Source organism: Micropterus salmoides, unplaced genomic scaffold, assembly GCF_014851395.1.
Source record: "Micropterus salmoides isolate LMB-PRFRI ecotype aquatic unplaced genomic scaffold, ASM1485139v1 Ms_hic_scaffold_3, whole genome shotgun sequence".
NCBI classification, from domain to species: Eukaryota; Metazoa; Chordata; class Actinopteri; order Centrarchiformes; family Centrarchidae; genus Micropterus; species Micropterus salmoides.
In genome coordinates, this window is record NW_024042261.1 from 24,280,237 (window position 1) to 24,417,186 (window position 136,950).

Below are 136,950 nucleotides of genomic sequence, written 5' to 3' on the forward strand. Positions count from 1 at the left end.
AGGAGATTTAATGTAAGAGAGAGAAAACAGATAAACACAGATAAAGTTGGGTTTTTTGTCTCCTTACAATTCATCTTTTAATTTTCTTCAGGCCAAATCGGTAGTTGTCTTCTAACTTGATGAGTGCAGCAGATAACAAAAGGCTCCCTCCTTCTGTGTGTCTGCCTCTGATGCTCATGATTGGTCAGCCCATTCGCCAACTTGCCGCTCTCCCCCGGGTACAGACGGTGAGATCCATGATTCATTTTGCAATGAGGAAAAAAAAGGAGAGAGCGCATGTGAGAGAAGAAACAGCCAAGACCACTGGGAAATTATACGGTGGAGCGGCATGGTGGATCTGGAATTAAACGGCATAATTAATCAAGCAAAAAAACAAGCACGTTGCTCATACATTTATTATTTGCATGTTTTCCACTTCAGGAGATGTAATCAGCAGATATACGTCAGGGCCCCTGATCCATGTCCAGGGGACTGGAGGCCGAGTGCTCATTTTGACCACTGACCCTAAAAGTGTAAAGTTGGATCCGTTCTGCTCAACGCTTTATTTTTTTCTCACTATCATCGCCACACACTGCCCTCTGCCTCCAAAGTAATCTCCTCAACAAGTAGAACAAGTCCCACCGAATCATGTTGTTATCTTGCAGCCCTTTAAATTAGGGTGTCTACAAAATTGAGTTCACAACTCTGGGCTCTCTGTGGAGTTGTTCTGCATTATGCAGTGTGTACACTTGACCCGATGAAGAAGAACTAGCCAGTTTTAGAAAGATAGCGTGGAAATATCACAGGAATATGATTACATAGCAGTAAGGAGCAGACAAAGCCATGTAAACATCTAAAAAAATCCTTTAAAATAAGTAAACTGCCATTGTAAACACAGCTACAAAAGGTCACATTAGGTTGCATGCCAATTAGCAACACTTGCTGAACCTTTGTAGACTACTGTAGGTCTATCCTTATGAGAGTTGTTATTATTGAGTTTTGTTTTCTGATTTTGGAATATGTCACAATTTTCATGTTTGAATCTCTGTTAGTAGTCTCATGTTGCTTTGAAAACTCAACTATCAAAGTACTGATTGCGAGGTGTGTTCTGTACAGTCATGTTTTGCAGCTGATAAAAACTGCTGACCAGAATGAAACCTAACATGACCTCATATTTGTAGACCATTTAACCACCGCACATGCACTCCTTGTCACATGAGCAGTTAGGTTCCTCTCTCAGACTGATTCCCTTTACTAGTGTTTGAACTACCGGAGATGGTGAAACTCTTCCATGAAAAAAAAAAAAAAAGATTTGAGAAACATTAGTATAGTATATTTTTTATGTTTTGTTTCTATTTTTTTCCCTACCTTGTTGATCATTTGACGACCCCTCAGATTTACACTGTGACACCTGTGGAGGTCTGGTCTCCCAGGTTTGGAACAACTGACCTTGAGGAAAGTAAATACTGTAGAAACAATGCACATACAGTATGAAATGTATTCATAAAGCTTTCTGTTTTTTATTTATTTGTATGTGTTTTTTTCTAATAACTTTTATCTTATTATACCTACCTCACTGGTGTGTTTTGTGCTGCTGTAATACTTCATTTCCTCCTGGTGATCAATAAAGTTTCATCTTATCTTATAGGTTAATTAGGAATGGTAAAAATAAATAAATAATAATGCCATGAAGTACAATACTGCTATCATCTCCTAACAGTCACACTATATTTTATCCCAGTTAATAGCGATAAAATGTACATTAGTAGTGGTGGAAGTATAACAGGTTGTTGTTGTTGTTATTGTGGGACTATTGATGTGATTTGCTCCCAGGATACAGGTGCTGGATCATTCACCTACATCTCCTTTGCCTCCACCACATGTCTATCCTCCTAATTATGGTCATTATGCATAAATACATCCGCCAAACAGTTTGAAACGTATCACTTTCCAGCTGGTCAATACGGCTTGTTCCTGGGGCGCCGTCATCAATCGAGGTATCAATATGGAAATACCACTGTGACCCAGACATTAATCAATGGGCTCCTCGGGGAGGAGAGGGAGGGCATGGGCACCTAAAATCATCAATGAGACGGATCGGCCCGCAGTCAGCCTCGGACAGTCTGTATTGATAAGAGCATTTCCACCTGTAGCGGCCGGAGCGGAGAGACAGGCCGCATCTGAATTCAATAGCCGCCGCTGCAGCTGCGAGCTCGAAGCCCAGAAAGACACGGTTGAGCGGAGATACGTGCCTCGACTCATCATAAGACCAGTCTCTTTTTCTCCATATATGTCCCCTTCCTCCTCCTTTTCTGTCTACCTCAGAACTTTTTTGGTCATGCCTAGCACTAAAGAAGCACATCACGCCTCTAATACAGGGCAACCATGACTTCAAATTAAGTTCTTTGTCTTTATTCCGCGGCTTAAGCTATTCTTTGCAGAGCCCCCCCGCCCCCCCGCCACACAATCTCTGGAGTTTAGTCAAACCTATTTCCTCCTCCAACGTCAAACCGTGAGAGGGGGTGAAGTGGAGCTCGACATCAATGAGAAAAGCCTTCAGATGCTCCTCTCAGGCGCTCAGCTCACTGTGAGCGCGGGATTAAACCGTCGTCTCACTGTTGACATCCAAACCTTGACCCAATCAATTAGGTCCGTGCTCTGCGTTTGCCTCCTTTACCCGGATACAGCAGAGCAATGGTAGATGGGTAGCGTGGGACAAGTCAGCCTCCTAGTGGCGCGTTCCTGTACGCACAAGGAAAAGCGGCAATGTGCTCGTGGAGAAACATTTTATTAGAGAGAAAAGAAAGGGAACATTAGATAATTGTGCTTTAGATAAATAATCACAATGGAGCTTTAATAGCTGTATTAATTTGTTTCTCTTTCCAAATTGTGCAAAATCCCCCTCATACTTGTGACAAATCCTGGCTCTCCAGACAACCCCTGTGTGGTTTCATCCCCACATTTTGGCAAGTCAAGCAATGTTGACGATGCCCATATTTGACTTCCAGTCAAATCCCACACCACTCTCTCCCTCATGACACTTCTTAAAGGTTAGAGTTCAAGGGTCTTGTGTCCTGTATGCACACAGGCTTGCCCTTTTCATTCCCAATCAGCCACGCTCTCTCTTTTTTTTTTCTTCATGTGCCAGTATGGAGAGATGCACCACAAAGGTCATGAACATGGATTTCCTTTGGTTTGACTCAATGAAAAGGTCAGATGAGGGCACCATGAAATGGCAGTGAGGCCTTCACATTGCCCTCACAGGGACCCGAGTCCTTACATCACCCTGAAATGGCACAGGCTGAGCACTCCTGGGGCTGCTCTGAGTGCTCTCACCAGAACCAGGATGGTCCCGTGGGTCACCGTGACCTCATCTGGGGCCCCATGTGGCTTTAGTGTCCCATCAACAGCATGCATAGAGAACAGAGCCGCACATTTTGGTCAAAAGACTATCACATGTGGTGTGGAACAAAATATTTAGAACACAGTGTGGTAGAAATTCCTTCCTTTGACTTTGAATACTTATTTCTAATATAATTCATTATCAACAGTGTTACACAAACTGTAAGGCTGCTGCAAAGCTCCAGTTTCAATGTTGAATATGATGAGGTAAGACAACAGACATATTTTCCTTGTACAGTATGTGGTAAACTGTGTGAGAAGGGCATGTTTCTGTGTTTCAGTGATTTTGCTCCACCACCCAAAAACTGCATCCAGGGAGGCTGTCTGTCCCTGTTGGTAGAGCAGCTTGGCCATTAATCATAAGGTTCATGGAGATCCCAGGTTCCTCTTGTCCATGTGTCAAAGTGCCCTTGAGCAAGCCACAGACTGCTCCCACTTACAAAAATATTTGCACAATTAATGTATCTTCATAGGTGACAATGCAAGGCATTGAGGTCAATATACATTGGAAAACCTGCCTGTTCGCTGTGTGCAGGGATGGACTTCTGCAAACTCGTAATCAGCTGAACATCATGTATGTAATATTTCAACTTTATTTTTACACCAACATGTACACTGCTTATTCAGTTTTGTGTAATTCTATGTGTCAGCAATTCTTGACATCAAATCTCTTAGTGTTCCACTTTTTGTTATCCTGCTGTGTAGACCAGTGCTTCTGAAACCTGGGGGTCGTGAGATGAGTAACAGCATAGGAATGAAGAACAAACATGCATATTTTTGCTGTACAATTGTTTATATATTATTGTATATTGTTGATATATTATATCAGAATTTCATGCTTGTTTTCTTTCTAACGAAGTACCTTTAAGACTCAAAAAATTTGAACAAAGGGAGGAAAAACTGTGGGTTGCAAGTAGACATCTTCATTTTATGGTGTTATAAGCCAATAAGATTAGGGACCACTGGTGTAGACCATTACCTGCCCTTGACTTTACACTTTGTGTTGCCTTGTAGAAAAGGTACCTTTATATGAATGATAGCAATTTATAAAACTTCTTTCATGATGCTCTAGTTTGCCATCAACAACAAAAACCCTCAAGTTCTACTTATCTAGCTTTTCCAGAGCTTTGTTGTGGTTGATTTGAAGATAGAAGTTGATTAAGTAGTCACCTGTGTCCCAGGACATTCACCTTTCTCCTCAGACTTGATCAGGATTGCCTTATCTGTTTCACATGTCATTAATTACTCAGATAATTTACTCTAATGCATAATAAAGAGACAAGAAGCATCTGTTTTACAAGATTTGATTTATTAACTATGATACAGATCACATAAGGCCTTGCTGTATACACCATTCCCATTGAGACAAATTACCATACTCAGCAAATGACAGTTTTTTTTGTTTGATGTTATCTTTTCACTTTACAGTACTTCATTTTTTTTATTATCCCCCCCCCCCCTCCCCCTCCCCCCATTATTTCTTAATATTTTTTTTTATCATCTCTTAAATAGTGAGAGTGGTGGAGCCCTCTTCCTTGGTTGGGAAGAAATCATGCACTATACTGGGCTGGTCTCTCAATCGTTCACAAAGAAATTGTTAAAAAAAATTGCTTTGTATTTTTTAATTATTAAAATAAAACATAAAAAGAAACATTTTTTTTCTATCACCACTGACTAAAGGGCAAAGTGTTAGACCCCCTAACATACCAATAAACAACCATTTGAATATAGTTTTGCTTGTTTCTCATTTTAACTTAACAGACATCTGTCACCATTGTTGCAAAAAAACAAAAAACAAAACAAAAAGAAAAGCAATGCAGCCACATATTATCGCTGAACCAAAGTCACATTTTTTATTCAATTGTTCTTCTAAACTGTCACTTTGCTTCCCATCTCTCCTTCGACCCTTTTTTCCACAGTCTTTGGCTCCCTCACAGTCAGTTCAGTATTAACACATTGATATACACAGGGAACACACCACTGGCCGCCGTTTACACACAAGTACCAGTGGTCACCCCCTCCTTCCTCCCTCCGTCTCCCAAATAATGATCCCATTCACCCGTCTGCTGTCTGTCTTCCCACCCTCTTCCCACCCTCTCCCCAATCTCTCCCCCATCTCTCTCACACTTTCTCTGAGGATCAGTGTGTGTAATCTGGACGAGCTAACAGGGTTACACAGCGGGGTAATGACCGCAAGGAGAACTGCATTCCTCTCCTTCACGTTTGTTTGGATCACGCTGGTGTCTGGCCATCTGCCAAGCACAGCTTGCTAGCATGTTAGCTCAAACCCACCCACTCAACTCATTCTTAATTCCTTTATCACACACACAGACATACACACATATTAACACCCACACACAAGGTAAATAGGTAGTGTAGACTGATAAAAGCTCCTTTAAGAGTTCAGTGATTGGTTACCCCCCCCCCCCCAAGAGGACAGGCTGGCGAGACATGCAGAGATGCAATTCAGTGTCAAACAGAATAAGTGACCTTGGTGAGCATCTGCTTAACATTAACACGCACAAGTTCACATGCGCACACTCTTTCTCAAGCTGTGTGTGCACGCGTGCGCGCACACACGCGCACGCACACACACTCACAAAGCTGCTTCGATCGGGGCTCAGCAGTTCTCCTTGAGCCCCATCTCACTGGTTTCTACGGTAACAGCAGGCTGGTCCGAGGAATTCTGTGATGCTCCATTCCAGTCATGAAGACGGATGAATGGACTGTCTGTTCTGCTGTCTCTCTCGGACCCAACTGTCTCTCTTGGACAGGGAATGACTAAGGGATGTGGTGGCAGTGACAGCGGGGGGAGTCTGGTGTAGTGGTTACGCTCTTGCAAATTATATTTTGAGTCCTCCGAGAGCAGGTTTGAGTTTCCCTTCCAGAGGCATAAGGCTGTGTCCTATGAGGACAGCATGCTGAGGCCTAGAGCAGTGGTTACAAATTATTTCCAATGATAAAAAGCATCCCACCTGTCAAATCTTGAGCCTCGTTTCCAGCTCTTACTTTCTGGCCTCTAATGCTACACTATGCCTCAATTTATTTCTACTCAAATATAGCGTCTGGGAAGTGGCACGCACTCCTCTACAAAGGGCTTTGGTGAAATGGAAGCTAACAACAACAGACAGAGAGGCAAATGCATTCACTGCTTGTAAAATCAGCTGCAATGTAGCCACATGCTTTGTGGCTACAGAGACTGAATCTATATAAACTCAATTGATTTGTAACAGATTTAAAACTGCTGTTGTTCTTTTGCTTACACTCTTACACTTCATGAGTTCTGAAGTAAATTTTATCTGACATACAATGCTGAAAATTTATAACAATTGCACCTATAAGAGCATCTGACGCTACAAAAACCACAGTAGGAAAATGGTGCTACGCCCATGCAGTGGTGGAAATGGGATTATGGCTGCAATACCCATTTCATCCTCTAGATGTCAGTGGTGCGTTCCCAGAGAGAGAAAGAGAGTCGGGTGGACTGTCAAAGTGAACGGTGGCTGTCATGTTATGGCAGCTCCAATTTAAAATGTGCCTTCAAAGTGCTCAGAAAAGTGCTTTTTGAACAAGGTCCTTACTGTGAAAACTGCCGCACTGACTCGTAAAACTACCACAGCGTGAAAGAAGCAACATGACAGATGAAGGTCCAACCCTGGAACTATTCCCACTATCTGCCTAATGCAGGGAAATTCAGGTAAAACAAAAAGGCATAGATACATGCGCACACAGACAGATAGACAGTCACACAGACACTTACACGCAAGGCCACTCATTGAGTGATGGGCCTGGGTTTCTCTGTGTTTCCCAAGATTTTGTCAAATGAAGAACAGAATAAAAAATGCATCAGAACAGTGGGAATGTGAATGTAGAATTAAGATTTGGGCCGATTAAAAAATCCACTTTTTATGCTGTTTTTTTTTTTTCATGCAAAGATCGGGCATGAGGTCGAGTTCAAACCGAGGGAGAGAGAGCAAACAGGAGACTGGGAGGAGCCTTCCCAGAATGCCATGGGTGTGAGAGTTCCCATAATCCTTTGCTTCAATTTGATGCCTCGCAGATCCGGTCGGATGAGATTTTTTGTTTTTCTTCTGTGCTTGAAATACTGCCTCAACTGAAACTGAATTTGTCTGTGTGTGTGTGTGTGTGTGTGTGTGTGTGTGTGAGAGAGAGAGAGAGAGAGAGAGAAAGGGGTTGACAAATAGGAATGTGTAAGAACATCCTGTCCAGTGAGCAGTAACATGTGTTTCTTGCTTAAGTCCTCTGTACAGTGGTAAAATAAACACGTGTCCCAGCCACGGCCTCCAGGTAGGTACAGTAGGTGGGTCAGTTTGCAAAAATGTGCACCGGCCACCAAAATTCCCAGCACAGTTAGAGGCTAAGGGATTGAGGAGAATGGTTGTCGGAGGCACACTGGCCACTGGGTGTTTGTGTCAAGTGTCTGTGTGTGTGTGTGTGTGTGTGTGTGTGTGTGTGTTGTGAAGCAATCCCAACATAACAGAGTTCACATTCCCCCTGTACTTCACTTCTGAGTCCCTCCCTGAGTCCCTTTAACAGTTACTGACAACATCTCACTCTTTGTTAGTGCGTTTGTGTGTACGTTCTCTATAAGGCAAGGAGGGCAGATCTAGATGAAGTGAGACTGAGAGACAATGGGATAAAGCGGCGAGGAGGGGGAAAGATCATACTGCCAGTTCAGAGGCTCAGTGATCCTCTTTTATGCCGTGTGTCCATTTTTCTAAAAGCAACGGAGGCTCAAATGCCCCCCTTCTTCTCCAAAACATGTAGGTTTCTCCCTGTACATACTGCATCTCACTCAACTTCTCTTCCTACCTCCTGTTCACGTTTCAATTTATCTTCTTCAATTCCTTCCCAAACTTCAAAATCTCTTATTCTGAACCCTTACAGCTCTCTGAATCTCGTAGTCCATCCTCGTCGTTTTTTTAAATTATCCCTCTTTCCCTTGATCCCTGGTTCACAGCGTGTGTTGTTCCGTAGGGGGGTGATGGGGGTGCAGGGAGGGTGGCAGCAGGGCTGGGATCGGTGACTGGGGAGTAGGAGGTGGGGAGTGGGATGGGGACTGATGTTGATGTTGATGGTGGAGGTGGTGGTGGTGGTGGTGGTGGTGGATAGGAGGGCCATATTGTGGGATGACAGGAGGGGTGGCGGGGAGGACGTAGGGAGTCGGGGACGGAGTCGGCGAGGATGAGTAGCCTCCAGCCATGCAGGAGTAGGCTGAGGTCCCTCCACCGGAGGAGAGCGTAGAGGTGGGGGAGCCGGGGACGCCGTCAGCCAGAGGTTGACCGTAGAAGAAGTATGCGCACTGGTGGATGAAGCTCTCAATGATTGTCTGGTAGGTGCGGGTGGCAGTCAGGGCGTCCATGGTGGTGAAGTCTGGTCTCATCAGTGTGGGCCAGAAACAGATGGACAGGTTCTCACTGGTCATCAGGTTCAACTTGTTGTTCTGGCTCACCCTGGGCAACACAAAGAAATCAAGAAGAGAAATTAAGTGGCCACAAATCAGTACCTCAAATTAAAACAGACCCATCATTAAAGGTTATGGCAATAATGCAGAATCTTCATTTGAAGAAAGTGAAATTATCTTTTATTTAACTAAAATTAATTTTGTGTGACTGTTCTCTTATTCCTTCTTATCATCTTGGAACCTCTTGGGGGTCCTGACCCACAGGCTAGGAACCACTGATAGATTGAATTTAGACTACAAAGTTTTCCTGGCAATTTTGTATTTATTACACCTAAACTTTTAATACATACATAAATTGCAACATCCATTACCATCCACATAGGCAATAAATAACCACTGCATTAACAAAGATCATGACTCAGCCTGAGTAAAACCCTCTTTTCTGTCCGTGTGCCAGGTCACTTGACTGGGTGACCGGCGGTGTAGTCAGCACAGCTGTCAGAGGCTGTCTCTGACCCCGCCACTCACTCACTTGTTCAAGTGGCTGATGACATATTTGAAGACCTCGTAATTCTCCTTGGGGAAGCGGCGCAGAATGTCCTTCATCGTCTGGAAGCGCTGCTCCCTATCATTGATCTCTGAATGGTGGCAGAGAGACAAGAGTTAGAGGAGGGAGGAAAGTGGCTGAAAGAAAAGATTAGGGAAATCTGAGGACAAGATGTCAGGGGTGTGAGAGTACAGAAAGATGGGGGGGGGGGGGGACATATGTGCAGGACACAATGATTTCATCCTACAATGATATGACAGAAAGCTCACACATTCAATTCAACGATTACAAAAAAAGGACTCCAAACTATAGTTCTCCGAAGAAAAAAAAAAGTCACCAGACAAAGACCACACACATTCCAGAGGCGAAACATAACACGCATACACCCATCACAATGTCCTACAGATTACAGCAACTCACACACACATACGCTGGGTGTGTTAAGCCTGATGGCAGCGAGGAGTGAGTCAGAAAAGCTGACGTCACCAGCTAACACAGTCCATCCTGCGTGAATGTGAGAGAGGCAGTGAGAACAGCAGATGTTCTCCTCCACATCACAAACATGATTTACAATCAGAGAACTTGAGTGTATATTCCCGCAATGAGGTCAGTGTGGATAAAAAACAGATTTGAGATGTACTGGCCGTACATCCATCACTGGTAATCAAAACTTAACAAACTTCCTACAGTTTATTTAAAGTAACGTCACCATGACAATATCCACAATCAACCCAGCTATTCTATGTCTCTCTTTTTCTCCACCTCTCAGTAAAACAAATTCTGAAAATGCCAAGCACAATATGCCATTTTCAACCAAATGAAGGCTTTCTTGTCTCTACCTCCACCCCACTTTTCGTTTTCCACTCTCTCTTCTTTTCCTCTATTGTGACACAGACTGCAGGAGCTTTATCAGGTCTCTGTCACGGCTGAAGTGTCTCGCTGGGACCGTAAAAAAAAAAACAACGAAAACACACACACACACACACACACACACACACACACACACACACACACACACACACACACACACCTTTGTGAGTGACAGCAGCCTTGTGAGCCCGGGGGTAAATCTCTCTGGTGCGATGCAAGACTAAGCTACGCCTTAACTCTCCGTTCCGACAGATTACAGGACACAAAGAGAAAAGGAGAGGCCGGGGAGAGTGCAGGAGCACCCTCGTTTATCTAACATATGACTGTTTTATAATGACTTCATCCAGACCCTGCTGTCCATAGTGCCTCCGCATCCCCTCATCATATGTAATCATCCCCACATCCTCCTCTCCGAAGCTTTAAATATTCTCTCCTCCATCCCCTTTTTTCCTCCGTTCCCTGAGTGTTAAATCCAATTCTCCCCATGGATGGATTTGGATTGCAAGAGTTTTGCTTGTTAGGTTAAAGAAAAGTTACAATGAATGGAAAAGGATTTAAGGCAAAATCCAATACACTCGTGTTTCTGTGAGGAACTCTCCCCCACATCCCTTTGCCCAACATCCCCTCACGCCAGAGCCCCAGGACTTACTGAAGGCCTCCACCAGCTCTCCCTGCATGCTGTAGGGCACCAGAGGCTCAGGTAGCTCAGAGAAGAAGGCCTTCATGGCTCCGGCTACTGTGTTCATGGTGAAGTCTTTCTCCACCAGGTCCAGGTTGTGGTCTGGGAACAAAATTAAAAGGGAAAGAAGACACTTGAAATACAAAACACGCATCACATATAACAATGTTACATGCACACAGTAAATAAGAGAGTTGGCCAAAGAATTTTATTTTTTTGAATTCAATTGTGTTAACTGTCAGAGATTCTGCAATACTGTTTATACCAGGGGTACTCAAACCTTTTTTATTAAAGATCCACCTAGGAATTTTACATGAGGGTAGTGGTCTGGAACAACGGCATCAGAATTGTACCCACATAAATAAAGGTTAACTTAAAAAGATGTCTTAAAACTCAACTGTTCCCCCTGCCTTTTACATTTTCTGCAATTTTTGTGTTGTCAAGTACCTTTGAGTACTTTGAAAATCATCATATAAAGCTGATCTGTTACTGTTATCATTAGTATTATTAACAGTGTTTTATGGAAATAATGGACTTTTATATGAGTTTTGCAGCAAAGTGATAAAGTACTTGATTTGTCAGGTATTATATTTTCTTAATCAAAAACAGTCATTCCTGTCTGGTTATTGATTTTCCAAAAGAATGTACTAAATCATGATACACTGTAATATTGCAATGTAAAATTACACACACAGGGTTTGACGGTTTAATCCACATCGCCCAATTCCCTGCTTGTGCTTGTGCTTGTAGACACGCCTGCATAAACAGGGTTGTCCTAGACTTCTCAATTCATCATTTAATCAATATGAGTAAATGACAAAAAGCATCTTTGGTGATGTACCATAGGATCATTTCAGTTAAATAAAAGCAGAACGAACCGTAGACGATTACAAAGTAGATTTGAGCAGACAGCTCAGAGAGTCAGACAGTAGAACCACTAGAGCACCACTCTAGCGGAGAGTGTGTCTACGTGTCTGACCAAGAGACACAATTAAAAAAAAGCCCCTTTTCTGATAGCTTTTTCCTTTACAATGGTAGTATGCTTAGAAAGAAAAAAAATACAGCTACAGTTAGTGAGTTCTTGAACAGTCTGATGAGAGCTCCCATTTAGGGAGTATCCAAAGTGCAGTGCAACTGATGCAGCTTTCTCCTGTAATGAGTTATAAGAATCTTCAGGGAGCTGATGAAGTGCCATTTTCAGTATGCCTATGGGACACCTATGCTGTAGTTTCACCTGTAATTGTCTTGTCCCATTGGCCTGAGGCTCAGAAAGATTCAACGCTGGCCTTCAACTCTGATTACCTGAGTTGACTTTAACCTCAAACAGGCATGGACGCCCGCATACACACACACACACACACACAGGCCATCTTGCTCTGCTACCTATTTCGGCAGTGACATGCTTCATTAACCAAACCAATCTGGATGTAATTAACTGCCCACACCAGATAGGCATGGTGCACATTCAGAGCACTTGTACAGTACACGCACATGTGTGTACACGCACACAGGAGCAGGTAGAAGATTGAGGAGGTAGCTCTACAGTCTAAAAGGAAGCGAAGGCCAATTCCCTCTGTAGAATTAATGCTCCATGGGTAATTAAGGGAGTCAGGTTTGTTATAGATAGAAACAGACACACACCCTCCCCCCCCGCCCGCCCCCCCCCCCCTTCGTGGCCTTTTCTTCACACCCAGCCTGTAAGTGAACGGGCTGAGGCAAGAATGAGCATGTGCGCTCATGTATACGCTGTGTGCTGGGGAAAGTAACAAACCTTGGTCAAATTGCCGCTGCATGCTCTCCATCTCTGCCTTGTTTCCGCTGACCCTGTAGATGCCCTCTGTGCTCAACCCTGGTGGAGAAGAATGAAAGGGAGAGAGAGAGGAAGAGGAATGTTATTAGCTCAGTGTTCTTTCCATGTGTTCAATTTGCGACAAGCCTCGAGTTTTTATAGTAGCTGGTCAATCACTTCCAAAAACCCTTTTGATATATCATTACGCAGAGTATAGTTGCTGAAAAAGTAGAGCTACTGCCTGTTGCTCTAATAGCCTTTCCCTATGTCCCCATTCCATCTAAACACACTATTAGCACTATTTATTAAGCCCATAAAGCACTCCTGCTGGCCTGCTAAGAGCCCACTGGTGAACTGTGACAAGCTGAGGTGACCTTAGTGGCACACACTTTACTTGAGGAACTGTGGATGCCATGTGCTTTTCCTCTCACACCCAACTTCATACTTAATAGGATATTTAAGGAATCTGACCATTTGTGACTGGGCTGTACTGAGGGTTTGTGCCAGAAAACAATGGAAAAGCAGCACTGCTACAATGTCCATGTTTGAGCTATTGCAATATTTATATGAAGGCATTTCTATTTAGAGGTGACATATGTACCAGCTGACCAATGCATCAGAAGATATTGTGTCTAAAATGTAACAGCTGGAGTATAAAAGATATAAAATCTGTAGCACTGAGGGAGACTACATCCACATCAAGAAGGTTATAGACAGCTGTGGTCCGTCTAATAGTTCAAACAACATAAACACTTCAGTGACAGCAATAAAGAACACTACAGTGCTCCATTCATCACTGCTACAACAATACGAGACAAAAGAGCAGGACTGCAACAGTCTGCTGTTTTTCATAAACTTTGGCCTTTCTGTTTCTTTTGCCTGCTGCTTGAAAATGTATTTTTCCAGACTTTTAATGGCCCACGGCAGGTGCAGCCTAGACTGATCTGATTGAATAAGCCAATTAAATACTTATTAAGGAGGCCTGTGTATTTTAGTATCTGTTTACAGCAATAATCTATTTTAGTCTGTTAGCTATACATCCGTGTATTCAGACATGGAAAACAAAAGCAACCACGTTGAAGCGGGACAGTCACATGACAAGATATGTTCCACTCCCAGCTTTGAAATTCTCTCTTCGTTCACACTTTGGTGGTGATTCAGGGAGACAAAGAGCAATCCAGAGGGAGTGAGGATGATAGGGAGTGGCAGAAAAAGAGGGCAAGATAGAGAGAGGCAGGGAGGAAATGAGAGAGCTCTCAGTCAGGGCATACAGCATCGATCTCCTCCTTCTACCAATCAATTACCCACAAAAGCTTTTCTAGCCAGACACTAGGAAAACAGGGATGGGAGCAGAGATAGGGTGAGGGGAGTAGTGTGGCAGGGGTGGGGGGAAGGAGTGAGCGATAGGGGAAAAATAGGACAAGAACCCAAGTTTGAGAAAGATAGTGAGGGAGTGTGAGGATGCATAGGAGGTGAGGGTCAGACTGATGAAAGAGAGAATGAGAAAAAATAAAGGGATTAAGATAAGGAGGATATACAGAGGGATAGGAAATGTGTTTGAAACAACAGAACACATAAAAGACGAAGGTTAGAGGGACCGAAAAGAATGGAAGAGGAGCCACAAAGCAGCGGGTAAAGTCAGTGGATAAAGAATGTGAATAAAAGTTTTACGATGATAGCTTGGAAAGGTGAGCTCTCCAAAACAGAGAACAGTATCCTCTTCCTCTGGGGTCAAACAAAGTACTTCCTGGGAAAAACGTAAATATGAACACTTCCTGTGGCAAACACATGTTTTTATCTGCATTATTACAATGTCTTCTTTCGCCTTGTCAATTCTTTTTGGAAATTTAACATTTCATTCTTTAAAGCTATTATCAATCCATAGTGCAGTGTAGATAAAGCATTACTTTCTTCAGCATCTGGTGCCTCTATCCTCATGCAATACGCACACAAATAGGAGTAGATACCTAAAAATACAGTGGTGACTTTGCAGCTTCCAGCAGCACTCAAGTGGCCAAAACACACCTGTGAATCTGCAATCATACAAACTCTGAGCATGATAAATGCTCCTTCCGTTAGTGGCCATGCTCCTGCAGCATGTTACTGTCTTGACAACACTCCAGCTGATCCCACATCAGCTCAGACCCCAGCGTCTGTCTGGGTTCGGCAGCCCAGAGGCTGATTTCACGGTTCACCATGAAAACAGGCGGTTGCTGGATGCTGCCCTTTACGTCAGTATGGAGGCTCCTACAGCCAGCAGATATGTCCGCACACGCTAACACACATTCATCACCTCGGCACCCGTGAGCAGAACACACTGCGGCTACCACACTGAGAGAAAGCCAGAGCTGAGGAGAGATAACAGCAGTCACAATGGATTGATTTTATGTAGCTGCTTTTCTACAACACTGCATGAAAATAACATAAAATACCACATCCACTCTATTATTCCCAAGGACAAAGGGAGTGAGGTGTGAGGCACAATTAAGAGAAGCAACAAAGAAACAAGACTTTTGAAGAGAGAAAATAAGAGTTTTTCAGCACATCATGTGTATTGCCTTTATAAAAAATGCATACAAAATGTACAAGATATGTATAAGATATTGCTGTATTCATAAATTCTGACTCTCACATGAATTTGGCTTTGTCTGAGGGTTATCACATAGAACAAGGTCATCATTCTTGAATAATTATTTTTAGATGCAGTATATGAACACAAGACTGTATGAGGATCATCAGTGACATTTAAACTGATAAGAAAAAGGCAGGGACGCTGGGTTTGTGTTTTTTAAGTTAGCTGCGAGTATTTTTGTTTGAAAAAGATGGAAAACGGAAGGATGTTGGTCAAAGCTGCATGCCCCGACGTCACTCATTAACAGCTCCCACTATTAGGGATAGACATAGTGTCAGCCCTGTATGGTCATTTCTTGTGAGTACCCATAATACACACCGACGGTAGACGCAGATCTGAGATAAGAAAAGTTCTACTTATAGCAACTGCAATCAAAACCACATAGCACATTGTAACTCATTCGCCCTTCCAGTTGCAGCCTGTGTGTGTGTGCCATTATGTACTGCATGTGCTGAAATGTAAACAAAATATTTTTGTGCAAATTTTCAGAATCAGAAATACATTATTGATCCCTGAGGGGAAATCATTGGTTCTGTGAGGTGTGTGAGGCTACACATCTCCCACATGCATGCATGCACACACACACACACACAAATAACACAGGAGCAAACTAAACTCACACAGAAAAGAGCTGAGCCCAAACATTCTTCCAATTTCCTACCTTGTGATATTGATCGGACAGAGGGAGCTATGGGGCAGAACATTACCTGGCAACCCCCTTGCTAACACACACACGCGCGCACACACACCCACCCACCCGCACACCCCCCCCCCCCCCCCCCCCCCCCCCCCATGCTGACAAGAGGAAAGAGAGATAGTAATGAAGGGTGGTAGCAGGAAGAAGAAAATTCCATGAACTGTGTGAGGTGACAATAGGACAGGAGGAGAAATAGAAATATGGGTTGTGAGGAAGATGAAAGAAATCTAATCTGACAAGTGAAGGTACTTGGAGAGACAGGGAGAGAATGATGACTGGATCAGAAGAAAGAAGTAGTGAAACAAGGACACAGGAGAGGAGGAGGAAACAAGAGGATTAGGTAAAATACTTAAAGGAGTGACAGAGGAAATCCTCATGTATGCACACACCAGTGTGTATGTATATAAACACATATAACCAGTTTTTCCTCCTTCATCCAGAACTGTGCTGTGACTGCTCCAGTTAACATCTGAACAGGGTGAGGTGAAATCTAATGTGATGCCTTGTTATCTCGAGCTTTGCCCCTATTCTCCCACACAGAGGAAGTCAGCGGATGTTTTGTAAGGCCCCAGTAATCCACAAATACAGAGACTTTAAATCAGGGAAGAGATTAGAGTGGAATGATTTAGCATGTCAGTAAGCAACAGCAAAACAACTTGCTCAAAAGCAACTCACTTTATGTAAGGTGATAAAAAGACAATTCTATGCAATGAGTAAATGTAAAAATGTGATTACTTCGATGTATAACCAAGTTTCCTAAACCACATTAAGTTTTCTATCAAACATTCAAACCCAAGTATCAGCACTATCATTGAAGTCATATTTATAGACCCAGTATTTTTGGAACCAGTCTATATAACAGTAAAAAAAATATCATAATAATTCTGGGGCAAATTATCTGCTAAGAAATCCAGTATGTAATCTGAAGCTAGGTATAGGTAAAACAGGCAGGTATTTTAGCTATATTTTAGTTAGTTGTGTTTAATAAGCTGTGATATTCAGAGGAACAGAACAGTGCAAATGTTCCATTTAAATTTAAAAACTTACTGAAAATATAATACAGCTAACTAAATAAATTAATGAATGAGTCCAAATAAAAAAAAATTGTTGTATGTTTGGCAGTGGCAGGATGGGAGAATGAATGAAAATCCTGGTTACAGCCCAGCCAAGAATAGAGAGTGCAAATATTTCTACATATGCATCGACCCTGCACAAACTCTAAACCAGTCGCCTCTGGTTTAGTGTAAAAGCTGGTGGCAGAGGCAAGCTGGCAGTCCTAGGGCAGCGGGGCACCAGAACAGCCTGGCAGGGGGTTTGGCATCTGGGCAACAGGGTTAGCAAGGTTAGAAGATGCTATCCAACCACATCTGTGCTCCCAATACTCCCAGAGAGGAGAGGAGCTGCTTTACCCATGGATCTCATCACACTTCATTTTGTTTTATTTTTGTGAAACAAGCATTTTGGTTATTAAAAAGTAAGTTAATACGCCAACTTGGTTCACATCCCTAGAGCTGCCCAGGTATAAAGCATACAGCTCAGCCATTTATCAAACCTGAACAAAGAATAAAGGAGACACAAACAAAAGCACAGATGCATGTGCATAAAGGCTGCATCTGACTTAAGGAGGACGACAGAATCACCCTCTTAGCGGTGAAGACCACAGTACATAACAATCCATCCAGGGAGGAGGATTTAGATAAGGGGTGAAATGCAGGGTGGAAAAAAAAGAAAGATCAAAGGAGGCAGGTATAGCATACGCAGAGGCAGAATGGATTCTGTGAAATCATCAGCAGTTAATACTTGAATAATAACTGAAAACAACAGCCCATGCTGCACCAGATTGGATGCCTGTTCTCCTTATTATGTGCAGTAAAAAAGACTTACCTGTTGTTTCAATGAAACGGATGCACTTCTCAATAAAGACAGGGATTGGCCTCTCAGGAGTGACCACTGTGGCCAGTGGCATTCCAAAATAATTGCTTTCGATGGGTTTTGAGATGGAATGCCTAGGTTTGGGTCTTGGTTTCTGGAAGAAAAATTGAGAAGAAAGACCAGATTGGTGGGAGTGCTCAGAGAAAGAATTCAACATTATTTGAGCCTGATTGACATTGACACTGCTGACATAGGAAAACATTTCCCAAATGACGGAGGCTTTGTTCTTGAAATGACTAGATTTTAGATGGAAAGGCCTGTGAGCCTATTTTAATTTTAGTGACTGTGTTTTTATGTTAGTATCAACCACCCATCCCGAACATTCCTTCAAACCTAAAACTGATAAGTAATCATACATTCCTGTCAAGAACATACATACAAATCAGTTCCTACATCGCTCCAGTCTCTTCATCCTTGCCCTCCTTCCTTCGGCAATTTGTGTTTCTCTTTCTCTCTCTACTGCACTGCAGCTCTCAGATAATCAAACACTCTTATTCACTGTTTAATTACTTTCTAACTCCTGTTATTCTCCTGTTAAGAGACATCTAATACACTCCTGCAACATTCTCTGCCGGCCGCCTTATGGCTGAGGCATCTGCAGTAATTGTATTGCGCTTTAATGGTGTTCGGTGGGAATGTTTCGGAGGCCCTTGAGCCCTGGATCTCTAGTAAGTCTGTCAGACCCCCGAGGCTCTGCCCTGGCAGGCTGGGTGGTGAGGCAGCGATGCATGGTTGGCTGGGCACACAGACTGTGGGAGCAGAGCAGGCCTGACAGACAGACACAGAAAAAGCGCTCATTAGAGAGAAGGAGCCCGGGTGTGCCCTCTGCTCCAGATACCGGCCTCACTGCACTCCAAACATTTTCGATACCACAGATATACACACTCACAGCAGTACTCAAGGAAACACTAAGACTGAGCAGATCAACAAAGGCTCACCTGGACTTTTTGTGCAATGCCTGTTGTTTGAACAGTAAGTGTATTTATTCTGTTGTTAATCTATGTTATGTTAGCTAGCTCAATAGTGCCAAATTATTGTCTTTCATTAGGCTTCCACCTAAAAGAGCCTAATCAATACATCTGCATGCCAATATTATTCATCAATATATGGTTGTTACAGATGAATTATTATAAGGGAGTATATGTTGATAGATACCTAAAAGAGACCACTTCAGTTTAGAATAGTTTAGTTTTCCTTATAGTTAAAATTCAAAATAACTTATATTTTAGTGATTTTTGCCATTACAAAATACTGTCATGGTCAGCCTTCATAATAAATCTTATTGTTCGACTGCAAAATATCTTCAAGAAATGTCAGACTGTCTTTTTCACAAAATGTTTGTTAAAAAAATAATAATTGATCAATATATTGTTATATTTTAGTAGTATTGATTGGTATAGGCCTAAAAGATCCAGTGTGATTCAGGCTCTTCTATCTAAGGCGTTTTTCTGTAATAAACTGTAGAAAAAGGGAACTGTCACTACTTCACCAGTCAACTGTCTGCTCAAGTGTCAGGAAAATAAAATGTCAAAGATAACTCGGCAACAATGACATGCTTACTGCAAGAGTCTGTACTTCATTCAGCAAGGCCCCTGAGATGCTGATGAATGCTCTGTGCTCAAACACATCTAGGGCAAATAACCGCTGATTTTCCCAGCAAGTAAGGAACTGTTGCCCAGTTATCTTTTTATTATACACCCCATATGAGTTGCTTCCTAACTGGAATTCCTTGACTTTTCACTCTGAGCTACCTCCACCGCTGCCCTGCTAGATCCCTCTGTGACTCTCACTTTCTCGACACATAAGACGTACATATACTTGCCTGGCTATTAGCCAAACATCTGTGCATATACATGTGAAGTGTGTTTACCTGTGCACAAAACATCCACAGGGGGCATTAATTGAATTAAAGATGTAGTGATAATAGACGTGACGCTACAAGACAACCGCCTCGCTGGTAGCATAAGAGCTGTGCTGTCGTAAGTCACTGCCAGCTTGGTTTTGTAGCTCCAAGTAGCAGCTCATAATTTATTTGTGTCCCATCACACTGACTGTGTTGTATATCTGTGCCCTATCTCAGTTTAGCAGACTCTGTGCTCGCCCCCTCCTCTCCGCCGCCCACTTTCTCTCTCACTGTCTTCTCCCCCTGCAGTTTTGCCTTCTGGCCACTCCTTTTAGTTGCTGACTGAGACAGGATATGTTGCCAGCGCTGAGAAGACAAAACAGACCTCTACCACAAAATACAAACAAAACACATCCTTAATAATAACATACAGACACCATGCTGAGCATTTACATACACAGCAAGCTGAAACACAAAGCCACAAAACAAAAAAATCTGTTCTATCATAACTCTTATTTCTTTCTGGCTCCATTTCATTTTCTTTTTCGTGGTTGTGTTTTTTTTTTCTTTTTTTGGGGTTGTCTCCCTTCTTCTTATTTTACACTAGACTAGAACTAGGTGACTGAGGAATTTTAAGCATTCCTCTTGCTGGCTGAGGAGGTTTGAAAAAAGCTGCGGGAGAGGGAGAGGAAACATTTCCGGACTCTCGCAGAGGGAAGGCAGGCGGGACAGAGACAGAGTTGGTCATTGCCTGAGGTAACTGGGGTTTAAAAATGGGCTCTGAATCTAGTTTCAATTATTTGTTCCAACCCGTCATGACTCAGAGAAGCAGACAGTACCCTAAGGCTTTGACCAAGAAAGTGTTTACACTGCGTAAACCCAAAACTTCACCCTAAACCCAACTGAAAATCTGACTTTGTGTTAACTCTGACCACTAAGTGGAATGACTGATTTTATGCCAACCCCGAGTGCTACAATACATCCCCTCCCTGAGATGACTGAATAACTCAATAACATATTAGTTATCTTGAGGGGATTTCAGGCTGCAGCAGAAAGAAAATGGACTCTTATCTTTGAGACAGCTGCTTAGAAAACAGGTGATGGAACTTGATCAATTTGTTATAACCACAATGAAGCCATAATGGCCTGTAATGTGGATATCCAGATCCCAGACCTGCTGCAGGGCAAAAAAAAAAAAAAAAATGAGAGGAACTAACTAGAATAATGATGACAACACTGATCTAATTTCAGCTGGCTTCAGTTTTCTTGGGATATGTTTTAAAACATGTCACATTTATCACATGACACACATATCACATAACATATTTTTAATGCGTCATGTGATACTTTATTGATCCTCCTTCCCACTTGCCCCCCTCCAAGGGCAGGGTCAGAGTATAGGATCGGGCAAAAGTCAGAGTTGCTGGAGCTTATATACTTGTTAACATGGGGTTTACAGTTGGCAGTCCACTTCCTTGGTAGTCTGTCCTTTCACTTATTTAGAAGAACAAATGGCATTTAGTACACTATGGGCCTGATTTACTAAAGGTTTGTGTGAGTAAAAACGTGTGCAAACTTGATATCACTAGCAAATTAGCACGTAAGCTGATCTAATAATGGTGTGTACGCAGAATGATTTCTTTCAAAAATGCAAGAAAGCACCTGTTGTTCATTTAGTGCTTTTGCCTCAATGAATATGCAATTTGGGGCGTAACATGCAAATAAATTTATTTACTACACGCAATGTGATCTACCAGGCCTACACACAATTTCACGTAAGTGCAACAGCCTCTGTATTTAATACGTTTGAAAGGAAGGTGCAAACTGGCAAGTGTTGTGCCAGAAGGAGACACAGCCAAAATGAAACAAAACGTAGAGAAATTAACAATATTAGATTATATTATTCTCTATCCAATGTATTGAAATACAATTATTTTATTTTATTTATTCGATGAACTATATGAATAGAATTTTTGTATTTTCATTTAGCTTTGGCAATACTGCTATATTAACATTCATGCCAATAAAGCAAATTTCGTTTCAACCTGACTTCTTTTCTCCGTGAGATGGAAGAATTTAGAAAGTTGCGTGGCGCTGCGGAGAGCCCCTGGTGCAGTAGTGCATGGATCACGCATAAAATTCATCAACCCAACCCACTGTAGATATCAGGGAGTGAATGGGGCGTTGGGGTGTACAGGGCCAGGGACAGGAGATCGCGGAGCCAACGGGCACGGTGCAGACGGTCGGTGATTGTTCCCTCTGTCTGGATGAAGCGCGATCTGCTGGCATTTCCTCGCGGCTGAATCATTCCAGCATACTGTATTTGTTTTTGCTGGGGTTTGCCAAAGAAGTACTTCAATGCAATCTCAGCCAGGATGGGCAGGTACATACGATTTCTACATGCTCGGGACGCGCTGAACAAAACAAAACAAGGTTTTTACGCTGTGGCTGCTTTCCCTCCCAACTCTGCATGGAGGAAACCATTAAAACACGCAAAACCCTCATTTAAATACTCCCGCCTCCATTGTGTTTGCTCTCGTTGTCATCTATGCAATAATTCTGAGTAAATCACCCATAACAGTACTAAAATTGCATTTAGTACTCTTTATTCGGAATGTTATTAAAATAGGCCCTATGTGTTAAAGTCAGTTGGTGCGTAGAGATAAGAAAGTAGTTTAGGCACTTAAGAGCTATGCAAGAAGTCAGCCTTCACACAGGTACTTTGACATCACAGCTGAGTGTGTGAAAACATTAATCATCCCCCTCCTCTTCTAGTCTACTGACAGCCGTGTCAGTAGGGTGATGCACAAGCACAACATAAGCAGCTGTAACTCCTATTCAGCGGGCACTTCTCTACCACGCCATGTGTGTGAATGAACAGCATACCAGGATGATAAGCCTAACAGTGTAAGGTCAAAAGTACCGTCACAACACGTCTAATAGACAAGCCCACAAATGAACAGGAGAGAGGTAGACAGAGCTTGAGGAAACAAGTGAAGGAGGAGATTTCTGTGTGCGCAACAAATATAAAGGAAAGAGATATGAGAAGAACATAATGGGAAAGATAGGGAGAGAGAGAGAAAGAGTGTGACAGGAATGTGAGAAGCAGAGAGTATGAATCAGCATAAAAGAGATGACAAACACAGTGAATAGAGAGAGAGAATGAAAGGAAGGAAGCAAAGAAAGCAAAGCTGACAGGTAATAATTGGAGTCTTAGCAACAAAATGACCAGCCTCTAACATACTTCATTGCCGTACCACGACAGTGAACATATAAAAGACCCCACTGCCTTGACTAGATGATACTGATCACTATCTCACTAATGGCACATGCACTGCACCCTTTGGCAACAAGTTGTAAACATTGTGTAGCCATACAACAGGTGAGGCTGAAAGCAAGCTGATTGCACAGTCAGGTTTTGTAAATTATAATTTAAAGTGAAGATGTTATTTTTGGATAAAAGACTCTTGTGATGAGATTCTCTCACATTTTTTTGCTTGTTAGTACTATCATTTCCTGAACAGCAGGAATGTTTACAGCTCATTTGCTGGAACATAACATCAGTTTTAATTTCTCTTCATGAAGCCTACCGCTATAGATAGGACTGTAAGATGGATGTTGATGCTTTCAAAATATTGCTGAAATAAATGTCAAACATCATTATGCCAGCTCTCATAGAATGGAAATCCTGACACAGACATCTGCACAAACACATAAAATAGCACAACATATACTGTGGCTTTGTCCCTAGTCATTAAGAGTTTCTGCCTTCTGCTAGAGAAGTTTAGTGACTAGAGTTTGTCTTTTTTTCTCTGATGATCTGGCTAGTTTTGAGAGCTCTCACAGAGCAGTCAGGGAAAAATCTGGCAGACATGCTTTCAGAGGAACTCCTACAGTATGTCATGTTTTCACTGTGCTAAGCTAATAAATTCAAATGTTCTTAATTTAAGATTTAACACTTTTAGACACTTTACATAGTTAAGACATAGTTACAATGCACAAACACTAACCTTTGTATTTCTGCGTAGGCTCTTTAGAATATTTCTCCTCTTGGGGTCCTCAATCTCCTCAATCAAGTTGTCCTTTTGGGCTCCTACCTCATCCTGACTAGCCTTGGGTGGGCCCCCCATCTCATCATCACTGCCTATAGAGAAGCTCGTCCTAAAACTGCTGAACTTGCCAAGCCGTTTGGATCTGTCTCTGTAAAGCTTGGGCTTTACCCCAATGGCGGACAACTTTCTCCTGCGCTCCAGTGAGCTACTATCAGCCTCGCTGTCTGACCCATTCCCCCCAGCACTCCCATTGGAGTGACCTTTGTTGGCATTGCGAATAGTGATAATCTTGCCCTGTGTGCTGTCATGGGGGACAGAGTAAATATTCTCCTCTTCTGTGGGTCGAGGTTTGCTCACAGCATCCATGGGCTCTGCGTAGTCTGAGGGGTCATAGCCACCATCGCTGCCTGGAGCCCAGGTGACAGCTTGGGGCAAAGAGCGGCGGTTGGTGCCACCTTGTTGGTCCATGTAGGGGCCAAGGTTAACCTTACGGACAGGCTTGGGCTTCACTTGGGGAGGAACCTTGTTGTTCAGCTTGCTCTCAAAGGTGCTAAGGTCAGAGATGACAGATAAGGTATCACTTGAATCCAGATCTGGCAGCTTGAAGCTTCCTAGGTGGGCACTGAGACTGCCATCCTCCCTCAAGGTAGGATAAGGTGGTGATGGGTCAATATCATCCTCCGAGTCCATAAGAATGTTAACTGGACTAGGAGAGCCACAGCGGGGGCTGACGCTCTCATTGGTACATGCCTCAGCCACATTATCATACATGTGTGTGGCTTCAACAATAGTGCGCTTCTCTACCACTTCTTTGAGGAAGGGCTGGAAAAGGTCTATCTTATGAAGCCCTCCTACTACCCCACCATGTCCACATATTACGGTGTTAAACCCGGCCTCTATTTCATGGGCCAGTTCCTCTCCCTGACTGACCTGCTCCTTAGCTGACTCTGAGTCTGATAGCTCCATCTGGCTCTCCCCTACTGCTAGCAACTGGACTGGAATGATGTCTTGGACCTCACACAGGAAAGCACATAATGTCTCCATAGAGGCCTTGCGGCGAGCAGAATAAACTGCAATGTAGCCGTGGACCAGCCTAGTCTTGCGGAGGGAGAATGAGGAATGGAAGGAGAGCAGTGACAGCTCAATATTCTGCCTCTGACCTCCTATACTGAAATCTAGCAAAATGGAGGTGCCACTGCTGAGGGTGGAGGCAGGACGACAATGTTGGGGCAACAGGAAGGGAGCAAGGAGCTGGTCTAGGTCGTACGTGTCTCCACACATCAGGCACATGACTATCCTCAGGTCTGCCTCTAGCATTGGTTGGGACTGAGAGTCTCTGAAGGCAGAGGATGGAGGGGGTAAGGGAGGGGAGCTGCTCCCTATGCTTCTCCGTGATTCTAAGAGGCCCTTTAACATCTGGTTGATCTGCCTCTCATTGACATTGCGCCCATAGCCCATGCCTGGAGAGGCAGGGTCTAGGTAAGCACACTGCAGCTTTCCAGCCACCTGCTGCCCTTGTTGAATAAGAGTCTGAGCTGTCTCGCCCCCAATATCCCCAATGGACCCCACCCCTCGCTTGGTGACCAGAAGGAGGGACAACGGGATTTGGGCTAAGCTGTTTTCCTTTTCCCTTCTGCTTATAGTTGACTCCCTAAGCTTCTCTATCGACTCAACAACATAGGAGAGGGATTCCTTTGAGTTGTACAAACACAGGCAACCATGGGGTGTAAAGGTTGGTGTATGGAATGAATTGACTGGCAGACGTACGTTGCCCTCTATGGGACGAAGGGCTAACTCATACATCTTGCCATCTAACACGTACCGGTCGTCACTGGTGCACAAGGCCCTTATCTCATTTGCCATCTCTCTGGCTAGCCCATCTTTCCCTAGGATGACAAGATTTATCCGTTCAGCCCTCCCCCCTTCTAGTCTTGAACTATCTGATGATGGGTAGCGGGTAGGGAATCTGGAAGCCAATATCTGCTCTATCTTACTGTCCACACAGTGGGGGCTGTTGGGACAAGTGTCCTTGGTGGGGTGGTAGACAAAGTGGATATGTTTCAATACCAGAGCATCTCTTTCAGCCTGCAGCTTTTGCAGGGCTTTGAATCTTTGCTCCTCACCCAACACCTCCTGAATGGCTCCCATTTTCTCTTTACTTGGCTTTGCATCCACTTCTAGCTCATAAAAGAGCTCAGAGTATTCAAGAAGCAGTTCCTGAAAGTCCTCTTTGGCTCTGTCAATGATTTCCTTCTGGTGTTTGTTGTAGATATCCAGATACTCAGTCTCATCCAGCCACTGGTAGAAGTCCTCATTCATGATGAAGCTTCGGGCTTCCTCCCAGGGTTTTCCTGGTGTGATAAAAGGAGAGACACTTAACTTCTCCTTGAACTCCCATCTCATTTCAGCCCGTTTGCGCTCATTCCTTAGCTGCTCCAGGTGGGTCTCATAGATAGCTTCAGCTGCAGGGGTCTCCAGGAGGTCCTGGGGGATTCGATCATCCTCCATGTTATCAATGTGTGGTGTGGTCTCCCAAGGGGTGTCATCTAGTACTACAAACCATTGAGAGAAATCTCTCTTTGTCTCCAGGACTTTCTGAACTCCAGACCAGCTCAGGTGGTCTATCTCATCCAACTCTGGTAACAGAACAGACAAGGCCTGTGGTAGCGTACTTAGATAGGCCTTCCGACGTTTCTCTATATGGTCTTGTTTAAGTCTATGCACATGCTGCTGGAAGAGCTTCTTGGCTTTAGCTGTCCCCTCAAGGAAAACATAGCCATTGTACTCAGTGGCAGACTGCATGCGGCGACTGACAGTGGGCCATGTCTCATTGTGGTTCTTCACAATTCGGTTGACCAGCCACTCATAGTGGTCTTTGGCTGAGGCGATCTGTTGACTCTGTTGTTTCAGTGCCTCAAAGTAAGGGATAATTTTGGGCTTTCCCCTACTCTTGTCTATTAGCTGAACCAGTGTAAGAAAGGCAAGGTCAACATTGACATTAGAGCGTGCTGATGTTTCCACCACCTGTAAGTTCTTCTTGGCTAGAGCAAAGGTGTGAGAGTCTTTAATATAGCGCTCAACTCCTTCATCACATTTGGTGAGGACCAGTACCACAGGTTTCTTCGTTTTGGCTAGCTGGTTGTACAGGTTGGTTATAAACTTCATCTGGTCCTCAAAACTACGGTTCATACCCCTGCTAACATCCACACAGAGTAAGAAGCCATCAACCATAAGCTTGCCTTCAGGCATTTGTTTCTGCTCAAAGTCCTGCTCCAGCCCAAGCTGATCTGTGCAAAAGTACATCAGCTTCTCAGCTGAAGCCAGCTTGGTGGAAGCTGCCCTCTTAATGTAAGGCAGGAGTGCTGTGCTTCGGTGTGGCTGGAACGTCTGATCATCAATGAACTCTGTCTGCTCCACCACATTCATGCGGCATTCTGGCCCCTCCTCCATCGGCCGCCCAGCCTCTCCCCAGAACAGGAAGTGGTCATTGTTTACCACACGACCTCCAAAGTCACTGGTGCTGAGAACAGAAGTGTGGTCTAGGTGGAAGTCATCTGCACTTGGCCGGACAAAGCGGTTACACAGGCAGGACTTGCCCACACCACACTGGCCTTTCTCCTTCTCTGTGCCGGACAGCCCAACCACAACCAGGTTGTAGGTGGGTGCCCGGACATCTTGCTTTTTGGTCATCATCATCGCTGGCAGAGGCTCATCCTGCCATGCTGGCTGCTAGGGAGAGGAGAAGGCTGCCAAGGAAGGAGGGTTTCCATGCAAGGGGTGTTCACTGGCCTGGGGTCTGTCCCTGCATGATAGAGAAAAAGAGAATGGTGAGATAGAATTAATCTAGAGAAATGCAGAAAAAAAAAAACAGGCTTTATTATTAGAGAGCTATTGTGTCTCATCTAAATTCCTTCTGCATGCCTTTGTGCTGTTAATAATGTTTAATCTGTGATCCTATTTCTCCACTGAATGTTTCCTGAAAAGATTGAGGTCAGTGGCAAAGCTGCTGGAATGCAACACATTATTTAACCCTACTGTAGCTCAGCAAAAAGCAATTTTTCCCCATTTAACTCATTTAATTTTTTTACTGCCAGGACTGCACTGCTAACAGTGGGCCTTCCACATTTCATTCCTATGTTCGTTGAGAATTGATATGTGTTTTGGCTTATTATCTGAAAACAGTATGGTTGGTATTCTTACTGCCAGCAGCAGTAGAATAAAAGTTATGTGGGGTTTTCACTTAAACAGAATACAAGACACATGAATGTACACACACGCACCACCACACTTGTGAAAACAGGCCCACTAAGCTCCCTGCACCCCAAATGAAAGACACACACACAAGAAGATGAAAGCAGATAAGTGTTCCAGAGCTAAAGTTACTAATTGGCCAACTAGGGAAAGCCATCTGCATTTTAAAAGGCTGCGCTGCCTGTTGGCTGACTCGTCGCCATCAAAAACATGTTTTCCTATGTTTCACACCAAACAGCAGTCCGCAAACAGATCAAAGTTGGCTGATGTACCATTACTAATGTCACAACATCTCTACGTACATTAGAGGCAACAAATTGTTGCCGTGCAGTCAAGAAATAGCCCGTAGTCCTAGGAACATACACAGAGGATTAGTTGACTAGCCAATCTCAGTATAATAATTACATCAGTGGATCAATGCCAAAAATAACGAGAAAGGATGAGGGATAGGGGGTGCTCTTTATGGAATGGCCGTCTTTGACAGCACAATTTGTAAAGAACAAAAAATTCTTCCAAGACAGCCAGCGCACAGACTTGCAGTCTGAGACCACCCCTCCATGTCATAACTGAGGCATTAATGTAGTGAAACAGACATTAAAACCACTATTAATTATGAATAGCTCTTTTGACAGAGAGCACAAAAGCAGACAAAGCCTTCATTGCTGCTGAATTGAGTTTGTCAGACAACAGAGAACTGTAGATGCGCAAAGATGAACTTCAAAGTCTAACGCTGCCACACTAGAGGGATAGACAATGAAAAGGAAACAGAAGGAGGGAGTAAGAAACTCACTCCCTGCATATACTGTATATTTCTGAGTTTTATTTGGAAAGCCAATAATGCCACTAATCTAAGTTCAAAGCTGAACGTTATGGCAAAGCCTTGAAACCCTGAGTTTCACTAAAGCAAATTCCAATCAGGCTGTAAAATAGCATTAAAGAGGCAAGACCACCCCGGTGCTTCACCAGGTGTATAACCAAGCACTAGCAGAAAAATGAATCAATATCAAACAGAATGTCTTGTGTTTTGATATTTGTAGTGAAAACATGCATGAAAAATATATCAAAGCACTCAGAGATAGACCCAGTCCATGTAATAAGGTGTGGTGTGTGCTGTGTTCTGCCAGACTTGCTGGTTGATACACTTGTATAGGTATATAACGTGGGATAAAATAATTCATGCTCTTCTCTTTCCGGACTCTCTTGTAAGTATTTTTACTGCATACGGGTGTGTATTTGCAATTCTGTATGTGTCTGTGCGCACACACCAGTTTACAATTGTTTTCTATTGTGTGCACCCATATCTGTGTTCAGTCTGTAATGGCTGCGCTCATCCAGATGTGCACGAGTAGTATATACAGCCTTGATTACATGATAGGAACTGCAGGTGTGAAATCTATAGAGCGAGAGTCAGCAGGTTAAAAGTGCACCTGTATCATAACCTCTTCATGTTCACATTACAGAGCAGACAGCCTCAACTACAATCAGCCACAGAAAACATGACCTGCTGCCCCTGGATGTGGTCCACTGGCTAAACAGAACATGTGCCCACCCTGCTAATTATGTTTTTTTATACTGTCTTTACATGATCTTGTGCTACTCACTGACCAGGTTCATGGAAATAAATATGGAAGGTTACTTCAATCCATTCAATAAGAAGTCCAATAAATACCTCTGAAATATAGAGAGGCCAATTTATCAACAGATCCTTAAAAATTGCTATAATTTTTATTTAGTGCTATTACAATTATGTGGGGCAGATATTTATTTTACCACAAGTTGTATAAATTTCCTTTTGGAGGTCAACCAAAGGGGATATCAGGTAGGTGCGTGTGCTCTGCTATTCCAAATGGTTGCTGCATCTCTGCACTGACTGAAACCGTTGTGACATGCTTGAAGTAGCTGCCTACAGAGCTGACAGAGAGTGTTACATACAGATAAGTATGGAAGCCTTGGTGCAGACTCACATTAGCACAAATGACCTATATGAGCTTACAAACAAAAATGCACACATGCCTGTGCAAACACACACACACACACACACACACACACACACTGTAACGGCCTTATGAAACAGGTCATGTTTGTGACCAGTTGTGAAGAGTGTCTGGATTAAATGAAGTCAACCACTCCTAAAGTCCCGATGGTCCTGGAGGCTAGCCAGGCTCACTCTAACAGATGTTCTGCTAACATCTGCTTCCCTGACCCCAACTATCTTATTCTAAGAATGTTCACATGTGTGCGCTGTGTATGTGTACAAGTTCATACACATTTTGTGACAGTCAACTAACACACTTGCTGCAGTAGAGTGCAGGTTATGTATGTGCGTGTGACTAAGAGCTGTGGCCTTTCTGCAAAAACCTCAAAAGGAATGGCAAACAAAAGACAGCAAATGCAGTTTTCGGGTTTTTTTCCTGGTCTGTCCCAGTGAAATTGTCAGTGCGAGAAGCAAACAGACAACTCAGAATTAAATTTTAAGTGGTGTGAGGATGGTTTAGAACACTGCAGCAGCTTATAATGGAAGAAAATATAATGCCTCTGGAGACTGACTGCCGTACCCAAGCCAAACTGACAGAAACATAGAATATATATGACATTACAACTGCACAATTCAGCTTGATTCAACAGTCTGCCTACTGGCAGCAAGTGCAGCATTTCATACACAATAGATTAGTCATTTAGGGAATAGATTTCCTCTTTCTGTAGACCCATAAAGACACCACTGCCTGAGCTCAGCCAGCCTTAGTGCAGCAGTCCAGTTGTAGAGCAGTCAGGCAGCCAGTCTCCCAGTTCACCCTCAGGCCTGGTGTCTGGTGAGCATGTCCAGCCACATACCACTGTGTTGAAGCCTGGGACTGAGGCAGAAATACATTAGGGTGTTGCATTTGCCTCGAACCCAGAAACATGAGGGTAAGCAGAAAAGGAGAGGGAGAGAGAGAATGAGGTGGAAGAGATGCAGGAAGTAGAGGAAGGCATTGGGGGAGGAGACTGAGGGTGGGAAGTTAGTGCACATGGAGAGAATAGGGGTATAGAGAAGAATGGGTAGGGAGTAGGGAGAGAGGTCAGTGGCCTGGGTCATGTGAGCCGCACATTGGAATCCCCTCAGGGCAGGGCGTGGTGAGGCCTGGATGAGTTAAGGGTCAGGGTCTGACCCATCACATCACATTGCTGCTGCCTAATCACAAACACCACTACAGGCAGGACATACCCAAATACCACATCTCCATTTCCCTGTTGCTTTTTTCTCCTTTCTTTCTCTAACAAGCATTTACCATTCTATCGGTTTAAAACAGTCAAAACACACATAAGACAGCAGACTTGCCTTGACTGAACCAACCCTTTCTAGGTCATTGACTGTCTCAAGGACAAGGGAAGGCCAGGAAGATAGGATGCATCTGTAGGGTCTTAGAGTTCAGCCTGAAGCTAACGCTAGGGCAGCAGGGCGTGAAGTTCATCATAACACGCGCTACGAAGGGCAGCAGAGAAGAGACGGTGTTTACTGCCCATGAGGAGAGATGTAGCCTTCACAGGGTGGCTGCATTCCTTTCATTACAGAGCAAAAAAGACGAGTTAGCCTGGGAGTATTGCCCAGGAGTTTGAAGTCATTTTCTGCCAGGCCTGTTTTGATATCCTTATCACTTTGACATGTTATCCTAAATAAAGAGTGCACACAGACAGAATGAGATAACCATGTGCGTAGGCCACAATGGAGGAAAATCAAAGTAGAGATAAGGGGTTGTGAGGGAACTTCAAAATGCTGCGTAGAAGTGGCAAATTAAAGCAGTAAAGTTAAGTTTTTAGTGCATGATATTACTATTGAATGGTGACAGAAAGGATAGATTTTTCTGATTTAATACAAATGAGGGGCTAATATAATTCCAGTATGTGTGGGGGTGCTTAGAGATATGTATGAGATCTTCAAATTATTCCCTACAACTAAAAAAACAAAACAGAAATCAGATATTTCTCACGGAGTTCTCTACAGTTCATATGTAAAACAGCTAAATGAGGATAAACAAGGAAGCCTGCATGCATGGCTTCCCAGCAAGCCCCCTGGTTGTACAGTATTATACACTCAGGAAGGCTGGGAGTTGACAGAAACAAAGGTCATGATATAGTCATGAAGCAGTGTGATGGTGATGATGATGACAGAGAGGCAGCAGGGAAAAGCTCTTTCTCTCCCTTATTCTCCAAAATACAAGGATGGCTGGCCCTCCCTTTGCTTCAGTCCCTCTCCTTTTCACATATTTTGCATGATGTAACTCTGCAATCAGTTGTACAGTACTTCAGCTCTCCTTTCCCTTATTATTTTTTTGTCTCACGTGCTTTCACCCACACCATTATCCTCATCATATAGATTTCCCATCTCCATCCGTCAAGATGTTTTTCATTCTGACCCTTCTCTGTCACCTCTCACTCTCTGCCACACTCTTCCTCCTCTCTTCTCCCCCTCTCTGTGGACTTGTTGTCCATTAGTCAGAAACAGGGTCGTGGGCAGGGGCTGGGGCTATGGGTGGGTGGGGGCAGTACTTACATTGATATTACATCCTGCTCAGGCTGTGATCTATCACTACACAAGGGTATAAACCCACAGTTGAATGTACAGAATAAACGTGGGTGATGAATATGATATAAATGCTGATGTAGACAGGTCCAGAACAACATCTTGTAAATATGCAACACATAACCACCGATGCACACAGAGGCATGTTTGTTCAACCATTACCTGAAGAATATATAAATATGTAAAAATCAGCATCCACACACACCGCACTTTACACAAAGTGCTCTGTTGTGCAGTGTGTTCAGTGTATCCACTGAAACAGAAGTCATATGTACAGGTGCTGGTCATATAATTAGAATATCATCAAAAAGTTGATTTATTTCAGTAATTCCATTCAAAAAGTGAAACTTGTATAATGTATACATTCATTCCACACAGACTGAAATTTTTCAAGTGTTCATTCCTTTTAATTTTGATGATTATAACTGACAACTAATGAAAACCCCAAAATCAGTATCTCAGAAAATTAGAATATTGTGAAAAGGTTCAATATTGAAGACACCTGGTGCCACACTCTAATCAGCTAATAAAACACCTGCAAAGGCCTTTAAATGGCCTCTCAGTCTAGTTCTGTAGGCTACACAATCATGGGGAAGACCGCTGACTTGACAGCTGTCCAAAAGACGACCACTGACACCTTGCACAAGGAGGGCAAGACACAAAAGGTCATTGCTAAAGAGGCTGGCTGTTCACAGAGCTCTGTGTCCAAGCACATTAATAGAGAGGTGAAGGGAAGGAAAAGATCTGGTAGAAAAAAAGTGTACAAGCAATAGGGATAACCGCACCCTGGAGAGGATTGTGAAACAAACCCATTCGAAAATGTGGGGGAGATTCACAAAGAGTGGACTGCAGCTGGAGTCAGTGCAGAACCACCACGCACAGACGTATGCAAGACATGGGTTTCAGCTGTCGCATTCCTTGTGTCAAGCCACTCTTGAACAAGACACAGCGTCAGAAGCGTCTCGCCTGGGCTAAAGACAAAAAAGACTGGACTGCTGCTGAGTGGTCCAAAGTTCTCTGATGAAAGTAAATTTTGCATTTCCTTTGGAAATCAAGGTCCCAGAGTCTGGAGGAAGAGAGGAGAGGCACAGAATCCACGTTGCTTGAAGTCCAGTGTAAAGTTTAAAGGAGCTCCAATTAAGTATTGAGTGCTGTACATGCTCATACTTTTCAGTTGGCCAACATTTCTAAAAATCCTTTTTTTGTATTGGTCTTAAGTAATATTCTAATTTTCGGAGATACTGAATTTGGGATTTTCATTAGTTGTCAGTTTTAATAATCAAAATTAAATGAAATAAACACTTGAAATATATCAGTCTGTGTGTAATGAATGAATATAATATCCAAGTTTCACTTTTTGAATGGAATTAATGAAATAAATCAACTTTTTGATGATATTCTAATTATATGACCAGCACCTGTAGTGTTGTAGTACTTGAGACCAGTCTTGGTCTTAAGACCGGGAATATCAATAAATTGCTGTTGCATTCTGATTTGTTAACATCCTAACTTTGATTCGAAGTAAAACATATTGCTTCAAATGCAACCAATAACCCTAATTAATGACTGTCGCCCCTCCCTGCGATGCTTACATTGATTTCAGCTCTAAGTGTTTGTATGTGGGTGTTTTAATGGGAATGTGGATCTTTCAGATCAATTTGTGAAGTACCTATGATCTCGTTTCACATTTTATTGCATGCCATGCAATGCAGGGAACTGGTCTTGGTCTTGACTCGGCCTCGCCCTCCCTTGGTCTTGGTCTTGACTGCTCTCAGCCCCAAAAAGTCCTGGTCTTGTCTCGGTCTCGATAAACTCTGGTCTTGGATTTGACTTGGTCTCAGTTTGGGCGGTCTTGACTACAACACTAGTCATATGTGTCTTTCATGCGACACATCCATCTTTCACTCACCAAACAGGAAATACAAATTTCTTCACTCTTTCCATCTCCAGTAAGAATGCCTGGGCAAACACCAACAGAAAACATAAACACTACAATCGCACCATTGCAAATGCATTTGACATGAGGCCAGGCACACAAAATACACCCACCAAACCACACAAGCAAATTCAACAGTAACACATTTATTCACACAAAACACAGAGAAATGTTAACGCAGCACCCAAACAGCCATTACATATCCAGGTCCTGATCAAGTTGAACTGGTCAGCTGTGACTGGGATTATGGACACTGGATTAGCTGGCTATAGATGCTATTTGCATCTTTCCATTTGCCGGATCACAAGTGGCGGTGTCTGTGCGTTAGCATGATCCGATGGCATGGTGATTAAAAAAAAAGTCAAGCGGCAGATAACAAACCCCCCTACTGCTGCTTTATCATACTGCACACTTGCTTGCTCACATGTCCATAAAGACATACTGACATAGAAATACACATATGTGCATGACATAAATGATTAGCAAATCTATATCTTCTAATACGGCGCCATTTTACATAAAGTATTTGTTATTTATTCCACACCCGTCTGTTATGTCATAGGTTCTTAGTCTTTAGTAACCTAAACTGCAACTTCCATGTAGCACGGCTACGATGCTTCAAACCAGGCTCTCAGCCGTGAGTTCCCTTCCACTTCTTCCCTTCGCCTGGCACTGAATAGATAGAGGGCCAGTTACTGATAGACCCCGTTAGGAAAGAGGTTGACAGACAGAGGGAGGAAGGATGCAGGATAAGAGCAGAAAAAGAGAATAAAAGGGACAGAGACTTTAAATAAACAATCAGTCAACAATTGAGAATGCAGGATATCAGGACTAAGACAGAAGAGAGAGAAGACCATATTCACATAATCTGAAATTCAAGACTATAACTGAACAGTTCAAGGAGCAGAGACAGTGGAAAGAGCAAGGTTTAAGTCAGATAAAGAAAGGATATTGAAAGAGTGGACAGCCTATTTAGAGAGTGGAAGGAGAGAGCGAGAAGGGCAAAAAGGAGTGTGTCACTGTGGTTTAACCTCTTCAACTGCGCCAGAAGGCCTCACTGATAGCACAGCTAAATATAATGTGCTGGAAACGTGGACAATGACAGCTATGAATTTGAACTACCACTGCATAAATCCGCTCTTACAAACACACACACACACACACACAAATACACGCACAAGCATTTTTCAATGATAAGGTTATTTCTCTACAAGTTGATAATATGCAAGTGAAAGTGAGATGCTACAGTGCTTCTGCAGCCAGAGCTTAGCTAACTGCAACACCATTCCTCTGACCTTCGAGCTTGTATTAAAGTTATCTTTGATTAGTCACTAAACTTCATTCTATAATGTGCTTCATTTGTTCACGTTCACCCGTGACATTAATGAAATTCTCAATGATGCTGACAGAGCTGGAATTTTTGGTCGATTTATTGTTCGAATGATAGAAAATTCATAACTGAAAATGTGTTGGTAAATCATTTAACTCATTAATCAAGCAAAATCACCGAACGTTTGTGGTTCTCAAATGTGAGGCTTTTCTGCGTCTCCTGTTTTATATAATTGTAAATTGAATTTTTTGGGTTTTGGACTGTTGGTCAGACAAAACAAGCAATTTGGAGTTGTCATCTTGGGCTTGGGGAATTTTGTTGGTTATTTATCTATTGAGTTTTACATTTTATAAACTTAGCAATTTCAATGAATATTGAAAACTGCCACCCACAATGCAGCAAAATGCAGCTTGACTGTCTGGGATTAAGGGGAACAAACAATGAAAGCTGTGCACTTTCAACATGCACTTTGGTACGTGGAAACATCTGCTCCAGAAATTCCCTGTTCAACAGGCTACACAACATAAACAACAACAACTGTTGCTTTGCATGCACTGTCAGAAAGACAGACAAGCCTTTTCCTTTGTGGGTCTCTACTCTCCCTCCCTTAATTCCCTCTGCCAGGCATGAACCGCCTTACTCCTCATTTATTTCAATGCTCCCGGCCCTTGTCTAATTTTCCCTATATTCCCTGTCTCTATATTCCTCCGTCTTAGCATCCGTCTCTGCTGCGCTCGATCTTGCTCTCTCTCCCTCTCCCCCTCAGCTCTTTCTTCTCCTGCAGTTGTACCTAACCTCGCAGCCGAGCCCCTGTCAGACTGGCAGACTGTCTGCTGGTAATATTAGCATACATCTGATCCCTGCTCTCCTGCTAGAAGGCTTGTCAGCATCAGCACAACTGCATACACACATTCAGACATCCAATAAAGCTGTCCTGTCCTCCCAGCAAAACTCGATACAACAGCACAAACAAACAGCTGCAACAGAGACAGATATAGATCGCACACAAATATGTCCATTACACAGCACGAGAGGGGGACATGCTTGCATACTTAACCCACAGACATACACCAGTTTTGTGCTTAGATATGACAGCATTTCACTCTTAGAGGAAGGGGGATTGGGTCTTCAAACCTTGCTGTTAATCTTCCACCTGAATGAGCCTCCAATTCTAACTGCTGGTGTAATTAGTTTGACAGCAATTCTCTCTCTCTCTCTCTCTCTCTCTCTCTCTCTCTCTCTCTCTCTCTCTCTCTCTCTCTCTCTCTCTCTCTCTCTCTCTCTCTCTCTCTCTCTCTCTCTCTCTCTCTCTCTCTCTCTCTCTCTCTCTCTCTCTCTCTCTCTCTCTCTCTCTCTCTCTCTCTCTCTCTCTCTCTCTCTCTCTCTCTCTCTCTCTCTCTCTCTCTCTCTCTCTCTCTCTCTCATATTTCAGAACTGGGAATGTCCATCATTCAGTACAGAGGGCTGGATGTCATTTGAGGAATATTTTCATACCTATTCCACTTTTTCAAAACAAAAAATGTCTCACATACATCTGTGTTAAAATACACGTTCATGTTGTCTCTCTGTTTACAAATAAAATCAAACTGTGCATAAGATATTTCCTCAGTAAAAAAGTGAACCAAAAGTAAAACAGAAAAGGAGTTCTCAGACTGCTGGAGGAATAGCACAGCTGAACAGTTGCTGAACAGAACGTTGTCCTCTTTATTTCCTTAATAACTACCATAGATGGATCTGCACTCTGACCTCTGGGTGGAAAGGCTTCACGTAGTAAGAGACCATCTTTATAAAACAAATATGTGATTCTACATTTCTTACATTTTCAATAACTCCACTCAGTGACTCCCACTTATCCAAAAGCACAATTCGACTCCCAGGCAGAGAAAGTCATTGACATATAATACTATGATTTGTGAGCGACAGATCAACTGTTGACATTACCTTCAATTTAATTATCATTATTAACCCATTTTCAGTGGAGCACTCATCCTTAGTTAGAGTGGGTGCTTAATAGATATGCTGGGTGTGTTTTCCAGATGGTGTCTTAGACGGGAAAGCTGTGCACACTCGCAGAGGGATGCTGCTGCCACCAGAGTTAAATTTTTATTACTTTATCTACTGCTGCGAAGATTGTGATGGCCAGATTTAACTCACGGCGCAGACCTGATTGCAACAATTACTTGATTGCAGCCACACAGCTTCCATTGTTTTGCCTTACTATGACAGAAAGTGTCCATCAAGCAGCACATGGGCTGAGTTCACCTGTGCTTTTAGCGGATCTGTTTTCCTGCTTTAGACGGGTAGTGGAGGGACAGGGGAGAATGGCTAGTGCAAAATGGCTACAGCTGGCAGATTTGACTTCCAAAATGCAAAACTTAATTTGCATTCATTTACATGTGGTGGTACCCCAGTAGCTAGAAAAGTTGCCTTTTTAACTCACTACACTCCCAAAATAAATAAAATTATGATTATGCACACTGAGCCTTTATCCTTGGCATTACATATCAAAGAGAGAGCCATTAATAAAGTGCAGCCCCTGCTGAAACTCCCAAGCTACTAGACCTTTACATTTGAATATTCACTCTGAAGTCAAAGCAACACAATAATATGCCTTCTGAGGAGCACTAAGAATATAAGGATAATGTTGCCTTTCCATCCATTTTAATCTTCAGGCTTTGTATATAATCAGGTCTTATGATTCTTACGGGAAGATCTTACATCAACCAGAGATCACCCAAACTGTTACTGGGTGACAGATGGTCATCATACAAACACAAACAGCCACCCAGCACCTACACCATATGCTGCAATGTAGATACGGCACGTTCTCATCACATACATACACACACCCTCAAATAGCAACAGTTTAAATAAACAGTTTTAAAAAGTGTTTTTTTTTCTCCCCTCTCTTCTTTGCCAACAGAAAAGTTCAGGCGCTGCTGATTCTTCAGACCAATTAAATTTGAAAATGACAGAAAAGAAGGAACAAGGATTGGCCAAGAGGGAAATGGAAGATAATATAAAACCAATTTCTACAGAATGCTGGAAAGTGTAAGCACAGAAACTAATGTTGGCTGTGAAAACGCTGTACGCCAGCAGCTACGGTGCATGAATGCAACGCTGTATGTGGTCTGTTCTTGTCATGTTCTCATGTGTGGGGCCCAGGTGCTAATGGGCTGGCCCGGGCAGCAGCTTGCTTATAGCATCATCGCACCCTGCCAGCAGCGCAACGAGACAAACTAGTCAATAGGTGCCACTTCCAATTGCATCTCCAGTCAATCCTTCGCTGCTCTATGGATGGCTAATAAAGTAGCCAGCAGTAATAAAAGGTATACCTGGAAATTGCACTGCCAACTTGTTTTGACAGGCTCTCCGATATTAAAAAAGGCACAACCACGATTCAAACAATAGTTAAACAAAGGTAGACAAAACATCCCCAATACAGGCATTGTTTGTGTAATTACTTTTTCATTTAATTGGACACTTTGTGTACCCAGAAACAGATAGACTTAGCTAGTAATGGCGCAGAGAAACGGCTTATAAATAATAATAAAATGGATTTGAAAACTACAAATGGCTTTTGAAGGCTTTTGTTTTGTTTGCAGACGTCGGAGAAAAATGTTCTTTTTTATTTTTTATTTTGAGTGGCTCAAAGAAAAAGAAATTCTTTTTCCATCAGCAAATGCAACCTGTTAAGAACTTGGGTGTCCCACGCTATAAAAAGAGAGAGATGAAATGAGCCAAATGAAAGCACGAAAGTTTGTTGGATGTGGATGTATTTGCAAGGGGGAGGCGAGTGCTTGAAATCATAAATGAGGCTATGAAAAATATTATGACAGAACAAGAAAAAGGTTTCCAGCACAGTGAGGTAAGAAGGGGAGAGAAAGTGAGAGAGAGTGAGTAAGTGTTGGGGGAGGAGAGGAGGAGGTTAACACAAGCAGCTTCTGGTAAGTGCTTAGCACTTGCGGTTGGCTAATGGTACACAGACAGGGCTACTTTACGATCGCTCATCTGCACTTCACACTACTGCCGCCCTGACAAGACTCAACATGAACGAAATAAGCCCCTTTTAAATTAGGGATAGACAACCATTTTCTCTACTTCTTTGCCCTCCACCTTCCCTAACATTGTCTCCGTTGCCATTCAATTTTGATATTCCTGTCATTTTCCCTATTGAAAAAAAACTCTCATTGCTTTTTGCTCCATCTGTTATCGTGCCACCCATCAATGCGCCTCACCATCTAAAAGCACAGTTGCATCATGCATGCCCTAGGAACAGGATAACCTTAAGGAGAGAGACAAGTGCTTGAGATACACACGCACACACACACACCCACACACCTAAATCACCCAGTGAGGCAGCTAAAAGAAAGGCACAGGATGACACGGGCAAAAAAAAAAAAATGAAGAGCCCCAGAATGAGGCGGAGGACCGCTGCCAAAGATGGGTGAGTCATTGTAGAGGGGAAAAAAAGCTAATGATACAATTGAAAACACCTGAACCTGTTACAGTGTAAATTAAAGATAATGACTTTTTACTGGTTGCCACAGTGACCAACTGTTGGCACAAAGGCAGATGGCTACAGAGGCCTTTTCCCTCATAAGGTTCCTCCCCTCCCTTCCCCTCTTCCTCTATCACTTTCATTCTTTCCAAGAGCTTCCCTCTCTTTCTGCCCTCCCATGAGCTCCACCAAAGTGCAATTCATGCTGGGGAAACAGAAAAGCCAAACAAATAAACCATTTCCATGCTTTAATAACCCCTAACTAAAATAGCCTACCCTTTGTCTCATCCATGACAAATAAAATGAGCCAGATTCAGGTGCAGAGATGAACGAACAAGATGGGGAAAGTGGTGAGTAGGCTGGAATACAGTATATCTCCCGCAGTCTAATGTTGCTTGTCCACTCTAACAGAGTATGCATACGTTAACACATCACCTTTTAGCACTCTTAAAGCAGTGCATGTGGGAGTGTCACCTCTGAGCTCTTTCTGCAGTGTGAGTGGAGGAAGCTGACAGGCTCTGGGCAGCTTGTCCAGAGGTTACAGGGGTTGTGCTTGGTCATCCATTTTAAATCAGTCCCCAGACAGTCACTGGAGCGCCATTACAGCTCAAAACTTTGCTGCTTCGCACTGATCAGCCTGCAGCTGCCGCAGTATTAGAGCCCAAGGCCGAGCTCTGCCTGCCGAGGCTCACTTAGCGGTGTCCACTGCCCAGTTGGTTCGGTCTACATCACAGTCAGAGGAATGCAGCCTTTCAGGGTAAGAGTCAGCTTTTACAACAGTGAGATAAAAACTTTGCAGGGTAGAGGACATTTTGTAATTGTGTCCTTGTGGATATAAACCACAAAACTCTGTCTTGTTTAAAATTCTCATACATAAATGGTAAATCTTTGATAACTGGAGTACTGGGAATACACTCATTCTCACATTAGTAGTATAATAATTGTGCTTTTAGTTTTGGTGTTATGGGAAATAGAAATCCAACTCATCAAACTATTCACTGAATATTGCATATTTCTCATATATGCAATATGATTCTGAACAACAGAGTTATAGCATATTAATTCTATATAAAGGCCTAAGATAAAACTAGCTGACAGTTACATGTACATGCTTTATGGTCAGTCAGTCCAGCCTTAAAGTCAACAGTTATTTCTTCCTGGGCTAGAGAGAGTCTGTCCCCTCCCATAAACCTTTCCCTGTTTTGAGAGTGGCAGCTGGAGGCCACCAGCAGTCACAACAGTAGCCTGGACTAGAAGTCTGGATATGTTAAGACAGGCTGTGGGGCAGATTAGAGCCAGAGAGGCTGCAGAGTAGAAGAGAAGTCTGAAGCTACACTCTGCACTGCTGTACAATTGTTAACGTGATAACTATAAGGGCATACCACAAACACAGATGCAGACATACTGAAAATAAAAATCAATCTTGAACTCTGTTGGCCTCATCCTCCTCCTCATTTCTAGAAGTTGCATGTGTACTATACTATTTATTCTCTTTCAAACTAGTTTCTATGCCGTGCCTGCCCTGTTCCCTCTCCAGGCCCGGAGGAAGAAAATGTCTCACGAAAAGGCATGGGGTGAGAATTAGACTATTCTCTCTGCTGAAACAGGAAAAGAACCAGGTCGGGTTTTAAAGCAGTTCTCCTGGCTCTAATCCAAGCATTACCCCCCACCTCCCACTCCATCAACACACACACACACACACACACACAAAGAATATTCCCTTCCTCTCTCCACCCATCCTTCTTTCCCCTCCGATTTGCACTGTTGCTCCTCACTACCTCATATCCCAGGGTTCTCATATGAGCCCACTGGCCAATCAAGTTAGCTGATACAGTTCCAAATTCTCTCTGACATCATAGGCCAGAGGGAGGAAAAACAAGGATCCCTGCATTGGGATGAGAAAGTGTGCAATTCTTCAGTCATTCATGTTGCTTTTTGCTCTAATACCTTTTCAGAAAAAAAAAAAACATAGATACCTGTGTTAAACTAAACTTGAAAGTCATAAAAAGCATATAAACAATTAATACATTATTAATAACACACTATAATGTAATTGGAAGTAGATTTAGGGACATTTTTAAGTATTAAAGGGTAACTGGTGTTTTTCAATGTGGACTTTATTTTAGCATGTTTTTGTGTCTGTGACATTTTTTGAAATTGGTCCATTATTTACAGAGCGCACTGCAGTCAACTGCAGCAGCAAGACAGGGCTGCAATGTAATCCTTGTGGGTAACTTTGCCCCATCAAAGTACATCCGCTAAAGTGCTTGTTAATTACTTATTACTAAATGACAATTTTTTGCAGTGGAGTCTGGAGGCTTTGACAAGAGCAATATACCAACAATACATATAGCTGGCTAAACAACTCTGTAGGGATCCTTTCCTCAATGTTGTCAGACACTTGCAAGAACAATCTGAGCCCATCAGTTGCAAAAACAAGCACTTTAGTGGACGTCCTTTGACTGGGAGCAATTATACACAAGTATTATGGTGCAGCCCTGTTTCACTGCTGCCGACTGCAGTGCTCTCACTCAATACTGTAACAATTAAAAAAAATTGTCACAATTAGTAGCATAGACACAAAAACATGGCAAAATAGGGTCCAGGTTGAAAAATACCTGGTTTACCAAGAAAGCAACTGGTGTATAAACCGATTCTGAAGAACAGCGTTTGTAATCATACAAAACTAATATGATGACATATGCCATATATCATATACTTCTTCACACTCTGTGACAATTTGAAAGCCCTGTAGGAAATTTAGTAAGTGGACCTTGAGCGTTCTTTACAAGTTTTAATTTGAACTTTTTCAAATTACTACCTTCAAGGTTAAACTCAACAATGTCTTCATCATTAAATGGATGACAGACATACTGTGCATATCAACCATTCATTTACTGTTTATACACTACTAACCGATGCTTCACAGAAGAACATATAACTGTTGACAATTACCTCCCTAAACACTTTCTCTGCAAAAGTACATTTTAGTGTGCTTTAAACAGTCTTATTATTTATTCATCAAAAAAAATCATCTTTTTCAACAAAAATATGGACAAAAACAATCCTGTTTCAAAAGCTGTGATTACCTAATGAGACTGTCATGACTGACAGAAATTCGACCAAATAACAGTTTCTAAAACTTCCCATTCACAGCACTGAGCCAAAATTACTGCAGCTTCTGTACTTGAGTTTCAAATGCAGCACCAGGCTCTTTAAGTGCTGACGTCATCTTAGATAACGTTAACCTCACAAAGACACGCAAATGCGCACACCCAGCTAGGCGTACCATCTTTAAGCCTTTCTAATCCTTGATCTCAGACAAAGGGAGGGGGCCACTCCCACTGACACACAGTCTCACACAAACCACCTGTTCCCCTGAAGATGCAAGTCTGTCTATTGATGAGCGCAGGCTAAGGTCATTACCATGATTGTCGTGTGACAGTAAAGAGGGATTATTTTGCCAGCATCCACTCAGCACACATCAGGTGTTTTGTCTTTATCTCTCTCTTTCTCCCTTACAATCTCTTCGGCTCACTTTGCTCCGTTTTCTTTCTCCCCTGTCTCCATGGGGATTTGAGCGGAGAGAGAGTGGGGGAGGGAGGGGAGGAGGTGTGAGCCAGTCAACAAGTTTCAGTTTTTTTTTTAACATCAAGAGATAAAGGAAGTATGTGTGAGCTGCGTGTGCAAAGCCTCGACAGGCAGTGACCAAATGCCCTTGAGAGGACTCATTCATAAAGCCAAACCTACATAGCAAGGGGGCACAACCAAACATGATGAAATCTACTGGGAAGGAGGGGGGGGATAAAAGGCCGGAAAGAAAGGAATAAACGAATTAAGCCAGATAAAGCCTTGTTCCTATTGCACTCTGGAGACTTACTGCCATGGCCGCAGAAAGGGGAGAGAGGAAGAGAAAGCTTTAGAAGGCGCTTGGAAGTGAAAGAAAGGGAATGTAGCGAGCTGAGTCACACGGAAACCTGTTACTACAGCTTTTCGCCACTTTACTAGAATGGTCTAAACAGCAACCAGAAACGTCTCTAACTTTTCAATTAAATTAAAGAACACTGATTAAAACAATGTGCATATCGCCTCCTAGCCAACAACCTTTTCAAATCCTTTCAATACTGAGGCGCATGGCAGAAGCAGCAGACTGCTCCTGGCTACCATCCCACAATCCACTCTGATGTTTAGGTTTTCAAGTGAGGCTCTCACCCCAGTAGAAACAACCTATGATGGAAGCTAAATCAAACTCTTGGCGCAATCAGGGGCATATGATTATGAATAAGCAGAATTTAATATGAAGAATTTAAAGACAAATGACACAGTGAGGAACAGCGAGGCCAATTTAGACACAATCTGACATTGTCCAGAGTGGTAAATATTGCCCTGTTAAAATCAATCTACCATTCTTCCTCTGCTGCCTATTAACCACTATCCCTTCATCTCCCCATTAACTGGCCTGTCAGGCTGTCTGTTTGCTGGGGCTGCTCTACACAATGACATGTTTACCTTCAGTCAGATTCCCATTTAGATGCCCGAAGAAGCACAGGGAGGTGAGAGCGCGTCTGTGTGTCCAACAATAACATAAAGCCTTGCTGTAATTTTGTTATTATCACCTGTGTCGCTAAATGCTTTGCAAAATAAACAGTGGAACGAGTTAGTTCAGTTTGACTTCCGTCTCTCACCAGAGTATGAAAATGAACAAGGCACGGAGTAAAATGACAAATGACCTGCATTGTAACGTGTCAGGTAGGCATGGAGCATTCACACAGACTACATTCAAACCAAGGATGAAATCCATGTACAACATAGCAAATTACCCTGCTCTACATGTGTCAAGCTATGCTCCACCTCCTACACTGACACCATTGTATTCAAATCCAAGGACATTAACAGGATGTTTAATAAAGTAAGCACATAAAAGCTTGGGATTTGGTGTGGTGACTCCACTTCAGTCCTTTATGACAGGTTTTCAGTATCTTTGCCTTGTAACATCAGGAAGGTAAAGCTGTAGTGAAAAGAATCATATAGAGATACACAATTAAGGCCTACCTGACTTCCAAAGACAGTTTGCCAGAGTTAAACAGCTCTGCCCTCTTTGGTTTCACAAAACTCCTTCAGAACCACTGCAATAAGCCAAAGATGGTGCAGTCCCAAATTTGACCTTGGCCTTTAAAGCAAAAATTATGTGATCAAACCCAGCCAGCAGGCTTTTACAGCTTGAACAGTTGGACACAGAAAACCAAACAACCAACTCAGGCGGGCAAACAAAGGATGATGTGGGAGGAGTTTTCAGAATACACAATTTTTAAAAACACACTTGGATAAAGCATTTATTAGCTCATACATCACATATAGATATACTGCATAGCCACGCACCCAAATTTACATTTAGCCTATAAGTTTCCTTTTTGAGAATAAATAAATAGCCTATGTAAAACGGATTTGAATGCTAGAGTGAAACTGGGTGCAGCATGTGCTTACAGTTATCAAATAGTCTCACCTGCTATCATAATTGTTCAAAATAAGGCCATAACACTCCCATTAGGGTGTACATTCACTTCCCATCCCAGAACTACCTGCTTTCACACCCACTGAACACAACCTGATTCATCTGCATAAGGTACAGAGGAAGGCATAAATTCTCCACAACTCTCTAATGTGTGTAATGTGGGGTGTGTGTAGTGTGCATATACATTCCTTGTCTTCTAAAGGAGATCCCAGTGGAACCACTATCATGTATAAAAAAATCCAGGAAAAAAGACCCCCAACTCAACTATGGGGTTCCTGATATCACACACTTTCTGTAAACCATACAGCCAATCTACAGTCTAAGGCAAATGTATGCGCACACGTTACCATATCATGAATGTGTCTGGGGGCAAATTATTCAGCTGCTGCTTTGACAGCATTTTCTCAGAGCCCAATGCTCACACACTAACACATCTACATGCTGGCACAGGAGACACCCTCTCTTACAGACTGCAAGCCAAAGACACACACATGCTCACATAATTATCCACACAATTGAAGAGAGCACAGCTATTCTATCTGATGCAGGGGAAGTGTGTCTGGCACAATCAGATGTCCACACAGGTGTATGTCTGCATGATGGCGAGCTCTACGCACGGCTTCTAAACATCACTCATGTCCTACATGTCAACGCCTTGTTCAAGCACATATGGCGCATCAACATCTTAACACCCTCTCACATAAGAATTGCCATTGTCATTCGAGCCACATTAACACAAAACCCACCCACGCTCACTTTCCGTGCAGACACACCAAACATGTGGTGCTTGTGGTGTAATAAGAGAACATATAGTATAAAGACAGCACAAACGCAGCTGGACCTGACAAGTGACAACACTCCCATTCATCACCATGCCCATGGAGACTCTACATCCCTCCACAGTGACAGCAGTGAGCAAAGCACACACACATACACGCACGCAGTTGTGTTAAAAAGAGCACAAACACACACCATACAACTGCCCATGTCAGCATCACCACCAATCTGTGTTTTGTGTGTGTGTGTGTGTGCACGTGAGAGTGTGATTGTATCATATATTATTCATTTGCATGCACGCACATGGAAGAAGTGTCCCTGGTAGGAGAGATAAGGGGCTTCTTTCTTTCTGTCTTTTGCGCACGCGCGCGCGCGTGTATGAATGTGTTCTTCCAATCGTCTATCAAACAGACCATTTGTTGAAGGGGAGGAGTGGAAACATATAGAGATACCAACAGAGGAAGAAAAGGGTTTTCTAGGAAAAGGGAAAATAAGCATCACTTATTGGACAGAGGAATCAGAGAAAGTAGGAGAAAGGCAATGAAAGAGGAAGTGAGGCTCAGAGATGGTAAAGAATGAGCTCAAGGGGGCTTATCGTTGTCATATTTTCATTTTAGTGTACAACCTTGACTTTATCAAGAGAGATTTGCAGAATTCAGACACATGCGGTATAAGAAAATACTGCAGATTTGCCTGCATTCCAGCCCCCAGTACTTAGCATTCATCCACCCCATCAGCACTAACAAGCCAATACTGTCAACACTCACAGTGGGCTTTATTCCATCTACAACGCAGTCTGCTTGCACAAAACATAACATACACACTGGCACAGGCGTGCAGATTTACACACATACTCACACACAAAACCTTTCTGAAAGAAAGGCCTGGACGGCACAAATAGAGTTCCTTTTCATACTAAAATGAAAAAATAACCCAAATTTTCTGGGCTCTCTCATCTGTCTACGCCCAGATAAACACAGTCCAGTCATCAGACAAAGGACTGTATGGGCTAGCTCAGGTGAGGATTTGTGTTTAGAGCAGTGCAGATGGGGATGAAGAGGGTTCTGGGTCCATGCATGCATGTATCTGTATGAGGAGCTGGCCTGAAGCCAGTCACCTTTCATCTAGGCACGTATAAGGACAATATGATAAGCTGAATAATTAATTGATTTTATATGGAAATCAAAAATTTAAATAGTCCAATTTTCATAAAGCAAGAGACGCAATTTTAATTACAACATACATAATTAACCTTATCTTAACAAGCTGTAGCAAGCCAAAGTTTAAGCCAGCTACTTCACCGACTATAAAGACAACTGTCACAGGCAAGTTTCCACAGCTAATTATTGTTAATTGTGTGAGCTGGTGACACAACAAAAATGTAATGTACTATTTACGCCAAAGGCCAAAAGGTTGTTATATTGAAGAAGTAACAACACTGTATAATTTTGTTTATTTTTTTAATTTGGAGCTAGCAGGTATCTCCTTAGCTGCAGAATGTAAATGACGGACAGCTGGTAAAGAGAGTTATCGGAATCTGCACTTTTAAGAACACCACATCGTTTTAAGCTACCAACCTTAAACATTCACCAGCATTCAAAGTGATGAAGCAGCTCATCCTGTCAGTTTATCAAGCTAACGTTAGCTAAAGCAGCTACAGAACAGAGCAGTTAACAGTAGCATTAAGTGCAGTCTAAAATTATGTAGACCACAAATACGGGCCTCAAGTTTAATTCAAAGGAAATAATCCCATTTTGAAAATTGTAATATTGGTCAGAAAAAAAGAGCCGTCTTTCTCAAATCTTTCAGCTCAACAATATGGTCACTACCGTTTCTTATTCTGCCTCATCAGCGACCACGCCCACGACCAAGTGGACCTGCAGTGTGACTGTTAGAGCAATAAATTTCACTTGAGACAGAACTGTGCTCCTGGGCCCACAGGTTTACAGGAAAGCTGTATTTGGCGAACAACTGTGATACTGTATATATGTGCAGACACTAAGAGAGAAACTACTGCACAGACATCCTTCCATATTTTACAAGAAAAGCTATTAAAGCATGCATGTATTAAAGTGGTGCAGTGCAGGGATTCAGGGATTTGTCGTGTCTGAGTATTAACGTGTTTCGAGCACAAAATCTCAGGCTGCTGTCTTATGGGTTGAAAAAAAAATACACACACACTTCCACAGGCAGGAAAGACACACATAGGCACACACAAATACCCACAATAGAAAGTCGGTCAATGAATGGGAGGGGGCAGGGAGACTAGCAGGTGCTGTGTTGGTGGAAGATATGGCTTCTGTCCACCTCAGCATTTCTAAACACTCACAGTTATCTTCCCTCTCCACAGGAGGAGAGGTCATTTCTTTTTTCTTTTCTCCTCTGCATCGCTGTCCTCTCCTCTCCTCATTTCTACTTTCCCCTTCTGCTCCAGCCTTTTCTCCTGTCTCATTTATCTACTCCCCACCTCTCTTTTTATATCCTTCCCCTTTGGCTTTTATCCTTTTTTTTTGCCAGCATTCTCCTGCTTCTCCTTTTCCACTCCACCCTTCTCCTCTCCATCCCCTCCTTCCTCGTCGTCTCCTGTGCTCTCTGTGGAACAGCCCATTCAGCAACAAAACAAAGCTGCCTACAGCATCACACACTGGCTAATCAAGCAAGACTAGAATTCAGCTGCCCTCAACAGCACCATGATACTGGGCAGCATTGGCGGGAGAGGTTTCTCACATAAGGAGGAGAGGCAGCAGGAAGACAGAAAAGGTCGAATTTGAGAAAGCTGAGAAGAATAAATATGCATAAGACAATGTTAACTGGTAAGTTTTTGCAGCTGATAAGTACTAAAAGTAATTTTGATTGAAAATGTTTGGTCAGTGTTTACATTTGCCTCATTTAAATGAATGTAAATTTGCAGTGGCCCAAGCAAGACATGGTGAAGAGAATGAGTTTGACAGTACAAAAGGCCATAACGGCTACAGGTAAAGATGAGGCGAGAAGGAGGGCTGAAGGAGGGCATGAAGGAGAGGCAGAGAGATAATGGGGTGAAGAAAATTCCCTGACAGACCATCACCAGCGAGGCAGCGCATTCATGACTATGATGAAATCCAACAATGGTCAGCTGCAATCTCCTCTTGGACAGAGGATGAGCGTTTACAAGTCAGCGTGCTAGCCGCTCCTCTTTGAAGGAAAAATAACTGTTGTTCAGCCAGAGAGAAATCTCAAAAACATGACAAAGAAGCTGGTCCTGCAAGATGCAGAGATAGGAGAGATATGTAAACATGGCACAGCAACTACAGTGGGGGAACATCAAGAGCTGGTGTATGACCAAAGCAAATTGTAAGCTGGCAACAAGTTGGAATCACTCATCTACCAACAAGATAAAATATTCATACACATGGCCAGGGCACAGATTTGTCCCATGGTGGGATTAGTGAAGGGGAGTGTGTTACTGACATGAGAAAGATATCCTATTCTCTTTCTGAAAGAGGAAGAGGCAAGGCTTAAGAAGAAGTGCAAGGAAGAGTGTGGAAGCAGAACTGCAGCAGAGATGGAAATGTGCTAAAAGACAGCCGACTCCAAGTAACTGCCAAGTAACTTGTTACAACATTCACCACTTCCCCCAAGTTCTCAGTCTGGCTTCTACCTTTTGAATTTTGATTAAAGCAACTATTAGTGCCTAACCCCAGAAAGCCCTCATTATATTGTTTTTGTTTTACCGTGTCTTTCATAAACTGTAAGCTTAGATGTGCATGAATCTTTCTCAAGTGAACACTGGATTCCAAGCAGTGGATGATGCAAGAGGTCTTCAACTTTTCCTAAAATGCCTTTAACATGTAGTATTTATCACTGATATTATATACTCAATGGCCAATTTATTAGATACACCTTGCTAGTAACAGGGTGGACCTTCCTTTGGCTTCAGAACTGCCTTAATTCTTCATGGCATACTTTCAACAAAGTGTTTGAAACATTCCTCAGAGACTTTGGTCCATATTGACATGATAGCATCACGCAGTTGCTGCAGGTCTGTTGGCTGCACAACCACGATGCGAATCTCCCATTCCACCACATCCTAAAAGGTGCTCTATTGCATTGAGATCTGGTGACTGTGGAGGCCATTGGAGTGCAGTGAACTCATTCTCATGTTCAAGAAACCAGTTTGGGATAATATGAGCTCTGTGACATGGTGCATTATGCTGCTGGAAGTAATCAGAAGATAGGTACACTGTGGTCATAAAGGGATGCACATGGTCAGCAACAATACTCAGGTAGGCTGTTGTATTTAAAAGATGCTCAGTTGGTGCTAAGGGGCCCAAAGTCTACCAACAAAATATCCCCCTCACCATTAGAACAGGAGTAGAACAAGATGGCGCCACAGACGGCCGCCTCGGGATTACGCTCCGTAGTGCTTTTTGTGTTTTTGTTAATTAACGCTGTTTTCTGCCGTCCCTCTCTGGTAACTTTTACCAGAGAAGAGCTCTTAAACATTGGACTTTCAACTGCTCATATTATTCCACTGCTCTTTATTGACCCTGGAACTATCCCGGAGTTACTAGTTGGAGGAGCGGCAGCTCTGTTTGGAATCCTTCGGAAACGGCGCAGGGGAAAACGTGTAGGCGCGCTGGTTAAGCTGAGACAGCGGGGATTTCGCACTGAGGTCCCTTCAATTCACCTGGCGAATGTCCGCTCTCTGGCCAACAAAATGGACGAACTGCTTCTCCTCAACAGAACTAACTCGGACTTCTGCAGATCTGCTGCCCTCTGTTTCATTGAATCCTGGCTCACCGAGTGCATCCCGGACAGCGCACTTCACCTACCAGGATTTAATCTCATCCGCGCGGATCATGAAAGGGAGCTCACGGGAAAAACACGGGGAGGCGGACTCTGTTTCTATATAAACGAAGGTTGGTGCACAGATGTCACAGTATTGAAGAAATCATGCAGGCATCACCTAAAGACATTATTTATAAACTGTAAACCGTTTTATTCACCGCAGGATTTTTCCTCGTTTGTTCTGGTTGCTGTTTACATTCCACCTCAGGCCTGTTTTAGTGAGGCGTTACTACACCTGGCCAACCAGATAACTAACGTGGAGAAAAAACATCCAGACTGCCTGCTCATTGTTCTTGGGGACTTTAACAAAGCAAACCTCAGTCATGAACTTCCAAAGTACAGACAGCATATTAAGTGTCCCTCCAGGGACACTAACACTGGACCACTGCTACACAACATTAAAGGACGCCTATTGCTCTGTTCCCCGTGCAGCCTTGGGGACTCTCTGATCACTGTCTGGTTCATCTTATCCCGACACACAGGCAAAAACTGAAATCTGCTAAACCTGTTGTAAAGTCTGTGAAAAGATGGACCAACGAGTCAAAGCTGGAGTTACAGGCCTGCTTTGACTGCACTGACTGGAGTGTTTTTGAGGCTGCAGCCACTGACCTGGTCGAACTAACTGACACTGTGACATCTTACATCAGTTTTTGTGAGGACATGTGTGTGCCGACTAAAACCTTCCGCACATACAACAACCAACAACCCTGGTTCACAGCAAAACTCAGGCAGCTTCGTCAGACCAAGGAGGAGGCCTTCAGAAGTGGGGACAGAGTCTTGTACAACCAGGCCAGGAACACGCTGACTAAAGAGGTCAAAGCTGCAAAGAGGTGTTACGCTGAAAAGCTAAATAACAGCTTTGCAGCCAACGACCCTGCCTCAGTGTGGAGAAGCCTACGGACACTCAAACTACAAGAGACCATCCCCCAACACTGCTGGTACTCAACAACTGGCAGACGAGCTGCATGGTCTCTACTGTAGGTTTGAAAAGCCCAGAGTCACACCTCTCCCCCACTCCAACGCCATCTTCAAACAGTCACCTTCCCCCTCTGACCTCTCACCTGCACTCAAGATCTGTGAAGAGGACGTGAGCCACCTCTTCCAGAGGCAGAAGATCAGGAAGGCTCCTGGCCCCGAAGGTGTGTCTCCATCCTGCCTGAAAATCTGTGCGGACCAGCTGGCCCCATCTTCACTCAGATCTTCAACAAATCACTGGAGCTGTGTGAAGTTCCCTCCTGCTTCAAACGCTCCACAGTCATCCCGGTCCCAAAAAAACCCTCTATCTCTGGAGTAAATGACTACAGGCCCATCGCCCTGACATCTGTAGTCATGAAGTCCTTTGAAAAACTGGTGTTGGCCCACCTGAAGGACATTACAGGCCCCCTGCTGGACCCCCTGCAGTTTGCCTACAGGGCTAACAGGTCTGTGGATGATGCTGTCAACTTGGGTCTGCATTACATCCTGCAACACCTCGACTCTCCAGGGACATATGCAAGGATCCTGTTCGTGGACTTCAGCTCGGCGTTCAACACCATCATCCCGGACATCCTCAGCACCAAACTCACCCACTCACTGTGCCAGCCTCCACCTGTCAGTGGATCACTGACTTCCTGACTGACAGGAGTCAGCAGGTGAGGCTGGGGAACATCACATCCAGCACCCGGACTATCAGCACTGGCGCCCCCCAGGGGTATGTGCTCTCCCCACTGCTCTTCTCCCTCTACACCAACGACTGCACCTCAGGACATCTGTCAAACTCTTGAAGTTCGCTGACGATACAACAGTCATCGGCCTCATCCAGGACAGTGATGAGTCGGCCTACAGATGGGAGGTTGATCAGATGGCTCTCTGGTGCGGCCAGAACAACCTGGAGCTTAACACACTCAAAACTGTGGAGATGACCGTGGACTTCAGGAGGAGCCCCCCCACTCTGCCCCCCAACACTATACTCAACAACCCTGTGTCTGCTGTGGAATCCTTCAGGTTTCTGGGTTCCACTATATCCCAGGACCTGAAGTGGGAGCCCAACACTGACACCATCATCAAGAAGGCCAAGCAGAGGATGTACTTCCTGCGTCAGCTCAGGAAGCTCAACCTGCCTAAGGACCTGCTGATCCAGTTCTACACAGCCATCATCCAGTCTGTTCTCTGCACCTCCATCACTGTCTGGTTTGGATCTGCCACCAAAAAGGACAGGAGCAGACTACAACAGACAGTCAGGACTGCAGAAAAAAAATCATCGGTGCCAACCTGCCCTCCATTCAGGACTTATACATTTATAGAGTCAGGAAATGGGCAGGTGACTTCTGACTCACGGTGTCAGGAACAATTCCTGTGCAATAACCCAGTAACTCTGTCTCTAATCAGCCACCTGTTTACTAGTTTCCACGTATTATTTATTTACCATTCTCTATTTCAATTCAGTGCTGTTCACACTATGTCATATTGTATATACTGTATACCAATACACCTACTTCAGGTTATAGGTCTTATTTTTATTTTATTTTATTATTGTGTTATGGTATTTTTGTACAAGTAAGCACGTCGTGAGCAATGTGCAATCCTGAGTCGAATTCCTCGTATGTGTACACATACCTGTCAATAAAGCAGATTCTGATTACACCATCATCACCAGCCTGAACCGTTGATCCAAGGCAGAATGGATCCATGATTTCACGTGGTTTACACCAAATTTTGACCCTACTATCTGAATATCGCAGCGAAAATCGAGACTTACCACACCAAGCAATGTTTTTCCAATCTTCTATTGTCCAATTTTCGTGAGCCAGTGCAAATTGTAGCCTCAGTTTCCTGTTCTTGGAGTGGCACCCGGTGTGGTCTTCTGCTGTTGTAGCCCATCTGCTTTACGGTTCGAAGTGTTGTGTGTTCAGAGATGGTATTCTGCATACCTTGGTTGTAATGAGTGGTTAATTGAGTTACTGTTGCTTTTCTGTCGTCTTGAACCAGTCTGCCCATTCTCCTCTGATCTCTGACATCAACAAGTCTTTTTCATCCACACAACTGCCGCTCACTGGATATTTTCTCTTTTTCGGACCATTCTCTGTAAACCCTAGAGATGGCTGCGCGTGAAAATCCCTGTACATCAGCAGTTTCTGAAATACTCAGACCAGCCCGTCTGGCATCAACAACCATGAAACGCTCAAAGTCACTTAAATCCCCTTTCTTCTGATGCTTGCTTTGAACTTTAGCAAGTTGTCTTGAACCACTTATATATGCTTAAATGCATTGAGTTGCTGCCATGTGATTAGCTGATCGGCTATTTGTGTTAACAAGCAATTGAACAGGTGTGCCGGTGAATGTATGTCTACTTCTATATTGTGCTATTATACTAATGCTTATTCATCAATAACATTATCATTTTTTCAGAGTTTGAGACTCGTAGCTCCCAAGCTGCAGTTTGAATAAACTGTCAAACTTCCTTTCTCTCTTGGCATACGGAGCCTAGCCTGCAAAGGTACACCGAAGGAGGGCCAACTGTTACATAAAAAGAAGCCAACAGAGTGCAGAATATAACGCACTGGCATCAAAGGAACATATTCCCTTTTTGCCAAGCATTCGATGAGAAAATCAACAGGTTTGAGTTCAGCTCATGATGAATGGGGGCAAAAACAAAAGTGTTGTGTTTATAATTTTGTTGAGTGTATGTTCTTGAAGGCACAAAGTTGCTCCTATAAAAACTATTAGAGTAAAACTGAGATCGGAGCCATGGATGAATGGTGATATTTTAGAAGCAATAACAGAAATAAAGTCTTTTCCGTTTTTAGGAAGAGAAAGAGCGGGATGACTTGGATAATTATAAGAAGCTAAGAAATATAGTGCAAAAGATGATGGGATGGTATTTTTTTTTCATGATAAATTAAGTGTACATAAGGGTAACCCAAAGAAACTTTGGCAGTCTTTGAAACAAATTTGATACAGATGTCATGTTTAAGTATTATTCTCAGCTTGGAGTGGAAGCAGACTCTTTTGGCCTTCTATGGTTACACACGATAAGGTCTTAAAGTTATTGAATGAACTCAAGTGTTCGAAAGCAATTGGTCAAGATGAAATACCTGCCAGATTTTTATAAGATGCTGCAGAATATATTTCTCCATATCTCACTCATATTTTTATAATCTTTCAATTATGTCTGGTAGAGTTCCAAAAGATCTGAAGCTTGCCAGGGTTGTTCCACTAAATAAAAAAGGGAGCAAGATAAAAGAGGGCAATTATCAGTTTTGATTTTGGGAGTTGTATCAAAAGTCTTGAAGAAAATAATACATGAGCAAAAAATAACTATGTTAGTAATTCTGATTTGTTTTATGAATTGCAATCTGGTTTCAGAGTGTCCTATTCAACAGAGGGTTGAACTTTGTGGCATGGTATTATTAGACCTCCAGAAAGCATTTGACACCGTTGACCATCAGATTCTATTAATTAAACTAAAAGCCATAGGTTTTAACAGCATGGCGTGTGAATGGATTAAATCATATTTGACTGAGAGGTGTCAAAGTGTTGATATGAACGGCATTCTGAGTCTAGAGAAATAACATGTGGTGTGCCAAAAGGGTGGTGTCCTGGGTCCATTGCTCTTTCTCTTGTATACAAATGGTATATAATCTGTTTGCAATTGTAATCTTTTTCTGCATGTGGAACAAATTGTCTTTGCATTTGGTTCAAAAATAAGGTTGAGTAGAACACCAGCGCAGTATTTTTGTGGTTGGTACCCAGATTGAAGTTAAAACTTGAGTTAAATATTTAGGCTGTGATTTAGATAGTTCTTTGAGTGGAGAAAGTTGGGGTCAAAGGGTTATCACAAAAGTGAACCAAATGATTAAATTTCTGGCACATAAGGCACATTTTATAAATAAAGAAACTTTGAAAATGTAAGCAAATTCTTTAATTTAGCCACACTTGGCTGACGGTTGAAACAGGGTGAGGCAGTTGAAACTGAGATTAACACGGAAGATTTTGCATAGGAATGAGCCAAGGTATATTAAACATTATTTTAAGCTTTAGGAACTCTCATAGCTACTCAACTAGGGGCAGTGCCACTGACATAGTAACTTTTAGATTTAAGAGCTGTTCTGGTCAAAATACCCTTTTGTACACGCCAGCATCGGAATGAAACAAACTTCCAGTTGAGATTAAGTAAAGCCAGTCAGATCGCTGTTTTAATCGAGCGTGTGGTAAATGGTTGTTAAATGCTAATTAGATTGAGTTTTTATGCAGTCTTAAGGAATTTTTTTATTTTAGTGCATGTATTTGTGTTTGTTTTTTTTTATTTGATTTGATTTATTTATTGGAATGTGTTAGGTCTTTTGGTTGTATTTTGTAAGGGTTGATTGTACAGGGTACTTTTAGTCATCTGTGGCTTGCCTTGCGATCTTTATCAATGTATATTGTCACTGTGTTGGCATCTTTTCATGCATTTATTGGTGTTACTGTCCAATACAAATCAAAATCAAATTCACAAAAATTGTCAAATTATACCATTAAAAGATCTCACCTTTCCCAATAAGTCTAATTTTGAATGAATAGTTTTCTGAAGGCTTAAACCCTGTTCAGACAATATTCCCCTAAAGGCTCATCGTCATCGAGATTAGAGGCAGACAGAGTAAACTGTGGGTACAGTTCAACATGCTTTGTATGTTTGTAATACCAACGTACCTACAGTATACTGATGACCGTATAATTACGTCCGCTTCTGGGGTTTAACATGCTACACTTTCACTTGGTCTGTGAATATGCTGATGCTACGCAGAAACATTAGACTGCTCTGAAACAATTATACAGCACATTGTCTTATCAAAATTGCAGCTATTATTAGCTGATAATATAGTTCTGGCTGTTTGCAGTAAAGGTTTCAAGGTTGTAATGTAGGCAGAACATCTGGATGTGATGGAAGACCTTGATGGTGTTAAAAGGAAAGAATGGGATGGTAAGAAGGAAGAGAGAGCAGAGTGTGCTGCGAGGAGGAGAGAGTGTGGTGGTAGGCAGCAGGGAGGAGAATGTAGTGATGAGACCAAGAGGCGCGAGTGATGGTGTGGAGTAGAGGAGAGTGTGATGGTAGGATGGGATTTGAGTCTTTTAACTTCATTAGTTCCGCCTCAGTCTGGGGTCTGTAGATTATGTCTAATTAAGCAGCTTAACATGGCTTAAAAAGCACCACACAGAAAGCACAAGAGCCTTATCTGTCAACCTGCTCAAACGATTCTCTGCTTCTCCTTTTCTTCCTGTGGCAGGCTAACATAAATTCCCTTTGCATGGCCTTTATGCTAGAGAGATTAGAGGCTCCGACATCGGCGCAAGCTGGATAGCTAACAGCCGCACGATATCAGTGTGGGCTGTGGAGGGAGAGGGACAGAGCATGTGTGGCGAGCAGTGGGGAGGCAGAGGACATTTATAGGACATTTATTTATTGGACATTTCTGCAGACCAAAGGATTAACAGATTGATGGGGAAAGAAATCGGCAGATTACTCAATCATGAAAGTAATCTCATCTTAAATTTAACCGGCGATCCAGCATAGCAGTAAATGCACCAGCAGTGTCAAGGCAGCAGAAACCAAAGTGGGTTCATCCTCAACTGCTAACGTAACTCAGTCAGAATGGAAAAACCTGAATGGGTAAGTACAATGTCATAGAGCACTAGACAAAGTGCTCCACCTCAGACAATTATAAGCGTATCATGTTATGATCTACATACAGGGACATGAATAACTAGGTTTCTCATGTTCCTTGTAAAGGTCTTATCTAGAACATGATCAAAAACTGCACTCAAAACTAGAATACGACTGTGCATGTAAACATTACTCATTACAAAACCGTTACAACAGCAACAACAACCTTTACCAAACAAATATTTCTGCTGGGTTGGGTAACTGTAAATCTTGTTTGGCGAGACACCTCATCACAACAGCACAGCAATAAAACACACTTTAACTGTAAAGCGAGCGTGTGGCATCTCCACTCCTTCCTATACACCGCCTGTTAATCATCGCGCTGGAGTATCATCGCAACAACAGCAGCGTTGTGTGACATCAGACATGCCTGGCTGCCATATGTCAGCGTCAAGCAACAATGTTGTTTTACGTGACTGTGGAGGTAGTTGGAAGTAGCTGTAACAAAATACAGGAGGTCGTTCGGAGTGTGGCTCCACACCAGCTTTCCATGTCAGACAACATTCCCCACCTCAGGTGCACGAACACGCACACACCCAGAGTGGCAAAAACAACACCCTTCTTTGTTGGTATGAACAGATTATTTCATTCCCTAATAATTCCCTCCCTAGGTACTGAGGCAGGATGTACAGTATTATTCCTTGTGTGGTTTCAGACTGGGCAATGCAAGATGGCCGCCCTCAAAACTGGTCCATCTTGTTAACATGCACAAACACACCAGGGGATAGAGGAAACTGTTCATACACAGACTGTAATGTGCTGATGTCGATGAGTAGCCTTAGAGCAAAATCCACAGAGAGTCTCCTTCTGACACCAACTCATCTCGTTCACTCCAGGGGCAGAAAAATGCACACACACAAACAGGTACACAACGAGAGGTATCTAAATGACAAGGAAAGAGGTATCTAAATAGCAAAGAAAGAAAGAGACAGAGAAGTAGAGACCAACAGCTACAGAGAAGAGGAGAGCAAGGTAGCGATAAAGAGAGAAAGTCAAAGCCTGACTGATATAGTGAAGAACAGAACATGGGACTTGGAACGGAGGGAGAGATGAAGAGAGCTGCTATCTGATAGAAGGGATTTGCCCTTCCCTGGAACAGTAATTTACTAAAGCCATTCTACAGAGGCCCATCAGTGGCGATCTGCTGGCAGATTAGACCACAAAACCTCATCCCTCGCTGTTCCCCTAGCCAATCAGCACCAGGCAGCGAGCACAGGGCAGAGGATGAAGGGAGGAGGAGGTGAGAGGCCAAATTTCCTGTCTGTCTGCTGAACTTAGGTAGGCCACATACACAAACATAGTCACACATGTACGCAGAATTACATACAGTAGACTGGAGTTGGAGCTATTGCTGTTGCATTTTCCCCAACCTCAGGATACAGCAGCTAACAGTGTTTGGTTGCAAGAGCTGGGGATTTGTCATTTATAATCAGTTTTCTGCTTGTTTCCTCTGCACTCGCTTGCCCTTTGTGCAGTTTGTATCCTGCCCCGAAGGCCCTCACAGAATTCCTGTTGTATTGGTCCAGTCACTCCCCGCTTCTCCTCTCCCTCTCTCGCTCTGTCTGCCTCCACCCCATCGCTCTCTCCATCTCCCTCTCTACATGCACTGCATTGGCCCGTCAGCTGCGCAAGCAGTGGGAACTGTTTACAAGGGTACATCATCAGGGAGGCCAGCGAGCACCACCCCAACACGCTAGCAGAGCTCGCACAACCTTTGCACATGATGTTGAACATTATAGACCCTTTGAACAAGTCAACGACCCAGCAGGCATAAAAAAATCCATGTACTTGAAAAGTGGCAAACTCGCGCTTATCATATTCTTGATGATTATGCTGCAAAAACAAGGACAAGAAAAATACAAAACACAGCTAAATCACAAATTTAAATTCAAATCCGTTGACTTTGTGGTGTACCAAATGGTTTCAGTAGCTTATAGATGCACACACATTCTCACATTCACACAAACTCTTATTGGTGAAATAGCCATAACCGTTGACATCCTGTTACACTGCCATGTGAAAAAACAAACAAAGTAGAACAACAGCCGAGCTGTTCCTTCCCCTCTCTCTGCCATCACTGCTTCCCCTCTTCATGGTTGGAGCTGCTACCCAACCTCACAAGACCCCCAAGGACCCCCCGGATCCCCTCAGGAGAGGGCTGACATCACCCACCCATGTCTCCTGTCAACTATGACCTCTGTATGACCTCTAGACAGAGCAGGGAAAGGAAGAGGAAAAGATGTAAACTCTGCTCTCTGGTCTAAAAGCTGCACGTGGAAACTCTCCGTGTTGCACAATTTCCTAGAATCTGACCCACTTTGGCCAAACACTGAGAGACTGAGGACAGAGAGAGAATATATTTACATAGTTGTGAAGCAAAAACTGAAATATTGTGGATGGGAGTCTCTGTTATATATGAGTATGTTGAAACAGAGTTTGTTTACGGTCTGAAAATAAGTGTGTGATACCTTGAGCTGTGGTTCAAAGGCAGGTTAAACTAGTCTCAGGCACATTTGGTTTGGTTCATTCTACTAAAAAGCACTCAAACAAGAAATACCCTGCAATCAAACCAGCATGACTCAAATGATCTGACATGTTTATGACAACACTGAAACTCATGGCTCTGATATACTGTTTGGATTTCTCTTCAATTCTTCTCTTCCTACTTTTTCAGTAGGAGTCATGCTATTTCTAATCACTACTTTCTGACTATGTCTGACAAAAACATATTTTCACAATATACACACAGCAGGTGGTAGAAGTAATGGACACATCATCATCCGTATAACGAGGATGTAGTTGTTTTGCGTCGTCTCTGGCAGAAGCTCATAAAGGCAAGGTAATTGCCAGTTACTGCTATAGCAGTGGTTCTGAATGTTAAGAGATTACCATGACCATTTTAATCACATGTCCCAGACATGACCAGATTCATCCCTAGCTTTGCTTAAAATATATTTTAAAAGCTACTATTAGTTACATTGTGTATTTCACAAATTGGGATCACATTTATCAGAAAAGCTGTTGCTTTCAGTAACAAAGAGGATGTTTTCACCATTCTGTTAGCATGTATTTATAGTATATTTGCAACATAAGGAATATAAACCAACATAACAACAGAGAACCAATGTAAGGAATTAGACTTGATAACAATGAATTTGCATTCTGAAAATGTAAACTAAGGTCATGTTAAAAGTATGCACATTACTGCAGAACTGAACTGGAGATGTTGTTTTGAACTGTAAACACACATTCATGGCACACAATGCAAAATGCTATATAGAGGCTGTCCAATGCTGCTACTCTTGTTTGTTTAAGGTAACTGCAGTAATGTCTCAAAATTGACCTACTCAATATGGACAATCTCAACACTGATAGGCTATCACGACTCAGCATCATGCGACTTCTTTGCTTGAGTTGAAAATATTCAACTCACGCAAATTCCTTTGCGTCGCCGGCCCTGCCCCCTTCGCGTCGCACCGCCCGACAGGAAATCGCCCTACGCGTCTTTGCATTGACTTTGTATGTAAACTCACCGCCCTGAACGCTCGCTTCGCTTTTGGTCTGAAAGCACCATAAGAAGATAGGAAATCCATTAGCCTGAGTTCACATGGTCCAAAATGGGTATAGCTGCATTTTCTATCTGCTATTATGTGTAGTGAGGACGAATCTAGGCTGGGGATTCAAGCACAACTGGTGTAAAAGTTGATCCAATTTCTTTAAATTTTATGTGAGAAATTCAGCCAAACATTTCATAATCTATGGTGTATGTGATCTAGGCAAGGACAAATTACCACAGTACCACAATGTCCCTGAGCTTGTTTGACGTTTTTTCTTGATTGTTCAAATATATTTGTAAATGAATGTCTTCTCATTGACCAGATGTGATCAACAACTGATAAACAAAAAAGTTTAATCAGCATTTTACACAATCACTGCAGGATGAATACACCATTAGTCATTCAAAGTCATTGGTGATAACCACTTTTCCTTTTAGGAGGACTAACAAAAACAGAGCACCAGAAGCTTCAGACAAGTATGAGGGACAGTTTCCCTCATCCACTTAGAATAAAGTTTCAATTTCATTATGCACGAGGAGGACTTTACAGCCTGTAAAAATGTACAATGTCTTCTGTGGCTCTTTTGGGAGCTTTGTCTAATCTGAGAAAAGTGGGCTTGGACACTGCTGAGTTGCATTATGGGAAATGTAGGCTCTAGTGTCTTGACATATTCTAGGGCATATTCTCTTGCAAGTCTTCTAACTTTATCGAAATTAATTACTAGATAGCTGGAGTAATCCCTAAATGGTTGTGAATCATTTTCATTACTTAAAAAAACATTCCACATGTCATTTTAAAAGATCACCTCCACAAGTAGCAAAATTCAAATGTTAAAGTGCAGCCTCCACTCTTTACCATATAGACTGTGTGATCCTCACTACGCCCTCCACTCTGTGGAGATCTAAGACTGCATTGACACAGAAACTGAAATAAAAAAAATCAACATCCAATAAAGTCATCTACAATATGTAAATACATAAATGTCACACACATAATGATCTGCCAGTGTCATGATATTCATGTTTAATACAAAATGAGTCCAGTTGAGTTTCACCTCTCTCCACCTAATTTTCTTTCTAGCAGTCACATGGATTTAAGCTACAACAGGCCCGGCTCGTCCTGACCTGACAAACTGCATTCCCAACGACCTTTTCCCTCATTGGGCAAAAAGGTCTGCTTTCTCTCCTCTCCAATGACTGTGACTAATACGAGCCGTGGTGTGGTGAGGTTGTCCTCTCCCTGAACAAACCCTCGAACCAAAAACAAATCCTAGAAATGTTTACATTCTTCACACGTTTCCCTTACTTTTATCTTCTTTAACTTAAGACATACATGGGAGTCAGCATAGTAAGGGTAGAGGCAGGACTCGTGCAGAGGTTTGCAGTTTGTGTCCATTTACAACCAACGATGGCTATATTAGAAGCATTATTAGAAATAGAAACATCAGCAAAAACTGTTGCGAGTCTTCATTTCACACTTGTACTATATTAGGCATAGTGTGACCTCAACTACGCTTACAGTTTATTCACTGTAAAGATGACTGCAGCATGATGACATGTCAAATCTTTATCTCATTTGTGAGATCTTCTCTGTGACTTCCTTCAATCTGTACACTGGTTAAGTCAGCTGATTCTAAATAATTCTAAACTATAAAATACATTTTTAGAGTTAAAAAGCCACACTTGTAAGTGTGGTGAATTGAGACACATTTCTCAAGTCCTCATCAGGAATGTTACAAAATGGTGGATCCTCAGGAGCTGTTGGAGCACTGCAACAGGAAATGAACTCTGACATAAGAGCTATGGACCTTGGGGCCCCTACTGCATCCTGGGAAATTATGGCACTGAGAAGAGAAATGACTCATGTCACCCCCAAGAAAACCTAACTCAGAGCTAAATCCATTTACAATCCTCTAAAATGGCACAGTGGATAAATATCTTTGCAGCATTCATAGCAGCCTTTTCTAATTGCCTCTAGATTCAAGCAATAAAGGTGATTCACCACTAAAGAGGATTTATTTAGCACAGATAAATGTGCTGTTTGCCCAACAACAGTAACAATCAGAGTAACAAGGTCAGAACCAGGCCAAAACAGATACTGGCAGACTAGTGGAAAATCGTGGTCTGTCTTTCTTTCATGCAGACAATAAAGACAGCCAACAACAGAAAGAAAAGGGAGTGGGTAGAGACAGAGAGTGCAAGCAGCAACAAGAATGACAGTGCTACCATCCTAAGACAGCATAACACAGTACCACTTGGCTCAGGCTGCTTTGGGTGTGCCTCCTCTATCGGTAAAGTCCATCGTCCCCTTCAACGCCACCGTTAGTCGCCCCTGTCTGTTTTATTACCATTTTTCCAGCCGTGAGACAGTAGTAGTATGGACATCATTAGCTAAGTGGTGGCTGGATGACAGGCGGTGGCGCTGCAATCGATAACGGCAGGCCCAGCAATCCGCAGGCTGAACAGTGCTTACTCATCAGCCCTGGGCTTGCATGAGCCCTAGCTTGGGACAGAAACCGGGACCAGGCCAGATAAGGGATGTGGAGTTGTCGGGGGCTTGCTGCCTGTGATAACAAATGGCTATGATGAGCACCTTATCTTCTCACCTCAAAGAGGATATGATGGCCGCTGTCACACAGCTGCCTAACGGCCAGAACCACTCTGACAGTTATGTTATGAGGGTGAGGAGGGGTCAGCCACTGTTGGCCACATTGTGTGTATATGTGTCATGTGCACACTTTAAATTATCAGGCCATTTTGGTGTCCTTATGAGTGAAAACAACAGTTAGCCATTTTCAATGTTAATTTCAAAACTTTCAAAGTTGAGCTGCATCAACCATGAATATTAAACAATAACAACCACCTAATGATTTGCTAATGTTAAAATGCCTGGGGCAAGCTCCAAGTTAAGAATACCTAATCAAAACGCTCTAAAAAAATGTCCCCTGTCAAAATACAAGGGTTTTGTGTGTCCTTGTATGTGTGGGACAGACAGAGTCAGCACATGTTCACTGGGGAGATGCCAAAGGCCGCCACAGCGGTGGCCAGATGCCCCTGAAGTGGCATCTGAGACAAACATCTAGTGACAAGGTGGTGCCCTTCCTGTGTCCTTAACCACAGCTGACAATAGCATTGCACTGCGCTCCAAGGGCAGAAAATTCAAGGACCGGTGGGGAGCCATGGGAACAGAAATAAACAGAAAAAGATATATTGGTCTGTGTGTATATGTGAAAAAGACAAGAAAGAGAAAAAGAAAAAGAAGTAATGGGGGTATGGGAGCTACTGTCAGAGTTAAGAGGAGTTTGAGAAAAGCAAGCAAAACTTGGGGGCCAAGTGAGGTACTAAGAGCTCTGGTTGACTGGGTCTGCAGGCCCTTTTCCTTCCCATCTCCTCCCTACTTCTCTCTCTCTTCTCTGATGCTTATCAGTCTGTGATTAAACCTGCCAACTTTAATTAGAATCCGTTAGAAGTGGAACACCTCTCTGCCTCCCACTCTCCACCTCTCTCTTCTCTGTCTGAGTGCTGCAGGTGTACAAAGACACTTCCAATAAAGTTGTCAAAACACTGGGCAGAAGCAGCATGTTTGAGACATGATAGACAACACGGCGGGATAACGGACAAACTAAACATCGTGTTCCAGCAGCTTCAATATTCATTATATTTTGACAAAGAGACTGTGACGATTTAGAGAAGACTGCCAGAGATCATATTTATGTATCACCACAAGCTCACTTCCTGCCTCTGCACACAGTTAGCCATTTGTAATCTGCCAAATACTGAAATCACTCCTGCATCATATTTCACTCGACTCGTATTATGGCTAATGTGTAAAAAATGAAATGCAAAAGCAAATAGCTGTAGTTAGTCACACACCCTACTGCTTTCAATTACAATGTTTACAGTTTGAGTAGAAGAAGGGGGGCTGAGGTGAGGATGCTAGTTTTATTTTTTATTTCTAAAGTTGCAATATTATAGCAGTTTGCATGTACAGCCAGTCTACATAGATAACACCCTCCCTCAGTCACACACAAGCTGCTGCTACAGGAGCCTTTCCTTTTTAACCCTTTCTAAATGAAATTAATCCGACTGATGATGCCCAAGGAAGTATAACTCCAGCACTAAATAAAATGACTGCACAAGGTGTCCTATTGACATGTTCCACAGTAGGTAATCAGAGAGAAATGCTCCATTATACACAATATACTAAATCCAGCACTCCACCTCTCCACTTTTAAAAAGGATGAGAAGGAATCATAGACATGCATTGAGGGCGTTTGCTTGACTGCTGAGCTTCCTACTGAACAAACAAGTTGTATCAAAATATACAGAACTACTCCTGCCGCTGTTCAACAGAAGGTGTGCCACCCACAGTACCTGCCATCATTAAGAACAGGGAAGTGTGCGCAGAAAGTATAGACAATGTGAAAATAGAATGTAACTGGAGAAAGTATTTACATGATAAACTATCATCTGAATAAAAGGAAGCGCTTCAAACTGAACTGGCTAGCTTATTCAGCTTTAGCAAGTCTTCTGATTATTAGAAGAATACTAGAACTAAAAGCAGGTCCAAGCACCCGGATCCAACATGGGACCAGAGGTGTACTGTCTTGTGGCAATAAGGAAGATGAGGTCATCACTGAACAGCTTAAACAGCTGGTTTCATAATATAGCTTTATTGATACTTTGGCTATTTTTATAATTATTTAGTAGAATACAAAAAGGCTGTATTGTTGCCCTCTTCTGAATTTTCCCCTGCACCTTTGATCCTCAGCTCTCTTCTTCTCGTCCCTATCCACTTCTCCTGGCCCGAACCAGGCATCGTAGGTGGACTTCCTACAGGAAACCCAGGGGTGCCACAAGGGAGAATCTCCAGAGAGAAAATCAAACAATGACACACAGGGTTTTCTCCTCCTGACTCCAGCCCAATTTAGGCAATGAAGCCAGCAGACTTGCGAATGAGATGAGGGTAGGTCAGCGCGACAGGTTAAGACAAAAATGAAAAAAGTGAGTGTGGGAAATGTGTGAGTATATGTACAGACTACAGACATACTCAAAGTGATCCTTTAATACTTGTGTAGGTGGATTTCAGGGCAGCCTCTCTTTGTTTGAGGGTGAGAGGTTTCCTGTGTCTACAGCCTTTCAAAATCCCAAGCACAGTCACCGTAAACACTGACTCACTCGAAAACAATCAAAGGCTATTATACCCTTAACATAGTAATGAAATAGAGTATGTATTTATGTCAGACAGACCTCTCTTTTCAGGCTAGTGCCCTACAAAACTTTGGAGCGCTTTAGGGTTATGAACCATGTCGGCACTGTATGTAGGTGGTACAAACTTTTTGTGTGAGATACAGCAGCAGAAGTCCAACCTATTGAACTCCGGGCAGTGGCCTCATTTCATTGGCAGAGACTCAAACATAACATCTTATCTACGGACATGCTGAGTCATGGAATTCAGCTGTGGCCAATAGCCAAGCTGCAGGGTTACTTATGGCTGTCATTGATTGGTTGATCCCTGAGCACAAAGCTGAAAGGGCACATACCAGGAACACAGCCTGAAGCAGAAACTGGCAGCAGTTGGCTGGCGCTTTACTTTATTCTCAGCTTTTTTTTCTCCCACTGACTACAAACTTTGTTGGGTCACTCTCTCACTGCTTCTAGTTTCTCCCACTTCTCCCCTCATGTTCCCTTTCTACAGCTCTTTTAAATTACCATAGCCCATTACCCTTGTCCCTCTGTTGTGTAATTGTATCTGGAATAGCAAAGCGGGGCCGCGCACGTCCAGAGGTCACCATTCCTCTGTGGCTTACATCCTGGTCCTTCATCTCCATGGTCACCGTGCTTTCAAACAGAGTCACCGTCTCTTCTTTTTTTTTCCAGCAAAGAAATATGAAGGCCATCTCTACAGAGCCGTACGACCAGCATGCAAACCATTAACCATATCTAAAGCACTTATTAGCTTTATCCATTAATAATGCATTTGTATTGGAAAAGCAATACCATAATAAGGAGGGCTTGGGATACAGAGCAAATGCAATCTTTATTACAGATTGATTTCAGTGAAAATAATTTTCTGTGTTCTTGGGTGAACTATTACTTACTCATTACTTGCACTTGGGTTTATGTACAGAATTAAGAGTGATTTTTGTAGTATAACTTTGCTCTCTCAGATAAAAACTGGGCACAACCACCACTGTTGATTTGGAGTCTATTCCCTCATACATAATTTGGCCATTCAGAATACAGAGCTGAACTGGCTCTAGAACAGAACAGGGGCACAGAGGCCTTTCTATCAAGCTGTCCCCATGTGCAAATCTGTAATGAGCAAGGGAGCTGAAACAGTAGGGAGAGAAGAGAACCTCAGTTCAGCTGAGGCAGGCACACTTTCTAATGGAAATTCAGATACAATCATCCCAGAATGCACTTCTCTCTGCCTAATAATCGGCCACTAGAACAAGGCAGCCATTGAGAGGAGAGTGACTGTAATCTGGTCCACCAAACTCCAAAGCTGCCCGCTATAATTAGCTCCTTTCTCCATCAAACACAGGCTTACAACTGACTCAAAAGCAAACATCTCCTGTAATACAAGAGAAGGGAGAGATTGAGCAAATGGGCACATTTTCAGATGAGCTGGGACATTTGTTCCTTCCTTGGCATATGGAGTTGTCCTGAGTTGACAGGTGTGCTAGCTATGAAATCTGCAAATGAGCAGGTGAGAGGCCACAGTCTCATTCAGTGGCGCAGTGGTTTGTGGAAATAAAAGCTTGGGTTGACGTGGAAGTATGATGGTGTGGGGCACATTTTTAAATTGAGTGATATTACAACCCAGAAACACTTATTAAAATAACCTGCCCACAGCTGGGCCAACTGATTTGGGGAATTTTTCACAATAAGGGCTCAAGTACTTTCCAATTACCTTTCTCATTTGATTACTTATCAAGTGTTGAGAAGTCAAGTGAGGACTATTAGATTTAGACGTTATGAATTAGACAAGGAGTAGCAGGCCACTGTTTTTGTTACGAAGCATGCCAAACCCTGTGTTTATCTGTCCATATAATATAGGACAGAATCTCTCTTCCAGTGCCCTCATCAAAAGGATGCATCTCTGGCCTACATCCTGACAAACAAAGCCCGCCCTCCTCTAATCCCAGGAACATGTTCTAGCCCAGGGACTCACGACACGATCTGAAGCCCAGAGGCAGACCGACAGACAGGGGTGAGTGGGTATGCCGGTAGCTAGCCTGCTGCCTGGGCAAATGGCACGGCTATTAGGGGAAAAAGGGGCTTCCTGGAGAGGTGTGACTGCACTGCAAAGGGCCCAATCAAGCAGAGAACAGAAGTGCTGACAGCTGCTAACACATTTACCTGAGAGTAAAGAAACTGTCTTACCAAGGAAAGTGTGTGTTTGTGTTTGTGTGTGTGGGAGGGGGGGGGGGGGGGGGGGGGGTTACGTCCCCTATAGCATGGTCTTTTCAGTAAGGTTGATTAAGATCAAAGACATAGAAACTCAGTCAAAGCACAGCCAGCAAATGGTGATGAGTCAACTTACTTGCTTGAAAAGGATGTAATCCACAATATCACCATAATGAAATGACAAATTTCCTGTTTTGAAAATGTCCCCTCTATCTGGCAGTGACACAGCAGTACAGGCCACAGTCCTTGCTGCGCACCTCTGTGTAAAGGCTGTATTCACAAACCCACACAGACATTCACCCACTTTTCTCATTCTCTGAGGTTTCACGTCAATCTTAAATCAATATTCCAGACGCAGGTAGAAAGATCACTTTTAAAATGAAAGTACTTAAATGTGGTGGAAGTACTCAGACAAAAAGGGAGTGGCTGGCAGACCAATGACCACCTTGCAGTGTGAGAATGAGATTAAGTTCTGACACAAAAATAGATTAACAGTAGTGTTAATTGTTCTTATTAGGTCACCCAATAATCAGTCTATCTGTACCTTAATCTTACACCATGGAGTGGTAGACATGTAGCATCCAGAGAGGCAAATTAAATCTCCCCACCTGAGGTATTTAATTGGTGGAAAAATAGCAAGACACACACTGTACATCCTGTCAGGCAACAGAACAGAGTTACCTCCCGGCAGGGCGTGCGTACATTAGCTAACCGTGTCACCAGGAAGCCCTGAACACACAGCTTTGATGTTTGCAAAGTTAGTGGAACATTTAATGAGAGAGAAAATAATTACTCATGACAAAAGTTTATGTTCAATAGCTTAGATTATGACCTAGCTCTGATGGAGGGCCACGGCTTGCGGCCACTAATATGCCTAATAAAAGCCCAGGCACTTCCATTTAGGCAACTTTAAACTTCACAGAATCTCACTTATTATTCGCTTAAATGTTAAATCTTAACTAGGAGGTGATGAGCATATGCATAAATAAAGTAGAACATGCAGACTCAACATTAAACAGCTGCTTGACAGTCCTTACAGTCCAAACGAAACATCCTACTTCCCCCATAACCACTTGAAAGTCCCTATATTCCAGGCATCCTGGGGCAGGCCTGACATGACCAATGCATTCCAGGTGTTGTTGGACAAACAATTTAAATGTTTGGACAATATTGCTTCCCCAACAGGGCAACTATAACCTATATTAGAAGAGGTTTTAATTTGTATAGCCTACCCCCATGCCTTATCATTAAATTAAGCATCACTATTATTACTATAAAGGGCTTCAAATGCCCCTCAGAGGGAATGGGGTTGACTCCCAGTTTCTTGTTATTGGCAACACTTCATATAAACCCAAGCTGCAATGTAGGGAGAAGTAAAGGAAGTAAACGCCTTCAAATATATTTTCAGTGTTGCTCAGATAGTCACATACATTATCTGGTGTAAAAGAAGAGTAAAATGTACATACCATAGCATTCCTCCCTCTCTCCGCGTCCACTCCTTTCTTTCTCTCTCTATGCGACTCGAAGCCGGTGAAAGACTTTTAAAAAAACAGACAAAAACACTTCATACCAGCATTCACATCGATTATTTTTCCGCTTTATGGGGTAAACAGACTTCGGTCTATTGCTTCTCACATTACGTGCTCATTTACATCAGTCTGAAGTTTTCAGAAACGAGATGCATATCTCCCTCTCTCACCCTGTCTGGGGGAGAGGAGGAGAGAAGAAAAAAACCAACTTAATTCTCGTCAGGAAAAAGAAAAAATGCTGTTCAAACTCCAGTCTTTTCAACACGGCTGGAAACGTCTTACGGGGGAGAAAAGGGGGAGGCGTTGGAAAGCGTTGTTTCGGTGTGTTTTTCCTTCTTCGTTCCACCACCACGTTGTTTTGACCAATTATTATTTCCTTTGTTGTGTCAAAAATAAAAGAGTCCGTAGGAAACGCGACCATAAGCTCTGCCTTCATTAACCAAAGCGCCGCTTTTTTCTATAACTCAACAACAGCTCGTCCGAAACCGCAGTGTTTTCCTTTCTAACGTTAAGCCCCTTACAGGGTAAATGCGTGACGGTGTATAAGTCTATTTTTTTCAGCTTCCCAATAATGGCGGACCTTCTCCTGAATCCAGCATCTCCCCTCCTATTCACACAACTGAGAGAGAGGGGGGGAGAGGGAGAGAAAGAGATAGAGTCTCGCCCAGCGGTTCGTGGACACAATTACAACACACGCACACAGTTTATGAATATTATTGCCCAATGCCGCCGTACATCACTACACCATTGTTAATTGTTAAACAACCTGTCATGAACGTTACGGAGAAAATATACTTAATGCAAAATTCCATCAGGGGAAAAAAGCCTTACAATTGTGACCCATATGATATTTTTCTTTACTTTTTGGTAGTTTCATTTTTACATTTCTTCAACCACGCAGACCTGTAGGTGTATAATTATGAGTGGACAAATGAATCACACAAAAAATAAAATAGGCTAAATATCTGTAGCCTAATAATGACTGAACCCTTATGTACTCACAAAAACATGAAAAAAAGTTTAAGAATTAAGTACTAGGCTACTGCACTTGAGTCAATGGTACTTCTACAATTTTAAGGCAGGCCTTCTTGTACTTGAGTATTTCCATTGTGTTACTTTATGCAAATACTTTCACTACACTTCAGAAGGAAATATTGCACTTTTTAAATTTCTGTTTGCTCTTTGTTTTTATACTTCTGACAGCTGTCCTAAATAGTTACATCGATCAACATGTACATTCAAAGCATATGGTCACCTTATAACATATAATTTTTCATACTTAAATTTGTATTTTTTTTAATATGTTAAAACAAACAGACCATTGTTGCCAGGCCCCATCACATGTGTTCTATTGAGACACTGTTTCCACGCTATATAAATGTCATCCTGTCATGATTGTAATTAAATGACTTTATTTTGGTCCATTTGCCCTCTTGGCCCAATGCCTCACACGCACCACTTCCTTTCACAACCGATCCCTATTTCACCGCACAAACATAAGCATTTGTCACCCTCAAACAGATTTTAATGTTCTGTTGCTACATAACGGGTGATAGATTTGTTCTGTGTTCACCCAAAGACTCCTCCTATACCTAAAACCTTATCGAGCAGCATAGAGGGAAAATATCTTATACCCTTCCTGAGAAAATCATCTCAAAGGTTAGTCCTATAATTATGTGTTGTGCCCTGAGTCATCCACTCGGTGAAAGAGTTGCTGTGACGTTGTCTGTCCTTTGATGATTTCAGCCACTAAATTATTTTTAAAAAACGTAAGCCTCTAACGTATATTTCAGCAGAAATAACTGCAGTGTTGTACAAGACAACTGTCTGTAGACTACTAAAAGCTCAAACAGATGTTTAGTGTCTTGCATTGGGACTCTTGGAATTCTCTTCTCTCTCCCTGTTAGTCCTTCCTTGACCTTCCTCGAGCATGCAAGTCCAAGCTGGTAACCTAAACCTAGTGTGATATGAAAACAAATACTGTGAAGGGCTGTAAAAACACAATTTATTGATTTAGAAATTGAATTCGACACTTTAAGACTAAAACACTGTACCAATACAGACAGCATGTCAGAAGCAAAACCAAAACATAAGAATGTATTGTAAGTATAATAATAATTGTAAGTATAGAAGTTCTATTATTCCTACATGAGTTGTGTAAAAAAAACTATATAATATATAAAGGGCAATACGTGCGCTTTCACAGTTTGAAGCCCACCATTAACAACACCGTTGGGCAGGGTTCAAGGTGCACTGCCCTCCATTTGAGTAAGTCCGCAAGCTTCTGTCCAATCACATTAGTCACTGTGTTCTCAGCAATATTTGCATGACCTCAATCACACAGAGCAAGATTAGCTTGGGTCAAAGTTTCTGTTGAATAATCTGCCTATGTTTTACATCCTTTTCTCCAACCACTGTTTTTTCAACATGGGCTGGGCTTTATCATAATATGTTTGTTCTTTTAAATATTATCCATGTGTTTAACTGTTAATCTGTATAGCTATCATATACAGCTTGCCACTTTATTTGGGCTTTGACACACCAGTATTAAAACACAGCAGCAAAAGGAAAACTCTGCATTTATTGTTTACTCACTGGTTTTCTCTTTCATTTAATTTCTTTTCTCTATCAACCTCAACCCTCTCTGTATTCACAGCTGAAATATTTCTGGGTCCCAAGGGCAAGCACATTCCTTCACTCACAGTTGTGCAATCCCTGACAATCACAGTTCCCCCATCCCCCTCCGACTCCCTAAACGCCCAGAACGCTCAGAGGCAAGCTGTCCAAACTGTCTGGGCAATGTTCTGTGGTGAACTGGCTGCCCAACCAGACCAGTAAACAAACTCTGAGCCCTGACTCTGCAGAAAGCAACCACACATGATGTAACCTCAAGATGGTGGAAATATACATTGTAATTTTTTCATTCTGTATTGTCTATGCAAGTAGCCTAAATCTGAGGTGTCACAACTGTGGTAGGCCTTAAACACACACACACACACACACACACACACATTCTTTCCTCTGTTCCCATGGGGACATCTCATTGACATATTGGCATTCCACTTACCGTAACCTTAACCCTAACCTTAACACAATCCTAATCCTAACACTCAAAAAAACAGTCTCTGCCCACAGGGACCTAGGTTTCTGTCTCAACGGTGACATGAGTCTCCATTAGTTTGTGTGCATTCAGGTTAAAGTCCCCACCGGGATATATCAATATGAAACACACACACACACACACACACATACATTATTATGTAGAAGTGGATAAAATACTATTTTTAAAACTTCAAAAACAAAAACATCATATTTGGTATGGTAAAAATACTCCAGTTAGTTTCATGTTAAAAAATCTTGATGATACTCAATTTAAATAAAACCTTAGGTTTCATTAAAACACAACCTATGTGTTAAAATGTTATTATGTTTGCCATCCTTATCTATTTTCATATTTAGCAACAACAGAGCATAATGTTTCCTCCCCCTGGATGCTGCTGCTGCACCTGAATGAGACCTTGTTTTCTCTTCTCTAGCTATTTTCCCTAACTAGGCTACCCCCTTTTTGTTTGTTTATTGTTTTTGTTTTTTTTAGTTCGGTGTTGTTTTGTAGGGGTCTTTCTGTCATTTGCACAGACAGTGATTGTATTGCACCTATTGGTAGCCTATATATTTTTAGTGAGTTTTGTATGTTATCTTGCCAATAAAAAAAAAGAAATAAAAAAGCATAATGTTTCTGCCAGAGAGAAAACCAGTAAACAGCACTGGTTCTTCTCATGTGATCAAAAGTACGCCTCAATAAGAGACACCACGGAGGGACGCTGGTTCTTGTAGTACTACATTCCCGTCTATTGGTTCTAATTGTGGTGGTAAAAACCACATTCCCCACCATGCAACGCAACTTTGCATAGTTTTCCACTTCCTGTTAGCTTGGCGAAGATAGCGGACGAGCGGTCGGAAAAAATACTGATGTATTTATGTAAAACCGTAGCATAATTGTTCAGGAACTTGCTATTCTGGAGCCTCTGAGATCCATATTTAGGAGACGACAATGGTAAATATGTTACACACGAACACTGTACGTTTTTCTTCTCGTAATTGTATTGCCGCTAGCCTGCTAGCGGTTGAGAGTTGGATAACATCTTCATTCAGTCTGTAGAAAACGTTAGCTTGTCATTTAGCTCACTTACCATAGCAGGCTAAGGCCACGGATTTGCAGTTAGTGTTTTAACTTCCCACAGACCATCTACTACTGCGCTCAATTAGGTTTTTTTTTTACTTTATCAAAGGTTTTGCACAATCATGTTGTCAAAATAAATGGGTGTGGTTCGCCTAACGCTAGCTTAAACGTTAGCTTAAGCTAACACTTCTAATTTGTATCTAACTGTTAGCTACAGATATTGAGATATTAATATTGCTAGATATTTATGACTTCTAGCGTTGAATTAGAAACGAGTCGATAGATTGTCGTTTCTCAGGGACAAGTATTTTTTGTATACTATTTTTTGTTGTAATCTCAATTTTGTGTCTTTCAATTTTGTCACAAAGATCCGCTTCATCCTCATCCAAAACCGAGCAGGGAAGACGCGACTGGCCAAATGGTACATGCAGTTTGATGATGATGAAAAACAGAAGTTGATTGAGGAAGTGCATGCTGTGGTAACTGTCAGAGATGCGAAGCACACCAACTTTGTGGAGGTATGGGATTAATCAGTATTATATGTATGCATGCATGGTTGTATGGGTCTTTTCTGGGCAGGCTGTGACTTGCCCCATTATGTTACTTTGTTCAGTTGAACCAGAAACCTTTTTCTAAAATCCTGTCAAGGACCGCAGTATAATGACTGAAACCACAGTGTCCTTAAACAACTCTGTTGTGGCTTCTTTACAGTAAAATAATTGGGTGACTCACTTGTGTCCCTCATCCCACAAGCTTTTTCCACTAGATACTTAAACAAGTATCTCATTCAGTTTTCTAAAGCAATTTGTAAAATAAGCATTTCAATCAATGGGGGGATTCTAGAGAAATACATTGTCAAAAGAAACAAAATCCTGGACTGCTGAAATGCTTTATTATGCATTTTGTCGTACCGTTATTAGAAATATACTGGATGTGTTTACCTTAAAGCTGGGAGGCTTAAGTCCAAGTAAAGCTGCTGTTTTTGTCATAATATGAGAGACACAGTTGTTAAGAGGCTTTGTCTGTGTTGTTCTCACAGTTCAGGAACTTCAAGATCATTTACCGGCGTTATGCTGGTCTGTACTTCTGTATTTGTGTGGATGTGACTGATAACAACTTGGCATACCTCGAGGGAATCCACAACTTTGTAGAGGTAAGTAACTGACACACACAACACATGAGATATAGACTTTAGTAAGTGAACTATGATGATTTACTTGTCATGGTCTGATCGTTTTCAGGAATGTCTGTTAATGATTTCCTTCAAAACTTTACCTCCTCTACTGTCTTGCAGCTCCTTAGTATCAAACCTGCATTCTTGTGGGAAGTGTGGACTGCAGTCAATTGACATTTAGTGGAAGAAATTAATTGTTAATCAGAAGGAGCTTTATTCCCAAGTAGTGTTTTACACATACGAGGAATTTGCTTTGGTGATAAGGTGCTACACGTAGACAAACATACAATCAACATAAATAAATGTAGAAATATATAAAAATGGAATAGAAGGACAACTTTGCAGATATATACATGTGCATTATTCTGGGTCTGGCGCATTTGGATCTGGAGAGTCTGAAACAGTTTGTGTCTGGGGTGGGAGGGGTCAGCTGCAATCTTTCCTGCACGACTCAGAGTCCTTGAGGCGTACAGGTCCAGAAGAGAAGGAAGATTGCAGCCAATCACCTTCTCTGCAGAGCGAATGATGCGCTGCAGGCTGCCCTTGTCCCTGGCAGTGGCAGCAGCGTACCAGATGGTGATGGAGGAGGTGAGGATGGACTCAATGATGGCGTGTAGAAGTGCACCATCATTGTCTTTGGCAGGCTGAACTTCTTCAGCTGCCGCAGGAAGTACATCCTCTGCTGGGCCTTCTTGGTGAGGGAGGTGATGTTCAGCTCCCACTTGAGGTCCTGGGAGATGATGGTGCCCAGGAAGCGGAAGGAGTCCACAGTGGTGGCGGGGGTCACTCAGGGTGATGGGGAGGGTGGGGCTGGGCTCTTTCTAAAATCCACGACCATCTCCACTGTCTTCAGAGCGTTAAGCTCCAGACTGTTCTGGCCGCACCAGGTCAACAGATGGTCAATCTCCCACCTGTAGGCGGACTCATCCCCACCTGAGATGAGCCCAATGAGGGTGGTGTTGTCCGCAAACTTCAGGAGCTTGACAGACTGGTGACTGGAGGTGCAGCTGTTGGTGTACAGGGAGAAGAGAAGGGAGGGAAAGAATGCAGCCTTGAGGGGAACCGGTGCTGATCAGAGACATGTTTTCCCAGCTTCACGTGCTGCTTTCTGTCTGTCAGGAAGTCTGATCCACCTGCAGGTGGAGTCAGGCACGCTCAGCTGGGAGAGCTTGTCCAGCAGCAGGGCCGGGATGATGGTGTTAAAAGCAGTGCTGAAATCCACAAACAGGATCCTGACGTAGGTTCCTGAGGAGTCCAGGTGCTGTAGGATGTAGTGAAGGGCCATGTTTACTGCATTGCCTACAGACCTGTTGGCTCTGTAGGTGAACTGCAGGGGGTCCAGGAGTGGGTCTGTGATTGATTTTAGGTTGGACAACACAAGGCGTTCAAAGGACTTCATAACCACAGAGGTCAGGGCAACGGGGTCTGTAGTTGTTTAGTCCTGTGGTCCTTGGTTTCTTGGGGACAGGGATGATGGTGGAGGCTTTGAAGCAGGGTGGCACATGGCATGTCTCCAGTGAGGTGTTAAAAATGTCTGTGAACACCGGAAACAGCTGATCAGCACAGTGCTGCAGGATGGATAGGGAGACGGAGTCCGGCCCAGCTGCTTTGCGGGGTTTGTGCCTCCTGAAAAGACTGTTGACTTCCCTCTCTGTGATGGAGGGAGGAGGGGAGGGGGTGGAGCTGGCCAGTTCTGAGGAGGGGGGGGAAGAAGTGGTGGACTGAGGCTGAAGCTGAGCAGATGAGTCACGTGGGATGGTGTCTGATTGACTCTCAAAGCAGTATTCAGTACTCAAGTTTATGGGTGATGCGCCTTAAATTAAGAGACGTATAAGGCGTTTTCCACACTAACTGTATGATTTCGCAGTGGTGTCTAAATCACTATGGTCAAAATCATGTGTCTCCAACAGAATATTGATTTTCAGATTGTAAGCACAACAAATGAGTCATAGTGTAACCGCTCAGCGTGGCAGTTTATTTTCAGTACAAATTCCAAAACGCATCACAATGAGTTTATGTCGAATCAAATTCATTTTACATTCTTATGTCATTATTGACTTCTATCAGTGTTAGATAATGCCAGGTCAAGTGATGGTGGAAATAAGCCTTCAGCAATAAAATAACTAATTGATAACTAATTACCAACTGAGGCCGATTGCAACTGAGTGCACAGACATTGCACAAACACTGAAATGTTCAAGAAGACAAATGTTACTAATAGCAATGATACAGTGATTTCAGAGTTGGGAGCCAATACTTTATAATTTGCATAATTTTGGTCAGATACTTTGCAGTTTGCTAAAGTTTGTGCCCTATTTTAGCACAATTACCCCTCGTCAGTGCGCATGGTAGCCCCTAAAGTGATTCTACTGCAGAAAAACACAGCAAACGTAAATGCATTTGAGGATTTTTTGCTACTCATCATTTCAGATGTTGACTTGGCAGCAGATTACCCAATAATTTAATCTGACTTTGGTTCAGTTATTTCTGTTATACAAGTAGTAGATATTGCATAATATAAAATTGGTTTCCTAAAAGTCTGTTCATCTGTGTATGGCAATAAACAAGGGATAGTCAGTGTATTTAGTTGTGAAAGTTTAATTATTTCAGTTCACAGATTAAATGTTGTCTGATGTTCAACATAACAGTAGCTCATTTAAGGATTGTAAATAGAGCTCAGTGAAGTGAATCAGTAAAGCTACTTTCACACGTATGTAATTAAACATTTTCAACTAGCAAATGAATGAAAGTTAGATGACGTGATAAAGTTCCTTGCCCATATTTTGACCCAGAACATTTTTTATTTGGTTCCCTGAATGAACTAAGTCTCAAAGATCAATATGTTTAATGTGTATTTGTAGCAATGTCAGCGCCATGAGACCTATGACGGGCGGTTCAATCCCCAGCTCCTCCAGGCTGCATGTTGAAGTGTGGCTGTTCCACCAGTGTATGAATGTGTGTGAATAGTGAATGCGATGTAGAGCGCTATACAAATACAGAGTGTAAGAGCCACTTTGGCATATATGGTGATTTGCTAAATTGTTGTTAATCACATGCTATATGTTCATGGGTCATGCAGAAGAGTAATTTTGCTGCGCATGGGCAGTAGGAAAAAAGTAACATGGGAGAGTTTAGGAGAGATCTGCAAGAGCCCTGGATCGTAACAAGTTTTTGACCGTGTTTAGCGAAATATTTTTGAGTAACTTTTGGTGGACTGCGCTGGGCTGGTAATGGACCAAACCTTTTGTATACTCTAAATTAAAAAGGTACAGTCAAACCTTTTCTTGACTCTTTAGGATTTTATATTGGGACACACATGGGTGGACACGCATCAAGCTGGGATGGACTTCTTGCAGAATAGTGGCCTTGGACATTGTCATTGAAAACAGCCATGATACAGAGAATTTATGTTTTTTTGACTTCCAGCACTCTGTTCAGAAGCTGTTGGAACCTGGAACTCGGGACTCATCAGCCTGTATTATTCACGTAACTGCAGTGTATCATTACCTACCACCGTATTATACTGAACGTGGGATGTAATATCATCATGCTGGCATTTGTGACTGTAGCAGAGGTTTTCAAACACCATAACTCCAAGATACAATTTCATACTGACAGAACAGGTTTCCTGGATGGAGCTTATAGTCTGAGATTTTGGAGCTTCTTGCCGCATACAATTTATACACCACCCAGACAGCTATGGTGAGCCAGAAATGTCTGAAAAATGTAATTCCAGAAATGTCCAGTATTTTATTTTCGGGATAATTCTTTTTGTCAGGCAGTAGCTGAGCATGCAGTGTTTTTAAAAAAAAAAAAAAATATATATATATATATATATACAGTGGGTACGGAAAGTATTCAGACCCCTTTAAATTTTTCACTGATTGTTTCATTGCAGCCATTTTCCAAAAATCAAAAAAGTTCATTTTATTTCTCAGTAATGTACACTCAGCACCCCATCTTGACAGAAAAAAACAGAAATGTAGAAATTTTTGCAAATTTATTAAAAAAGAAAAACTGAAATATCACATGGTCATAAGTATTCAGACCCTTTGCCGTGACACTCATATTTAACTCAGGTGCTGTCTATTTCTTCTGATCATCCTTGAGATGGTTCTACACCTTCATTTGAGTCCAGCTGTGTTTGATTATACTGATTGGACTTGATTAGGAAAGCCACACACCTGTCTATATAAGACCTTACAGCTCACAGTGCATGTCAGAGCAAATGAGAATCATGAGGTCAAAGGAACTGCCTGAAGAGCTCAGAGACAGACTTGTGGCAAGGCACAGATCTGGCCAAGGTTACAAAAACATTTCTGCTGCACTTAAGGTTCCTAAGAGCTCAGTGGCCTCCATAATCCTCAAATGGAAGACGTTTGGGACGACCAGAACCCTTCCTAGAGCTGGCCGTCCGGCCAAACTGAGCTATCGGGGGAGAAGAGCCTTGGTGAGAGAGGTAAAGAAGAACCCAAAGGTCACTGTGGCTGAGCTCCAGAGATGCAGTCGGGAGATGGGAGAAAGTTGTAGTAAGTCAACAATCACTGCAGCGATCCACCAGTCGGGGCTTTATGGCAGAGTGGCCCGACGGAAGCCTCTCCTCAGTGCAAGACACATGAAAGCCCGCATGGAGTTTGCTAAAAAACACCTGAAGGACTCCAAGATGGTGATAAATAAGATCCTCTGGTCTGATGAGACCAAGATAGAACTTTTTGTCCTTAATTCTAAGCGGTATGTGTGGAGAAAACCAGGCACTGCTCATCACCTGTCCAATACAGTCTCAACAGTGAAGCATGGTGGTGGCAGCATCATGCTGTGGGGGTGTTTTTCAGCTGCAGGGACAGGACGACTGGTTGCAATCGAGGGAAAGATGAATGCGGCCAAGTACAGGGATATCCTGGACGAAAACCTTTTCCAGAGTGCTCTGGACCTCAGACTGGGCCGAAGGTTTACCTTCCAACAAGACAATGACCCTAAGCACACCGCTAAAATAACGAAGGAGTGGCTTCACAACAACTCCGTGGCTGTTCTTGAATGGCCCAGCCAGAGCCCTGACTTAAACCCAATTGAGCATCTCTGGAGAGACCTGAAAATGGCTGTCCACCAACGTTTACCATCCAACCTGACAGAACTGGAGAGGATCTGCAAGGAGGAATGGCAGAGGATACCCAAATCCAGATGTGAAAAACTTGTTGCATCTTTCCCAAAACGACTCATGGCTGTATTAGATCAAAAGGGTGCTTCTACTAAATACTGAGCAAAGGGTCTGAATACTTATGACCATGTGATATTTCAGTTTTTCTTTTTTAATAAATTTGCAAAAATTTCTACATTTCTGTTTTTTTCTGTCAAGATGGGGTGCTGAGTGTACATTACTGAGAAATAAAATGAACTTTTTTGATTTTGGGAAAATGGCTGCAATGAAACGAAGAGTGAAAAATTTAAAGGGGTCTGAATACTTTCCGTACCCACTGTATATAGGGTTTGTGCCAATTTAAAAATGGTGGCCGTCTCATTTGAAATATAATGTCTTTGTTATAGCTAAATATTGTAATATTTGATTGAATCAATCAGTGCATATGTTGCTATGGTTTATTATAAATCTTGGTGAATATGTGAAAGCATTAGGAAGCTCAAGTGTGTCTTGTTCTATCACTTTGTTTGCTCAATTGCTGTATAACAACATTTTCCTTTTCTAATCATATTCAGTTTTAGAAATTAAATAGTACTAACTGAAATTGTGAGCTTAAGGTACAATCTACTGTTTGTTTTTCCGAAGTCAAACTGCCGACCATTTTCTGTCCTCAGGAGTGAAGGTCATTTGATGTAATGTTTGACTATGAAGGAATGCATGCAACTGCATTCTGAAATGCACAGCGCAGTTGTACTTACTACGCTTCATGTTGCATATTGCCACGGGTTCGAGGAGAACTAACCAATTTAAAAGCAATACAGTGCATGGTTCTTTAGATTATTATTATTATTTTTTTTTTAGTCACTGCACCCATTGATGTTAAGATAAACGAAGCTGAACTACACACTCACATCACATCACAACTTCACGGTGCTCGTTCATTCACTTTAGCAAATTCTCAACAAGGGGTCAGCCGTTCCGCCATTGTAAATGACACCGTGTCGCTACTTTAAAATGATCTCTTGTGGAAACAAGATGAGACGAGAAGCACATTAATTTTAATTTGCTGTATTTTAGATGGATATCCTCATAGTGGAAATCGGCTTGGTTGTTAAGTGGATTCTGCTGCTACTACGGTGTTTTTATTTCTGCAGTAATGTATCACATCAAGACATGCAATTACCAAACACCTTTAAATCTTCTCAAAGTAAAGTTGTTGTTTTTTTACTGTTCCTCTCTTTCTTGTAAGGTGCTGAATGAATATTTTCACAACGTGTGTGAATTGGACCTTGTGTTCAACTTCTACAAGGTAAGGTTAAGATTATTTTAGCCTTTGTGAGATTTTCTAATTGTTTTGTTAACACCTCGGTCAGACAAGGAGCAGGGGAGTACAAAAGGCAGATGAGAAAACGTTTCTTTCATTACAGTGCCATAGCAACTGATATAATGTTCACAACTCGAGCGGTCATGCGTTGAGATCTATCTAATTCATTTTAGTAGGTGGGTGGATATATATTTTTCACAGAAAGTAAATGCTAAGCAACAAACACCTCTGAACTCCCCCAACTGTTGCTAGCGTTCTAACTAATTGTCAAGGTGTTCACATCTGCCCACACGCTTAGCTTTAACGAAGCGCCACCCACGTTTGACGTGTTATGAACCACAAATTAACAATTGAGAGAAATGTAAGAAACTTCTGCTTGCAATAACCTCTTCCAAATCATGCTGGTATTAAGCCAAAACTGTTTGAGAAGCTAAGTTGCCCACCTCACGGAGGAGTGATTCACCCCATCATGTTTGTAACATTAATTCATGTGTGGTAATGTTAACCACTCCGTGTATGTAGTCATCCAGCGGTTATTTTTATATTTTGATGACACAGAGGTGGAGTTGAGTAACAGTGACCACAGGCTGGATGATGACTTGTCATTTTATAGGACAATATTCCAGGAAAGCCAAACCCTTTCACATGTAGGGAATAAAGTCACAGTGCCATGTTATTTAGGGTATTTTGTACTGCTTTTAGTCCTGCGTCGGCTTAATCCCCTGATTTCCTTTCATCATAATGTTGGACAATGCCCATCCGCTAATGCACCTCCTGTTTCTACACTTGAAGGTGTACACAGTGGTGGATGAGATGTTCCTGGCGGGAGAGATCAGGGAAACCAGTCAGACCAAGGTCCTCAAGCAGCTCCTCATGCTCCAGTCACTAGAGTAGAAAACAGACAACCATCCTTCCTACCTGCTCACTAATCTGCTGCCCTGGCGACTTGAACCAACCTACTCCTTGATCCTGTCACTCTGGAAAGGTTAATTTTCTTGCCTCAGAACTTCGGGGGGTGGGTGAATTCATAATATGGAAGTTCAATTAACCTGTCTGTCACAGCAGTCTTTATCTGTTGTACTTGTAATGAAGACACCCAGTATAGAGGCTGTGCATTTCAACATGTTAACATTTCATATACTGCCTATGTTGCAATCAACTTGATATTCTGGTCACTTTCCCCCCCAAAGCCAGAGGCTGCAGAAATGAGTTCTTTCATGTAGTGGCCAGTTAGTCTTTGAAGTTATCTCTGCAGTGTAGAAACACTGACGTAGATCCACCAGTTATGACATGGCTCTCTCCTGCCCTCCTCCTCCTCTTGTCTTCATTAACCTAAACATCAATTTAATAGCACTACTGTAACTAACAAGCACCATGTATAAAGAGAGACCGCCTATAATGATGATAATAATGATCCATACAACAGCCTTGCAGCCAGTTCTGTAAATCCATGTAAAAAAAGAGTTTGCAAGTGATGTGGGATTAGGCCAGTCATGCCTTGTGCTCATTTTATATCTGGATCACAGTACAAGCAGACTACAACTCGAAAGCCCTTTAAAGCAATTGACCCACCACGGCAAGTTCATAATTGAATAGAGTGTACTTAGGGTGAGTACCATTTTGACGATGTGTTATGGCAACCTCTGCTGCGTCAGACGTCCTCACGGCTGATGATGATGAACAGTGTATGTTGCGTTTGCACAGGTGGCTGTACTCTGGATCTTGTAATTGTTGTCATTTCAAATTATTTAGATCATTTGATGCAACTCGTGTATTCAGTGGTGCTTGTTGGTGACACTAAAAACATAAATGCACTCAGATGGAAAAAGACCTGGACATAAAGTATATTTTACATAAAGCAGTACTGTGAAGTTTGCTTCGTATGGTGTATCTTGTGTATGTTGAATATTGTGAAATTAACACATTCATTCCAGAAAGAGTGGCTCTTGCTCACTATAGGGTCTGAGCAGTATTTAGTTGTTTAATATACATAAATTTGCTTTGGCGTTGCATACAATGAATTGGCTTTTACATTCTTTCTATAAGCCTCATGAACTTTGACAAAAACACCCACTTTTATTAATCTCCCTTTGCTGGACTTACTTGTCATGTGCTAATTTTAACCATATCCAGTTACAAAGGTGTCAGGTGGGTTCAAATGTTACTGTTATTGAACTTTTGTATTATTTTTTGTAATGGTTCGGCAATAGTGAAAGATTACTAAGATACTGCTTCCCTTCTTGTCCACCTGTGTGAGTTTGTGGAAGATATGTGTTTGTATGTATTACTGTCTCTAGTTCAGCTACCAACATCAATATATCCCACTATATGTAAATAAAAAAATAAAGTGATACATGAACACCAACCGTTTCTGCTTGTGATGATTAATCGTCTATGAAAAGGGACTCATTAAAAGTTGATCTTGACATTTCCCACCTAGATGTTACTGTCATTGACAAGTCTTAAAATATGCTGTTAATATCCAAAAAAAAAAAAATTGTAATTATTCTTCAACACATTTGTTGCCTTGACAAGATATCGGTATGCATCTGCTTTTCACAAAACAAAAATGAAAATGATGAACTAAACCTTAACTTTTAGCACAGTAGTCTTTCAACACAGGAACTGGAGGTTTTTTCTGTCCTGTATTTTAGCACCATCTAGTGGTCACAACTCTTCCGCAGTAAATTCTGCAACTTGGTTATGAGGTCATCCTGACAGCCTGCCTAGGATCAATAAATCTGTCAATATATCCACTTCAGCTACATTAAACCACTCTAGCCATGGCTCCATCGACCTAAGAACATAAATCCAGACAATTGGACACAGAGGGCCTTTACTCTTCATCATACAAGTCCTCTGATATCCTAACCTCACCATCACTGCCTTTGAGAGAAATGATTGGACTATAGAACGGAGGACGAGGCAAATGAATCATGTACATGGATTCTTTTGTGGAATTTCAGGGTCTGTTAAGTCAGCTGCCTATAAACCTGATGTGTAATAACTTAATGTGTGCTCACAGGATGGGGGGGGATTTACCTATAGGCTATGAAGGATCTGATGCACTTTAAAAGGGACCACTTTAACATGAACCTACAGTAGACTACTGACAAGACACAGATATCAACATTAACATTCAGGACACAGGTGACTGGTATTAACTGAAAAAACAAGCAGTTTACTGGGAATTGCATAATCATTACAATCAATGAGCAACACACCCTCAATAGACAAATCTTATTTACAGCATAGGTTACTTGAGATGTACAGTAGGATTTATGGTTGATTATATAACAGTTACTAAGCAACAACTGAGTTGGATTGCGTTTCATCACATGATTGAATCCCGACTGGATGAAGTCAGAAAAGTGCTTATCATATGGCCGTTTTGATGAATGCTCATCACAAACTACAAAAATACATACAGATGAATGCGAGCTGATAACTGATTCAGCAGTATTCAATCGCCACGACAACTTGAGTGAAAATGAGTGATCAGAGTTGCTGCTGATGGCCTCCTACAGCTCAGGAAGTCAACATCCATTCATGGGTACCTTCACGCCAGCAGTGGGCCATAAAGAAATCAAACCTCAGGCAACAGTGACCTTATCACCACTCCAACCGCCTTGCCACGTCACAGCAGAAACAAGGAAATCAAAGTTAAGATTCTCAGTTGTTATTTAGTAAGAAATGATAACATCTACAATTAAAAGACTTTATTACAGTATACTGTTCAAGTAAAATAAAATGTGCAATTCTATAGTTGCAGCATATAAACAAAAACAAACATGAACATTCAAAAGTAAAAGTGCACTTGCAGAAGGAGACACACTATCACACAATGCCAATATTTTATGAACCATCTGTCTCTTGATATCCTATACTATCTCATCTTTGCACGACTCACCATGTTTTTTTCCCATAAGTGTGTTTGCTCACTTGAGCTTAAAACGCACAGGTTTGTCTGGGAAGACATATGCTAACACTTGAGAAACAGGCTTTGCAGGAAGTTTGCTTTGACCTCCCCTTGGCTGGGTCAGTGTGACCTGCTCTCAGTGGTTCAGACCGAAGCAGTGCCTTTGACTCAACAGTAGGCCGGGAGAGTTCAGGGATCTTTTTTTAAATTTTTTTAACTTATTAGCTCGCAACCTCATTCTCCTCCAGCAGCACCACAAACCATGCTGTCAGTGTTAGTGCGGAAAGAGGAAACCTCGTTTTGGTGGAAATTCCCTGTTTCTCTCTGGGGGCAACACAGGGTCTGTTCTAACGAGAAAACATCTGGGGCGGCTCGGCAAACTCAATAATATTTTGAAGCTGCTTCTTTACTTGACAAAGAGAAGTGAAACCTACTTGAAAGGTTAAAAAGCAGACTTTTATCAAGGCGCTCAACCTTGCATGATTAAGTACATTAAGAACTTTAAGCCTCTATGAGGGAACTGAGTGGGCAGTATAAACGTTTCCCAAACATGGCACCGAGGCAAAACCAACTGTGGTTTCCTATGACGTCCTTTATATACTAAGTACAGCATGAATTAAAGGGAGGTCAAGAAAATGGAGCACAGTGCCAGCAGGAGGAGTGATTTGCAAAGATTGTCTTTTCTTAACCTTCCACTCTTATACGACCAGAGACACTGAGACTTTGGGAACTTTGGAGGAAACTTTGGAGGAAAATAAAGAGCAAAATCTCTTTTTTTTGTGCTTTAAGCCTGAACCACAGGCTCGTCTATGTGGATGTAGAGCGGAGTGACTGGACCATTCCCTTTGACATTTCAGACATGCTGACCAGGAATAACATACTGTAGATCCACAATGTCAGGTATATTACTATGGCCAACACTATGTCATAGTGCATTTAAATAAAACCAAAAAGTCAGATGACTCAATATAACGCACTTCTCTGAGTGACTAAAAGAATTGGGCTCTACATGTGGGGCTGTATGACTTTAAACATCTTAACTTCACTTTAACTCACCGATTAGCTGCTTCCATTTGGATTGGGAACAATTACTGCAGAAACCTTTACAAAGATTTGGATTATACCTGGTTTTCCATATTTCTACAGAGATTCTAAACCAAAATCTTTTCACTTTATTTTACTTATAAGAGGACACATTTAGACTGTTTATCACTATCAATGACAGGCTGAGTTTATGGAAAGTACAGTTAAGGGACTCAAAGGATAATAAAAAGCAAAAAAATATCAATGGGGGCTATACGAATGTTAAAACTCAAAAGCGCTGACCAAACTAATTATGAATGATATCTGGACAGGCTGAATGATAAATATGCGCAAAATTCACCAATAATAATTTACAGACAATGATGTGCAAACGTAGAAAGCATGTAGATGTTACTAAAACCAGAATTAAAAGCACAGCGATAAAACAACAGTAGGGCAGCCCATACACACAACCCTTGACTCGTCCTTTTCCGGTAACTAACTGAGAAACCATATTTTTTAAGAAGAGGGTTCCTCTTCGTTATGATCCGAGCATGTTCACACTGAGGGATTTCCCTGCCCAGACACAGCGGCAGAGGGGTTGCAGTGATCTTCATGACCACTCATCCAGGTGATCCGAGGTGTGTGAGACTGCAGAGAGGAGGGTCCCACACACCAAAAAACACCTGGAGCTGCGATGTGGGAATGAAGGGAGACGAGAAGGTGATCACTGACATGCCCTTATATTAATACCTAATACTGAGGCAAGTTAGAGACACATTTCAGGTAAAGTCTATTATTTAAAAGTAGCAGTTACTACATGCCACTGACCTGTAGGGGGCGTCCTGTCTGTATGGGCCTGTGGGCTGAGGTGAGGGTGGGGACGATCCCTAGCAATTACACTGCTGTTTATTCTGTGTGGTGGTGCCTCTCGGCTGTCGCAGCTGCCTCAATGAAGCATCTCCATACTGGATACCTGAACCCATCCTCTCTGGATCCAATTCACCTTTGAAATGAACCATAATGACAAATGTCAGCAGGCACAGACATGTACACTAGACTAAAGGCAGATCCACAGGGCTTCATGCCCTCAAGCAAAGCACAGAGGTCATAAGTAAAAAAACAAATATGCAAACGGTCTGCTTACTCTCACAGAAACGCCCAACTCAGACACACCTCTTCAACAAATAAATGAGAAAAGTACCTGAATCTATCTTGTTGAGGATGATGCGAGCACATTTCAGGAATCCTTCCTCGACATTCTCCCCTGTCAGAGCACTGGTTTCCAGGAATATCAGCTCTACATAGGCAAAAAAAAAAAAAGCAGCACACATTTCAAGGTAGAAGAACAAAAAAAGACACAAGGAGAAACAAAAGACAGGATGGGCAGGCATCCATTAGGAAAAGCAAGCATACATAATAAGACAGACAAAAAGAAATAAGAATAAGAAGAGAGAGAGAGACATGTGTGTAATGCAGATTTAAAAAACCTTTACATTTATTTATTTAGCTGACGCTTTTATCCAAAGCGACTTACAATTGCTATACATGTCAGAGGTTGCACGCCTCTGGAGCAACTAGGGGTTAAGTGTCTTGCTCAAGGACACAATGGTGGATGGGTCAGTGGGGAATTGAACCCGGGTCTCTCACACCAAAGGCACGCATCTCATCCACTACACCATCACCACCACGTTGATTTAGATTTAACATGAGTTACCGTTCTCCTGAGCAAAGCGCGACGCTTCCAGGAAGGTCACCTCTCTGTCTGCATCCAGGTCTTTCTTGTTGCCACACAGGATAATAACAATGTTGGGGCTCGCCAGAGTCCGTGCATCTGTCAGCCAGTTGGTTAGAGCATTATATGTCTCCCGACTGTAAGACAGGACAGGAAAGAAAGACAGGTAGAGGGGACACAACGGCTAGTTTATTGCTGGTGGTGAAGATTCGACCTGTCACACGTTAAGCTCTTGATTTTTTTTTAAGCTAATGATTTTCCCTGTCTTCATAGCCTCATGGGTACAAGTGACATTCAAATTTTGTGGATGTTGGCGAGGACTGTACAGGCACGCGTGTGAACATGTCCACCTATGAAGACACCCAGCGTAATATAAACACAACTGTGTTTGCATCCACAGTCTGAAAACTTACTAGCAGCAGGTTATTTCCGTTCAAGGAGAAAATACTCTAAATGCTGCCCAGATCGTAAGTACCAGTATCTCAGATGTATCACAAGGACTTTAGTTTGGTTGGTAGGTAAAAGAGAGGTACTCTAATGTGTGTAAATGACTAATTAAATAAGTAAAAGACTAACTTTGTAACTTGATTATTTACTAGTCAGAGCAAGTTACAAAGTAACTAAGTACAAAAAAGTATCAAAAGTATTCCTTCTGAAATGTTAAACTAGTCTGTTTCACTACTCAACTGTCATGTATGTGTGTGTATGTAAAGTCTGTGTGTAGATACACTCACCGGCCAATTTATTAGGTACACCTGTTCAATTGCTTAACAGAAATAGCTAATCAGCCAATGACATGGCAGCAACTCAATGCATTTAGGGATGTAGATGTGTTCAAGACAACTTGCTGAATTTCAAACCGAATGTCAGAATGGGGAAGAAAGGGGATTTAATTAACTCCATCTTGATGTCACAATCCCGGGCTGGTCTGAGTATTTCAGAAACTGCTGATCTACTGGGATTTTCACACACAACCATCTCTAGGGTTTACAGAGAATGGTCAGAAAAAGAGAAAATATCCAGTGAGCGGCAGTCTGTTCTAAGTTCTGTGTGTAGCATGAAGGGACTGCAAACTTTCTTGTTGTTATACAACCTTGTGTCATATAATGCTAAATAAACTACTTTGTACCTTGCACCTGGTGCAGTCGTATAACTTTCATAGAAACTTCTTAGTGACCAGTCACTATGGAGACAGGACCCTGGTGTCCATTGGAACACATGGCCAGTGAGGTGATCTGAATGATGTTCAACAGCTGCCTTAACAAACAAGCCAAAGGATGATGTCACTCCTCAGCCTCAAGCTGATGGGACCAAGCGGCTCAGCTGATATCTGATACTCTCTCTCAACTTTTTCCCTGTCCATCTTCCTGCTAAGCTTTTCACCTGTGAAAAAGTGATAAATGTCTCCATCTCCCACTCACTCTCTTGTTTTCCACCCCCCCCCCCAAAGTTTTCTCCCTCTACTCTCCCTGTTTTCCCCTCAGGTGACACTTTCTATGATGGACTTTTGCTTTACCAGCTGCTGCAGCCTGCCAGAGGATGCTTCTATATTACAGCTCCTGACACTCTCCACTCCAACTCTTCCTCCACAAAAGCCCATACATTCTTACAAACACAAACCGTATTACATTCCTGTCTCTCTGCATTACTGCATTCACTCCATCTTGATGTCACAATCCCTCTATTGCAACCCAAAGCTTATGAAATATAGGTGTGCGAGTATTCATATCTCCCTGTATGGGTCCCAGTGCATAGTCATTAAATTTCTAGAGGCGGTATGGGCACACATTATAGTTTATATACACCATACAGACTAAAAAGAATGCTCATAAAAATAAAGTGAATAAAGTAAAGTGAAATATGGGTCAGTCAGTTGCAATTTCAATTCCAGATCCCATTTCAACAGTTAATTGCTGTGAATGTGTGGTAATGTGCTCCTCTAACTGCGAAGTTGTGTTTTGTGTATATTTTGTTTTTGTCACTTAATGAAGAAGAATTGTCTGGGAGAAATTTAAGGAATGTAAGTAATGTGCTTATGTCTATATCCCGCAATATGAAGAACATCAGTTATAAATGTTCATTTCTAACTGAGATAATTAATTCTATACTGTAGTCTGTGTTTGATTTTATTACTGTATTATTGTATAAGTAAGCACATTGTGAGCATTGTACAATCCAGAGTCAAATTCCTCTTATGTGTACACATACCTTGCAATAAAGCTGATTCTGATTCTGTTACACAAAACACACCATTTGTAGAAATAGAGAGGGACAGTAAGTGCAGTGACTGTTTTACCTGGTAATATCATAGACGAGAAGCGCCCCAGCTGCTCCTCTGTAGTAGCTGCGTGTAACCGAACTGTGGAGAGAACGCAGGAATCTTGGTTAAAATAATGCATTCACAATATCAGCTGGTGAAATCTGGCTAGGGAAGGTGAATGAGAAACTGTCTCTTGCTTTTAGCTGCCATCGTCAGCCAGGCAGGTAGTTACTCTAATGGAGCTGCTGACAGGTATGAGGCTGTGGCATTACCACATGCAGCTGGGGGTAACTGTTTAAAGCTGGATGGTGCCCTAAGGACAGCATGATTGCTTAATAATTCATGATTTACTTGTATTTCTAAAATGTTTGCCAAACCCAAAGCAGGGAATATTATTACCGGAATCGCTCCTGCCCAGCGGTGTCCCAGATTTGCAGTTTGACCGTCTTTCCACCGACGTTGACCACTCTGGAACCAAACTCCACGCCGATGGTGTGGTTGGAGTCCTGTTTAACTGTAACAGGAACACAAGAGAGAAGACAGTGGACAAGGACAGAACGTGAGATAACAGCACAGCACAACAACTAACTTCAGCTAGGGCTGGACAATAAAACAATAACAATAATTATCACAATATAATTTTTTGCAATAACAATATAACAAATGTTCAATAAATGTTTGATTTTATTCACTTGAAACATACACGAATTAGGACTTAATTTTTCTTATTAAGATGTTTATTCTGTTGAGGAAAAAGGACTGAAAAAGGTTTTAATTAAATTTACTTAAAGATATTTGTTGACAAAGATTTTATCATAAATATTTTGAATGTTCTATCTCAGATTTGTGATGTGATCCACTGTTTGGCATCAAGTGTTGACCATAAAGAAAAGTTTAAACCACAATTAACCATTAGGTTTCTTCAACTTTCACTCAGGAGCATAAATCAGCCTTTAAACTTGAAAGAAAAAACTATTTGATACATTGTGATAATTATCGATACTGAAAGATATGAAACTTTTTATCGTGATAACATTTTTGGCCATATCGTCCAGCCCTAACTTCAGCACAGTTGTTGTCGTTAAATGTCATAATGCATTTTTTCCTAGACAAATTATGAGGACACATTTCCATCTAACCAACAGGCGCACTTTCAACTGTGCTCCCTGACTTGCTAGCTTACTTCTCTACATCGTTATAGTTTTTAAGTCCAAACTGAACGAGTTTATACGGGACACCTGTGCAATTTAATGCAATCCAACAGCCCTGCAATAAATCTGAAGTTTATGATGTTCGATTTTGTTGAAAAAGAGAGGTATGTTCTATATTCAAGTAAATTTTTAAGGTATTATTAGTGTTTTTTTGATTGCACTATATGGAAAGTAGGGCTGCACAATATATCGTTTTAGCATCGCCATCGCAATGTGCCCTTGCGAAATAGTCACATCGCAGAAGAATGCAATGTCAAGCATGTCGAATAAGCTCAACCCCCTCAACCTTTTTGCTGATGTATACAAAAGAAAAACTTGCATGGTTCTCATTTTTCATGACTTTTCTACAAAAGAAATCTGTCTGATGTAACATAATTTAATCCGATTTAATGGTTCTTGGATAAACAAAGTTTGTTGCTAATGAGCGACAAGCAGACTCTGCATGCACAGCGACCAGCAATAACAATGTTGTTTAGCTGTCGTCAACAACTTGAAAACCACCTAAACTGTGGATTTGGTTGCAAAAAGAAAAGAAACTTCTGTAAAGCACTCAGGGGGTTGGTGTATAGCTGCTCTTTAATTTATTTTTATCATTTAGTTAAAAAATATGTTTACTGCATTAATGCTCAAGAAAGGATAGTTTGCACTCAAAAAGCCTTCAGACCTACCAAGTCACCCAATAATTCTAGGATGCTTATTTCATTTCAAATAGAGCATTTGAAGTAATCTGGTGAAAATTCCTCTATTTTTTCATATCGTAATATAAAATATTGCAATGTTAGTCTTTTCCAATATCGTGCAGCCCTAATGGAAAGCGTTATGTTTTAATGTAATTGCCATTTACCCATAAAATTCAAGGCTGAGAAGAAACTTTTTTCAGAGTATAAAAACATGTGTTATATTTTGCTGGCTCAATAATTACCTTCTGTGTATGTAAGGAATCTGGACAGACACACAATTCAAGTCAATGAATAACTTTCTCAAGTGGAACTTTTGTAACCTCACAGCAGAGCGAGAGGGTTTATTTGATGTGTGTTGCATGAAACAACATGTGAAATCAACAGCACTAATTTCATGACCATGAGTGTAATAATACAATTATGTTTTCACTCTTATGCAAGCCTGATGTGACTAATGGGCTTTAATGAGAGAAAACTTACACTTGTTTTCAATAAACTGGTGGAGGAGGCAGGATTTCCCCGTCCCAGCACTGCCAATCACCAGGAACTTAAACAGGAAGTCTGAAAGCAGAGGAGATGACGTAGAGATCAATGAAACACAAACGTCAGGGGAGAATCTGAACCTGCTGCTCTTTGTGTTTCCATCCTCAGAGACGATCCTCCATGACACAAATACGTAATAATAACACATGTCATTACAGCAAAGCCAAAGCTAAAGAGTTATTGAACATAGCTTGGGTTAACCGACTTGTGCAGGGATTGAATGACCACAACCAGCTGGTTGTGCAGATGTTGTGGAGAGTGGGCCCTTGCTCTGGAGAATACTACCCAGCCCACGCAGATGATGCAGAGCTCAAATGACTCGGGGCCCCTGACATGCGAGGCCATCCGCAGTACAGACAGCCTTTGTGTGCTGTGACCCAAGATAGTGCAGGGGGCATTTACATACGTAGGCTGTGCTGCCATTTTGACTAGACCCATGGGATACAAAACCATGTGCTGATTGAGTAGATGAAAAGTGCGTGTATATCATAGACTGTATATAAAAAGGTGTATACGAGTCAGAATCTTAAGTGAGTCTGTGAGTAATGCATAGAGAGGTAGTAAAAGAAAAACAGGAAACACGAGAGTGATGATGTTTTCCCAAGACGGTAAGAGCAAATAATGATTGCAAACTCTCCTCCAGAGAGCCTGCTTCACTTAGAGTCTGTCAGACAGTGTGCAATTTCGGTTTAAGCTTTAAGCGCTGGTTGTGCTGGCAGAAGTGCTGGCCTGGCAAATGATTAATGACTACTGGTGAGATTACCAGCCAGGTGAAAATCCTGTAAGTATTGAGCTCCACGAGGTCAACAGAAACCATAGTTATAAAAAAAATAACAGAAGCGGATTAAATTGATCTTTGGCTGCTGTGTGACATTTAAACTTATTATGATAGTGCTCTTGGAGCCACCTTTATCGGTCAACACACCACCACCGCTGCCAGCCCAGTTTATGGTGCACCTTTGTTTGTTGAAGCGGGTGTTTTCTCAGGCAACACAAGCTAGAGGTCAAATTCACGGTAACAGAACTGCTAAAGCAAAGCGAAGGTGCTTACAAGCATTTAGCCTACAGTTTCCTTCTGCAACAGCAGTCAGCGTTACATCTCAAGCACACATTGTCACTAGTCGTGACAGCAGAACTGACAGAATCAAAAGCTAACAGCTCTGTTTTAAAAGCTTGCCTCAGCTTTTCAACATCTTCCTAGACATCACATATTCCCATGCGAGATCTGCATACAACAATCAAGCTGTCAATGTGTCATAGCAATGGGGAGAGAGGAATGTGGTGCTACCCTCTCACCAGCAGCCTTTCAGGCTCTTGTATTCTTTAAACATCTATATTAAATAACATGAGGTAACAGACTAACACTGTTATCTGCATTAACGTACACTGTGACAACACTTAACACACGCAGGCCCAGATCTACCTACGGTTTATGTATCCTTTTATCTACTGACAAAGTGCGCAGGGCGTGTGCACTGCATGAGATGGTTGCCTTCCTGCATCTGTGTACTCCGAGATTAGATTAAATTTCACTAGTAATAAAATATGATACACAAAATGTCAAGTGTAACAACAATGGCCAAAATAAATGCCAAGCAACACAAGTGTGTTTGTTTTTTTCTATTATCTAGTATCTATTCACATATTGCCTACATGGAGCCACATGGACCATGGGAATAGGTTAGCTTTAAAATCATTTTTTCATCTAATAATTTAATTTACAATAACTCTGCTCCCAGTTTACTGCTTTTTAAAAACTGCCAGAAAAATATTTTCTATTTTTCTTATATAAATCACATTCAGTAACTTTACAAGCAAAACTAATGAAAGCGTCCCATACTGACCAAAGACAAAATTAATGAAACATTTAACCTGGTCCTGTACTTATTGTATTCATAATACTTTTTGGCAATTCCACCACCAGCCCTCCAGGAGAGGAGACAGCACGGAAGACAGACAGAAATCAATAAAAAGGCTATTATAGCTACCATTAGCGCTGGCACTACTTAAATACTACCTGCTGGGATACATTTTTCATACAGGGAATGCTGGAGACAGGGTCCAAGTAGAAACAGCTGGGAGAGAGAGCGTGTGTGAGAGTACAACAAAGGATGCTGGTGCGCCATTTCAAAACAACTGGGTCTACTGTGTCAGGCCTATTGTGCTACTGATACTATCAAGCAAAGGAACTTATGCATCATATAATAATAACAGTCAGTAGTACTGGTGGTCAGCCATAATGTCAATGCTTGCAGACAGTTTTTCCTCAGCCGCTTTGGTACATTTCTCAGATCAGAATTGAAAAATTTAAAACTCCTTGTTCTACCTCCACATCATCTAGTCACTTGTGCTCATCAAAAAGCAATTTCTTATTATTTTCAACAAATTGCAAATGCGTTGGCACATTCATGCAAATGATTACGTACAATTGTCTGGTCTTTCCTACGTTATCAATTGCTTATGTCATGTTGTTTAAAATGTATTATACTGGTTCTCTGTTGAACAGTCTTTCCAAAATGTCCAAAACCTCTAGGCATTCATTCATTGCATAAGTTATTACATACAAAAAGTTTGAACAAGTTGTCATAATGTGCCACTCGTCTTTTCTATACATTTCTATTAAACTTATGTAAATGTGTCCTGAATTGATGAATTGCTTTCAGATGAATCTATACTCTCTGAGATAATGAAGGAGAATGTGTGAAGCGTTAGATCTACCAATGATCAACAAGTTCTCTAAAATAGCTCAGAAGTGAACCTTTAATTGGCAGGCATATATAGACAGAGCACAACACCAGCCTTGTGTATTTTCAACCACTGTCATCAAAACCTTAGCCATAGTTTTTTATCAGAAACTACTTCCAGAACATTGCTGTATTGACAACATGGCTGAGGCTTTTGACTATCTTTTCTGTAAACAATGACACAAGGACTTGTCATCCTGATAGCGCTGACATGTTCACTGACATAGGTATTTATAAATACAATCTGAGTGATAAACAAAGGATTTTGTGCAAGTTGGTCTTTTGCAGGTAATCCATTTTGTGGTTCTGTCTGAACGAATTGTTTCAAGAAATGCATTAACTGTTTTGCAAATGTTAAGGATGACAGGACAACCGTACCAAAGCGACTGAGAAAAAATGTAACTTGTAATGTAGACTGTCTGAAAGTACAGACAGAAGTGAAGCTACTTGGTTTCAGGATGGGAGTAGATGTGGTAGAGACCACTGACACACCTGACAGCAGCTGATCTGCAGGTAACCAATGGATTATAAACCACAGCTATCTTACTTCCTCATATAGCATAGTAGCAAATAGCTACCTCTAAAGTAACTTAAAAATACACAACACTGTAAGACTGAATGCAACATTCTTGCAGCTTGCAAGGTCACCCAATCTGCTTGAAATCCCAGCTCAGATTACCTCAGCGTCTACAAACGCATTCTACATGTATCGACACGTTACTGTAGCTTCGTGTCTCAAGTTTGGCCAACTTTTACGTGGAGATGTATTACCATCTGTTTGCTAACGTTACTAACCCGTTTAAGGAAGCAATGCACTCCGCCAACGTAGGACAGAGGCGCCAGCTCAAGCACACGAAGCACTTAAACTATACCACTTTCTTTGAATGAAATATCAGCAGGAAACGTTGGTTATCAATATTAAAACCCATAGACAGACAGTGAGGTGGCAGCCAAACTAAGCTAACCGTGTAGCTAGCTAACTAGCAACGTTGCTATAACGAGCCAGTCTGTCACATCACACCACGGAGCAGCAGTGTATAAGTTAACGTTAACAGCTAACGTTAGGTTAGCAAGCGTGGAATTACAGTCTTCCGCCCTGGACAAACGTACCGTATGTCTCGGACATGTTGACCCTCGCTGTATGAAGGACTCAAGCTGGCCTTTTTACTGTTCTCGTGGTATTGGGACAGCTGTGTGTTCGATGGGTTCACACCTCTATAGGGTGTTTATCTACGATGCTAGATGTTTCCTTTCCTTCCTAGCTTTTTCGCTCCGACCACAACCAAGTACGGCGGCTGCGTGCTACGTCATTAGTCGTCTAGAGTTGCCTTCGCGTGTTGTTGGCCATGTAGGAATTTTGAGTAAACATGACAAAGTAGTGGGAAAAGTTGGGTTTTCTTTTTAATCACATAACTTTGATGGGTTGTTATTTGTACATGCCTGATATTTTTGACTATGTGTCAGAAATACCGGTAACATCCATATAGATCAAACAGAACATTTTATCAAATTAGCTGTTTCATTTCTGTATCATTAAAGTCGCACTTGTATTCTTAAGGCTGTCAAAAATGTGTTGCTGTCAATTTCTAAATAAAGCAAAAGATACCAAAAGGTTTTTGTACTAAGGTTCCTATTTTGTTTTGCTGTCAAGTCATTTTCAGTGCTGAAAAGAAAGCTTTAGCTAAGCAAGGAAGAGTTTGAATCAAAGCAGTTTTTATTCAGAAAAATGCTAGTCCAGTCAGGTTGTGTTGATGATTCTGTTATTTATATTACGTTTTAAAATTCAACATATTGATACTGTATTTCTGAAGTTATATACTGTATGTCTGCATGTGCAACAGCAAGCCACAAGATGGCAGGCAAAGATAAAGGGACTTTAGGACTGGCTTTTCTAGAGCAGTGGTTCTCAAAGTGGAGTCCAGGGACCCCTGGGGGTCCTTGAGAGGGTTTAACAAAAAGGAGAATAATTTATTTTCACTGTAATTCCATCCAAGTAACACAATGACTGTTTTGGTCACACTTTCTGTAATAAAACTTCTAAAAGCCAAATCCTATCAGACGAGAAAATATTATTAAATGGGGGTCTGTGGTCTAATTTGTGTGAGTTTAGGGGTCCGTGATGTTAAAAAGTTTGAGAACCACTGTTCTAGAGAAAGCAGAGTTGTCTAGACACCCCCCCCCCCTCCCCCATAAATGTAGTGTAAGCAAGCAGATTACTACTTTCCCCTGGAAATAATTGCTCAAAGTCTTTTGAGTTCTTTTTTAGAGGAATGAGGAATGTTTTCTTGTTCTTTGCTTATTCATTCATCACCTTTCCATACCTGCATACATATACACGCACACTCACACAGAGCCCAGGGTGTGGAGTGCAGGGCCGCCCAAGGGCAACAGGTGATAAATTGCAGAGCCTTCCACTCTGCTATCTGTCCTAGTTCCTCCCTGTCTTTGTTCTGCTTTGACAGATCCACTCATCCTCCCCAGCCTTGTTAAAAGCTCTTTTCACTAAGATTAAAGACAGAAGGAAACACAAGGCTCAGCGTCGTGTGGGGGCACGGATGTTTTCCTAAGGTGGGCTACAAGAAAGACTGGCCTCAAAGGTGTGCAGCGGGCAGAAAGAAAAGAGGGATGTTTTTTTGCTTCCGTTAGGTGCTCTGCTTACCTTTGAGGTTGTCTCAATGCGCATTGTGTTTTTGTTTCTCGTCTTCTTTCTTGTCCTCTCGCCCATTGCAGGTATCATCATCAGAGCAGGTATTTGTTTGGACTGCAAGGCAAACAAGGTGCTTGCGTGTGTCTGTGTGTGGGTTGTTTGGGGATTTTAACCTTGGACTATCCTGTTACTAACAGTTCAGGCAAACAGCAGAGAGGCCTGCTGGATTCCCATGCTTTTAGAAAGATGCCAAACAGCAAATATCCATGATGGAGAGGGGGGTGTAGAAACAGAAATAGGATCTCTTTTGTGGCCCATCAGAGATCAAAACAAGTGTGTTCACGATGAGCACATTGGGGGAAGCCCCTCATAAACCCAACAATACTCACAATGTTTACAACAAACAATGAGTTACTTTCCTGAGGATAATATGAGTGAATCACATCTTCAGACAGGTGAGCTCTGCGGCTGGCTGGCATCGCTGAAAATATCAAGGTGTTTGTCACAACATGAGTCACTGGCCGTACAGTAAAACAGAGGGATGCCTGACAGCCTGCTGTTTTATATACAGACACAAAGGCATTCTATGAAGTAAGGGCTATTAAGACACACAGTGGTATAAACATAGCCATAAGGTGTGGATGCATTAATGAGTTGAAACAAGCACAAGAATTCTGTAAAGGCAGAAAGTAATTACTCGAGCTGACAGACCTCCCCTATGGAGGCACTGTGGCTGCTGAATGAGGCTCTCAGACTGTTATGTATGTTGGAGTGGAGAACGAACAGTACAGCCCTGATTCAGACTGAGGGGGTGTATTTATGTGCATGTTGCTCTGCAGAGTAGCGCTTGTGCAACTGTTTGTTTGTACGCCAGGGCATACACCACAGTTTCTGTCACTTCACTCTGCACTGCCTAAGTCAGTAAACTCCTACTAGGTCGCCACACATTAGAGCCGAAACCCCAGGATATTTGAAAGTAAAGGGAATGAGAGCCACACGTTAACAAAGAGGTGTAATGCTGTGAATCCCCTACAGTCAGCAATAAATAGATTACAGCCTACTGTACTGCATTTTATTTATGGCAATAAGAGTGGCTATCTTGTCATGCATACATCATACTGATAATAGTGTCATTTATTCTCCATCCATCCATCCATCCATTAGCTGTTCTTCAGGGTCACGACGAGGCTGGAGCCTTATCTTATTTAACATTTTTTTGCTCAGATTAGCTTCTTTATATTTTCTATAAAGATTAAACACCTCTGTGTTCTGACACTTCTTACTGGAATAAAAGAGAACAAATTTCAAACTTTGCAATAATATTTACATGTTGCACAGCTGCAAAATCAAGTGTAGACGGTATTACTGTAAAGGTTTTCCCTCAAAAAGACTGCATATTGTTGAGGAGTTCAATCTTGGTAGAGCATGGTGGCCTAGCAAGTGTTCACAAGAACTCTACCATTTCCCCAGCAGCAAGAAGTCATTTTGACGTGAAGGTTACACTCTAAAAGGGAACTTCCTTTAAGGCAACAGCAGACAAGCTGTTGTGGAGAGATGATCTAAAATTGAACGAAGGCCTCACAACCTACCCAGAGACCCACAAACCTATTGGTTTTCACTTGGCAGAGAAGGACATTCATTTACCTACGTGAGAATTTTGATAAATGCATCTTATAAAAAAGAAATTCATATCTTTCAGATTCAGTACGGCACACAACTACAGACTCAACTGAAGATTCAGGAAAGCATTATCTTCCAATCCGCTTATTGTAAGTCCACTCTGTAGGTGGCCACAAAGAAGCATAGAAGTGAGACCAAGTTCCAAAGGAGCAGAAGAATGTCAATGAGTTCAAGGGTCCAAGTAAACCCAAAACAGCAGCAACCCAGGCTTCTCATAACAACCACAGCCCTAGGAGCCACAGTGATGCTAAAAGGTTAAAATTTAATGGAGCAAAGCCTGCCAGCTAGATCAGGCAGGTCATTTGTTCCGCTACATTCACACATGACATACTCTGCTTGCTGCAACAAATATTCAACACACCCTTTGCGTTAAGGCTGTCGAAGCTCTGCCCACTTTTTTGATTACCAATGAATAACGGTCGACTTTAAGGTGGTGTAATCATGTCATATAAGCTGAAAGCAGAGTTTCTCTGTCCGTGTTGTTGGCAGCTTGTGTTTGTGCTTCCTAAAAGCTTTACTCCTTCCTAAAAGGTTTAGGATCACTGATTCACTTCAACAAACTCAGTTTTGGTTACTTGGGCTAACGTGGATATTATGAGTAGATCTCTTGGCTCCATTTAATTGTTATTGTAATCGTTGTCACTCCAAATCTCCTCTGAACTGGTTGTATTCTTGGGAGATGTGAAGAGGACAAACATCAATGCTGTGCAGATTTGACATTCACATAGTAAATCCATTCCACATGAGTTGGCTTTAGGACCCATTCAGTCAAATTCACCTAGTTTATCCATCAAAGATATTTGAAACACGCTCAGTTGCCAGTTTATTAGATTCACCCAATTAAAACTAATGCAATTTAATATATCAGCCCTGCAACAAATTCTACGATCGATCGATTGATCGTAGGGTTTGTTGCAACGATAGATAGATAGATAGATAGATAGATAGATAGATAGATAGATAGATAGATAGATAGATAGATAGATAGATAGATAGATAGGTAGATATTAGGATATTCAACCAGTGAGAAGGGGCCCATTTAAGCTGAAGAAGGGGTCATGGGAGATCAGAGGTTAAGTGTGTGGACTGTGTTAGTGGAAAGAATCCTGCTGACCTGTCCAGTGGCAGATCAATATCTTAGCTGAAACTCACCTCTCTTTGCCTCCACACCACCACTTCTGTTCTCCTTCCGCTTTTCACACCATGACACCACAGCCTGGAGGAGAAAAGGAGGGCAGCCAATTAGGGATGTTGGAGTAGGCTGGAAGATTTCATGTTGGGTTTTTTTTTGCGATGCAACAAAAACATTTTACATGGAAGAAAAATGTGTAAAAGAAACATCTTCAAACCGACGGACATCCTACACCTCTGCACCTTATTCTGAATTGCCAGTTTTCCCGAAAATTAAGCCTTGTCTTAGACTACAACAATAGGCAGTAGCAAAAAGTGTAAATAATAAAATGAATGATGGCTGAATTCCATTTATCTGCTTCAGTTTCAGGTATCCGTTTTGGGCTCACTGTCACACTGTCATGGCTTACTCAGACTCGGACACAACAAAGCTATCGTCAATCTTATTATACACCTGTGCTTTTTCTTCTATCACGAGTCAAAATATCTGCTGTGAAAATGGCCTGGACTGGAAAAATATTCATCTTGGGAAGCTTGTAATGTTCTGTTAATATATCAGGCTTCTTTTAAGTTTCCTTAACCTTTCATTGATAAATCGTCACACTCAGTTCTCTGTTCTAAAGTGTACAAACATTTCATTCTATGTCTGAATAAAATGAATTTTTCATGTCAAAATAAAACCTGAAAGTCAAAAAGACCACTGTAGAAGACTTTAGTTGGGGCGCGAGACAATGCTTTGCTGCAAGAGGGAACGGGAACAATGAGGAAGGCACCCTGAAAGAAGACAATACAACATAGGCTTTCTCAGCATGTTACTGCTATGGGTTCCTGTTGTTCAAATTTATTCTCCCTATGTATTCACATGTTGCATCGGTCAGTTGTGTAAAAGCTTGGCATCATCAGCCAAATGATATTGCTGAAATCATAAGGGGGAAAAACATAACCACATAATATTTCAATCAGCAACATGCCCTGATTTGTTCTGTCTTGTCTTCATCTTGGCCCCCATTAAGATAATCAACCACAGTCTCTTGCCCCATGTTATGACACATATTGACATATGGAAGGTCTTATCATCTGCTCGCATGCATGCTGGATGTAACTTGTTAAGGAATCCTTGCATGATGTCATTCACAATGTGTGGAATTCATACAGATCTGCTGTAAAGATCATCTTGCAGGTCCGGGGGTAAAAAGTGAAAGGATGGACGGAGGCGCAACACCTCCTCACTTCTGTAACTGACTGCCAGTGCTTGCTCGCTTTTCAGCTCCAGGAACTACAAATAAAAAGAATAACTCATATTTCTTCATTTAAAGCCTATTCTGCAAATGGGATTGTCAGTTCATCTTTCAACACACACTTAACTGAAAAGACCCCTGCAGACAACATCAAGGAACATGCCAGACTGCACGTACACAAAGGCTGATGCTTGCTGGGAAGAAAAGGCTCTTTCCTTTACATTGTACCGCTGTGTGTTTGTGCAGAGGTGGGAGGAAATCCCTGCTGTCCACAAAGCTTCATTACCTACTATCTCGACTCAGTGCATACATAGTATCAAAAAAAACTTTAAAACATCACAGCCTAGTTATTAGTTACTTAATCTGTGGCTTTGATGTTATCTCTTCCTTCCCTGAATTGCTTTCTTTGCTACTAACTCTCCTATCTCAGAGGTTATCTCTCCTGTTCTCACAGCAGGCTCATATACCTCCCTCAGGCATAAACATATGCCAAACCCTTCACTGTCTTTCTCTCACACCTGTCAAAAAGCCTGCGACTGTATCCTCTTCATGTAGATAATTATTTGATTCTCTCACTTCGTTATAAAGGTAACTTGTTTGGTTAGCTACTATATGTGTCAAGTAAATACAAATACATTCATACACATACATAAATCCCTTCATGAGGAGATAATTATGTAGAGAATTCTTAAATGAACATTCTTTCTTACATGAAAAAAACATCTATCTGTTAAAACAGATCCTAAACGAAGTTGATTCATATGGTAAAGCCTAGAACAACAGGCACAATCTTGGTCAGTGGAACTTGTCTGTAATGAAATCCAAAAGTGTGTATGCGAACAGGAGTCCTTCTCCAAGTTGTGGTGTTCATTTGTGTGCTCTTTCAAGTTCATGCATGCCCCTGTCCAGCCCTGCAGCAAAGTGTCAGTGAGGGAAAACAGTCGCCCCCTAAGGATGATGTCAGGGGCCATGATGGATGACATCACTGAACACCCATATATCCACAAACCAATGAGATGTCTGTGCACATCCTCTCTGTGTCTCAAAAGCCGGAATACTTGTACTGGAATTATTCACCATAGAAGAGTCCTTTATTCAATTGCGGAGTCTATTTTCATCGTACCCGCGGCCCTGTACGCAGGATAAGCGGTTGACGATGGATGGATTTTCATTGTAATTCTATACCAGTGCACAAATAATATGGTGAACACAGTAGACATACAGCTGGTTTTGCAATGGTTCAAAATTATTAAATGAAACAAACAAGTAAACTAGCAAAGTAAGGTACCATTTAAAATGTAATTTGTGCTGAAACAATAGGTTAGTTGATTAGCAAGCAAATGTGCCGATTAAATGCTGGTTCCAGCTTTTTAAATGTTTCAACAGTTTCATTGTAAATTGCATGTCTTTGGGATTTGCAACCTTGATTTGTGGGACAGTTCGATGGGCATTTTTCCCTATTTTTATATATATTACGGAAAGATAGCTTCATCAAAAGAAAAAAAAATTGATATTAGTTTCAGCCCTACATGTAAACTTAAAAGAGGAGCTGAACCTGCTAATGTGACCTAATTCCACCCCACAAAATCCCCCCTCTATATTGTAACAGGAGAGAGGGTCATTGACCTCAGTTAGGCGGGTTAATCTATGTGGCTAATGGGGACATCCAAAGGCCCAGGCGTGCAACACCTGTGGCTTTGGTCAGACCGCTCTTGCAGGTGAGTGTGGCTCACCCTCATCCTCTCCCCACCGCTCTGCTCTCACCACTGCCTTCCTTTAAGCTCCTCTAATTGTGTTCCCATCCCACATCCCTTGAAAAACTCCAAATCCAAACTCAGCCCTGCCTGTCAGAATGCTGCCGCTCTCTTTTCCACTCTTCTCACGCAGAGGAATGTACACTATGTCTGGTCTATGACATACTGTATGACATTCTTGTCAATAGACCTAACACATGAATAGATGTTAAATTACAATAATGTACATTTTCTATTCTCAAAGTTGTTCTTCACTCATGTATACACTATCTCCCCACATAAACAGCAAAAGTCAAGATGAAAGAACATGCAGAGACATAATTCCCCAATAGGAAGGGAACACAACTACTGTATTTTACAGAACACTAGAGAAATAAAACAATAAAAAATGAAATGATTTTTACTTTATGATATGTGATTTATTAGAACACACTGCAGAGGATGAACACTTTTATTTAAATCTTCAATATATCTACAATAAGATTTTTCGACACTTTGGAGCTGCAGGAATAACCTTTGAACACAACACAGATATAGGACCACCTTTAAGTCAATAGATTGTTAGCAAAGAGTTGCCTATTTTTGCTGTTTAGCTGTCTGTGGGTTCAAGTAGCCCGCGTACTTGTAAATGTCAAAAAGACAACTGATTGATTGTTAATATCGAAATATTAATTATAGCCACTTTAACTCACTTTAAAAGTCCCTTCCTTAAGAGTCAATTTTATTAATATATGACTTAATTTTTTTTAACTGAAACAGTGTATTAAGGCCAAAAACTTTAGTTATATTGTTGTGACTTCTATAGGTTTTAGTTTTAGTCTTGATATGTTTTTGACAGTGAATGGGATTCCTCAGTGGGACAGAAGTAGGTCTGTGGAATTAAAACAGTCTAAACAAAATCATATAATAGCATGGATCACTTCTCCAAGGTCAGCTAAGGATAAGAACACCTTGTTGTGGTGAGGTGGCGATGACAAGTCCAGCTGCAGCTCTGTCCTTATGTCCTCTCTCTTCCAATCTGTGCTCACCTCAAATGATGGGGTCTGTGCAAACAAAACTGTCTCTCATTTCCAGCAGGAGTGTGCCTCTGTGTGTTTGCTGAACCTCCTCTCTTTAACCACCTTTTCATCATCTCCCTCTCGGCCTCCTGTCCCCACTGCAAACATTAGCCACAGTCTTGTCATCTTGGCTTAATTAAAAGGCTAAACTTGAACCCCCTCTGTCTTTAGACTCTTGGTCACTATTTTCCTGAATAATTTCATAAAGACTCGTTTTCTTCAAGGGTCAGGGCTGACATGACTGCCTCAAAGGACTCTCAATTTATAAAGTTAAACCCTGGCCCAACACTGGCCTTTAGTAGCCCAGGGTTAGATTAGCTGGCTGCACCGCTCTGAGTGACTTGTCTCCAGGGGCCTGAATGGTGGTTGAACAGGACACAATGGAGCTCAGGGATTGTCTTTTGTAGAAGTGACAAGTTTTGAGGCTGGGTAGGGGGGTCAGGAGTCCTTTTGAGCTCACATGGGAAAGTGGCAATTTAGCCGATCCCTCCCTCCCTCCCATTGTCTCTGCCACACACACACACACACACACACACACACACACACACACACACACACACACACACACACACACTCTTACACACAAATGTAAACATCATTCACATTATAACATTATATAATTATATATATAATTTCGCCACTCTGCACTACTTTCATCGACTTTTCTCCAAGAGTGTCTAACACTTAATTTCTGATTAACCTGTTCACCACTTGAGACAAAAGCAGACCCTAAGGCCATGGCAGCCTCTCTACAGGGACCCCACCCTTCCCTCGCCTCACCATCAACACCCACCCTTTCCCAGTCCCCCCCACCACCCCCAAGACAGAAACAAACAACCTCTGCTGGGATTTCTCAGCAGGAGGCTTCTGCTGATCACGTTCCCGTGTCCAGTAGCTGGAGAGATGAGAACCTTTCTTTGCTCAGAGTGTGACTTTACCTTACAGTCAACAATACAAGAACATATGGACTACAGGTGGAGTGTACCTCACAAGATGCCTGCCTTCTTCGCCTTGTGTGTAAAAGTTTTCATTGAAAGCACAATTACTTTCCTGCGTAAATGTGGTATTGATTAGATGCCTAGCCAAATATCGCTCTCATGTGATTGCAATGGAAACTGTGTAAGCTTCCTCTCTTTGATCACACATGTAACTAATAGCAACAGAGTACACAGCATGTGAAGCTGATTCATCTTCATACAATGTAACAGAGTCGCTCAGGTGGAAAATGTGATATCTGGGAGGAGCTCGCAGATGAAATTTAACTGTCAAGGATGAAAAATGAAATTAAAGTCTTAGGAAAGTCAGGTGGAGACAGCATCGCTCATGATGTGTGGATGAATGGATGTAGGAGGAGGCTTATTTGGGGTTTGTTTGCCTGTAGCAATGCTGAATCAGCTCCCCCATTCTTGACTCAGAGCTGCAAATGGCTGCCGGCCAGGGTAGGCAACCCCTGTGACCTAACTTCCTTTACCTTCTAGACACACACTAACTTTCTCTCTCTCTCTCTCTCTCTCTCTCTCTCTCTCTCTCTCTCTCTCTTTATCTATCTATCTATCTATCTCTCATGCACACACACACACACACACACACTCACCTCATATTTAGCTCACTTCACTACAGGCATTCATACAAAGGCTTGCGTTGGTTTATTGCATGTGGACATGCGTGCACGTGTGTGTGTGTTTGCGAAGCTCTTTCATTTCCCCTGTAATCTCTTAATCATAGAGCCCTCCTGGGGGCTGCAGTCTCTGTTTGCACAGAAATCACTTTCCATGATGTCACTTCCCCTCTCAAAATCCCCTCCCACACACACACACACACACACACACACACACACACACACACACACACACACACACACACATACACACACACACCTCATTCGTCTTTCTCGCATAAACTATAAATCAGTCTTCTTGAAGAAGCTGCTCTCAAACTTCTTTAAAAGTTCTAGTCTGTATTGTGTGTTGTGATTGGTGGATCATCTTCATTGATTGTGGAAGGATATCAGTGCGAAAGAGTAAAAGGAAAAAGTTGGGAATTTAAATAGACATTTTTGTTGAAGTGACTAAAGTTTAAGCCCACCAAAACAACACTGCACATGTGACTGAGGAGAGCTGCCAACACTGTCACATATATCTTGTTATTTTTAAGTATTTGTTGTTGTGGGTTTCAACAGAGAGGAGAATGATAAGAGAAACTCAGGAAGTTTACTCTGGACTTCCACTGATTGTGTTTGTCTCTGAGGGTTTATTGTTATTCAACTCAACTGGATAATTAGTCGTAAGAACTAAAGAAATATGGAAGGCCTAAAGAGCCTTGCAAACATTAAGAAACAAGTTACTGTATATTCAATGGGACAAAGGCGTTATAGGAACTGATTATTTAATCACCTGAATTTGTTGGCAATTTCTGTCCTTGTGCATACTGATAAAACTTTCATCATGTAGAAATAAATCACACTGTGTGATCACAAATTATACAAAGCATTACATAAATAATAATTAATAATAATAATAATTAAGCTGACAAATGAAACAATAAAGTAAAAAGTCTAAATGCAAACTCAACAATATAATACTTATATGTAGGACTTTTAATACTTGTATGTGTGGCCAAACTACTGAACAGACTTGTTCCACTCTACCCTCACATTTTCACTTTATAGGTAAAATTATATCAGTCACTTTGGGACATCAATTTTGGTTTTCTACAATCTTTTTCTTACTATCAACATACTTTCATGGAAACATCATCCATAAAACATCACAAAAAATAGAGCTATATTTTTTCTGATCCATCAACACATTACTCAGTGCTGTTCTCAACACAGTGCATAGTCTTCACATGTTAGGAAGAAGTGATGAAATACTATAAATGAATGGTTTCACTGAAGGGCTGTTCTCCTGTAAACAAACCTGCAGAACTGGACGAATAGAGCCTCACAGCCATAAATGCTCCTTTTGTATGTGTGTGTGTGTTTGTGTGTAACTGAAACACAAATCTATCAGCACATATGGATTTTGAATGAAGACACGTGTTTTGCAATTATACGTATGTTTATAGGTATACATGTATTTGCAACTCTGCATGTGTGTGAGGCTGAGAGAGTGTGTGCACACCCACACACCTACAGAGACTACAGAGTATTCTGAAGTTGCTTTAACTGCTGGAAGGTAGAAAGTCGACTCCCATACAAATATAATAGTGCACCTAGATATACAGTACAAAAGCAACTTGTTTTTAAGACAAAATAAAACCTTTCCAATGGTGCTTGTTTTTTGTGTAACATCGGTATGCCATTTTTGTTTTCATTCTTACTATAAGTGAATAACAAGTCTGATATTCACTTTAGTAAAGTTTAAGCAGTATTTGGTCAGAAAAATATATGTCTTTTTGGATAAGTTTAAGATGGGCAGTTAGCTGGGAAGGTAGCAAAAAATGGCAGTGAGTAACGAGCTTCCCTGCTGAGATTAGCTGCGTATAGTTTTATATTTTTTAAATCAACATGGTTGAGGTCAGTGAGAACTGAAGGGACTCTATGTAGACCAGAAAATCAAAACAATGATCTTAACGGGTCTGAAAGCAACACAGAGCTGAATAGGGGTTTCATTTTCCCTGGGATCTGCGGAAAAATTAATCCTTTAACATTACGGTGAGTAATGTAATTAATATATTGACCTTTAAATACATTTATTTGAGCTTTTAAAATGAGTGTCTTTGCTAATATGCTTGCTAATATACAATGTATTGAAACTATATATATTTGGCCCTCTTTTTGGATCAGCACTGGAATGCAAACACACATAAATGTACACCAGGAAGACCACCTCACCACATTCCCAGTCACAATTAGTGTCTCATAGTATTTATTGAATAATATTGATGGCTGATGTATTTATTTACAATGTTTTTCAACTATACCATAATATTAAAACTGTGACTATCTGCAACACTTTAAATCAAAAGCCAGAAAATGATCCTCTGTCAATAATCAAACTACCTGATAAGAAATTATAATTGGCCAGAAAAGCATTTGTGAGTCAGGTCTGATGATAGACGATGAGGTCTAGCTCACAATTCACCCCAAAGGTGTTGGCTGAGGTTAAGGTCGGGGCTCTGTGCAGGTCAGTGAAGTATAGTATATATTATTTTAAAATATCTGCATTATTGTTGTGTCAGACCGTCAGGCATTGATTTGACTGTTGGTAGGTATGATTGAGTTTGGGTGTGATTTATAAAGCTCACATGTGTGCTTCCAGCTTGAGTCTGTCTATTTGTGTTTTTAAAAAAATATATTTTAACGGTGGCCTCATATCATCTCAGCTAGCTGTCCAAGGCTGTTATTATCACAGATTTTCCAGTGCAGCCCAGGTACTGCCTGCCAGCTGGGCTTGTTATCCTCCAGTGGACAGAATCAAGGCCATCATTTCTAAAATACACAACAATTTGCCAGTAAAATAACCAGCTTCTACTAGCCATTCAAATAAATCACTTTAAGCTCCTTAGACACGGCACTGGCTAGACAGTCCCTGATAAATGCTTCAAGTTAACGCACACTCAGCAAGGAATTTAGGTTGCCACACACATATACAGACATCAGACACATGTATACACATAAGCACATGAACAGAGACAAGTACACACACACTCTTCCCCCATCATCCTGTACGGCGTCGCCCTTGATCCCCTCAGCCTAAGCCAGTCTGCTCTGCCTCCTTCTCAACCCAAACAAGCTCACGTTTGGAGAAGAAATTGGCCCAATGAATCAAAACTGTAACCCACACCAGCATTGCGCCTGCGTTTCTCTGTCACGCTGACCTCAGGAGCCCCATTAACCAGCTGTAGTAGGGTATAGGGAGGGAACGGGGCAGCCTGAACTCCTTCCTCTCTTCCCTGCCTGGCCCTGCACAGCACACGGCACAGCACGTTTCCCACACACTGTCGGGGTTCACCTCTGACTTCTGACCCTACAGAGGGGGTTGGATTGAGCTGGGGAGGACCACCCAGTCAGGCTCTTAGGGCCCCCCCGGGGATGGGATGGAAGAGGTGTGGGGCTAAGACTTCAGGAGACAGCATTAGGGAAGGGGAGGAAAATCAGAGACATGTATTTGGTGAGGATGAGGAAAATAGTGAAGGAGGGATGGAAGGGGGTTTAAACTTTGTGAATGAGTGTCGGGGTCACCAAGTGCTTCACTAAATGACCAGAGGACAGACAGAGAAACACTAAACACTCACACCTGTGAAAATACTCATCCTGAAGTTTGTATCTCTCTTACCACACCTGAGGGTTGGGTCTAACTTTACTTAATCTCTTAAAAACTCTAATTTTGCCGTACTGTATGTGAGAGATGAAGAACCTCACTGACTGAAGAAGTCAGTTACAGTTGGTGCTCAAGGGTGAAGCGATAACATTATTTCAGGAGTGAGTAGGACTGATGGAGTGAAGATAGACTGATTGTAACCCTGGGTTGTAAATCTCTCTTTATCACCCACCAAATAATAGTCCCAGGGCATTCACTGAGGCAGGAAGGCGCCCTATTGTAGCTGCCAGATTGTGCCGACACATCATCAGGCTGTAAAGCCTCACTGGTGTTTCTGAACGGTTACTGTAGCCACAGTCATTCACATTTCATCATTACTTTTTTTTTGTCTGAGTTACATTATTGTTGCATGGTAATGTTGTTAATGTAGTTTTCTTCTGAGATTTGAGCGATAACAACTATTGTTTTCCCTTTGTGACTATAGACAGCAATTCATGAACAAATAAATAGCAAAAGTAATAATGTAACTTCCACAAAAATATGTATTTTAAATAATTTAAAAGCTGAATTTAATGGAAGACAATAGCTGCTTGTAGAAAATCTACCTAAAAACGTATGGTATACCATATGTATATATTGGCATGAATGTAAAGTCACACAGTTTGTAGTCAGTAGGCTAACTACAGTTTTCTTACTGTCAACAAAGGTTCCTAATGCAAACATAAATCTTATAAATGGGTTATAAATATGTAGTTTAGTAAAAAAAAAAGAAGCTAACTTTCCTTAAAATGCTGGGCACCATAGTTTTCAGAAAATATTACTCTAACAGGAACAAAAGTGCATTTGTTGGGGACTATTTCCAGCTGTGGATTAATACATTTGGTGCTTTAGTGAGTATTTAGAGCAGCACCTGTATGTAGAAATGACTAAACTACAGTGACCACGTTCATTACAATGAAGGAACATGGCTACAATAGCAGACAATACTTGTTAGTAAATTCAATTCAATGTAATTTTTGTTCTTAAAAATAAGAAAAATAAAGAATATTGCAGAATTATATTTTAAAAATTAAAAAGTAAATTAAAAAGACAATTTATTTAATGATTTCAAATTAAGTTTTTAAATTAGCCACTTGTGACGAATAAAGATGATGAGTGAGTTTTAAGCTCTAGAATCCCTTTATAGCACCAAAATACACAATGAAAAGCAGATTTTGTTTTCTTGACTGTCTTATGATGCACTATAGTGGTCCTATTTGATTGGAGCCTGCATAGTGGTGGACAGACCATAACAGATAACACACACAGAGGAGAAGCAAGGAACAGGAAAACAGGGTAATAAAGAAAGAGTGACAGTGGAAACAGAGCAACAAAGAGATCTGACAGGGCCGGAGGAGGAATGTGCCGGCAGGTAGTGCAGGGGCCCAGGAAGCAGGGAGACATGGGAAAACATGGAGGGGGAAACAATGGCAGTGGTCTGTGTGTGTGTGTGTGTGTGTGTGTGTGTGTGTGTGTGTGTGCGCGCGTGTGCGTGCGTGCGTGTGTTAGGATGTGGGGTGCAGCAGAGTCCAGGGATAGATCGGTTTACCCACCACCACTTACCTGCTCAGTACTGCACTCAAGCTGGGAGCAGGCCTCAAAGGGAAACACATCAATGACTGCTATTCATATCAGCACGAGTGTGCGTACATGTGCATGTGTGTATGCATGTCTGCTACAGACATGAGCCGATGATTAATTGACGCAAAGATAAGGTGGGGAGGAAATCTTTCAGACTTTTGTCAGTTGCATTCTAAATAAACGTGTGGTTTCTGTGAAATGTGAGTATAAGTCTAAAAAAAAAATCTGATTTTTGCTCTTTCAAGTGAGCTGCTCTCGCTGCTCTTTAATTACACCAAATCACAGAGTGGATTAACACATTTTCTGGCGCTGATACAAAGAGAGTATTATCTAAGGATGTGTTCTGAAGTTTTTCATTACACACAAACACTTCATTTAAACATGTAGGTGATGATGATCCAGTGCGAGGCTAAATGGCTCATATAACATGAATCCCGTGAGCAAAACATTTGGCTTCAACACATTAAGGGGAGGTATCGGGGCTGTTTTAGGGAATCAGTAAGATGGGGATTTTCTTGGATAAACAAGGGGGTTTTGGTGAAGAAGTCTCACAGCAGATATATATTGTGTTTCTAATTTATTTCATTGATTTACCAAGTCTCAAAATCCCCCTAAAGAAATGTTTTGGCACTCTGTGTCTTGCGCTAGTAAACTCTAAACTTATAAAAAAAAGAGAGCTAAAATTTTGTCCTCACACATGTAACAAAGACAGCTTTGAGGTACTTGTACATGAGTACAATAATATAATCTAATGGGTATTTCCATTTTATGCTATTTTATTCTTAATTCTCTTCTACTATTCTAGTACATTTCAGATTCAGAATTGTTTGCTCCACAAAATTTATTTGGTAGCTAGTTACTTTGCAGATTAGGATTTTACCTACAAAATGTAGGAGATTTGATGCATCGTTGTGAATTAAAGGACCCAGCGGTGCATAAAATTATTAAAATTAGAACCTATCTCTACCAGCCATTGAAATGTTGTTTACACATTTCAAGCATCAGTAATAATAATAATCAAGTTTTACAGGGCAAAAATGAGCCTGGCACTGTCCAAATGTAACATATCCCCTTGCCAATACCTCTAAAGTTAATCAAAATTAATACATTGTACTTAGAGGACTATTTCTTGGTTGGGACTATTAACTTTCTGGAGTCACCGTTGATTGCTAAGAAACTGTTAGCCTCACATCTTATCTAACTCTTGGCAAGAAAGCAAATAAGATAATTTCCCAAAATGTAGACTTTTCTTTAAAGGGACCGTTCTGTATTAAAAGTACTTTTGATACTGTACACTGTATAGCCAAAGCCAGGTCCATGATGAAATGGTTTTCCCAGTTTGGTGTGGAAGAACTTCACTGACCTGCACAGAGCCCCGACCTTAACCTCAGCCAACACCTTTGGGGTGAATTGTGAGCTAGACCTCATCATCTATCATCAGACCTGACCTCACAAATGCTTTTCTGGCCAAATGGGGGAAAATCCCTGCACAAATCCTAGTACCTCTGTACTTTAAAACTTTTACTTGTAACAGAATATTTATATTGCTGCTTTTACTTGACCAACATATGTGAGCATGTTTTATGAATTCAGAACATATGCATGTGTGTGTGTGTGTGTGTGAGAGAGAGAGAGAGAGAAAAAAAAAAAGATATGCTTCAATTGTGGCAGATGTTGGAGTGTAATCTGAGACGAGCACTGATTTTCTCCCAGGCGACAGAAGACTTTGGTCACAGTGACAAAAACAAGTGACCCACAGCAGCTGGGGAAACATGGTATGTGTGTGTTGTTTCATGTGTGCACATGTTACGTATGTTGCATACATGTGTGACATTTGGGCAGATGCCTAAAACAGAGATAGCCTGTTGTCAGGAGATTCCCATGCTAAATCTGTAGGGATGATGGCGTTTAAAACTTCACTTCCCTTGAATCAGGTGCAATAACACAAATCTGATGGTCAGTCTCAAAAATTGGTAATCATTGCACTGGTATTCAATCAAACGTCAGGGATGATGAATGATAATGACCAAGATCAGGAGCAGAGACCAGGAGGATGATGTAGGGAGTATAGAGTGAAAAACCTGAAACATCTTGCATGACACTGATGGTACTGTAGGTGGTCTTCAAGCACAACCACAACAATGCTGACTTATGTCGTCCCAAGCAGACTGCGTGCCTACAAACATTCAATTACGCTCCTGCATGTGTTCTCCCTGTCTCCTGTTTGTGTGTGCACACGTCAACACGTGCCTGTGTTTGTGTGTGTTTCCACGAATGCAAAGTCTGTTTGTCCTGCTAGTGGAGGTCACTTTGCACACAGGAAGGTGCTGACAAAATCTTTACTTTCCAAACAGCGGACTGACGCAGCAAGTCATTTGCCAGTTGAGATTATTTGTTTTGAGAGAGGACACTGGAGACAGGGGGATAGAGAGAGGAAAGTTCAAACACAAAATTAATAGTCAAAATGTTAAGACTAGAATCGTTCTGTAGGGAACGAAGCCTTTTTTGAACTGTTGTTGATATTCAGTGAACTGAAACTATATTTGAACAGATACACTGTTTTGGCTGGTATCAGTCACTTCAGTGTTTATGACAAACATCAGACTGAAGTCTATGTGGGGTATAGGGAATATTATAGTGCTTTTATTTAGTAAACACCAAATATGGGGACATTTTCCCACGATGAGCTCTTGTCATTGGATAGAGGTGTTGTTGAGCTGTTGATATGAATTCATGCCGTTGCCACTGTGACATTTAGACTTCAGAGATAAAAGCAAAGAGACACAAAAGTGCTCAGTAATATCTATGCCCTATATAGCCTTAAATCTGACATTTGGCATGAAGACTGATATGTGGTTTAAAGCCTTGAGCTGTGGGATAAACCCCTGAGGCTTTAAGGGGCTCTGCTCTCAGCAGTGTGACATGCCCCTTATTCGGCCTCACTGGCCCAGCAGGGGTGTGTAATCTCTCTCCTCTCTCAAGCCCTCCTTGCTCATACTCTCCTCTGGAAGTTGGGGGCCAAATGACGTCCATCAAATGTATCGTGTGTCTACTTCTGCATCCAGGAAAATACTGAGCTTTTTAAAAAAGGTCTCTGGAGTGGATACACTTGGAAAAGCCAGCAGTGCACTTTCAGATTTAAGTGGTTTAAGGCCTCAATATGCTTCAAACAACTGAGATCGTATGTCGTTAGAACACATCCAAAGGCAAAAGTTTTTCCTGCTCCAAATGGCCTCACTCACCTGCCATCATAGAAGTTCAAACCTGCTGTCACACTTACACATACCGGTACAATTATTGCATAAAGTAGGTGTGATTGTCTGATTATATGTTCAGTAAAATTTTTGTTTAAAACTGCTATAATCAATAGCAGTCAAACCTCAAACAGTGTAGAAAACATGATGGATATATGCCACTTATGTTTGGTTCATATAAGGCAAGGCAAGGCGACTTTATTTGTATAGCACAATTCCTTCACCAGAGCACTTTAATGTGCTTTACAGTGTACAAACTCTATTTAATGTTTGGAAGGCTACAACCTTCTAATCGCACCACACAATTCTGGTGTTTTTCAGCAGCAGCTATTTTTCATCTTTCCAGTGGAGCAGAAGCTTCGGCGGATGTTTCAGTCATATGCTTCCTGACAGGTGAAGCTGAACTGCGTCACCACACCTGAGGACCCTCTGTGGCTGTTCAGGTGTGTGTTGTGTGTGTGTGTGTGTGTGTGTGTGTGTCAGTGGGCTTTAATAAACAAATGGACATCTACAAGCATTCCAGAGCTGTTTTTTATTACAGTCTCCTATGATCACAGACACACAGGCCTGTCTGGTCTTATCTACACTGCTAAAAGGGACTCCCTCTGTTCTATAGCAGAACAAAGTCCAAACATAGAGTGTATGTGCGTGTGGGTGTGTGTGTGCTTGACTTCCAGTAAATGGCCGTATAGCTTTTCGCAGCTGCAGCGATGGTAAGCAGGTGTCCTTTGTTAGGCCTAATCCTCACAAACCTTTCAAAACTGGCCTGATATTTACTTTTCTCCCTCTTTCTGAGAGCCTCTGACGTCAGTGCTTCACAGATACCACGAGGATGAAGTGTATATTTCAACGCAATTCATTCTGGGGACAGTTTTTACAGCCTGTATCTTTTTCACCAACAGAAGATTTATGATAGTGTCTCTCCCCCTCCCCACTCTCTCCACCCAACTTTCCACACTTTGTTTTAAAACTCTATTTCACCTCCCACCTCCTTATCTGTTCCTCCTGCCCCCTTTTTGTTTGCTTCCCTCCCCCCCTGTATCCTCCTCTATCTCCTTCCTTTAAACACAGACCGAGCTTGGGTTGTCTTGCCTGGAGTTGCACCCTTGTGCCCATCATTTGCTTTTTCTACATCCCCTTTATGTCATACTCTGTCTGCAGCCCCGGGGCTTCTGTCAATCAACAAGTCATAAAACAGCACTCACTTTCCATCAGCCCATAGATTCATACAAAGTGTCACTATGCTATTTTCTTGACCTCTTTTCTATAATCTCTTTCGTAGTAAGTTGTGAGTTGTTTTAATTGCATGTCTTATTTCAGGTGAGCATTTGCCTTAGTCGGCATGTCTTAAATATAGGCTGTCAGCTTTATATAACACAGCAACCTCATCCAGCAGCTTGTCGGGTCTGTTTATCTTACTATATTTATGTTACTGGGTGTTTCTAGCGTCTGATTCACTCCGTAGTCAGTTGGGTCTGAAGCAGCTGCAAGTGCTGTTACTGGATAAAGGTCTGAGCAAAGTCTATGTAATACTTCTAGACTATAACACATTTTAAATTATTTGCAAATGCAAATGTGTACAAAAATGTGTGGGTTGTGTCAGTCTATTGTTCAATGGAGTGTGTGGATGAATAGTACATTACAGCAAGGTTTGGGGTGGGTTATGTAAGGGTGGAGGGGGGGTGATGGAAGAGCAGAGTAATGCATAAGGGCGGACATACAGTACACTGTCTTTCCATGCTGTGACATGTTGGGACAAGAGAATGCCACCTTTTGTTTATCTGCGTCTACGCTCCACAACTCATCAATAAAGCTCTTTGACAGACACACAGATACACTGTGTGCCATTCATCAACCTGCCGCTCACTCATCTGACCCCTGAACCCTCATTTGCATCCCACCTCCACTAAACAAAACAAAACATCCATTCAAAAACCTGAATTGGGTATGATATTTTTTAGAAATAGCATCCCACCCGTGTTTCTTAACTAATAAATAAGAGTTTTCTGTTTTTCTATTATGTGCTCATTGTCACTACAGTTACAGTACAATAAAGACACATTATTATTTACACAGACCCAGGTGGAACAGCAGACAGACGCACCAATGACAACACTGTTTAAACAGATGTCAGGTGTCACTTGGACTCAGGTTTTCCATGGCTAACAGAGCTCCAGCTCAACTTTAACTCACTCAGCATCAACGTGACACCAATAACAATCAGGTTGCTATGCCATTTGATATACTACAATGTAAAAACAGATTCTATGCATGACTTTGACTGTGCAGTAGAGTTATAGAGCATCAAGTGTCAGGCCATGTCAGCATGCACTCGCGCATGTGGTGTGATATGTATTGCAGATTAAATCCGTCTGGATTTTGCTGCCTGACTGTACCATATTTCCACTGTGTGTTTGTGTGTGTAGCTAGGTGAGATGATTTCAGCAGGGACATTGGTCTGCCAGTCTAGAGTGATTCTATCTATAGGCCCACTGAGACATCTGCAGCAGCTGGCCAACACAGTCATCAAGCTCATTTTAGGCAACAGACGGCTGCATAGAATTGCAGGAGGTCCAAATGAGAGAAGAAATAGAAAGACTAAGTGTGTTCTTCTCGGTGAATGACAGGGAAGATATGATGTGTGGAAAAGAATAACCTACTGTTGGCAAAAGGGAAATGAGTATGAGTATATAATGATATATTAAATGAGCTGCAAACTACATAATTTGTTATAATTAAACAAACAGAAAGGCGGTCCACAATGACAGGTCTGTTGACTTTTTTGTCCCAAAAATGCAACGCAATCAATATTGGATTTTAAAATTAAAGAGATCTGAAGCAGAGAAGGGGACAGACATGACAGACTGCTGAAAATACAGTTACATACTACTAATTTGCAACAGCATTTTAAGAGAAAGTTAACCTAACTGTAATATGAATAATGTTTCTCTAACATAATGAGGAACCATGTTAAATGTTTAATGTAAATCATTAATATTTCAGTCCTGGTTTATTTAACATCGCCTATTTTTCCTGGTGGTAAAAGCAAGTGGGGTTTAATATTACAGGAAACACTTGTTGAGCAGCTACTTTGTTTACAGCCCAGCCAAACAACTCACTTTGTTTTAATAAAGAAGTCAGTCAATAATAATTGCAACTGGAATCTGATTTTATGATGCACATGGTGTCAGTAGTTTTTTTGGAGGTGTGTGTCCTCATGCCTGTAAAGCTTCATCTAATAGCTTGCTGTTGCAGCTCTTGTTCCATTACTTACAGCATATTTTAAACTGATCAGTTATCTTGTTTTGTAGATATATTTTGGCGAATGATTCGTTATGCTTTTGTTCAGTTCTATTCTTGTTTATGCCCTTTCCCATATGTGTTAGTTGTAATTCACTTTCTGTCTGTCCTCTTGTTCCTTGTCCTTATGTTTTGTCAATTGCTTATTTGTTCTGCATTTCCTGTCTTATTCTGTTAGATTTGTCCTAGTGTGTTTTCATACGCTTTACTTCCTGGTTTATTTTGAAGGTTTTTTGGATTCCTTGCCTGTGTTCTACTTCAGCCTCTACTTCTTCTAAGTCTAAATGTTTTTGGTTTTCATTAAATAAATCCTACAATCTGCATCTAAGACTCTAGTGTCTGCATCTGGGTCCTAAACTCTGTTTTCCTGCCTTGGCACTCAGGCCTGAACATGACATGATCATGGTCAATGCTAATCTCAGCACGGTAATGGTGGATTAGGAATTAACACTGTTTTTACATACATTCTAGAGAGGAAAGTATAGAATGTAAATACATTGAATTGCTAATGCTGCAAAAATACCAACTATGAAGTAGTATCAAAAATGGGGTTTGATTTCATGAAAATCGCAACGCTTATAACTACATCAAAATATTTATACTGAATGTATTTGCAAAGCGCTCATTGACAACGCTCTTTTCTTCAATACAATATGGACTCATGGCAACTAAAGCATGATAAACATTTTGCATGGCTATGTATGCACCCAAAGTACTTGGTTAAGCTGAGGGAAATATTGTGGCTTTGGTTAAATATTGACCAAATGACATCATATGTTTTCTAAAAACAATGAACCAAAACCACAGTATTTCCCTGACTACCTACTTATGAGTTGAGTGCTGGGCAAAAGCTGATTGAAAAGATGGATTTGTGATCTAGAAGAATGTAGAGAATGATGTAAGATCTACAGAGCAGGTTTGTGTATGACCCGTGACAGTAACTGGCCTTGCATTTGAACTTATTCCCTAAAGCACAGGGAAATGTACAAGTTACAGGTTCAAACTTGATGTGTGTCTGCAGTCCTCAACGTCAGTCGATCTGGGAAATTGAGTGACAGATACAAGTTGTTGTTGTTGCTGGCTGTATAATCCAGGACTCTGTCCACCTGAGTCCCACTGTACTCATTCAGCAGCAAACTAGACATGGTAATAGATTCTGTGTCAGTGTATCAAATTTACCTTAGACGGATCATCACTAACTCCCACACATGCCCCTGTCTTTCTTGGCCACATAAGGCAAGCACATATGAACACAGAAGCACCCATGAACACACACATTATGCTCATTCACAATGCTCAATCCACACACACACACACACACACACACACACACGGAGGCATGCACTGGTTGACAGAGAGAGTGGTTGTTCCTTCCAAGTCCTCCCTCAGCTCTGAGACGCCATGGGTCTATATTTCAAAGGCCAAGGTCAGAGCAGCCTGCATTCACCAGGAAGTTGCACAGTAATGAGACCAATTAGGAGGCTGCTGCAAGGAGGTATTCAATCTTTCTCTTTCTGTCTCCCCCTCTCTGTCTCAAATCCCACCAGGAATAAAGCCTTACTCTGTCCTCGGGAATGATCCACATTATTGCAAAAACCTTAAAAACAATAAATACAGCTTCTCCTTGAATTTGGCTGTCAGCTGACACTTTTCCCACAGCCGGGCAAAATGGCACCACTTTCCATTCACTCTCTAATATTTTTTCTCACATCACACTCCCTCACTGTCTGCTCTGATCCGTCTCTCCCTCCCTCTGTCTCTTACAGACCTTCTGTATCTCATTCTGTCCTTCTCTCCCTCCCTTCTTGTCTCTCTGTAATTCACTCCCATCAGTCCAGTGTCCCTTATGAGAGATCACACAATACACACAGTTTGATTCCCGTAGTGGTCAGCATGTGTCCATGCAACCATGTGTGCTGTTCAACCTTGACTGAGACAATGGTCCTCTATATAACAAATTCATCAGTCACTGTTAATAAAAGTACAATATTAGTAATAAAGTAGTACTTATTCAATTAAGCAAAAATACATACAAGTATTGTCAGCAAAATGTACGTGAAAGTAAAAGCATTCATTATGTATCAGTAGGGGGGCAAAACATGGGGGAAAGCAAGGAAGATGGCGGACATGACCACGGCCTGGTGGGGTGGCTCATCACACTTTAAAGTCACTGTGTGACTGTCACTTAACGGACCAGAGGGGCTTTGGTCTGGTTTCTTTGTTCAAGGCTTTTGGTTTTACATGCAGGCAACTTCGTTGTTTCCCATAAGGTGAGATCCAAACATGTTACTCCATTATGTATTACATTATAACGATCAAATGGGCTCTTCCATGATTTCACACATACAGTTCAGTTTACACACCATGAAGAGTACCTTTCAGCATTTGAAATTAGTTGAGGGAAGGTCTAATGAAAGATGCTACAGTGCTGCAAGGTGGGGTTTGAAGTATTTGGAGCTTGGACCATACTAGGGACCAAAAGTCAGGATATCTCAGACTCTGTTGATTTGATTATGAATGTTGTTTTTTCAGTCTGTTTTATAAAAGTACAACACTAATTCACTAGCAAGGACAACATCATCAACAAGATATGTTGAATGATTTATTAACAGAAATAATAGTAGATTATGAGCAACGCTTAAACTTGTTTACTTCTTCAGACTTTTTGCTTTGTTGTGGGGAAGCTTTTGAGGGGAATCTGTCGTGGCACCTGGGCCTCCATTTACTTGAGACAAGATTGAGTGGGCTTGAGATCTTCTGAGATCTGAACAAACGGACCATTGATACACTTGGGAGGACCAATGGCCCATGATTTGCATTCGGGGAATGACATTGCAAGAGACTGAGGTGGAAGCTCCAATTCTGATGAAATGACCAGAGAAATGGACATAAGAAGTACCAGACAAGGAGAGCACGTGGCAGAAGTGCTGGTGGGACCAGAATCGAGCTGTCACTTGTCCATACTCAGAGATGGATAGAGGATCTATAATGGACATGCTCTGGGATTTACGGAATTGCAAGCAGTTTGCAAGGGTCTTGAAATGCAGGTGTGATGGTATGGGTTAAAGCAAATGGTAGGGAAGTTAACTGAGGATGGCTGGAGGCCAAGTCCGGTCTGCTGGTTCGGAGTTCAGAGAAGATAACTTTGATGATTGGGAAGTTTATGTTGTACTGGTTATGAAGGCAGCAGAAACTCTTCCAAGCTGACCAATAAGATGAGACGTTTGAGGGTGATATGCTGTTGATGAAGTTCTGGGATTTGACAAAGGCAGGCTTTACAGGTTGATCTTCAGCACAGAATATGCAAGAACCGGTGTTGGGTGGGTTTCTGCCAGAGGTGCCAAGCCTCTGAAATTCTTGTTGATTATGTGTGTGACTGCGAGGTCATTGGAGTATTCAAGGATGGATTTGCGGGAACATAAGTGGGCCCACGGAATAGCTGCAGCTATTATGAGGTACAGCAAGAGCTACAGGCATGGCCCAACACTAGGTGTGTGTAATGACGTGTGTGAGAAGTGACTATTCGCTCGAAAAACAACAATGCTAAAGAGGTTTGTGTATATGCTACTAGCATCAGTTATATCAGAACTGGAGAGTATTTTTTCATTAAAAGAAGTGCAAAGCACACAATAGAGAATGTCGCCAATCTTGCACACAAACAACACTCATTAATTGTAAAATATTAGATGAAATGTGGAAACATTGTACAACACAAAGGTAAATACAATAACATAGATCTAGAAAGTAACTAATAACGCTTTCAGTACAAGTTCAAGCAAGACAACTGATCCACCATCATACTGAGGCTCCACCTCTCAACTATTACCCAATGATTTCAATGAGTTCTGTGCTTGGGCTTTCCTATCATCCAATGATCATCTTAGCTGAAGAATATTCAAACCACCTTACCTATTTTGTCTCTCTCTGCTGTCACTGCTGTCTTCACCACCCCATCACCACCAGCATTAAGCCCCCGTCCACAGCTCACTAGGGGGATCTTCAATTGGCTGGTATTTCTAAGGCTCCCTCCTAATACATCTATCTAATCAATCGGGTCAACACCAAAGTCAAATCAAATAAAGCATCTACCTTTCTCTGAAATGTCGTGAAGTAGAAGTATAACATAGTGTAAAGTTGTGTATAAGTACCTCAGCAAAGAACGTAAGAACAATACTTGATTAAATGTACTTAAATGTGGCAAATTTTCATTTACTAGAACAACACATTATTAAACTGAAGGTAATTATACTCAGTGAAATCCTGCAGTGGGTCTTTGTTCTCATTCTTCTAATGGTGAAATCAGCTTTACTGCTGACACACACCAGGCGTCATGACCCCGTTCCCAATGTGTCCAAACCCTCTCCCTGTTCTTAACAACTCAGCTCTTCCTAATGTTTTGTTGGATGACGCTCTACAGACCAACAAAGGAAAAAAACAGCAGTCCAAACTGAAAAGAAATTGGACAAAAACACCTCAATCAATGGCATCAAAGCCATTTTCTGAACAGAACAGAGAAGCTTGGGTGGTGGTTTGACTACTTTTCAGTGGTGCACTCTGAGTAAATCCATAGCTAAATACAGAGACAAAAGCAAATGAATGATGTGGATTCACATTGCTCAGTGGCGTCACAACACTTTACTGGCAGTGACTGGATACATTCATAATTATCAAGTGGAGAATTGGATGGGGTGAAAAATGGTTCAAAGAGGACAAGGAAAAGAATATAAAACAATAATGTATGGGTGTGAGTTCATGTTTTAATACACAACAAGACCAAACGTTTGTTAGGAAAAGAGAAGGACCTGACCCAACATTTTGTAAAGCAAAATTGACATACTCACTTTAGTGAATGTGGTGGATAAATGACATAGTATACATAACTGAAACCAGAAATCACACTTCAAGTAACCATTTTTCCACATCCAACAGCGTTTTAGATATCTGAATGCATTTCTCCTGCATGGCAGCCTAGTTTCCATTTATTTGAGTATGTTGTGAAAATTTAACTTGCAGTCACTTGAAACCTAGCTGCTTGAGACCAGTAATCCATCAGCATTAACATCATGTCTGTCTGTTAGTACAGTACATAACATAACTTTGACCAAAATAAAAGAACACTTTATTCTTTTTGATACGTTACCTGACTGAGCAGCGATTTTAAAGTATATATAATTGAAAGTAAATACTGTACAACATAATATACACATACACATACAGTTACAGATATACAGATTGTTCTTTCAACACTTATCTTAACCTCGTGTATCTTGTTGTCATGTCTTGCCTTCACCCTGCCTATCTCCGATCAGATTGGTCCAGACACTTAGTCTGGACAGCGTCTGAGGTCAACACCCTCCTGCGGAGCTCCTCACGTAGGTCACATCCTGTCCAAAGGGGGAGAAACAGGGGGCTCCTCTTAGTGTGGGAGGTGGAAGGCAGGAGGTCAGAGGTCAGGGCCGCTTTCTCAGGTTTCAAAGCTTGCTGGGGGCTGAGGTCGCAGGGTCATGGAAGGTAGTTCGGCTCTATTAAGGGCTGCTGTGTCTTTGTGGACCACAGTAATGGCTTCCGCAATTAAACACTAAAAATGGAAGCATTTATATCCTCTGGTGAAAGAGGGGGACAGCGATGATCGACAGGGTAACTGCCGTTTCGGCCAATCATGTGATCAGTCTCTGGGTGCTCGTTACCTGCTATGCAGTGGAGCACGCGCTGCAACAGGGATTTTAGTGTGTCTTGTGTTGTTACTTTGGGATTACTGAGTAATCAATCATTGTGGGCAGCTCTGTGTCTGACTTCAGTGGACAAACACAGTTTCAATGTGAGCTCACTGTCTGAAATAAAAGACTACTAGCCTGACAGATGCAGGAGTGTGTGCATGTGTGTATCTGTTGGTGGTTTTGGAGGGTGGCTTGGTAAATACCTTTGTAGTTTATAGAAGAGTTTGACCAGAAAGCATAGGACAACAGAGAGTAACTAAGATGTATACTAGGATGAAAAAAGACAGAAAATGGACAAGTGTGATACAAAGTGAGTGTGGGTGTGGAAGAAAAGAAGACAAGAGAAAGACTGCCAAGAGTGAGGAAGATAAAGAGGGTGAGAGAGAGTTCAGAAGAGCACAAATCAAAGAACCTGCAACAAAATGTACAAAAAGAAAAAGCAGAGAAGAACAAAAAGTGCGTCAGAGGTACAAGTTGAACCCTGTTGCTTTTCAATGAGCTGTAAAATTGCTCCACTGTACATGGACAGAGAAGTGGAGCACTTCTGCAGGTGTTATCTCTGTCAGTTACCGATAAAGAGCTTCATGAACATGTGTGGCAGAGAAGCTGAGCCTCATAGGGACAAAGGGACACGCTTACATAACTGGCCCTGTAACTACCAACAGCTGGCTTGATCTGGGCTCGCAGCGCTAAAGCTTGTATGGGTCCAGATCCAGATTTCATGTGTCTATCAGTGAGTACATTAGAGTACAGAGGAGAGCAGAGAGTCCCTGGCCATGAGAGGTTCTGTTCCCTGTCAAGATGCATCTCCTCAGTTTGAGCAGGAGAGCATTTGTGTTGATCAAGTGCCAAGAACTGATAAAGAGACCACAGTCACTTTAGTACACTGATCCACTTATTCATTTCAAACTGTTTGAAATAAATGATGAGACAATGTAACACTTTCTAGCTTCAGACACTGACCGGTTATGAAAATGTATCAACATGATGTAAACTGTATATCTTCAGTGCATCATTGCAAGATGAAGAATAAAGTTAAAAATACAAACATGTCCAAAAAGTCATCCAAATTAAACAGCAGAATATTACATTTATAGTTGTGTTCCAGAACACACACGTGTTTTGTGATCTGACGCTTCTGATCATTTGCCTTCCAAAAGTTTTACAAATCAGACAAACAAAAGTGTCTTCAGATCTGACACTAATATGGTTAAGGTTTGTTTTAGGAAAACTTGTGATTTGGGTTAAAATGACTACTAGATAAGGGTAAAGAATCTTCATCTGAAGAACAAAAATCTGCAGCTACAGTAGCGGCTCTGTGAGGCTGTGCTTTGAGCTAAATGTTCATGTCAGCATACTAACATGCTAGTGTTGTAGTCAAGACCGCCCAAACCGAGACCAAGTCAAGACCAAGGCCAGAGTTTATCAAGACCGAGACAAGACCAAGACTTTTAGGGGCTGAGACCAAGTCGAGACCAAGACCTAGGGAGGGCGAGACCGAGTCAAGACCAAGACCAGTTCCACACATTGCATAACACACAATAAAATGTGAAACGAGATCATAGGTACTTCTCAAATTGATCGGAAAGATCCACATTCCCATTAAAACACCCACATACAAACACATAGAGCTGAACTCAACATTAGCATCTTTATTCAACACTCATTTTCCATGCTTAACATCATGGGGAGGGGTGACAGTCGTTAATGGTAACAACACATTTTTAATTAGGGTTTTTGGTTGCATTTGAATCAGTAAGTTTTACATCCAGTAAAAGTTAGGATGTGAACAAATAAACCAGACAATGCAAGAGCAATTTATTGATATTCCCAAAGTTATGGTCTTGAGTGGTCTTGAAATAAAATCCTGAGTTCTCAATGTCCGAGACCGGGAGAAGACCGAGTACAAATGCGTCGAGTCCAAGACGAGACCAAGAGCAAATTGTGGTCTTAAGACCGGTCTCGAGTACTACAGCATTATAACATGCTCACAATGACAATGCTAACATGCTGACGTTGAGCAATAATTTTCATCTTGTTCACCATCTTAGTTAAGCATGTGTAACCCCTTGTTGACACCAGTAGAGCCGATCAAAACAAGACCTAAGTTATAACTTACTATAACATCGGGCTACTCTATTAAAAGTGTGTTAAATAGGATCCTGGGTTTTTAGCTGTTGATGGTGAGCTGGTTAAATATTCCCTATTTACTAATAGTCATTACAGTGACGTCAGGCAGGATAACTGTGGAACTACTAAGCTCACCTTGAGAACTGTAGTATTTATAAATAAGTAAAATATGAACCACAACAATATATAGTATGAAAAAAAGGGAAAACATTTATTTTTTACTTTCCTGGTACTCTCAAAACCAAGGATTTCCTTTAAAATACCTAATTTTTTTATCAAACCCAAAACACCAAAGTTTTAAGTCCAAAGTTTATGAACCTTTAATAAATCGGCAATAGCCTAAAGATGCTTTATCAAACCACTCTGGTATTCTTCAACATAACCCTTCCCTGTTTTGTTTCTCTTAGGTTGGAATAAAAAATATTAAACAGTGGGTGTGTGTGTGAACTGAATGAAAATAAATGCAACCTGTACAGGTATCAATAACAAAAGGTACCACTTCAATGTAACAAAGTCCCAAATACAGAAATGTTTGCTATCACAGTTCAAACTTAAAGAAGTGTTAAAAAGATTACCAATGCACATATGAAAGAGAAATCCTTTAACCCCCTGGTAGTACAGTTCAATGTTCAGAAAAAGTCTCCCCTTACTCATGCGGCAGTAGTTTGTCCCATTAAGATCCTACATGCAAGCAAACAGTCACATGTAAGAATGTTAACATGCTAACATTTGCTCATCAGCACTAAACACAAAGTACAGGTGTAGCTGTTAATTTTTTGAAGGTTATAAACCAAAGTATTATATCAGTATTATATCATCACTAAAGTTATCACAATTCATCCTGAGGGGAATGTGAATGTTTGTACCAAAATTCATGGGAATCCATCTGAAAGTTATTGAGAAATATAACTTAAAACCACAAAAGTCAACATCATAGCGCTAGAAGAAAAGACTTTATTTATTTAATTTCTGTGCACTGTGCAACTGTCATGACTATCCATCTGATAGTTGTGGAGATATTTCACACCGAACCAAAGACAAACAGACCGACCAACAGACCAACATTACCCACTCAATGCCTAGAGCCTTGCCGCCAGCATTGCTAAAAATACTTAGTTTGTTAACGTAAGGGAACAATAGTGGTCATGGTTAAAAAAAGACAAACAATGTTGATTGTTCTCCCATGGTCAAATACAGACATTTTGTTGACCCGTCCTTTGACCTGACCTCCTCCCTCTGTGGACTTTATGGCTCCATAATAATGTCACACTATTTCCTCCTGTCCAGATGGACAAGAGTCTAGACCCTTTTCTAGCCCAAGCCTGTTCAAGTCAGCAAGCAAGCAACTCTGCTTATGTTTGCAGAGGTGCATAAATGTGAATGGCTAACAAAAGCACCTCAACGCTCAGTTCACCCACCGTTATTATTGTTTAGAAAGCAATGTTACTGCCCAGCGATTCTAAGTCAGACTAGACCCCGGTGCTGTTGAGCTGAACACACTGAAGCAGAATTACGACGGTGTTCTTTACAGCAGTATTGTGGTATCTCTGCTTAAAAATGACTTCTGATACCTACAGCTACTAGATGGGTTTCACTTGAACACATTTGCTGAAACAATTGATGGTGTTCTTTGTTCCTTGGAAGGACTGTGCCAACATTTCTCTTTAGAATTGATGTCCAAACTCAGTTAATCTTGCATCTGTGGAACAAAACTATCTATGTTTACTTTCGCAACAAGGAACACTTTGGTCCATTTGTCCTGCTGTGCTGGTCAGGCCACTAATGAGTCACAGGGGTGGGAAAATAATCAGCTTCCACCTGATCACCACCTTATCAGTGACAACTAAACCTGTGCACTGATTTCATTGGCACTTGTTTCCTTTAGGAATAAAATTGTACTTTTGTTGATCATGTCAATTCTGGATGGATGTTTGGAAGCACTCAGTCAGGTTGTGTGATCAATATTAAGACCAGTGAGTCACTCAGATGTTATCTGAGGTGTCTTTGTCCTGTCTAAATCAGTCGACTGAAGGCTATTGGATTTGCAGTCCAAACAATGGTAAACCACAGGATGACATCAAGGCCAGGGAAACAGGGCATAAATGTGTATGCACTGTATATGGATACAAGAACACACACACACACACACACACACACACACACACACACACTGAACCCTTATCTGTCCCATATGAAAAATCAAAGTAACACAGGCAAGCAGTGGATGCAACAGAAAGAAAGGGGAAGCACAGGGTGAAGAGACTTAACAAGATCAAAGGAGAGAGAGAGAGAGACATTGTTGAAAGAAGAAAAAAAAATTCACATATGTCCCAGAGTAAATGAGGTCATTACACCCATGAGCCATTTCTACAGAGAGAACAATGTATGTTTCTGGAGGCCAATCAGATAACATCAGCCAAGTGGGCCGCAGCTGTGAGCCAATCACAAATTCTGTTAGTGACATCAGACGTACAGTTGGATTCAAACCAGGGAATATGATCTACCGAGGAAAGGGGAAAAAAACTTTCAAAAGGTGGCTCCTCTTGGAAATCAAAACCTTATTGAATTAGACCCTAAAGTCTCTACTCCTGCGCTCCAGTTTCATCAGCAATATCAGTTTCTAGAGTCAGGGAAGGACTACTTTTCATGCCCCAGATTTGGCACTAATCACCGAAACCAAGTACAGTGCGGGCAACCTGAGATGCTCTACAAACAGCAGATGCTCTCCTTATCAAGACGCACACAGCATCTGGTTGGTGTCTGAACACAAGAGAATATAAATCCAAAATATTTACAGGTGAACCTTACAGACAACATGTAAAGTCTGACATAATTAAAGTCAATTATTACCCAAATTATTAGACCAAACTGTGAATCATTTTTCATTGCTTTCACACAAAATGCATTCAATGACCACTTTCTCCAAAATCCATGAACTCTTTTCCCATTACTACTTCAACTTCACCACCTGCAAAACACTGTATATCTGCAGCACATTTTTCAACTGATAACACACTGTGTCCAAAACTGTTCAAAACACGTTCAAACAAAATGTTTGGAAATTTCCTGATATATATAGAACATTTTTGCAGAACATTTACATCCATTTTATGTTTTAGAGAAATATGTGTAATGTTTTGAATGTGGTTTTACTGTAAAACTGCAAGCTGAGTGTAAAGCAGGAAATGTGCTTATATATTAGCAGAATTGGTTCAAGGGGATGGTGCATCAATTACAGACTGTGGTCATTGGGTCTCAGGTACCAGTGTTAACTATGTAAACAACTGAAAAAAAGTGTATTGCAGCACTGAAATGTCAGGAACTTCTTTTTTTCACAAGTAAATTACTGAATGCATTTCTGATTCATTCTTGTAACATATACTATAGTACAGTCAATAAAGTGAAAATATGTTACAGGTTTCTTCCATTTTTTCTCAGTTGCTTTGGTACATTTGCAAAACTATTTGTATTGGTAAACTATGGCTAAACTTTTGATGACAATGATTGAAAATGCACAAGGCTGTATTTTTTCTGTATGGCATAGATCAATTTCAACAGTACAGAGTTACAGTAAACATCGCAAGAGATTGGACAGGATTCACAGTTACACTTTTACTGTATGCACTGTAATTTGTTGACACCATGTCACTGTGATGCAGAAAATAAAAAAACAAGACTAATTTACAGCACTGCATAGCACAACGGAAACAATTACAAAATAAGAAATGGAAACATGAAAACACCCCCTCAGGTTGATGTTCCTGTCTATTGGGCCACAGATTCACAGCACAACAGGTCAGAACTTCATCAGTTTACTGTAGCAGACATTTACAAAACAAGTCTAATAGACATATGTAGGAAAATGCAGATTATGAGGTGTTCAACCATTTTGCATGTAGTGACTTATGCAATGAACTTATATCTAGATGTTTTGGGGGATAAGACTACTCAACAAAGAACCAGTATACTGTAATACATTGTAATCAACATGACATACAGTAAGCAATTGATAATGTAGGAAACAACAGACAAATACATAATAATTTGCATAAATGTGCCAAATTTCTCAAAAGACTGAGAAATTGCTTTTACATATGATGTGCACAAGTGACTAGATGATGTGGAAGTTGAACAAGTAGAATTTCAATTCTGATCTGAGAAATGTAAGTGACTGAAAACAACTGTATTCTATAATGAAATACGGATTTATATGAAAACATCAGTCACAATTTAATGACAAAAGTTCAACAAATGTAAGTAATGCTTCCTGTTGTTAGTGTTTTGTAGGTCAGTGTGCAATGAGGGACAATGTATGCTTTCTGAGTGGGTATTGTTGCTAGTGTTTTGGCTGAACGAGTTTATTTTGAGAGTTATATGAAGTTTGGTGGTTTGAGTGACTTTTGCAAGTAAGATTAACTGTTTAGCCAGGATGCATGTTGGTAATGCAGACTGTGTGAAGAGTTTTGAAAAAGTGGCTTCAGTTTTTACCATTGCATCTTAGTAATTGAAAAAAACTGTAACTGCAATCCTCAAGGAACAGATACGGAGCCATTTCTGTCATCTCACTGTATCTGAAAAATGTTAATTATCTGTGTCTGTGTGTCATGAATAGAGTGAAATTACACAAGCTTCTTCTGTATTTACCTCTTTAAAAAACAATAAAAGGCCACACGTGTAGTGTGTGTGTGTGTGTGTGTGTTTGCAAAAACTGAATCAACTGCAGGCAATTGCATGTATGTTTAACTGGAGCAATCACTATGAAGATAGAAATGGAATCTTTGAGTAAAAACATGCAGTAAATCCATTCAAAATAGTACCTATATTTTTAAGTTGTTAAATTGTATTGAATGTAAACTACACAAACTGGAGCACTGAAGCTTACTTCTGTAACAACTTTAAGAACATCAGTAACAAATGCATGCTGCTATTGCATCTCCTGCTTACTTTGTAATGTGATCAGAAAATGTTTATTTTATTTGCATATAAAAAGAATGACCACGAAAAACTCTAGCAAAAGAAAGGGGGAAGAAAACCATAAAGACCTTTCATGCTGCCTTTCCAAAGTTACAAATTAAACAAGACTAAGAGTCTGCAGTCATACTGGCTTTTTGAAGCTGTACTTACAGCGATACAGAACGGTGCATGAGCTCACAATGACAATGCTAAAACGCTGATGTTTAGCATAAGGATTACCATGTCCACCATCTTAGTTTAGCATGTTACCATGCTAACATTTGCGAAGTACCACTAAACACAAAGTACAGTTCAGGTTGGGTTGAGGTTATACAGTATCTATAGTCGTAGAGATACTGTATTTAACTTAAAACCTCAACGTCAACTTCATATTGGCACAAGTGGAAAAATCAGGTGATCACCAAAATCTATATGATTTATCCTCTGGGGACCATGAATATACCAGTCAATCTCAAGCATGTGGAGTAATTTAACAGTATAAGTGAAAAATTTACATTAAAATGTCAAATGATAGCCAAAGTCAGAAGCATTTATCTTCTAAGGAAATCTGTATCAAATTTTATTGCAATCCATCCAATAGTTGTCGAGACATTTTGCTAAAAACTGAAAATGTCAGCCTCATGGTGGCGCTAGAGGAAAAATCAGCAGCACCTACGTCAGCAGGATTCATCCTGTGAGACCAGCAACATTAATTGCAAACAAAATTGTTGTTGAGGAATATCAACGTAGATTGCAATGCCTCTAGCATTGCTGAAAATAAGAATGAGAATTAAACATAAAAACAGACCAAAAGACAAGCAAGGCTCTAGGAAACCAAGGAGTCGGAGACTGGAGTGAAAGAAGGACAAAGAACTATGTCAGGGTAACAAATGGCAAAATTGATTAAAAAGGAATTAACTTGAGCAACAAGGTATCGTGGTTTATAGACACTTTTATAGTTATCCTTAAAATGTAAATGAACCTGGAGGCTACAGTTGAAGCACCTGTACATAAATACACTGTACATGTGCAAGCGAAAAGATACTAAAATGTGCATGTCCAAACAGTTTGCCTGAAGAGAAGACACATGTTCCACAAACCACAGGGCAGATGTTCTAGAGGCAAAGATGGGCCTCTTTATAGCAAAACACTGAGCTGTTCAAAGAGGCCCTGCTGACCCTGGGACAGACTGACTTAATTAGCTTCCCATAATGAGACCACACTGTGGGGGGTGTTTATATAAGCTTATTAAAACATAATCCCGCAAGCAACGCCATACTGTAGCATGCCAGACAGGCCACTCCTGCAGCCAACAGTGTTAGCAAACAGGCTGGTGGCTTTCGTCTGAGGAGAGAGCTCAGACAAAATATGTGTATTCATAAATATATAAATCAGCTTCACTTTCTGCAGATACTGCCTTTTTTGGGATTAAAGCAAACTTCCTCTTTCCCTCTGTGTTCAATCTACAGATTATTTCTACTTCACTTTATATTACTTTATATTATATTACTGTTACACTGTTTGCTGTGCCTTTTACTGTTTATTGGTTTGGTAAGGAAAGTGCAGTACCACAGTACTACAGTAAAAACCTGTGTCACATGGTAACATGGCAATGCTGTTGCACACGGGCACATAAAATGTTTTTAAAGCACTGGGGAGGGACTTCTGTGTTTTTTATTTTGTCAATAAGAGAGAGACATACAACTTTAAATGGGTGCATTTGTATTTAATTTAAAGATGTTTTTTCTTGACAAAATATGTGTTTTAAACTTGGAATCTTGCACCCTTGCCTAAATCTTATTGCATACTATGCACAGCATTCTGATCACCTCCTACTAATTAAGAGAAAGCGAAATTCCATGTTAATCTTTCATTGCAATTCTCACAGAGTACATGGTTATTTATGGTGGAGAGAGGGTCAAGCTCTTTCCCCAGTTACTCAGGGAGGCTCATGGAAAAATAGTTGTACCTCCAGGGAACAGGGGCAGCACAGGTTCAGCAGAGCGCCGGGACTGGTGATTGCTGCCGCTCAGCAGGAATAGGAGCAGCTCAGCAGGAACAGGAAGTTGCTGCAGTTCAGGAGGAGCAGGTGTCAGCCGGACCATCAACAGTACAGGAGGAGCTGGTGTGGCCACCAAGTGAGGTTGCTAGAAGGCCAGATTAAAAGACATATAATTCAATAACAGTGAACCCATTATCACCTGAGTAAACCTTTGTGTCATAGTCACATACTGTAGAGAACCAGCACTTAACGCTTATAGTCCTGTGAACATATGAGAACATGGGAACTAAACACTGAAGTAACTTACAAGAAAGAGACTGAGGCCTTAAACATACTTTGAAATCAGATTTCTGTCAAGAATAATGAACTGTACTCAATCTTTGGTTAAGTCTATGTGTGGGTGTCTTTTAATCAGGGCCCCAGACATATTGCATCGCATTACAAGAGCTTGGGCAACAGCTAATCCTAAAGACAATGTACAAAGTGGACCACAGTCTACTGGTTGGATCCCTTCCCACCACACAGACCTGATCGACATTGTTAATGTCCCTCAGTAATCCCGTCCCATGGGTTGAGCTCCAGTCATTATGCTGGCAATTATCTGAGGGGTGCTATAGAAATCCTTCACCAACTTTAAGACATCAAAACTGATTACAGAGCTGCTCTTTCATGTGGAGTCAGAGTTCAGTTGTTACCTAAATGATTCTCAGAAGTTATGTAACAGGACTGAAAAGTTCAACGACCATTTTTACAGCTGAGTTTTTACAGCTGAAGTAGGCTGAAGCTGACTGGGCCACCCATTTCACACCCTTATCTCACCCAACATTAATTTCAAAGGGATATCTAACAGTTTCCATCCAGGGAAAATAGATACCACTAACACTTCACTACCATTTCTGGGAATTTGGGAGGTTTGATGACATGAAGAATAGTTTACGAGGTGGTTTTATTTTAGGCTGATTCTGATATAGTATTTGTCTTAAAGGAATATTTAGCATTTTTGAAGGAAGCCAAGATAGATGAGGTTAGGCTAACTGTTTCCCCCAATTCACAATATTTATGCTAAGCTAAGCAGGCTACTGGTTCAAGCTTCATGTTAAATGAACAAATAAGAAAATAGTACTGATCTTCTTCTCTAATTGTGCGCAATCGTGTATGAAGTCTTAAACATGATGCAACTGCAATTTTGTTTTGCTTGCACCATGACAATACAATTCTTGAATCTTGAATATAATTCTCAGCAAGACAACAAATAATCATATTTACCAAAATGTTGACTATAATATTTGACTTTTTTTTTGGCAAAAACATTAGTATTCCCCACCATAATAATAATAATTCACTAACGGGCAGCGTAGAGAATGCTTTGAAAAATGTTTGGAAACAAAGCTTTTTTTTTAAAAAGTTTGTCGGTTGGTAGCTTGTCAAAACCTTTCTTAGGTGGGTGGGGTTGTGCTTGAGGAATTAGGACTCATGACCTCAGTATTTCTACAGTCCTGGCTATGGCCCTGTTCCCATCAGCAGCTGTCCACTTCTTCAAACTAACAACAGATGATAGTGCTCCAGCTCCACTTGGAGAGAAACTGAACAGCTCTATTGGACTGAACCCATTATCTGCCAAGTTGGAAGCCATCTGATCGAGCCACAGAGGTTATTTAAACGTTGGTTTGCCTCCATGAACGTGACCATAAAATGGCTCCAAGCATACAGTTGGATTACCCCTAAATGATAATATTTTGTCAGTTCCACATGAGTTCCATTGCCTTCAAGTATTTGGTGATGTTGGCTCACGTTTACATATGGTTACACAAATACCCTCACATATGTTTGCTTAACTCTGAGCTTTCTTGTTTTATAAAGTAAGCTAGAGTATTTATTCACTTTTCTACCTCAGGGACAGTTTCTGTGTTTGGATTTAGCAGAGCAGTCAAAATTAGTGGAGACACATTTGCACATGGACTGTCAAACAAGCTCTCTGTGAAATTTAAGAGATATGTAGACCTCATCCCTGATATGTTTCCTGTCAGTTACTTTCATGATTGACAGCTCAAGATTCCTACCAGTACCTGTAACCTGTACTTCTAGCAGAAAGTAGGTATTACAGTCAAACACACAAGCCACAATGCTAAATCACGGGACGTTTCACAAGATGGCTGCTTTGCTAGGACACAACAATGGGGTTTCCTGCTAAAATATCGGTGGAAAGTGGAGCCATCTTGACTATCGTAATTAGACCACTTTGCACCGCATCTACCTTAGTTTCACCCACTCTTAGGCCAGAGACATACTCATCTGCAGTCTACCAGACGACACAAACTCTCTTTTAGCTGCCTACCCTATCATTAGCACTTCTAAACAAGTACAAGATACCCAGCTAACTGTTATCCTCTGTCCATTGTTGTATACTGTGGTGTAGACACGTAGCTATGAATAGGAGGAAAAGCCTATTTCAGGCCATTATAATCATCTGATCCTGCATAGTTAGAAGTCTTGGTGCCGACAAAACCTCTGAGGCTAAATCTTTGAAGTCACATTTAACTCTTTCCCAAC

At 41.6% G+C, this 136,950-nt stretch overlaps 3 protein-coding genes and 1 long non-coding RNA gene across 4 annotated transcripts in view; 1 reads left to right on the top strand and 3 right to left on the bottom strand.

Moving 5' to 3' along the window:
* Positions 1-2,572, bottom strand: part of LOC119882679 — a 5,131-nt gene extending 2,559 nt beyond the window's left edge. The window contains exons 1-2 of the long non-coding RNA XR_005440537.1: positions 1,552-2,572; positions 68-1,445 (exon numbers count right to left, since the gene is read on the bottom strand). This is a non-coding gene — a long non-coding RNA (uncharacterized LOC119882679). The remainder of the gene's footprint in view (positions 1-67; positions 1,446-1,551) is intronic.
* A 2,097-nt stretch (positions 2,573-4,669) lies between these two features.
* Positions 4,670-71,360, bottom strand: arhgap35a (Rho GTPase activating protein 35a). The gene is made up of 7 exons (XM_038692845.1): positions 70,663-71,360; positions 23,806-27,649; positions 17,905-18,046; positions 12,674-12,751; positions 10,873-11,004; positions 9,339-9,444; positions 4,670-8,855 (listed from the first exon to the last, which is right to left on the bottom strand). The coding sequence occupies exons 2-7, from the start codon at positions 27,541-27,543 to the stop codon at positions 8,357-8,359; spliced, it is 4,695 nt and encodes a 1,564-aa protein (XP_038548773.1). The 5' UTR covers positions 27,544-27,649; positions 70,663-71,360; the 3' UTR covers positions 4,670-8,356.
* Positions 71,361-74,618: 3,258 nt separating this feature from the next.
* Positions 74,619-84,902, top strand: ap2s1 (adaptor related protein complex 2 subunit sigma 1). The gene is made up of 5 exons (XM_038692848.1): positions 74,619-74,779; positions 75,274-75,423; positions 75,945-76,058; positions 82,463-82,522; positions 83,330-84,902. The coding sequence occupies exons 1-5, from the start codon at positions 74,777-74,779 to the stop codon at positions 83,429-83,431; spliced, it is 429 nt and encodes a 142-aa protein (XP_038548776.1). The 5' UTR covers positions 74,619-74,776; the 3' UTR covers positions 83,432-84,902.
* Positions 84,903-85,692: 790 nt separating this feature from the next.
* Positions 85,693-97,942, bottom strand: rab4b (RAB4B, member RAS oncogene family). The gene is made up of 8 exons (XM_038692847.1): positions 97,763-97,942; positions 93,846-93,926; positions 91,874-91,988; positions 91,511-91,573; positions 89,197-89,351; positions 88,684-88,779; positions 88,311-88,485; positions 85,693-88,171 (listed from the first exon to the last, which is right to left on the bottom strand). Exons 1-7 carry the CDS (start codon positions 97,776-97,778, stop codon positions 88,370-88,372), a joined length of 642 nt encoding a protein of 213 aa, XP_038548775.1. The 5' UTR covers positions 97,779-97,942; the 3' UTR covers positions 85,693-88,171; positions 88,311-88,369.
* Positions 97,943-136,950: the final 39,008 nt, after the last annotated feature.

Bases quoted from the DNA above. Each gene is read 5' to 3' on its own strand.
- arhgap35a (XM_038692845.1), bottom strand. From the start codon at position 27,543: ATGATGATGACCAAAAAGCAAGATGTCCGGGCACCCACCTACAACCTG. The intron at 12,752-17,904 runs GTAAGTCTTTTT...CTTCTCCACCAG, and splicing joins CCGTTTCATTGAAACAACAG to GGTTGAGCACAGAGGGCATC. The intron at 8,856-9,338 runs GTGAGTGAGTGG...TGTGTTGCCCAG, and splicing joins GTCATCAGCCACTTGAACAA to GGTGAGCCAGAACAACAAGT.
- ap2s1 (XM_038692848.1), top strand. The intron at 76,059-82,462 runs GTAAGTAACTGA...CTTTCTTGTAAG, and splicing joins GAATCCACAACTTTGTAGAG to GTGCTGAATGAATATTTTCA. The intron at 82,523-83,329 runs GTAAGGTTAAGA...CTACACTTGAAG, and splicing joins TTGTGTTCAACTTCTACAAG to GTGTACACAGTGGTGGATGA.
- rab4b (XM_038692847.1), bottom strand. The intron at 91,989-93,845 runs GTAAGTTTTCTC...TTCCTGTTACAG, and splicing joins CCAGTTTATTGAAAACAAGT to TTAAACAGGACTCCAACCAC. The intron at 89,352-91,510 runs GTAAAACAGTCA...CCTGTCTTACAG, and splicing joins CTCGTCTATGATATTACCAG to TCGGGAGACATATAATGCTC.